At 31.4% G+C, this 124,118-nt stretch overlaps 1 protein-coding gene across 1 annotated transcript; it reads left to right on the plus strand.

Annotated features, from left to right (window-relative positions):
- The first annotated feature begins 48,809 nt into the window (after nucleotides 1-48,809).
- Nucleotides 48,810-112,487, plus strand: LOC134723822 (metabotropic glycine receptor-like). The gene is made up of 13 exons (XM_063587369.1): nucleotides 48,810-49,446; nucleotides 78,557-78,740; nucleotides 85,535-85,658; nucleotides 86,874-87,017; nucleotides 87,795-87,986; nucleotides 94,570-94,638; nucleotides 95,053-95,162; nucleotides 99,336-99,481; nucleotides 101,124-101,192; nucleotides 102,190-102,328; nucleotides 103,766-103,877; nucleotides 111,405-111,599; nucleotides 112,214-112,487. Exons 1-13 carry the CDS (start codon nucleotides 48,825-48,827, stop codon nucleotides 112,418-112,420), a joined length of 2,313 nt encoding a protein of 770 aa, XP_063443439.1. The 5' UTR covers nucleotides 48,810-48,824; the 3' UTR covers nucleotides 112,421-112,487.
- The last annotated feature ends 11,631 nt before the right edge of the window (nucleotides 112,488-124,118 follow it).

The following is a 124,118-nucleotide window of genomic DNA, read 5'->3' on the forward strand; positions in this document are numbered from 1 at the left end:
CGTGGGGAAGGTTATGGAACGAGTTGTGTTTAAACATGTATATAATCATCTATTTAATAACAAACTAATTTATGAATACCAATCAGGTTTTTTGCCAAAACATTCAACAGTGCATCAATTAATAGAAATCTATGATTGTATCTTAAATGCACTAGAAACAAAAGAAATTTGCTGTTTTGTTTTTTGTGATTTTTCAAAGGCCTTTGACAAAGTTTGGCATATTGGCTTACTACATAAAATAAAAGCATATGGCATTGAGGGAAATCTTTTAAATTGGTTCACTAGCTACCTATACCAAAGAAAACAAAAGGTTATCATTAATGAATCATCCTCTACTTTTTGCAATGTTTCAGCTGGTGTACCCCAAGGATCCGTTCTTGGTCCTTTATTGTTTATCATATATATTAACGATATTGCTGAACAGTTAACTTCTTTATGCAGACTATTTGCAGATGACACTTCGTTCAGCTACTCGGGTCATGACGAGGAACTTATACAGTCAGTTGTTAGTCGTGACCTAAGACAGCTGGATGAATGGTCAAGAAAGTGGCTTATGTCCTTTAATCCTGAAAAAACAGAAATTATGATGTTCTCAAATAATGAGATAAAAAACCCTAATTTTACTATGAACAACAAAAAAATACCAATTGTGCGATCTCATAAGCATCTAGGGGTTACATTTAGAAGTGACGCAAAATGGAACAACCATGTTGAAAACATATTAAATAGTGTTAAAAAACATCTGAATATATTGCGAAAACTCAAATATCAACTTAGCCGACAAAATTTGGAAAAATTATATCTAGTATTTATTAGACCAATTTTTGAATATGCAACTGAAGTATGGGACAATTGCGGAAAAGGTTATTCAATTAAATTAGAACAGCTACAACTTGAAGCTGCACGAATTGTAACAGGTTTGCCTGTTTACACACACTCTGAGACTGTCTTAAAAGAGGTTGGTTGGGAAACTTTAGAGGAACGAAGAAAGAGAAGAAAACTACAATTATTTTATCAAATTCAGAATAATAATGCCCCTGAATATTTATGTAACCTTGTGCCCCCTAAAATTCAATGTACAACACAATATCCCTTGCGAAATGGACAAGATATCATTTTACCATTTTGCAGGCTAACACTGACTTCCCAATCCTTTATCCCATCAACAATTAAACTTTGGAATAATTTGAACATATCAGTTCGAAATGTAGACTCGTTATCAAAATTCAAAGTAGAATTAAAAAACTACGAAATTCGAAATGAGAATCAATCTATTTTAAAACATTATTTATATGGTCCATGAAAATTGAACATTATATTAACCCAATTTAGATGTTCGGCATCGTTCTTGAATTATGACTTGTTTAGAGCTAACATTATATCTGATCCAACATGTAAATGTGGTTTGGATATTGAGGACATGCACCATTTTTTCTTCGATTGTCCTTTCTATTCAAATGAAAGGGCTATTCTGTTTAATGGTCTCAGCTGGCTTCCCGAAGGCTGCGATTTGGACTTAACACTACTGGTTTTTGGAAAAGAAACTCTTTCCTATGATCAAAATGTGCAAATTCTCAAACAAGTATTCAATTTTATAAAGAGATCAAAACGATTCCTCGTAGTATAGTATCAACATAGGTAAAACGCACATCATCATCATTATCATCATCAACTTAATCTCTGTCGTTCTTTTCTCATTCCCTTTACTTTTTTCAGTATAGATAAGTAATATGTATGTTGTTTATATTATATGATGCATGCTCATGTTCAATTTGTATTGTTGTATATATTGTATTGTGGAGAAGACTTTATAAGTATGTTTTACTTGTGTCTGATCCTTTTTCGCTTTGAGCAAATAAAATATGTTTAAACTAAACTAAACTATGATAAAGACATAATATTTCAATCAGTTTAAGTGAGGTCTGGAGTTGGCAAGTCAGTTAACTGCTAGTAGTCTGTTGTTATTTATTTATTATTGACATTTTATTTATTTTCTTTTGTTACATCTGTTGACATCGGACTCGGACTTCTCTTGTACTGCATTTTAATGTGCTTATTGTTATGTGTTCACTTTTCTACATTGGCTAGATGTATAGGGGGATGGTTGAGATATCAAAAACATGTTTAACCCCGCCGCAATTTTGCGCCTGTCCTAAGTCAGGAGCCTCTGTGATCTTTAATTTAGTTTCTTGTGTATAATTCGGAGTTTAGTATGACGACTAGTATACATATTTTTTAGGGGCCAACTGAAGGACACCTACGGATGCGGGAATTCTCGCTACATTAAGACCCATTGGTGGCCTTCGGCTGTTGTTTGCTTTATGTTCAGGTTGTTGTCGCTTTGACACATTCCCCATTTCCTTTCTTAATTTTATATCAGGGTGTAAGACAGGAAAACGTAAACATGCTGTTGCTAGACAATTTTACGTCAGAAAATCAACTTACTGTCCTTATAACAACGTTACAGACAGATAGGTTTTGTTGGTGACCACCCATGGCAAGTCCAAATAATTATGACGGCTGGCAAGGCTATTTTATTTTTTTTCTGGAACGCCTCCCTAAATCATAATTATTTGTATTAACGCATGGCCAGATCAATATGGAGTGACAATTCTTCGGCATAAACATTTGAACACACAACGTCATTTGCGAGACATGATTGTGGCTGTAACGTCAACTGCTTATCAAGTCACCGAATGCCATGGCAATCAGATTCACGCCATGAACAATATCCATATAATGAAATGCCAAAGAATTGATTGCATAAAAAACGTTTTAAATCCTGAAGTTAAACCTTATAATTGCCAAAATTTTCACATAGGCTTATTCCCTTTTGTTTTTAGTAAATTCGTTAAAATCAAATGATACTGACCTGTGACAAAATATAACAGTGTTTAAAAATTTGCGATCAATTGATTCATTTACAAACCTGTGTCTTTTCAAACCAGAGACTAAAAAGTGAGATCACAAAAATACTGAACTCCGAGGAAAATTCAAAATAGTAAGTCCCTAATCAAACGGAAAAAATCAAAAGCTCAAACACATCAAACGACTGGACAATAACTGTCATATTCCTGACTGGGTACATGCATTTTCTTATGTAAAATGGTGGATTAAACCTGGTTTTAAATGGACACTTCCTCTGTATACATGTACAGTATTATCGGGAATCTTGCAATATGTATACATAAATCAAAAGTAATAATAATCTAACTTCAAAATATATTTGTTCTCATCTCAAATAAGAATTAGAAAACAAAAATCTTTATCAAAATTCTATTGGTCCCATTGGTCAACGCGAAAGTTAAGATACGGAAGAAATAAAAATAAAAGTCTTTCAAAAGTATCACAGAATTTGTCTTTCTTGGCTAACGCTGCTTCAGTTCAAGTACAAAACATGAGTTAACTACTCGGAGTAATATATGTTTTAGTTTTGAAATAACACATTGTTCACGACATCAATGGTCCATTGAGTGCCAATGATTTGACCAACGAGCGAAACACGGTTATAGACTGAAGTTCACCGGTTCCGACAATAACAATTAAGAACTTTTAAATTATGATACCGAATATTTCTTCACACCAGTAGTTGACGGAAAAATTGTTTTTGAAAGCAAACCTGATAGTGACTTTGAGCTTGATTTTATTTCACCCTTAACGGAACTTGATTTATTTCTGGTTTAATACAGATGAAACATACACGCGATTTGTACTTATGTTTTTCTTTATTCAAAGAATGAAAATGTTACTACCAAAAGTATTGACATATTATAAAACAATATATATTCGTGTTTAGATTCAAATTGATGTTTTAAAAGTACTTATTGTTAAATTTGAGATAAATACTCCATTTCTATGTACCTTCCGGATCCAGCTGAATTAAAAGTTATTAGTTATTAACTATACAATATTACTAAAATGAAAAAAAAGCACTCTATCTTAATCATATGATTTTATTTTCAAGCTAGCAGATTTAAGCCCCAACAAACTGATAGTTTGCTTAATGTCTGCAAAATATTCCTTTTCAACAAAATTTTGAAAAATGAATAATAAAGGGACCAATGACTTGGAAAGCGATAATTCATTTTAATCAAACACAGACTGGCATTTCAATTTAGTAAGAAACAAATTCGCGAGTTTCCGATAGTTGAAGTAACATTATACACGATTAGAGCTTTTAGTTCAGCAGTAAATAAACCGGTATAGGACATACAATACCGCTTAACGTATCATTTACATAAATGTCCGATCAACAAATCCGATTGGTTAAAATTTCATGCTATTGTGACATCAACGAATGAAGTAAAATTTCGTGATCAATATAGTGGAGATTCTAGTTTCCAGTTATACACAAAAACGCTTTGACAGTGATCAAAACTGAATTTATTTTACACAGATATATCTAATCAAATCACGATATAATACTCTCGGATTGTGAATTGTTGGTAAAAAAAGTTTCTGAAATTCAAAACAATTTAAGGAATTAACTATTGTATCAAGTCTATTTTTATTAAAGGTAAGTTGACTTTTAATTTTGAACAAAATATTCAATTCCATTTGATGAACTACTTTAGTACTAAATAACTATTCTATGGATTATTTCAATAAAAGCGAATTTAACCATAAACAGCATATCAAACTATCATAAATTGTACAGGGCTTTATTCAGTAATAGGTGCAATTTGGGTACCGTCACGTTACGTTTTGCATAGGTTTTATGTAACGGTCTTAGAACATATTTGGATATAACTTACAGATAGGAAGTCTTGTTTAAATTGTTACATCATACAGATATAAAATTTATGTTGAATTGTACAAATAAATATGTCTAACCATACATGCTAACATAATACAGAGTACCTGTGACTATCATGCTGCACATAGATATATAACAGTCTTGATATATTTTGAAAATAGTGACTTAAAACGTCCTTATTATACTTTGCAAAATATATACAAAAGCAATGCGGTAATAAAGATCAGTTTGAAGGATTTCATTAATATGTAAACTGGATCCACTGACAGAATAAGTACGAAAGACTTTATGTTAAGTTTGTGATTGAATAATTGAATTTACACATAAAAAGTCCGTTAAAATGACTTTTGGTTGACATGTCTGTCCTAAGTCAGGAGCCTGTTATTCAGTGGTTGTGGTTTGTTTATGTGTTACATATTTATTATTCGTTCATTTGTTATATAAATAAGGCCGTTAGTTTTCTCGTTTGGATTGTTTTAAATTGTCATTTAGGGGCCTTTTATAACTGACTATACAGTATGGACTTTGCTCATTGTTGAAGGCCGTACGGTGACCTATAGTTGTCAATTTCTGTGTCCATTTGGTCTCTTGTGGAGCGTTGTCTTATTGGCAATCATACCACATCTTCTTTTTTATATATCTGTTCAATATGTTGGATTTATAAAAAAAAAAGTTAAGTATTATAACTATATTTTATTTTGTCACATTATACAAATATTGTAATATTGGATAAATGCAGAAAAACCCTCATAGCTCAATCAGTAAAAAAATGTATAAATATTCAGTATGCATTCAAAACTTTGTTCTTGAAATAACCTTCATTATGTGCACTCGTGCTCATTTGGTTTGATTGATCTATGTTGGCTAAACGTCACGTGAAGAACAAATAAAAAATAAATTCAATAGTCCATGTAATAGATGCCATCTTGAGCGGAGGAATGTGTTATTCCAGGAACAAGAACAGATCTTTGGCCTTTCGACAACCCTGCTACGGATACCTCAAATAGTTGTTGCAAGTTCTATTGAATTTCTCGTAACTAAAACAATTAAATAAAATAGATAATAATGATTGAATCATTACGATGAAATCCGAGGATCCCGAAAGCATTTTTCAACTGAAAGCAGATTGTCACGTTATCATATTCTTGTTTTTTGTTTAACGCACAGTGCATAGCATAGCATTCTCTTTTTTTAAACACGGACTTGTTTTCTCTCAAGCGATTTATGACTTTTGAACACCGGTATAATTCCGTTGTTTTTCTTTACTTGTCACGAGAAATCGGATTTTTAAACATTTTGAGCCTGATCGGACGTGAATGCATACTTGTAGATCCTACACAATCAAACGGATGTCGAACTTTTGTAAAGGTTTTACGATCCGTTGGCAGATATCTGAAACGCCCACTTTATACTCTTTTTTGGAATTAAAAAAAATTCTACATTCAAATACATATTGTAAATGAAGAACAGATATAAAAGTTTGATTGAAACACAGATCAGCATCCACGATACGCTGACAAGAATATGAAAACGCTACAGTTTGCTTTCCGTTGAATAAACCTTTCGATCTCCTCAGATTTTATCGTAATGATACATACCTTCAAAAATTTGAAGGCAAACATTTCATCGGCGGATGATAATCACTAAAACAAAGTAAAATGGAATGTTGTCAGATAGCGCAGCGTGAACACATGTTCTGTATTTCAATCAGATTGCAAAAATTCAAACACAAACTTATTACTTATTTATAAAACCAGAAATGTCAGGATTATAATTCGAGATGGACAAACAAGGGTCTGAACATAGAAGTGCTAGTTATTTATCTCCGTTAAACAGAAATATAGTGACAAGTTACCCATTTTTAAACTCGAAAGATCGAAATATTAAGATTGAATTGGATTTAATCAGATTCTTCATTTTTTTTCCAGTTATATATATGTTAGAATATATAATCGAATTGAGGTGAATTATTCAAATCAAAAACAAGCGTGTGATAGATCTAAACGTTTATAAATCGATGTCACCTTGACTATATCTCTATGACTTGTTCATTTCGATAAAAATTTAGCATACCAAACAACCCCTTAAACGCGAAATGAAAAGATTTCTGTCAATTTCCCGCAGAGCTTTGTGTGTTGTATTGGTGATTATGTAGAATCACACCGCTTCTAAAAGTCAACATTAGTTTATTTGATTGTTTTAGTTACGAGAAATTCAATAGAGTTCAGTGCTTTCGCCAGATTACTTAATATAAATTCGAATGTTTCACTGTGACTCTTCTTGTAAATCTTATTTTTATAAAATAATTTGGTCAGCCTGTCCTCGACAACCTTGTTTTTGTAACGCTTGCTCGAATATGAAATAAGAATTAGAATGCATTAAAAACCGCCATGTGTCATCTAGTACAATGTTCGACAGTTTTATTTAAAACTGATGCAAAAGTCAAATCTATGTATGCTTTTATTCCAGCCAGAAAACTACGTTTTAAAATAGTATAAGTGTGATTCCTTTTGGTTAAATTGGGATTTTCACAAAGATGCATGCAAGTCAAGTAAGGAATAAATATGTATGATATTAATCAATTTGATTGTTCAACATTAAAAATCAGAATTTAGTCAGTTTTTATTTTAGCACTTGTACTATGTGCGAGCCTGTCCAAAGTGAAGAGTCTGTTGTTCAGGGTTTAAAATCGGAGTTTGGCTATCATTTTTTTGGCATATTGTGTAGTAAACTGATAGATAGATCAGACCGTTGATTTTGTTCTTATAACTTTGAGTTGTCACACGGGAAGGATATAGATTTGCTAATGTTGAAAGTCGTTTGGTCCCTGTGAGATAGTTTTCCCTGTGGTTATCAAACCGCAACTTCTTAATTGTGATAATTCAATCACATGTTATTAAATCATCGTTTTTATTTTGTGAACAGACTTATTCCGACGTCGTTTGGTTTTTATAACTTTGTTTATGTTCATGAACGATGTATAAACCTATCATTTAAATTATCGACGCCTTTTTTTTTCTTGTCGTTCTTATATGGCACAAATGTTATTTTGGCGATATAATGTTGCATATTTTGTTTTCGTAAGACATGAAACCGCCAGACTATTAGTGCTATTTGGAGCCGAGTCATAAAACCGCCAGACCGCTAACGATATTTGATGTCGAGTCATAAAACGTCGGCCCACTAACGATATTTCATGCCGAGTCTAATCCAAGCAATAATTATAATTTGCGTAACGTTTTCTCAAGAAAAGTCCCGTTTCCTGATACACTAAGATCAAAGCGGTTATCTTATCATTAAAACAGTAATGTTATCTTCTAATCATCACATATAATTATTTAAAACACGTTTTATTTTTCTCAAATGTGTTACGATCACGAAGGTTGAATTCCTCTGTAATTTTATTGGTGTTAAGCATGAAAAAGTTGTATATTGTAATTCTGTTTCTGCTTTAATAATCATAACAAATGAAAATGCTTATTTGAATTGACTTGACAACGTCTAGCAAGTCAAAGATACCACCACCAGGCTAAATTTTTTGTCCATAAAACACAAACACACACACGTTATCATGCTTTTAAAAGATATCACGAATCTATAACAAAGAAATTCAAAATATGTTTTAGAAAATCCGTTATTTACAAATTAGGCATATTCGGACACATGTTCAAGTATAAATTACAAATGCCACTATAAACTCTCATAAATTATAATATTTTATGATAAGTATTTAGCCATGTGTAATTTTGAAACTTAGCATAACACTTTTCAGATAATTACGGTTACGAGCAAATCTAGCCAGCGCTCTTGTAGCAGCTGTTTAATGTAAGTGGTAATTGCCAGAACCAAATAAAAATACACAAAATATAATTGTAGAATATGCCTCTGTCAGAACGTTTAATTTATAACTGATTCACTTTTGTATTGTAGTGTTAAATATCTATCGCTAGCCAACAACTGACCAATCTATTAAATTAGTGAGTCAACAAAAAATAAGACGAATATATTTGATGACAACAGCTTTGCTTATTCGTCCAGTTTCAAAGCAAATACGATATCGTGTAAAGATACACTTTGAGTTCATTTATTGTCTTTATTTATTTGTTTAACTAATTTATTAATGGAATTTCTGGTTCAGTTAGATTATATTCATTCTAACATGTATTTCTGAACAAAGTATTGAAAACTTATTGAATTTGCCACGATGGGTCGGACAATAAAAAATCAAGCTTAAGTTTATATGTAATAATTGCCACTGGACGTTAACGGAAGGTAAAAAAACGTAATTTTTCAGATGGTTTTTGTCAAAAATGAAAGTGGCCGCATCTGTGTTCATCCTCAACCTTTATATATGTTATGTATTATCATCCAATACAACTTACATTTCAATATTATGAATGGACACGAATACGGCCACTTTCATTTAAGACGGAAATGCTAGAATTGTGAAGATTTCAGTAATTTAGCATGACTTAATGATGCTAGTACCCGATATATGTGCATTGTTTTGTCAAAAAAAGCCCATATTTATGTCGCAGAAGCATTCTACTTTCCAATAAATAGATAAAATATTACATTTTCACAATTTTGTAAAACTGCTATATTTTGGGGCTTAAAAGGAGGTCTTACTGAACCTACTCCTTTACACTACGTTTCAATTTTCTTGAGCAGAAAGGATAAATGAAGGACTGAATCAATAAGAAAATGAGGGACTAAATCAATAAGAAAATGAGGGACTAAATCAATAAGAAAATGAGGGACTAAATCAATAAGAAAATGAGGGACTAAATCAATAAGAAAATGAGGGACTAAATCAATAAGAAAATGAGGGACTAAATCAATAAGAAAATGAGGGACTAAATCAATAAGAAAACGAGGGACTAAATCAATAAGAAAACGAGGGACCAAGTCCATCTTGTAAACATCAATAATCGTCGATACATTTTGTATCTTATACGAAAGTGTACATTTCTATAACTGAGTTGAAATAAATGTTATTAATTTCCTGTAAAGCTAATGTTTTATCGTCAATCAGTTGAACGCATGAAACTTCACAAGTCTGAAGAACAATTTGATCGGAAATAATTAAAGCAATAAATAATTGATAGACTTCATATTAAAGAATTCAGCCTACAAACGGATCCTTTAAACGAGTTGTAGAATCTTGAAGTCGTTTTAATGTTAATTTTCTTTTCACTTTTCTGCATTAGTATATATTGTGAAATTCTTAGATTTTATTCATTTGCATATTACAATGATGAAAAGCAATCACACATTTAACTAATGAAAGAAATGGGGAGAAAAATAACAAAACTGCTTCTCAAATGTATGAACCAGTGAATTTTAATATTTGTTAATATTCAAATAGTAGAATTTTACATCTCGTGGAAAATATCAATTTAATTTTTCAAAGCTAAACGTACATATATTTGTTTCTTTCGATAACAGACAACTGTTCGTCGTGTATATTCTATCGATGCGATTCAATAGTACGCTGTTGACAGCGTTGTAACTATTAACTTAGTTTGGATTTAAAAGTTTTTTTTCATCGGGCGTCAACGAAACGATATTGATTGTCAAAATGCGTATCTTACTTACAACTCCCGTTAACGCTAAATGCGCATCTGGTGCAGAATAATTGCTGCTGTTAATGTCATTCCCCTGAAGTTAGAGCATTAAATACACGAAAGGTTGTGTTTTCTAAAGAATATCCTGTTCTTTAAGCTTGTCCCTTGAGACTATATTTTATTTCTACACGATGATTGTTATACCTTAATGTACTAGCTTTTGTGTTATTTTCATAAAAAACCCGGGTTTTTTGCACATCCCACAGGTACAATTAAAATATAGTTTTAATAATACTATATCGAATTTCTAATGGCAATTCTTGCCAGTGCAAACGAGTGGATTTTCGATGTCGACTTTTACACTTATAATTACGTTTGTCTCATGTTCAGTTAACCATACGTTTTGAGAGTTATTTTTACATTCGTTGTTAGTAAAGGTATAATTGTCTTTAAGATTTCGTGGCCTGCGGTAAGCCATGACGGCTGGGGATGGAATTGACTTTGGAAGGCTCATTTGCACTAAAACGTCAATGCTTAAGGACAATTGTGCACAAATATGTCGAAGCGATATTGTAGATGACAACAAGAGGAATTTCTTTTGTCAAGGTCGTTATATTTGTTTATATCTTAGAGAAGCATTATTTAAAACTTCATATTTCTTAAAAACTTCCTCAGAAGGAAAAATTTGCGTGGTTGCTTTATCTTGTTTAATTGAGGTTATTAAGTACACGCCGCTAATACATACCAATATAAAAAATAAGAACGCGAGAACCTAGAATAGCGACGACAAACTGTTATTAATGAAGCAAAAAGAAACGTAGATTAGTTTAATTCGGATTGTTATCTTGTAAACAGTATAAAGAAAAGCATTATTTTGTATTTTGAGAATTTACCATACCAGTTGATTAAGAAAGTCTATACAGAATTGCTATCTCATTCGTGAAACGATTTCTTCCATTTGGTGTTTGATTATGTCTATAAAGTGTTATAAATTAGTTGTCTATCACAAAATATGATATTTTGGTAGAGTTCTGAATTATTTTTCGGTGTGTTTGATTATTGCCTACCATTAATCAGATTTACACAATTTATTGGACATTTTGTTCTATAATATCTTACAATGAAGACAGGAAGTATTAATCAATTTTTATAAAGACTATATATGAAATATTGAGGAGAAATGTTACAACAGCACATTTTTTTTCTTTACAATTCGATACGGTTATATTTGATTCACAGTAAAATATCATCTACAGGTTTAAACGTATGCTTTTTGTTTTAAAAACAAACACACATACAAATAGGATAAACAATAAATTGAATAATAGGACAGTTGTTGTACCGTTGTTGTCCATTAGGTTGGTGTGTTTTATCATTTGATTTTGTCATTTGATTAGGGACTTTCCGTTTTGAATTTTCATCGGAGTTAGTATTTTTGTGATTTCAGTTTTTGTTTTTAAATATGGATTGGTTACTGTACAAACTGAATTTGTTAGACAAAAGCAAAAACTGAACAGCAATGACAAAAACAGATTAGAAATAACCAATGTAGTTTATAGGAATTCACTACATACACGTTGTCAACAAGCAAGGACTATATCAGATGATAATCTGTAAGTGGAAACCAAAACCGAAGAACATTAATAGCTTTGTGTTATTTTGCGTTATGCATGTCTTGACCAATAAAATTTTCAATTAAATCAAAACTTTATATGTAAAAGTACTATATCAAGTCATGTTACAGTAAAAAGAAATAATAACAACAGCATTTTCATTTAAATATAGATTTTGATCATAAGATTTGAAAAAGAAAAATATCAATCTGATGTAGATTTTGCAAAACTGAATAACTGAATTTAAATACGCTTATTTAGTTCAATAGCTGACTGATTTGTTTATCAATACAAATTCATTTTCATGAGAAAAAAACAACAACAACAACAAAATATTAAAAAAAAACAACGAGTATTCTTACAAATGCTCCTGTCATATTATAGAATCGCTGTCAACAAAATATTTATTTTATTTGTTTTTTTCTTGTCTTTTGATACAAATTCTTCATTTTTTCAGCTTGAACATAGGATAGGCGCCACATCGGACAGTTATACTGTTCATCAATCTGTTCATGTCAAAATATGATTATCAAATATGACAAATATATCATTTTGAAATTACAAAGAATAAAAATCAGTTACTTCTTTGTTTTCCAGTCAGCCTTGAATCCTCAATTGAAAACAATAACACGTTGAATGGGAATACATATGTAGCTCTCTAGAATGTCATTAAACCTTTGAATTGTGTTTTGTTTGGTAAAATGCTCATTTCTCGAGTGTTTATTGGACTATTCTTTCCGAAATAAAGTTACAACTTTGTTAAAGTTTCGGAATAATATCTTCTTTCGGGAGAACGTCAAGTGGTTTGATTAGTTGTATAAATCAATATCGTAGATTTTCCCAAGTGGCCCTTTAACTTGACAAAGTAGTTCTTCGTTACAGTTCTTTATTCTGTGATTGTTAAGCTGGACAATTTGGTGATCATTAGAATGCTAGAATCTGTTTCAATGCTTTTCCTATAATCTTCCAGCAAAATAACCACAAAGTCATCAATTTCTAACGTTCCAGGTCGATATTCAATTAAATATTGCACTCTTTATACAAAACAATTAAGATCTATATTTCTGATATACTCTTTAGGTCTGTAAAGGCTCCGTGTGGGTTAAGTTCAAATAGTTTTGCAATAAAATACAACTTAAAATAATCCTTCACGACATGACACAAATTCCAACGATAATGTGCGATTCTCGAAATGGAAAACATAGAATTTTATGTTTATGGCAACAGTATTTATCTCATGTATATATCATACATAACATGTGACCATCTTCAAATATTGAAACTTCGAATGGATGCACAACATTTACTTTTTTTCATTTTACTAAAACAGAAATTTATAAATGTCCTCTCGAACAACATCAATAGATTGTTTTGAAATTGTACAATAACAGCTAAATAATAATGCAGAGAGATTCGATCTTAGCCTTGAGTAGTCCAATTGCAAATTCTTAACATCTCCTGTTTCGTTTATAACCTATGATTATGGTGACGATAATGTATCAAAGTTACTCTTATCTAGAAATTGAAAAAAAAACGCGCCAATGACCTGACTGTTTAGAGTTATTATCTTACATTTCGGTTTGGAGAAATCAGGCCTATAATAAATTATTTAGAAAGTTTTCCGCCGATTTTTATAATTGGTATTTTAACTTAAAGCTGTTGGATGAATTTTCCAATCATAGTTCAGTAACTATTAAGTTGAAGTTTTATGAGAATTGTCGAAGTTTGAATTATTATTGAATCATAGGAAATCTGTAACATTCAGTGAAAGGTTTAGCTAGCTATATCCACTATTTTCTACATAAGAAAATGCCTGTACCAAGTCAGGAATATGACATCGTTATCCATTCGTTTGATGTGCTTGAGCTTTTTGATTTTGCCATTTGAATAGGGAATTTCCGCTGAATTTTTCTCGGAGTTAAGTAATTTTGTGATATTACTCTTTACTCCTAACAGATCAATTTGAGAAATAAAAATCCTAGCACTATGATATTGTATTACAAGATCCATTTAACTGTCGTCTATTGGCTTCACGTTCCCTCAAGGCAGACGGTTTTGTAAATATACAGGTTTTCTTTTTGTCAACCCCAAAACACTTGTCTATTTTAAGTTTTGAGCATAACTAAAGGAAAGTACATAACACAATACAATATATTCTTTTATGCTGGAAAAAGATGGTTTCTATGCGGTTCTCTTCTATTTTTAGGCATCCGACAAGTTCAGATATTAGAGATAAAAATGAAAATATAATACATATTGATTCTGCTATCGTACCAATTAATATATTCAATCAAAGCTGTTAGGCATTGTTTTACCAAGATTATGACAATTACTGGCTACGATAAAAATTAATTGTCGACTTGAAACAGAAGAATCAATTGTTCTTTAGCTTTTGGATGGATAAATATTATAATTTCCTTGTATCTGTCCAAAGTCAATTGTTCTTTAGCTTTAGAGTGTATAAATATGATAATTTCCTTGTATCTGTCCAAAGTCAATTGTACTTTAGCTTTTGGGTGTATTAACATGATAATTTCCCTGTATCTGTCCAAAGTCAAATGTTCTTTAGCTTTTGGATGAAAAATCTTACTATTACCCTGTATTTGTTCAAGATAGATTGTTTTTTAGCTTTTTGGATATACGAAAATGATAATTTTGCTGTATTTGTCCAAGGTGACTATATCTGTATAATCGCAAAGGCGTCGGTCAAGAATAATAACATGGTAAGTGTTGAAGAAACCGTGAAGGAATCTGACACCGGACATATGTTTTTTCTTCATTCTGTTCTAATGTTGTGTTTGTTTAAATTCTGTCGTAGGCTATGAGGTGGTTGAGCGCGCCATCCAAAAGTGCATTATCCGTCACATTCGGTATGTGCCTGTCCCTAGTCAAGATCCTGTAATTCAGTGGTTGGCGTTAGTTGATGTATGTCATGTTTGTTTTACGTTAATTGTTTTGCACATAAATCAGGCCGTTAGATTTCTCATTAGTCAATGTCGATCCATTCCGAATCCACTCCTTTCAAGAATTTTTCTGCTGTTGTAATATATACCCTTAGAATTCATCTCCTAAGGTTGCTGTAACGTGTCAAAGGGGTCAGAACCATTTGTCTCTCAACGTTTGTTCAACATTCGGTATCATTTAGTGCATTGCAGGTGTCTCTCTTTGTGTTCTGTCTATTAAAACTATGAAAATAGTATCAAATTAATTGATCTACATTGAAGTTCTGTTTCCAATGAAATTTCCTCACGCATCCAATCAATTTCTTTTGATTAAACTTTGTTAAAAAGACCTCATAATTTGAGCATGATATTTCACATGGGAAATCCAATACTCAGGACAAAGTTAATGTGCATACACAGATTATATCATATTTTAATGTTCATTAAAGTGTCATTTAAGTGTTGGAATACTAGTTTCTTGCTAGGGGTACGAAGCAACTATAAACAGGTTGTAAATATCGTCTTATCTCTTTACGACTTTCATGAAAATCACTTCTAAAAGACCAAATCTGATCATGATATTATAATTAAATACAAACTACTAATATTTCGGAAATTTACTTTTATAAATACTACTTCGCTGAAGTGTGAAGAGCAAATGTGACAAATAAATAGAACACTCTGTGTAACTTAATAATTAAAACATCTAATTTAAAAGTCTAGTTTGAGTGTAACAGAATCATATGTTTGTCATTTCAAAATTTCTATCAGCTGAATATAATCATCAAATTAACAAGAAGTTAAAACCGCTAATCCTTGACTCCCTGTTCAAACAAATCTACCTGAAGGGAAAGTTCTCTTTTACATCGTACCTTATTTGGCCTTTTTAACTTTTTGGGATTCGAGCGTCACTGATGAGTCTTTTATAGACGAACCGCGCTTCTGGTGTAAATACGAAATTTAATCCTAGTATCTATGATGAGATAATTTAGAACCACTAGGTCGATGCCCCTGCTGGTGGAGTTTTATTCCCAGAGGTTATCAGCAGCCCAGGAGTCAGCACTTCTGAGCTGACATGAGTTCTCATGGATATGGCCATATTCATAAATTATTTGTTTACAAAACTTTTGAATTTTGATATTCTAAAGCCTTTTTACCTCAGGAATAGATTACCTTAGCTGTATTTGGCAAAACTTTTAGCAAATGTGGTCCTTAAAGCATTTCAACATCGTACTTTATTTGGCCTTTTTAACTTTTTGGGATTCGAGCGTCACTGATTAGTCGTTTGGGTGTTGCATACCTATATCCATAAAAAGAGACGTGTTTTTATTATGGTAGTCAAATTATGATATTTTGGTACTGTAATACCACACAGAAATAGATTTAACATATATTAACAATGACATGCATATAAGCTGACCCTGTGGGCGGAGAAATGTATCTCTGTTTGCTTTGTTACTCTATCGTTGGTTGTTTTTAAAATTTAGTAGACTGTTGTTTGTTTTTTTCGTTTGCTTTTCATTGCACTTTGGTATCTTTAACCCCTTGTACATTGTTACATTATTATTTGGAAAAACGGAATTCGTTCAGTTTTTTATGTATTACTACAATACATGTACAGGTTGTTTTCTCATCAAATAAAGTGGACTATTATCGCCATGGAAACATATGTATCATCCGTATCCAACACTATATTTAAACACACCATATATTGAAAGAATAAATAGCGTTTTCTTAAGGAAACTGTCAATCACACTTTTAAGGATAAACACAGCTTGACATTCAAGGAAATGGATATATTTTTTTATAATGTCACACTGAACAGAAACTGTAAAAGTGCAAATGTTAATTGTAAGGCATTTTTTATCGCTCACTTCATAGTAATTCGTTTGTCATTGACACTTTCAAGACTGAAAGCTTCAATTCAGTTGATTCAAAATGTATTTGCATTGTACATTGAAAGCGACATTTTAATTGAAGGAGCAGGTTTGAATGATTCGGACAGATTTAAACATGTTCCAGGCAATACCTTTTCCTATTCGAATTATGAAACAAAATCTGAAGAAGCAAGACATTAATCCGAAATCAATCTTCCTCACTGTGCTGATTATAACTAACAAATTAAGGAACCGTTGTTAGCGTGTCTCTAGGAAAAGACATCAATTTGCATTTCTCAAATTTGCGTTTCATTACTTCGAATCTATATTGTCAAAGCTAATCTGGAGCTACTACATTGGAAGGTCAGAGACCAACTTCATAAATAACTGGACGAGTTATTATATTGTCATATTTCTATATACGAATGCTTGTATTAAATCTTTCCACTATCTACTATTTGTGGTATAAAAACTTGTAGGCTTCTAATTGAAATGTACATTTATCTTTGTTCTTCCTATTGAGTCCACATTACACGACATTACGCTACATGTAATTTATATTCTTTTAATGTCATTTAATTTTTTAACGTTATGAAATATATGTTTTATGCAGATTTTAGCCTACATTACATAAATTACCTGTCTCAAACAGCTGACGCCATGATGAATATGCAAATTTATGTATTCTGGTTTAGACAGCTAAATAAAAGAAAACAAAGGATGACATTTACGTTAAGTGAATAATAAAAGGTAATGCTTTTGGCATTATAAATTATGCAGATTTATAGCAGGTGTTCCGAAAAGATAAGTCAACCCTGCCTATCTCGGTCAACTTGGGTTTTTCGTTAGGTTGATGTCTTTTTGACATTTTCTACTTTCCCACATTAACTTTAATTCAAGAAACCTTATGAACTTTATCATACAAGATACTTACAGAACATATAGCTTTATCGTTAAATTTCAGCTGAAAGCCAGAAAAGCGCACATCAAAATCAAGGTTTCATACAGTATTTTTAGATAACAACTATAATGTAAACTTTATAGTTCAAATTACAAAAAACTTTAATTGTAATGCAATTTATTGAATTTCGAGCTGATGTTTGATAACAAATATCGGTTTCCGTATGATAATAAAGTAATTGATTATGATAGGTACCCTGTCGTTGTTTTATAAGTTGCCATTGAAATATGATTACACATTGCATTAAGGATCTGACAGACCGGAAGTTTGTTTGACTTGCTAATTGAACACGTGTTAATGTTTTGTTTAAATTGCCGCTTATTGTTTTGCATTGGTAACTCATTTGAATTCATCGCTGGATGAAAACACACTGCTTCCAGGGACGAAAACAAATATTTTTCTGATAATATGTTTACGTTATTATGATGTTTTTTCTTCTGTAACGCGAATAGAAAATTCATTGGTTGTAATTGTTATTCAGAGATGATGCGTTTCTAAAGATGTTCTATTACATTTGTTCAAGTGTTCATGTCAGTTTAGTCTGAACTGACTATGAATTGCTTGACATTTCATTATATTTCAGTGTTTCGAAAAGTGTTTATAATTGCCTAACTCATGTGATATAATTCTTAAGCTTATACCTTGTAGCTGTTTATATCGGAACTTGAAAAAAAAAAAAAAATCTTTGAAGATGTATGCTACAAGTCCTTGTTGAAAGTTCACGACACTATGACTATGAATTGAAGAATCAAAAGCGCTGTACTTTAATTTTTGTATGTGTTATGCTGTGCGTTTCTAATTTTGTGTTATGGATACCCTATATCCGTTGATTGTTTTTTCTATTCCAAGGATTTATTTTTGTTGGTAACATTATTTTTTTAAATCTTTTTGAAAAAAAAAAGAAAACATTAATTTTACTATGCTAACCATAGGACCTTGAGTAACAGGTTTTAAACAAGAATTATCTTTAAAAAACATATCCGACGTATTTAAATTTGAGAATATTGTTTAAAACTATCATTTCGATTTACCATTTAAATAACGTTTTCTCTGTTTGTGTTCAGTATTCTCGGTCCTCATATCTTTCTGTTAACATTACCACAAAAACCCGCGGAAATTTCACATGCGTAGACTATGTGCGTTCTGAAATTCATGTTCTTTCGTACAACAAAGTTTACACTGAAATTTATATAATTGTCCGGAATAAACAGCTCTCATTGATGCAAAGAGCTATTGGAGAAACAATTATTTTAATAAAAATATAAATCTTTGTAAGATCTAGTTCAAATATTTATAGTTTTTCACTCGCTTTCCATCACGATATAATTAACGAGACGTTTTTTCAAACACAACCAAAACACCCACCATGACAGGATTTTGTTCAATTACAGAAAGGATTTTCGAGCATGCGTATTCTGTTGCCATAGTTAAGCGTCCTTAAGTTCAAAGGGAACAAACCGAAACTATACCGACTTCGTCGGAATAAAGTTGTTCCTTGTCATTGGCTTGCATATGTAAATGCCTTACAAAGAATTTGAATGAACTAATGATGACCTAATTGCACTTTTCAGTCTACTTTCTTAATATCTACAAGGTTGCTATACTGATTTATTTACTAGGGCACTATTCAATATGCTTTTAACTCTATTTAGTCTTTATTAAAAATGTATTGATGCAAGTAGAAAATTATCTGAAGATTCTATTACATGGATGAATTTCCAAACGAAGAATATTAGTTTAATGCATATTGCAGTTTTCAAATGCACTTAGAAGCTATAACGGTTTAGTTAACATACAAAAATGTACAGAAAATAAGGATGCGTTATAAATTGATTTACTTGACATTCAAATATTCATATCTTCAAAATAATGAAAGCGATTTCAAATGAGACTTGCATTTCAAATCGAGGTTTCCGTTATCTTTTTTTTTATAGATATTAGAAAATGTAGTATGAGTGCCAATGCGACAACTCTTAATCCATGTCACAATTTCTAAAAGTAAATCATTATAGGGCAACACGGAGCCTCGTTCACTCCGAACAGAAAGCTATAAAGGCACACCAAAATTACTACCAAAATGCACCCTTATCTGAAACAATAGTGTAACATCACACTAAGAAAACCACACTACTAATTATCAATTTGAATAGCTTAAAACAATCAAATTACATATTAACACGAGTTAACATACACCGAGTGAATAAATTTGATATATGAAACAATGTAAAATATTAAAGGATGTTTTTAAACATACAAGAGAAGGTCAAATATAAATAAGAAGATGTAGGTACCTTGAAAACCTAAAGTTTTACTGTGTAAATGTTTATCAATGCCACGATCGGCAAACTATTCCACTCGCCACAAAAAACTAAAATTTAAAAAGCCGTCGAAGTTTATCAGATCCAATGGTTTTGTTTTCTCCTTCGATTTACATTAAAGATTCGTTATTAATGTAAACACTTGCACATACTAGTTTGTTTATTACTATGAATAAACTCATCATAGATATAGGGAAAAAAATTGTTTATACACCAGACGCGCGTTTCGTCTTCAAAAGACTCATCAGTGACGCTCGAATCCCAAACAGTTAGAAGGCATTGGTTCAATAATTTCCATAACTTTATATTTCAATTAAACCTAGATTATCGTTTCATATGACCTAAATCTTACAGACCCTTTCTTAAAAGACCACAATTAATTTAAACTTACGAATGAATTTTAATAAAACAAACTTTCACAGTAAAAAACTATACAGTTTTGTGCAACTAATAAAAGATAAGAAAAGAAAATGAAAATGATTGTTATAGCAAGGGAGATTATAAAATGATTGTTAATAAATTGATTGTTACAATAAGGGAAGTAATAAAATGATTGTAATAACAAGAGAAATAACTCATTTTGCAGTTTTCTCACAATTGACCCAACTAAGATATTAAGAAATAAAACCCTAAATAGTGAATTAACACCTAACGGGTAAACATTTTTTTGACAATTTACATGAGTTTGGTAAACATCCATACAAAAGGGAGATATTATGTTTTCAGCGATTTACATATGATTCTACAAATTTCATTACTTAGAATGAAATACGCACCATTGATAAAATTAAGAAAAGATTCAGAAATGTTGGGATGTAGAAATAATTATCATCAACATGTCAAAATGCAACTTTGATAAAGTTGATAAACACTGGAAATATTAACGTTGGAAAAAATCTTATCTGCACTGTGTGCTAGTCTAGATGTTTTCTTTTCAACATAGTGGTCAGTGTGGCGTGATTCTGTCTCTCGCACAAGGATTCATTACAATAAGCTTCCAGTCATTTCCTGTGAAAAAGAAAACGGTTTATGTATTCGACAGATATCAAAATTATTCTTATATATCAATCCGTTCGAATATCACGTGATATCTAATAAATAAGCTATATAAGATAAAAAAAAAATCATGAAAGGAAATTAGGAGAATTTTGTTTTCACTAAAATATTAATGCAACTCAATAACAATATATAAATGGATGAACTTTAGTTTCGACTAACTACAAATGATATACAAAAATACAAATATAGAATGTACACTTACATTAATTTTTTAAAATAGTAAGTGAGCATGAGCACTAAATATATGAAGCCAGGATCATATACATTGACGCTATGTTAGGAAACAGCTACATTTTATTTCTTAAAGGAAGATAAACTCATATACAATTCGCGTTTCATCATGTCGGAACTTACAATTTGACAAAAACCCTTTCGATAACTTTTACAGTTTTTGATTATATGTGATATCAAGGACAGTTCAAAATTTAGAACACGACCTTGAGCTTTGACCTTGTGATCAACTTTCTGATACATACCTTTCTTAAATTGTCCGATTATAAAATTAGAAATTCTTAAGAAAACGAGGCTCCAACTCCTTATACTACTAGACGAAAAAACGACATACCACTACGACTGATATTTTTTGTCAAAATTGGTAAATTTCACTGTTGAAGCTATGATGTAACTGTTCGAGTTAGGGGAAATTTAACTTTAACTGGATTTGGCTATTACTTTCAAGTCCTTTTTTGGTCTTATATGTCATTTGACTTAAAATACAAGACTTTAAGCATTCCTGGCGGAGGTAAATCTCAAAACGCTCATCGGACGTATTAAATGTATGGTATTTTTTTTCTATCTTTGTTGGCGAAATACGGTTACTGCAATATATTCTAGAATCAAAACACTCATGACAATGTAGTTTTGTTTCAGGTGCAGTCAAGTAAAAATGGGTATATTGTAATGGATTGACATAAACGATTTGTCTGTGTCGTCATTGTGACGTTGAAAAAGAGTTTGTTTTTGTTTTGGAATGTATTTGTCTTTCTTTCTTTTTTTCAATTTCATTTATAGATATATAAACATTTGAATCAAATATGACCATCGTTTGTGACAAAAAGATGTTAAAGTTGTAGGAAGTCTTTCATGAGAATGGACCAAAAAGTCAGTCCAAATGGGCTTTTGTGTTGTGGACCATTACATTAACAAAAAGCTAAGTTATAGTACCACTGGTTATTCGGTTAGCTTCCCGTATTCCACCATTTCCATGAATAAAACATAAACATGTAAAATTCGATATCTCTAAAATTATATTACATTATATTTCCTATCGTAAAGCTAAATGAAAAATCAAAAAAATTGTTATACCGTCTAGACAATTATAAAGGACGATAATTATGTTCTGACGGTTGTAAATTATTCGATTGATGTTTGTATTAACCTTCAGTGACCCTATTTACTATGCCTTATTAAGGCATCAATACATATTTTGCATTTTTGTCAATAACATTCATTAATGCATACCTAGACTACAATGATGGCCATACACGTGTAATTAATTATCTTCTCCCGACAATTCTGATAGTTTTCGACAATTATATCTTATGACAACTGGATGTTCTGTTGGAGAAATGTATATATTCAGACTATTTATTGAATTTTGCTTGCCAATTTAGTACGAAGGCTGAATTGGTTCTATGTTTATCAAGTTTATTCATTTTCTCAACATTTCACCTTGACATTTTGAAACCTTAATGTCTTTGATGGCTTATTTCGATTAACAAATATTGAATACTTTGTTACTTGGAGTTATTCTACTTGATACCAAAGAAATTAAAAGCATGTGTTTGATCGCTTGTTTTGAGAGAAGTGTTATTTGAGAACAAGTGGTTGTTCGTTATTTGTAATGTTTGATCTTTTAGTCTTAGTGTGATGTTTTGCTAAAAGACCGATGTTATTTTCCATTGTTATCCTTTTCCTTTTTATTATCATTACAAAATTACAAAATGTTGATGTGTGCTATAAGTGAAAATATTCAACATATTTCGTCCAATCATTTTGTATATTATAATATTACGAGAAATAATGATATTATGTCACAAACTTTAGTAACCTTTCTGATTATATTTTTTAATGTAGTTTCAGTAATTTGGAAAATGTCTTTTGCGTACATATCACCAAATGGTAATTTGTTGCCAGACATCACATATGGTAAATAGATAAAAGGAAACTTATGTCTACTGATTGGGTTGAAGGAATCTAAGAAAGTTATATTTGATTTGTAAAGCAAATTGAAAATCTTATAGACAGAATTTCCTGTTACTTCTGAACAAAGCAGTGACTAAGTGTCATCACGCAACAATTTAAAAGTTTGATTTAATTAGAGACATAAAATTTGAAAATTGAAAAATCTAGAAAAGAAAAAATGTACTTCTTCAAAGGCTAAAGTCATGCTGACATGGTACTTTTTAGACAGTTTATCAAATGACAATCAAAAGAGTTTTTGTAAATTGAAATGAAATAAGTTTCAAGTTTATATGCTATCCTTCATTATCAATGACATAATCAAAAGAGGGTGTCAAACTTATACGATCATTAAATTCTTTTTATGAAATATTGTCATCATAAGAATTATTGTGATCACAGATTAAAACTGAAGTCATTGTCAATGTAATCTTAAGGGAAATGTGAGCTATGGGATTTGAATAAAACATTCCTTTCATCAAACAGATTTGAAATATTTGTTTCTGGTTATTATGTTTGTTCGGAGAATATTAAACCTATTAGCCTCAATCCAAAAAAACAAAATGTTCGGGAGAATGATAGTTTCTTTGATTTGACTATATATCCTTTTATCCGATAGTATATCGTCTGCTTAATGCCGATCTGTTTATAAGTGCTATAACACCACTGTCCCATGTCAGGGACACATACAAATATAAACTGGCACAACCAGGAACCTGTAATTCGGTGATTAAAGTTTGTTGCTGTGTGACCTTTTTGGTTTTCGGTTATTTTTGTTATTTGTTTCATTTTGTTTGTTGTTTTGTTTTGATTTTGTTTTGTTTTGCTTTGTTTTGTATATTTTGTATGTTTTGTTTGGTTTTTGTTTTGTTTTTGTTTTCTCAATTGTTTCATAGTTCATCTCAGCAAGTGCTGACTATCAAAGTTCTAACAGAACATCCAAATCTCTATAGATAAGCAAAACTCAAAAGGATATATAAATACACCAGCATACATCATACACACTAAATTCTAAGGTATAAATAGATAATGAGCAATTTGTTAAGATTTACGACTTCGAATCATGACCTCTAATATTACTTGTATTGTACGAAAATGTAAGACATTCTAAAATTCTGTTGTCGTAAAGAGTTTCAAGATTGTGCCAGATCAAATCTTCATACAAAATGCCACGTATAGATACACTCATATCATATTTCAATTTGATAACGTTGTTAAATCTTCCATTATCAGTTGCAATCAAATTCATTATGAAAGCTTCGAATCTATTTTCTTCTTCTAATCTTCAACAATTTGAATTAATAGCAATAATTCTCTGTTAAATCATTCAGTATTTCTATTTCGATGACTATTGTCAAAAAGTGTTGAAAGGTTATATTTGATTAGTAAAACGCCAGTTGAAATTAAATACCTGCCCAGATTTGTAATGCTCTGAAGATTCCGAGAAAGAATTCCAATGTATTAATGGACTGTGGTGGTTTATGTAATTATGTAACGATGACGAAACATAGAGTAGTTAGTCTATACATCACGTGTAAGAATAGCATTGGAAATTTCTGAGACGAAGCATATGATAGTTATATAATACAACGCGTGTAAAAATACAATGAAAATTCCTTTATCATGCACCCTTGAAAGACCATATTATGGCTTTTATCATCGTTATTGGATTTCGAAATGTCATATCGAAACTTGAAAAAGTGATAAGAGCGAGTAATACTTTGTTAGAACAAAGGTGGGAGGATCTATCAAAGGGACAACCAACAAAATATATAGTACAGATCTCTTTATTAACTGATAAGATTCAAGGAAATACAAGTTTTGAATGCTAGTGATTTTTGTAAAAGTTAAACGGGAAATAATATCAAAGAGTACTCGCCCGCTCGAAGTTTCTAATCCGGAAATAAAGATGTCAAGTATCGTCCGTTGCATTCCGGAACACGTTTTTAAAGTAGCTACAAAAACGGTGCGAGAAGATTTGTACATATTTTCCATGTATAAAATAAGTACAATCTCTTCTGTTTCAAACTATTTATATTCAAATTAATATGCTTCCTAAATGTAACTACAACTACAGGCACAATGATCAGATTAACAAAGACAACTAACAATCAGGTTATTGACTTGAGACAACCAATTGAAGCAAAAACAGTTGCGAATAATCGTAGTTACTTTAATCAAACTTAAAGCCGTTGATATAAAACATTTTAGCCTTACTGACGGATACTTAAGAGTACATTTAATACATCAATCTTATACATGAATTGAAGAGAATAACATGATTCTATTCTATAGAGGTAATACAATATTGAAACTTTGTAATATTCAGTTACAACCTTGAAATTCTTCTCAATTAACTTCCGTAAGTCATATTTTGGTCCTTTTTAAAGAAAGTTAAACTACAGTAATTTCTTCTACATATTGCTTACGATGTTGTTTGAAACCGAACACAAGAGTATATGTACTATTGGTGAAAACCTTTCGCCAAAAACAGAATAAATTCAACGTTTTGAACAACGGAATAATGATGTATGTTGGAGGGTTTTGTCTGAGTCGGTAAATAAGTGATATTTCATTAACGTATACCCATCTGTTATAAATTCTCTCCCTTACAAGAAAATGTATTCTCTTACGACCTTGAACTCGATAAATAATTCTCTTTATAATCGGCTTCAGTCATTTTCTTAATACCTGTATTGTGTCAAAGACTTCTTAACCAAGTTATAGGGGGAAGCGATGCAAGCATAAACCTGTTAAATGTTATTTTGTGTGAAGAAAAAAACTTTCTCAATATCGACTTTTAATCAAAAGAATTATTTAGAAATACAGAAATTAGAGATTCAATTGGTTTGTATTGTCACGTATGCTTACATCCAAATTAAGTTTGTTCCGAACGCAATATGCCATTCATACTTACTGTCTGTCGTCAATAGCTATCAAAAGACAGATATTCAAATCAATGGCGACTAAGAGTTTCCGGTCAATGGAAATTGTTAATTAAGTCGGTTTATTTCAAATAGCAAATGCTAATTGCAATGTAGGTGGAAATTATTAACAAGAAATTCCCAGAAGATGAAAGAACGTTAAACAATGTGACCAATTAGATAATACGACAGGGCAATTCAGGTGAAAGTTTAATAACCAGCCACGAAGTAAACTTCGTTACAAATAAATTCTTTACAAATACCTAGGGATATTATGTTGAGGTTGAACGGGGACAACCTAGAAATGGCAAAAACTTTCGAAAGAAAATAATATTGTTAACACTTAATGATTTAGAAAATGTGTAATAAGTGTTTTACTTAACATGTTAACTCTCAACAAAGGTAATGCTAGAAACAAGTCGAAAGTATCCGTCAGGTTACAAAGTAACCGCTTTATATACACTTACGTTAATAATCGACATTTAAAATAATTTTTCAGCTGTTTCGTAATATTTTCTCTATAACGATTGGTATTAGAGGTGTTTTTTTTTTGTCTAGGACAAAGTAAATGTAGGTTCCATTTCCCGCATACACATGTACAAGGTTTACTCTAGATGAGTTTGGTTGTTCTTATCTATTATGTTCCTTTTGGTCACATGGCTACTCAGGTTTTGAGTATTATAAAACATCACTGTCTTTCAAAGATTGAGATTGAAGCGTTCCTTTCCATGTTCAACCAATCCTTTTCCAAAATTGGAAGTTATCTCCTCGTGTATTGTTTCCCCCTAGAAATTATAAAAATGTCTCTAAACAATGTTTCAAAGATTTTCGTTACTTCCTCACTAGCATTTTTGCCGAACCGGTACGGTTACATGCAATAATCTCTTTTTCCTTTTTTTCGTTTTGTTTGACATGAGAAGTATGTTGGTGTTACTTGTAAACCATTACTCATAGAGATCTAAAGTATTTTATATGATTCTGTGGTCGAGCAGCAGATATTGAAGTTGTTATCTACTAATTCGTTTCTTTGTATGAAGCACATCTTCGCTAGCCAAGGGTTTCGATCCACTTCCCTCCTCTCCACCCTTGGCAGATAAAGCCAACATTTGTGATAACAGTGTTGCGCCATCTGTTGGTAGATTAAAGTCACGCCCATTCCGAAATGCATTACTCTTGACCAATGGTAGGACTTAAACTTTTCAATTTGGAGGTGAAAACACTGTAGCGTCTAGATTCTACACACTCGGTAAAGCAGGAAACGTAAATATACGTTGAAATTTATGTGCAAGATACATACACAGGAACTTCTATTAGTTGATTAAAAACATTCAACTAAGATAGTCGTATGATTAGGGATGTAAAGACTTGTTGCACAATAAGCACGTTTACTAACACTCTCTACATGTACACGTGATCATGTTATAGGCAGCGAGTTTCGGCTGCAATCAATGAAAATCATTACCTTGTATCTCCGAAATTCTATCTCCGTCCGCCAAGGGTGGAAAGGAGGGAAGTGGATCGTAACCCTTGGTTAGCGAAGATGTATGCAGCATTGCTGGCTGTTTGTGTTTGTTGAGGATCTATTTCTGTTATTCCGTTGTTTTTCTCTTATAGTTAGTTCATGTGTGTTCCTCGGTTTAAGTTTGTGACCCGGATTTGATTACTTTCAATCGATTTATGACTTTTGAAAATCGTCGGTATACTACTGTTGCCTTTATTTATAAATAATGCCAATATGGAAACACTGAATTCTGATATATGATTTTCACAGTATAACTTGATAAAGGTGGATATATATATATAAAACAGGCGTATTGGTAACTCATAACCCGCAAAGGACCAATGATGGTATTTTTTTTTATCTCCATGTCCTAGCTAGGCGGTTGTGTGAGACAAACCGATGGGTTCAAGTTAGGCCTTCATCAGGAAGTAAAATTGTCTTTGTTAGATATTGGCATGACATATGCATATATGTCTACACTTATTCGGTATCTATTGGGTATGCTAATATTTGACATCATCCTTGCTCAATTATTTAAATCATTTGTATTCCCATATTGTTAACAAACACAGAATATTCAAATTTTTCCAAGATGTTGACGTCGGTAAACATATCATTCTGCAGTTTATTACATGTCACCCTTTTCTTACTTATATGTTAATTCTTTTAAGAATTCCATGTATAATATTTTTAAAATCCAACAATGAACAATGTGTTGTGGTAGAATAAAGGTATGCTTACATGTGTCCTCCTATAAGTCATTACCATTAAGGTTCATATTTTTTTTTTGATGCATGTGTTCTTTTGTGTTATAAGCTGATTTGGCAAAATAAAGTTTTTACTTCCGCATCATTAATCTAATGAGAATAAAATAAATTGAATAATAATTTAGATGATAAAGAGAAGATGGTAGGAAGGCAACACAAATATAAGTTCAATTAAAAGAGAGAAAACGACAAAGAACAATAACAAAACTCTACATTGACCGCTTATTATAATAACCAGGCTGCAATATTCCACCAAGATCCGGAATTCACTATGGTTCTCCGGAAGGGCAAATAGCAACGCGTTATGTAAGTTGTGGCACTTGACGTGTACTTATTGCGGTCAAAATCTGGTTACAATTATCATCTTTTACAATATGCCTTTTCATAACCTTGTACATATCTTTGCATCTAAATAACACTATGTTAACCGCTGTTCACCTATATTTTGACATTTTTACCTGTTATGACTGTTTGTTTTGTTCAAACATCGCTGTCAATACATTGGATTTTTATGTACATTTCATACACATGAGAGGTTTAGCTAGGTATAAACCAGGTTGAATCTATCATTTTCTTCATAAGAAAATGCCTGTACCAAGTCAGGAATATGACAGTTGTCATTCATTCGTTTGAAGCGTGAGAGCTTTTGATTTTGCAATTTGATTTGAGACTTTCCGTTTTGAATTTTACTCGGATTTCAGTATAATTGTCCTTTTTTTATTTTTACATCGTTTCATATCATTAAACCGCTATAAACGTGCAAACTCCCCGGCAGTTCCAGTTCCGATCCGCATACGGGCCCGAATACTACTCTACACTAATTGATGGAGTAAAGGAAAATAGTTCCGGAACGGAAACGATCACTGTCCGGAGTTTGTTGATGGAGTAAAGGAAAATAGTTCCGGAACGGAAACGATCACTGTCCGAAGTTTGATAAACGTGTTCATTTAACTAATTGCAAATCACATACCATAACAGAAGTATACCTCCGTTTTATAATTGATATTGTTTCATCATCCATGCCTGCTCTGATGTTCTTGGTCCTATTTGAGAAGCACGAAGTATTGTAAATTAAAATTAAACAGGGATGAGTGGGGTGGGGGTTAACGATCATACATCGAAAAGATGAAAAAGTACATTTATGTACCGATTATTATGTTTTCTAAAAGTATTTGATAATTTTATGAATGAGTGCAAGTGTAAAAAAGTTGATCAATCTGTATAAGAAATGTAGAAAATGATTTGAACGTTTTTAAAATATTTTTAACACATTTTTCCCTTATCATAATCATATAAAGCTAATAAGCAGACATTTGAGTTACAAACGTGAAAGTTGAAGATTTTATTTTAATATCAAAGCATTTTTTGCAATCTTTGTCACATTAAAAGACAAAACAAATAGATGTTTCAAGAGAAAATTGTGATTTCCTATAATTACAATTTGTGAGCCTCAAATTACAATTCTTAATTCTATTCACGTCTTTTAATTTGACAGCTAAAATTATTACGCCAGAGCTGAAAACTTGATTGTAGAAATTTTATCATTTGTACATTTGCATGCTTCAAATATTGTTGTTAACATGCTACCACGAATCGCAAATTGGAAGCAATGATAAACAAGCACGAACAATTAAAGATCGACATGTGTTGATGGAGACATCTTTGGAAAATCAAATAAGGTTGTGTTTTGTTTCGTAACTATATTAGAGTACATTAGAGAACAACAACACTTAGATATAGCTATACGGTAAAGTCGGTTAAACGCTGAAACAGCACAATATGTGTAAAACGCTGAAACAGCACAATATGTATAAAACGCTGAAACAGCACAATAACATCAATTAAAGAATCTATATTATATCGAAAATCTTCATGGTGTATTTGGATTTTTTTTTTTTTTTTATCTTTTATGATTCTAGAGTATAATGTAGACAAAACGAGCGTCTTGCGTATACAATTGTGATTCCGGCTTCTTAATGAGTTTATATAGAGGACAACAAATGATCTGCAACGATAGACGAGCGCCATAGATCAAGGTCTTAAACGCTCCGAATCTTAAGTTGACGATATCTTCAATAATTATGTATTGCAAAAAATATTTGTCTAACCTCGACAATGTACCTACATGAGGACAATCCCCTTTCGTAAGAATCTTGATCTGTTACATAAGAAATTAATCGTATTCTCATAAGTATAGATTCCAGAATCACTGGTTAGTCTTAAACTCTTGTTAAATAATGATTATGGCGTCCCTTTTGTATAGCTTATTGTCAACAGATAATGAACACCAGACATTTATGTAGAACTGATTAATAGGTCTATAGGTTTTTGTTTTGTTTTTATGGTTTTATTAATATATTTTATATATATAAAAAATACAATCAATTCACATGTTTTGTTCATGCATCATTGTCAATATATAATGGAATTTAGTGACTGCCATACAAGTGGGAGGTTCAGCTAGCTATAAAACCAGATCAATCCGTTATTTTCTCCATAAGAAGATGCCTATACAAAAGAAGGAATATGACAGTTGTTATCCATTCGTTTGATGTGATTGAGCCTTTAATTGTGCCATTTAAAAGAGAATTTCCGTTTTGAATTTTCCTCTGAGTTGATTATTTTTGTAATATTTGCTTTTTTCATAATTCAAATAATCAAAAAAATAAGGTATTTTAGATTAAAAGGCATACTCAGAATAGTTTGATTTTTCGAACAAATAAAGTTTAATAGTGATTTGATTGACCAGTTTACAATTTATAATTATAAAATTGTGGACTGGTATTTGATTTAATATCGCCATATGTCTTATTGACATGAGGTTGTTTGTTTTTCTTCGACATTTCTTTTTTTTTACATTTCGTTTTTCGACATTTTGTCATTTATACTTAGATGTGTTTGCTTCCAAGAGCTGTGGCTTCATTAGCTACGTTTCTACATAAGCGAGTACTTATAAAACGTCTTTGATGTTTCCTTGTAAGAGTATGGTGTGCCAGAATATACAAATGTATGAAATATATAACTTGAATACAAACCGTCTCAAGAAATTTGTCCTGCTTAATTTTAGTCTAAAACATAATTTATACATTGAGTCAGAAGCATTTCTGAACAACATGAATAGTGTTATAGAACCTATGATTAACGGGCCTTGAAATAAATATAGTAATAACTTTGTCCTTGGAGCACAGCAACAAGCCTACGCTTCATCGAAGATAGTAATTCTAAAACGTCTGCAATTCATCAATTTTCGTAGAATACTTGCTAGATTTAATCAATTATTTTAAATTTCCTAAGCATAAATAGAATGATTGTTTTAAATCAAGTAGGTAAATTAACCCTATCTGCAATTCAAATATCTAATCGTACTCTTTATTCCTTCGTGAACCACTGCACAATCACAACAGATGGACACAAACTGATCAATCAAATTGATTAATAGTAAAATGCTGACGATTTAGAGATTTTCATGCAATGAACATCGCTTATAATTGTATCTATCAAGTTTTTTTTATCATGTGTGTACAATGTTTGTAACATGAATCTTTCTGGTCACTTTAAGTAAAAACTTACGTTTTCAATGTTTTTTTCGATACGTTGTAGGACAACAGGATAATTTCAAACCGTAGACTTAATTTCTGTAACACTTTTTAATTTTTTTAAGGTATTAAATAAAACTACAGTTCGTGTGATTTGTTTCACAATTTTAAAAGTGATTGATTTTAGTTTTTGACTGAATACACAGTCACAGTGACGTTATTCATTAGTCGATATTTATTTCTGTTTTAATATTTCAACTTTCTAATGTACATCTAACCTGACTCGATAATTTATGTTCTTTTATTTTTGTTTGATAGCCCCACATGTATTTGTACATGTGTTTTATAGACATATTATCTATGAATCTTAGGTTTTATAGGTTCACATGTGTTTAGAAATAATTTTTGAATTGATTCGAGCCTTTTGCTAACGATTGGTGTTCGCGTTATTTTCGTTTTGCGAGTAGAAGAATAACGTAAACATAAATCGTCATGGATGTATGTACCAAGTCAGGGAAATGGCATGTTTTATCTTATAGTTCGCTTCTATGTGTGTAGCATTGTCTTTTTATTGTTGCACTTCAGTGTTTCTGTTGTTTCATTATTAGCATATCTCAATTTATTATTGGGGTCTCGTTTCAAGCACCCCGAAAATGTTATAGTAGATTACCCAGTGCTGCTATTTCAAAATACAGTTTTGCTGGGGAGACCCCCGCTCAAAAATATATATCTCCCACTTGAACAATAAGGAAGATTCTTTAGTAATACAGTGTATTACGGAAACACAAGTGTACATCATAAATTTGTATCGAACAGCCTAACAAGCAGAGACAACTGAACCTAATTTTGTATGTCTTTCGATACAAAAAAACTTTAATCGTAAAGCAAGATGTACTCGTATAAGTTTAATGTTGTTGATTAATCGTAAAGCAAGATGTACTCGTATAAGTTTAATGTTGTTGATTAATCGTATAGCAAGATGTACTCGTATAAGTTTAATGTTGTTGATTAATCGTAAAGCAAGATGTACTCGTATAAGTTTAATGTTGTTGATTAATCGTAAAGCAAGATGTACTCGTATAAGTTTAATGTTGTTGATTAATCGTAAAGCAAGATGTACTCGTATAAGTTTAATGTTGTTGATTAATCGTAAAGCAAGATGTACTCGTATAAGTTTAATGTTGTTGATTAATCGTAAAGCAAGATGTACTCGTATAAGTTTAATGTTGTTGATTAATCGTATAGCAAGATGTACTCGTATAAGTTTAATGTTGTTGATTAATCGTATAGCAAGATGTACTCGTATAAGTTTAATGTTGTTGATTAATCGTAAAGCAAGATGTACTCGTATAAGTTTAATGTTGTTGATGGCCATATATTGTCAATTGACTGTCCTTTCAAGTTGTCTCAACGTAATTGTTGCAAGAAAAAAATATGTAGAACAGAAACAAACATGGCATCAAGACAACTTGTATTATTACAGTTTGTAGATTTTTGAAGTAGTGTTTTTGACACATTCATGTATCCTTGATTTAACTAAACCTAATACATAAATCATGACTTAAACTCAGAAAAAAACCCAATCTTATTTAGTATGCTGTCAATCTCGTTGTCTGTAAATGAGTTGTATGATATATACCCAATAGTCTAATACTGATATTTTAAGCGAATTTAATGCAGTATATTATGATTGTAACTATTTATTTAACGCCTACAAATCAATTAAAAGTTATGGACACCAATCTGATTAATTAACAAAGAGGCATGGAATACACCGATAACATGAAGGATGTGTTTATGTGCTGCAGTGTGTTTTGTTTCTTGTTTTCTTGTTGTAAATATTGTGGGGTTCTAGTTGTTCAGTCTTTATTTTCTATATTGTAATTTATGTACCGTTGTTCGTTGGATTTTCTTTCAAGCCATGGCGTTGTCAGTTTATTTTCGACTGGGAGGTTGAATGTCCATATGGTTTCCTTATTACCTTATTATTGTCGAGCAATCATAAGATATACATATAAGAATGAACTAGCCATTTTATTTTTACTCTATTGTAACAGAGACGTCATGTTTATATTTCAAAAGTTGTTTCTCTTCATTCGAATGTAGTTACAGAACATATAACGCTCATACATTGTTGTAAACAATTATATTTTTATAAAATCTATCATTTAGAATATTTCATATCCTTCACTCTTAGCAAAGGAAGGAATTTTCAAACACTTCATCAAATTGAATAAACAACAAAGCTGTTATTACAAAGACAGTAAAATGCAATAATAAAATATTGCATTTTTACAACCAAATAGGAAATTGAAAACAACAGAAATAGAAAAGATCAAAGAATCGTTTTGTAAATAGGCGGTTTAATTAAAAAAAACTAGCTCAATTTGAAACAAATGTCTTTAATTATGTATTTTTTCGTTTAAAGGCAACTTTGAGAAATAAATTCAGTCCACATTTTACAAGTAAGTGCTGCCAATAGGAATTTTAAAAACACAAAAATCACCATATCAAAGTCTCGACATAACAAGACACAAAAGATATCATTTTTGTAAATAGGATACCTGTCTCCTTCATGAATATTCATAATAATATACTTTTTATCAGCAAGGAACGTAATGGTTTATTTAAAGAGATAAAAATACCGTTACTTCGTATTCGTCTAAATAGATCACTAGATAATTTAATATTTGACCATCTATCCAATCAAACATAAATTAATCAAAAGATACTTGGTACAACAAAGTCCAAATTCCAACTTGACTTACATTTAGAAATTGACAATGATAGTTGAGAACAAAACTTTACCTCATACCAATGATTTAAGCTTTTCTGATAGTTAAATTTTCTGTTTTTTGTAGCAACATCGCCTGCATATGTAGTATATCTCCAAGTTGCAACGATATTCTAGAACTTGGCTACATTATATAAATAACACATAGCTGAGAGGGTGATAGAGCAGATTGGTACCCCGAGAAAACATTGTCAACCGCTGCTCTATCACCCTCTCAGCTACGTGTTATTTAATTTATTATACTGAATGTCCTATCATTATTGGCTTTTACAGATTACTTTTATTTTAAAAGTATTTCCTATGACGTCACGTTCATAACAACGTAACGGGCATTTGAAAAAAACAACAAAAGTCAAGCAAGATGTTTTATTTTATTTATTTTAACAGTTGATAATAAAATCTGAGCCAAAACGTAGAACCTAAGCATTGTATTTAATTCCTTGATGTAAATTCAATTCATTGTTCTTTGAATTATCGATTTCTGATTGGTCTAGACGAGAGGGTAACATTAAAAAAAATTGTCACCCGCTCAGCCATGTGATAGAGTAAATTGACACCCTCGTCTTAGCCAATCAAAATATGGCATTTTAACGTGAAGTATAATAAATCAAATTAATTCCTCATATACAACCAGGATTGCAGTATGCAAGGATACTATTCACCTTTCGTTTTCAATCTAATAGAATTTTTCACGACTGTCATACAAGTGAAAGGCTTAGCTAGCTTTAAAAACAGGTTCAATCCTCCATTTTTTAAATTTGAGAATGCCTATACCAAGTTAGGAATATGACAGTTGTTATTCATTCGTTTGAAGTTTTTTATTTTGCTATTTAATTAGGGACTTTCCGTTTTGAATTTTTCTCGGAGTTCAGTATTTTTGTGATTTTACTTTTTTCATGGTGGTGAAGTTGAATTCGTCCCTGTGAAAGTTATACAGTGTCTTGAGCGCATGAGTTTAGCTCCGATTTCTTTTGTTGGGTTCGTGCTACTCCGTGTTTTGGTTTTTATGTGATTTCTTTTGTCTTTTCATCGGTTTTTTTTTCGTCGGACTTTCTTCTTAACACATAATAAAGATGAACACAGCATAGTTACCATGCTTATAAATATATGTTATAAAACTAATCAATTGACACAGTGTCAGCAAGTAACGGTAAAAGTAAAATTGTGGAAAATACAACGATATTTTTTCTCTCTACTGGTTGAATATAAAATTGAACACGCTTCATTTCCGAAAACTGTACGAAGCTAGACTAAAGAAGTTAAAAAAAACCATCAACACAATCGAATTATATGCTTGACACTTTTGAATTATCCATTCATTATTTTTTTTAACTTGATATAGATCGTAAGATTGACACAGAGATAATATGAAAAGTTTCCGTGACAGTGTATACATGTTAACTAGTGTATTTGCATTTTGACGTTAAGAATTGGAAGCATGCTGAAAGTATATTTAGTAATATGTTATGCATGCAAGTGACATTTCAAAACCCAATACAGTTTTATCTGGCATCACCCCCTCACAGAACGATAAAAAACAATGAAGATATATCCACGGACTTCATTCTGGGTTAGGATGACACAAATTTCTTGTTCAGACATGTTCTGCGATTTCACAATCCTGATTAAGTTTTTTGTATCTTGACCGTTTGAACATAAAAAAGAACTGACACTGGACAGATACTATTTGTTTTGTCATTGAACTTTCATCCATTGTTCTATTGATAAATCAGCAGGAGAAACAAACAATGATTGAGTGTATAAGATAACAAAAGACAATAATTGATTGTCCGAGGATTAATTGTCATAGGTTTTTAAAGTGACAAGATGTGATCAATACTTCTAACATTTTAATATCATTTTCTCCTCGTTACGATATCAGCCGTCTACACACAATCTGATCTGCATGATACATTGATCGTATTAGCCAATAGACGGACACTAGCAGTATATAGAATTTAATCAGCAACTTATTTTTTTAATAACGAAGCCATTTGTATTGCAAAGCTTGCAGTTAATTTGAACCTTGCGAGACACGAATACAGTTCTCGATTCCGCCCACCTCCTGCCGTAAGATTACAAAATCTTTGGAAAACGCCTGTACCAAGATAGGCATATGATTGTTGTTTTCCATTAGTTCTTTTGGTTGATATCTTCCAACGTCTGGTTTCGTAAGGTTTTGTTAACTTCTCCTTTTTGAATTTACCTTTGAGTTTGGTATTTGAGTTTAAAAAAATCGTGCTTGCCAAAACGGAACTTTATTTGGTAAACAAAAATGTAAAGATATAACCAACAGTAATCCATCTATGGTAATTATTTTTGAGTACTAGCATATACTGGAGATAAAAATTTCATTCAGTTATTACTCATTCATATACCATCAATAATTCTGAAATATCGACAATTCAACTTTGAAGAAAACAGTTATTTCATTTGTAAATGATTTTTTCTATGACCTATATGAGGGAAAGCTGAAGTATTGAAAAACGAAAACAAATTACTTTACTTGAATGTATTTCATAGATGACATATTCCTAATTAAGTTAACATTTTTGCAGTTGAGAGATATCGATATATGATGTGTCTTTGATTCACATTTCAGTTGGACGTCTTTGTTGCAGATTATACGTTTAGTCTGCTAAATAACTGATTGCAAAGTCTGTAATATATATGTACAGGGTTAAACTAGTTCACTGTTGTCCGTTGTGGAAGGATTTATATAGTTTTAGCACTAAACAAAATTGTTTAACGTTTTTACTGAATGTGACTACATGGTTTTCATTCCTATGGTTCAATACTATATTGAATCATATTAGAAATTACTATGTTAAGTCATCTGAAATACTACTAACACATTAGCCTATATATTTGCTCATTTAGGTGTTACATGATTATGAGAAGTCATAAGACAACCAAATAAAGTAATCTCCAATTGTTTTCATGATTCCCCCTTTTGGTTTTTGGTCTGATTTTATGTACACAGGCTCAACCGTCATGTTAACGATGGGGTTTTTATACAGAGGCAGACAAATTTGAATATCAAATTGTTTTCGAAGATTTGTGGTTCTAGTAATGAGCCAACAAGTTGATGATCGCAAATATCTGTTTACTTGCCCCGCTACCGCACCGCCTCTTCACAGACGATGTTCGAATCCCATATATTAATTTAGAAGCAAACACTTACAAAGTAAATCACCTGCACTTCAAATGCTGATTTGGCAAAACTTTTAGGAATTTTGCTCCTCAATGCTCTTCAACTTCGTACTTTATTTGGCCTTTTTAACTTTTTTTTATTCGAGCTTCACTGATGAGTCTTTTGTAGACGAAACGCGCGTCTGGCGTATATACAAAATTTAGTCCTGGTATCTATGATGAGTTTATTTAAAATGTGCGATTCCCGTAGTGTCGAATGTTTATGCATCCCCTGCTATCACCAATCTTGCCAAAGTGTAAAACTTCGGGAAAGTAAAGATAAGACGACTTTTCTGGTATCTGAAGATAAAAGACTGTGAAAACATGTCGCTAATGAGATGAGAAACAGAAACATATCATACCGGTCAATACAATCGTATTGTTGACCGTAAATAATTTAAAGTGTCGTCATCGTTCGTATTTTCTCATAACTCTGTTGGTCATTGTTTTGTGTAAGTAGGAACACATCCCTGTTAATGAAGTCCATACAGCATGTACATACACAAGCGTAAATCATTACTTCATTTAACAATCAGTAAACTAGGGCAATAGACAATAATTGTTAGTCAGATTGGTTCAAATGTTTGCAATGGTGGACGAAATCTATTATCTATAACAAATGATATTCATGTTGATAGGCTCCAATAACAGAATAATTGCAATACTTGTAAAGTCAATACTCTCACATTAAGGAAAGCGATGTGTTTCACTGTTCGGACTACGGAAACATTCTATTCATTAAACAATTGAACCGCCAAAACAAGACATCAAGATATATTAGTAAATGATATGTCAACTCAACCGTTTATAAGTGATAGTCTATCGATCTAAAAGTTGTCTGTTCAGAAAGTTAGAAACGCCACTTAAAGCTTAGTCTAAGACCATTCTGACATCAATATAATTTTTCTTTTTCGGTCAATAAACAAACTGTTTGGTTGTTCACTTTGCGATAATTCATATAATCATTTGTTTGTTATTAGCAGAAGCTTCGTCGTTCAGAAGTACTTTAACTGTAAGCAATATTGTCAAGAACATATTTTTACAGAGTCGAAATGACATACACATTTTTATTTTTAATTAACCAACATGTCCGGTCTATTAAAGCATTGGTAAAACAATGAACTATGTACAAAACATTATTAACATGTTCAAAAAGGTGCACTTGTAAATGGTACAAGCTATTAGATAATAATAGAATTTGAAAGGTAGTGGTTTTCTCATTCTTTTTTTAATTAACTAATATGTCCAGTGTATTAAATCGTTAAAAAATACACGAAAAATTTACCAAAACGCTAATAAGATTTTTAAAAAGTCGCATTTCTAAAAGGTTTATATACAACAATACATCATATTAATCGGTTATTGAACTTGTTTTCTCAACACTAAACTAGCTCAGACATATATAACGGTGGATTAACAGCCTTATATAATAGATGAATAATTCAGGTATGCAAGTCTAGCATATGTAAACAATTTACCAAAAAAAAGAAGTCACTCTTCTGCCTAATTACTGATTATTTGGGAGAAAAAAATAAGTCTATGAACAAACATTCTAAGAAATATATTGGTTTGAAACACCTGGTCGCTTTATACTGACTGAACGATACAAAATAATCGGGAACTGTTTTAAATGGCAGGATTGCACAACTGCAGAATGGGTCCATTTATCAACACAGAAAGTAAACCCTTTAATAAACCTGAACAAGGAAAGATGATATGCTATATAGTTAATGTCAAGATGCACTACGGCAATCATATCCCCGATCCATTATCAGATGTTAGTTACTTTTAGTTTTTTGTTCTGGAATAAACTATTTCACATTTTTTTTTATCTTTGCAAATAATAATAAGCCATTATTGATGTATTAAACAGCAGTTACTATAAAAAAAAACATACCAAGTCTTTCAAAGAATAGAAACATGGAAGGTTAAAATGACACATGCATGTGCAAATGTCAAAAAAGAATTGAAATTCGTTCATCTTACTTTAACTCGACTTACATTTGTTCATAAAAGCACCGGATAAATTAGCGGTTTGAAAGCAAGTTCATTGTTTTTAAAAGACGTCATCTGGTGACCATGATAACAATAACAATGTCATAAGAATTTATATCACTATGCTTTGGAAGGAACAGATAATCCTCGAGCGCATTAAATAGAAATTATTTGGATAATATATATTTTTTTTCAATCTGAGGGACCCAGATGTTTTTTTATGGTAAATTTAGTCAAGAAACGAATCTTTTAGAATATTGATTATGGTTGACCGTATTTTGAAAAGTATCAGTGACAATGCAATTTACAACAAATAATGTTAACTAGAGATTCTGATCATCTTTATTCACATTTATGTAATAAATCGTGAGTATCTCAACTGTGAATAGTTAATAAAGAATGAATTATCAATATCAAATATCTGTATAACGTAGAAACAATATACACTAGCTGATGTATTTTATTCATTTCTTGTTTTGCTATTCCTATTTCATCCTCTTTCAAGTAAATAAATTCAAGCATTTGAATGAGTTATGGCATGAATAAAAGATAGAGTGACATATCTGTTTTTAATGTTCAGTAATCTACAGATGAAAGCTTTCAAATAAATTTTGAATAAATAAATATATGACTCTTTTTTGCATTAAATCTGTAAGAAATATGTGATCGAGTAAAGTAAAGCGGAAATTAAAATATTGAGTCAATTTACTTCAAAGCGCCACAAAAGCAGAATTAAGAAAAAAAGGTTTCATAATCTATTTTGAGAGTTGAATAGGGAAGCAACTACTTATACAAATCAAAACCGTGACTTTTCGAAAATTACAAACAATGACGCCCAATTTTACATGTACTGTTAACCATGAACAAGATTAGCATCAAAGACATGTGGACGTGTTTGAAATGATAAATCCTGTCTTAACACTTAATTTAATGTCGAAAGCATGATTATTTCATAGACGCAAAAAGAAGATTTTTCATTAAAAAGGGTTACGGTGCGAACATATACTAGTATACCAAAAATGTAGCCAACAAAAAGGTTGTCCAAAGTTCATTAAGTCTAAGTCGATAATGTTCTTTATGAACTGAAATTAGTATAACCAGGATGAAATGCATCGAAATGCAAACCTGTTAAGATTAATGATAAAATATCGGGATACGACAAAAAGGATATTCGTCAAAGCCTGTTTAATATTTTCAAGCGAAATCTAGCATTAATCAGTTCAGACATATTATTCGTCTTTTTTTTTAAAGTGTTTATAATGAAACTGTGATTTTAGCTTTGTCTTCAACTAAACGTCTATATTAATTGCATCGAATGCCAAACCACGATCTGATTCTATGAGGTGGATATTGTTTTTTTTTTTTTTACATTTTTCATAATAAAGTCATCTACCTTGACATAGTCTAATGGAATAATGTGACGTCTTTTCTTTAAATCCTGAACACCAAAATGAAATACTTTTTAGTCAAGAGTAAAATTGTTTACCCGTAATCTAGTAAACACTTCGCCAAAATGCTGTGAATGCTCTTTGAATGTTTTGCTGAACATAGAATTAATCAAATAAGTATATGCAAACACATATTTTCAATGCAAGCCTCTTAATATTTGTAACAATGCTTGGATAAAAAGCTGAAAGGACCATCAGGCATCCTACTCCACAAAAGATTCCAGAGTGGTTAAAAGTTGCATGTTGTATAGATAAGGATATAGTGGTAGCAAAAGTTATGATCAAATCATGTTGATCAAATATTTAAGTACTCAAAGGTTATTGACCAAAAAATGATAATTGGTCATTAAAATAAAATTATAATATAGAGATTCAAAAGTTACGTATTGCTCTTGTTTGTGTATTTAAAACATTTTAGACTGGAGTATACCAAAATCAAAATGTTGAAAAAAAATCTCTTGATATATCAGGAACCTTAACCGCATTTGCTGTAAACAAATGGAATAAAACGAAATATCCACCAGGAATATGAACCTTTAAGTTCAGTTGATATTTACATTGATTTTTTTATAAACAAAACCGAAATATGCGATACACGCCAACTAATACGTAAAATGAACTAAATTTCATCATGAATTGAAGAGAAGGAGATATTAAAAGAAATGCAAAAGTAAAAAAAAAATGCCAAAAAGAAGAAAAAAAATGCGCAGGTCTTTTAAGCATTTTTATTTATATTGAACGTATTGTCGAAGCCTTTGATAGGTATGTATGAATATATGAAGGTAGCGTGGTAGACGTTCATTGATAACATGTTTATATATGATATATATCTAAACATAGTTATATGCATTAACATGTCAAAAGCTCTGTATGTTTAACAAATGAAGTGCAATCTTCTCCATGGAACGGATTTATGCATGAAGGTGGGTAGATCGACTGATTGTTTGTTGGTGGCTTACTGTCCAGTGGTTAAAGGATATATCCTCAGATCAGGGAACTGAAGGTCATACTGTTACAAAAATATTTCTTAAAGAATCTCATATCAATTAATATCCTGAAACGAAAAAAAAATAGCTATTACTTTTCCAATAAAATAATTTAATTAATAATTTTCACGGCACATTTCATCATAATTTAATTTCATTTTCTGCCTTACAAATATCTAAGCAATATCCCCATGCCATGAGCTAGAGGTTTACGGTTGAATCGAAGCAATAATTTAGCCCTAACTGCCAGTAATTCCAGATTTCTTTAATTTTCTATATCAATTTGATTTACGAAGACGTATTAATTGTTTTTCAACATAATTGAATATCATCATGAATTTTAATTAAATTTCGTCTTCCCTTAGCCATAAAAGAGGATTTTCGCTCCTGGAATAGTAAATTCACACAAAAGTAGCGAACAATATTACCAGAGCGGATGTGAATTTGGGATTTCCATAATCTCTGCATCAATCGAGTATAAAATTAGATATCGCCTTCGAAAACTTGTTTTCTGCTTGGTTAAATCTATATTGTAAGACAAATATAACAGTCTTGTAGCGATAAAATCCTATAAATTGAAATGACAAATAGCTTCAATATTGTACCTTAATTAAAGAAGGCATTTTATGTGCAACGTCGTATAAGCGATAATTACTAAATAAAAAAAGACGAAGACATATTCTGTTTCAGAACACAGTTCAATCTTTTTAAGGAAACATAAGGAATTTATGTGGAAATATAAAGAATTATAATTAAGATGAAATTGAGAATTAATACGGTGAATGTACAAAAGATACAACAGCCACAACAATGAACAGAAAACAGCCCTCGGGAAAATCACGCACATAGATGCGGGCTTCAGCTGAGACCTTAACTAAAATATGTACTAGTTCAGCAAAAACGGACGTCACACTAAAATCCGAAACATAAGAATAAGTCCAAATTAAAAAAAAAATCCATACAAGACTTACATAGGGTAGAAGCTCCTGACAGGCGCAAATATGCGGTAGAGTTCAACATATTTTTTGAGCTCTCAACCCGTTCCGTATATATAAAATCCTATGCAATTTAGAATAAACAAATACGCAGCAATAGAAACATAGGTTCATCTTGCAAAGCTCTGATAATTTGTTTGGTTTTGGATATACTGTATCAACTATTAATCATTTGTATTAGATTTTAAATATCAAAAATTTTCGGTCTTAAACATAACTAAAGAGACATTGCATGTTTGACATTGTAAAGCTACCAAAATAAACATCCTACAACGTTTCAAAGTCTAAGGTTACCAAGTCTCAAATTGTGAATGAATTCATACCAAAGATCTGACGTCATCATTAACGTCTGTATGAATGAATATACAGCAATGATGCCTTTCTGAACATTCATGACCTTAAAAACAACTATTACAACACATTTTCAGCTAGCTAATGGATTTATAATGACCCAAAGGAACTGTAAAAACACAAAGTTAGAGTAAAGCTATGCATATAAAATCGATGTAGACTGCGATTATCAACGCCATGTTAGTCCGAGTACGTCAGCTAGTGTTTCTATATCTCTACATAATAAAGCATCTCATTTGACCGTCAAATCCCTGCAGAATAGCCACAGTCAAGTGATATGATTAAATAAAAATCCAAACCATTATCACACAACTATTTCCTATCAGCATAACCATGTATGTTATTTGAATAAACTACTATATTAGAATTTGATGTAAATAATATACCTTGTGCGTCAAATCTTTATCTTTTTGAAACACAAATGCAAAGATGATTGATGAAATTAACTTGTATATTGGGGAGTGATAATGGAAAACCTTAGTTCTTTTGTGAACCAATAATTCATGTAGCTTTGGATGACAATTTTAATCAAATATTGTATTTATTGCTGTGATTAAATTGTGAACAGCAACAAAAGATGAATTACAACCATGTTTTGTACTGAAAGCAATGTATAACGTTAAATCCTAGTCATGATAAGAATGAGTTTTATTTAACAGATGAGCAGGGCACTGGACTATTGATTACGGATGTCCGTAAAAGCGTTTTCTGACATTGTCTTTAAATATCAGCTGTAATCTTAGGAGGCTAAGAAACAGGTGTAATTCAGCGAGCTATTACTTGTGTTTTGAGCCGAGTGCAGCTGATAATGAAATACACTAAACAGTATAACCGCTCGTTTGCAACAGAAGCAGAATACCAAGATACTATATACGTCTAGTATACATATATCGCTCTGTGTTATCTGTTCACCTGTATTTGTATACTAGAAGGATTGATTGGCGGATAAAAGGTAAAAAGCAAGACAGAAAAACAGTTATTGTATTCAAGATGTTCTGTATTTACGACTTTTCTACAGAAAATGCAAGTGCAATTAGTACAAGTATATTTAACTCTCTGTTTATTGATTGCTTTCTTAGGAATTTAAAAGCATTTCCCTGGGCTGAAAAGAAAATGAAAATTTGAAATTGACAGAGAACTCAATTTATCATTTTATAAAAATCAACTATTTGTACATATTGAACGAAGCAGAAATGTCATTTAGTTAATCGGTTCAGATGATACATGGAGTGACGTCATCAAATGGCGTCCTCTTATCTGCTTAGTGTCAACTGTAATCATACGATCACAAAATACTATTGTAATCGTAGTTAGAGTTTTATAAAATATCAGAAATAAATAAACAAAGCTGATTATCTGTACAATGACCTATCGTTGTTTATTCTGTGTCATTTAGTCTCTTGTGGAGAGTTGTTTCATTGGAAATCATACCACATCTTCTTTTTTATATCAAAAATCTTGTTATATGCATTGTAGTCTTTTAACGGTTAGTCCAGAGCCATAATATATTATGTTATTTCACAAATATTCCTTGAAAGTACTCAATCTCGTAAGCTGCACGTGGCAATTATTTTCTTGTGTTATAAGTTGCTCGCAAATCTTGGAAATCTTCACTGCTGAAAGTGTTTCGATATTGTTAAATAGTAAACCAGAAATTCAATAAAATTGTATATAGCAAAGTCAAAATATCATCTATTAAATAAGGAAGAGAACTGTTTTGATGCAAAACTTTATCATCTGTTCGAAAGAAGACATTGAATCTACAACATATAGTCCTTGAATTATACAATCAAGTATAAGGAAAAATCCTCATGTCATGGAAATATCCGTTTTGTTATGGGACAGACAATACTCCTTGAATGGCATGCCGATCAGAGTTGTTTGACAATACAAAATCTCAAAACTTAAAGTGATAAAATGTTTGAAAAAAACGACAACGCAAAGCGATTACTCGCGTTATGGGCAAAGCTGGCAAGACAAAACGCACATATAACACATTACAAACAAAAGTATATGAATCACTTGAAACACGAACGTATATGTCATACAGGGCAAGATAAAGACAATAAATAGTATAGCGTAATATACAAGAGATCTATGTAACACAAAGAAGCACACCCCTCCCCCCCCAAAAAAAAAAAACGTATTTAACACATGGGAACACAAAAAATATCTGCAATACATTGCAAAACATCAAGCGTATATCCTAGACTCGGATTGACGTGCGACCTCTAATCGACGTCCGTTTCTCAAATCGACGTCCAATCTACAAATTGACGTCCAATCTACAAATTGACGTCCAAATCAGATGTCTAATTCACAAATCGACGTCCTATATTTTGATACTCTAATCAGACGTCATGCCAAACTCCGTACAGTGATCGTTTTCGTTCCGGAAGTATTTTCCTTTACTCCATATTGTAGAGCAGTATGCAGATCCGTATGCGGATCGGAGCTGGAACTGCCGGAGAGTCAGACGTCATGCATTGCTAAAATGACGTCCGATTGATTGTAGTCTTCTTTAATCCGTGTTCAATATCAAGATATGATAAATTACTGGACTTATTTTACACTTATACATATACATTTTTTTAATCAGAAATAGTTAACGTGAATATCAATGTTTAACTTGATTGATGTCGTGGACTTTTACAGCCTTTGCGTATGCTGGTATGGGTTTTATTCACACAGTGTTTGATCATTGTCAAAGCCGTATGGTTTATATAAAATCAAATCCCTGCACCAAGTCAGGAATGGTCAGATGTTATTCATTTGATTGATGTGTTTTATCATTTGATTTTGTCATTTGATTCGGGATTTTTCGTTTTGAAATTAAAATTTTGCCCGGAGTGCAGTTTTTTGTGATTTTAATTTTTAATATTGTTCACATCCTCTTTATTTTCAATCTGGTGTATATATATTTTGCCGCATTGGAAATCAAACCACATCTCCTTATTTTTATGTAAATTAAAAAGTTGATATTTCAACCTGTTTACATACTTAAATTAATAAGATAAGATACATTTTTATATGCCAATTAAAGGGCCCACGAAGAGCAAAGTAATTTATTACAAAGATTTTTATAATTTTACAATAATGAAACAATAATGACACAAATGTTATTAATTAAAAAAAAAGTGTTTTTTTTTTAAATTTCAGATCATATTTGTCACACATATGTTTAAAGGTCAAAGGTTTCCGTTGCTATCGATTCAGTTTTGTATTCTGCATGTGTTTAAAACAGATGTTGTAGAGAGGGGCTAAACAGAGGACGTCGATTGAGAATGACCAAGTATGGACGTCGATTGGATAAGCCGAAATTGGCTATATCCTTGATATATGTAATACTTGGCCAAAAAAAAAATCCCCAAAATATAACCTTTGACATTCTTGACGACAGAAATATTGTATAACTCAAGGCTTTAGAATAAATTCTTATCATATGCATTGTCTTTACATTTATAATGGAAGTTATTTATTTCTATGAAAAACTATTGAGCACTACAATACGCGATGAGTATTCTGCATATATATCGGTAGTAAATATTTATCTCAAATTAACGAAGTTTACCCATCAAATTGTATATTTTTCTTATCAAAATTCATTTTTCATATATCATCATTCTAATTAGTAAGCTGCGGAGATAATAACAGAAAGAAAACACTTCAAAACCAATGATTTCTGAAGCATAAAGAATCGAAATTAATATATCGGAATGTTATCAGGAGTAACATGAATTTTAATAATTAAATGTGATAATGGCATGAACAGCTGTGTATTGGTGATACATCCAAAAACTTCCTTTACAGCTTTAATCGTTAGACACATAATAGTTTATCTATAACATTCAATATTTCAAAACAGAACAGAACAAAAATTTACTCGCAGTCGTCAACATTCTATAAATATTGTATTTGAAATTGATGGAATCTATTATTTTCAATTTTTTCGCGAGTTTAATTATATAAATATAGGCGTTATCAAATGTGAATCTGTAAAAATATACATATTCCTGTAAAAAATGTTTAAACAGGGGAGACAATTACGTCAACTGATAAATTAAACCAAATATTTGTATTGCATATGAAGTCGTGCGAGTCAAATTGTGTACTCTCTTATGAATACTTTATTAAATGCATGCAGACAGTTAGTTTGTCAATACCCCCAGGAATAGTCTTATCAAAGATTCCGTCACGTGATAAAAAGCATGCAAGTCTAATTGCTATTTGTTTATCATAATTATGTATTTTAACATTTTAGTTTGATCAAAGTGATCATTCGATATATGATATAATTGCCAATAAGACAACCAGAGTCTAAATGACGCGAATAGTTAGTAAGCAACTAAGATTATTGTACGGACTTTGACAATGAGCAAAAACCATAGCGTATAGTTAGTTAAAGACCAAGACATACAAATATGAATCAATTGAAACGTGAATAGAAGAGGGGCGAAAAACATCAGAGGAACAATCAAACTCATAGTTTATATACATGAAATCCATAAAAACAACGAACCTTAATGAACGTTAACTATAATACAAAATGACCAGAAGTATGGCATTTTATTGAAATTACTGTAACATTGTAAACTAGTGTAACTGATTGATCGTTGTCTGTAAGGATGATAGGATACAGTTTAAGTACTCTAATATAATTTGGGGAAGGAAATGACATTCAAAACTGAAATCTGGTGAAAGAATGTTGGATCGATCGCTAAGTAAAATAAGCATTCTATACGGCTATAAATCACTTGAAGTAGTTGCTATCAATAAGTTGGAATTTAAGAATATGAGCTTGTTAGTAAGAGGAAATACTATATCAAGATATTCTCATTTTATCTATTAGAATTATTTACACATCATATATGGAACAGGGAGATAATTTGTTTCTTCAATATAAACAACGCTTTTCTTCTTTATATTTCAGATGTGATAGAAAGAGACATAGCAAATACATGTGATTATTTGATTCATAATTGTCTTAACAAAAAAGTCGAAAAGAAAACGAAAGTGTTGAATTAATTAACTGTGATAGAACTGGAATTACAAACAATTAAAATGGGCGATACCTATTCAATCGTTTTCATAACGTCAATTGTTTCATTTGCTGTAAGTGTTGTGTCCAATTATACAGTGGACACTCAATTTTCGGTAAGCATTGTTAATATTTCCCAAATGCCTGGACACTTTATAACAGATTCGGACCATATTGACCATTCCGATGTTGTTACAAAATTTCTTGAACTGGTTGAGCAGTATGAACAAAATAAGTACAACTGTACGACTGGTACTAATTTTACTCTTGGAGATGGTGTTATAAAACAATACGGAAAAAAGCGCTTTAAAGCACAGGCTCTCGTTGCAGTAAATAGAGCAAACTTTCTAACTCGTATATGGAAAGATGCAGATAAGAACATTCTATCATCGGAAAACTTTTTCTTCTCGGCAGTCAGGTCCATGTTAGAAGGGGACCCCGAATTGTTTGCTGCTGGGAATTGTTACGATAAACAGGAATTTAAAAACTATAGACTGTTTTGTCCTTATTCCCATAGAACAGAAGATGGGAGACTGAATGTGAAGGATTTATCTGTGGAATATGATTATCTTGGAAATGATTCAGAATGGTTTTATTCAGCACGAGTAAAAGCGAGCAAGTTGGAAAACTTCAACTACACTATAGGTAAGTATTACAGTTTATACAAAATTCTGACATTTCTAGATATTCTTTTATTACGTTTAGGAAATTAATTTTTTTCCCTTATATATCATTTTTTTTCAATGGGAATTTCGGATCCACACTTAGTTGTCCGTACAGAAAGCATATACCTAACAGATGACACGAAATATTTTAAATTTGTCTTAGCCAAACATTCGGCCTTCTTTTTACAATTTCTTATTGGACTTTTTACTGTTTTAGAACCCTGTCATAATCAACATGATATGTGGCACTAGGGAAACAAGAACCCTTCCTAAGAACCCGAGATCATATCAGTTGTTATTAGTATTATGCTGTTGAAGTTGCATCGTCTACTACTTGTGTTTAATTGTTTGGGGACTATTGTTTTATTAATTATTTGTTCCATTAATGGCGGTTTTGTCTGCCAATCTACTTATTTAAGACAAGAAAAAAAGTAGCAATGTAAGTCTAAAACAATTTTCTTTGGACGAGGTTAAATATTTTTAATTTAATGTCAGGTTTGTCTCACGTTTTGGTTCATTCTTTCATTAAAGTGGGCTTTTTATTTAATTAAACGTAGAAAATTACGAATACGATTATTCAATCTAACCAACATAATGTTACATAGATATTTGTATACAATTATAATAAAACACTAGTGCACGCGTAAATAAAAATTAAAAAAGACAGAACATTAAATAATGTATGTTAAATACGATAAGTTAACCAGAAGGTACGACAATCGATAATACAAGTTTAATAAATCTTGCGATTTTTTTCTTATACATTAAAATCACTTGATTAGAATACTTGATTAAATTTTGCATAATTTGCTATTTTTCTACTATAATGTGATACCATTTATTTCCTTTCTGAACTCAAAAAATTACAAAAAAGAATCAAATGGTACTTATCACCTATTTCATTTGAGTCACATACATAACAGGTTCTTTCAACTCTCTGAATTTTATGTCTGTCCGATTCAATGGACAAACGATGATAGATATATCTGAGTTTATATAAAAAAATACATAATACATGAGAGTAGTAACGACAAATTACGCACAAAACAGAACTCATTCGTAAATATTTTATATCAAATTATTTTAATCGAATTAAAAATTGTTAATGAGACATTTGAAATATTTAATTGTTTTGTTGACGTTTATTTACTACAAGAATGAGCTACTGTAGCTTATTATACCCCCGCTTTGAAAAAGGGGGGTATACTGTTTTACCTCTGTCTGTCAGTCCGTCAGTCCGTCCGTCCGTCAGTCCGTCCGTCCGTCAGTCAGTCCATCCCGTGAAACGTTCGTCACATTTTTCTCAGGAACTACACATTCACCCTTTCTGTAATTTGGTATCAACATTTATATATGTCAGCCATACCGTGTGATGCGTTTTCAGATTCATCACTTGACAACTTCCTGTTAACCGAACACTTGTATGATTTTACACATGATAGCCAAGTTGAAAATGTTCGTCACATTTTTCTAAGGAACTACAATACAAGGATTTCTGAAATTTGGTTTCAGGATTTATATAAGTCAGCTATACCGTGTGATGCGTTTTCAGATTCATCACTTGACAACTTCCTGTTTACCAAACACTTGTATGATTTTACACATGATAGCCAAGTTGAAAATTTTCGTCACATTTTTCTCAGGAACTACAATACAAGGATTTCTGAAATTTGGTTTCAGGATTTATATTAGTCAGCTATACCGTGTGATGCGTTTTCAGATTCATCACTTGACAACTTCCTGTTTACCGAACACTTGCATATTTTTACACTATTAATATTATCCACTCGCGGCGGGGGTATTATCAGTGAGCAGTAGCTCGCAGTTTCACTTGTTATTGATTAATTGTTTGAAGTTTCACGCCACATTTCCGCTGATCGGTTACTGTGAGACATGTGGGACTATGTTAATGCAAATATCTGCCTAATTCCAATGTGCAACTTTGATTCCCTTTACTGAATGGATAACTGTTCTTCCAATATATATGAAACATGTCCGCATTTTATTTCATCCTGGTACATGTACTACAAAAAACAAAACAACCATAATACAACCTTATTGGTATAATCCTAGACAATTTTTTTTATATTATGTTCACAACAGGAACAAGTTACCTGTCATAAACCTTAGCTTAACCCTATTATTCTTGATTTTAAAAGAATCATACACTCCCGCATTCAATTATCAGTCGCTGTAATGAAGATTTCGTACAACAAGGCAATAGACAATGACGAAGAAACGAAAATTTTACAAATTCAAAAGTAAATAGTACAGAAAAGATATATGAATGAAGCGTTTCGATGTAATTCGAAGAAGTTTTAAAAGTCATTCAGCATTAAATAATCGTTAAGTAAAAAAAAAATCATCAAAGAATAATAATTGTAATAAAAATAATACGGTTACTAAGGAATAAGATTTCGCATGGAAATAAACTCATCATAGATACCAGGATTTAAATTTCATTTACGCCAGACTGCGCGTTTTGTCTACAAAAGACTCATCAGTGACGCTCGAATCAAAAATTGTTGAAAAAGTCAAAAACAAGTACAAATTTGTAGAGCATTAAGGACCAAAAATTCCTAAAAGGTTTTGCCAAACACAGAAAAGTGAATATATTCCTGAGATAGAAAGGCCTTAGTATTTCATAAATTCAAAATTTTGTTAACGGTGAATTTATAATTAGGAACATATCAACGATAACTCAGGTCAACACAGAAGTGCTGACTACTAGGCTAGTGATACCGTCGGGGAAATAAACCTACACCATCAGTGGTATCGACCCAGTGGTAAATAAATGAAATAAAATATTCAAATTATTTGTGAATTAAAGAAATAGTTATCAAGGTTCAAGGATTATTATTTAGTACGCCAGACGCACCTTTCGTCTACATAAGACTCATCAGTGACGCTCATATCGAAATATTTATTTAGCAAAACAAGTTGAAGAGCATTGAGATTCTAAAATTCCAAAAAGTTGTGTAAAATACGGCTAAGGAATCTATGCCTGGAATAAGAAAATCATTAGTTTTTCGAAAATTTCAAAGTTTTGTTAACAGGAAATTTAAAAAAATTACCTCATTATTTATATTCATGTCAACACCGAAATGTTGACTACTGGACTTATAGTCCAAATATTAACTTCATCTGAACTTTTGGGGACAGTTGTCTCGGTGGTTATCATACCATATCTCCTTATTCTCATATTGCTCAGAGAAAGACATTCGTGCATGGAAATACATATAAAGAAGGGAAGTAACTCTTATTGTGCATTGTTCAATGACTTTGTGTTTTTGAGAAGTATATTATAGCGTAATTTACGTTATTGCCACACAGAATATAAGCATTTAATAGAATGTCCAGATGAGTGTTCTTTCATATATAAATCACTAGTTCTGGCTTAGATCATAGGATAAAATATCAAACAAATTGTTTACGGAATATATTAGAATATTGTCTAAACAAAACAAACATTACACTAAGCAATAAACCATAATCAATTTAACTTTGATCATTGCAAGCAAATTAATATTATAGTGTAATCACGATTAAGATAATTTTCTGTTGTAAGCGAGTTCTCAGGAAAAAGTTAATGTAGCAAATATGAAACAAAGAAATTCCAACAAGGGAAGGCTTGGATATTGTTAAAAGGCGTATAATTATTATTTGAAGGTGAGCTTTGATGAATTACCATCATTAAAAGAGGACAAGTTCAAACAGTTTTATTTTCACAACATAGGTATTAAATATAATAAAGCAAGTTGCATTACAAAACATTACAGAAAATGTTATAGCTATAACATTTGTGTGAACAGTTCGTAATTATGAATAAAGAAACTTCACAATGACGAGGGTTTCGCTTTTCAAACAAGGTCAAGTTTAAGTTTTATTATTTTCTTTTAGAAATAACATTAGATGCAGATCTACAACAATGTGTGTTTTGATTAGGATTTACCTTTATGTTAGGTCCCAATTAAAATGTAATACAATTTTAAAAGTTTTCACGGAAACTAACTCAGAAAGTTACAATGAAGATAAGTATCAGAATTCAGCAGAACGAACACACATTAAAGCAACTGAACAAAGAGAGCATTTTTATGTATTTTGATTGGAATGATGCTTTAAGCAACACAGAGAAAGAAAAAAAAAGAAAAATGCACAAATCGATCTTAACAAATTGACAGTTAAGAATCAAAAGAATTTTTGAAAAAAACATGAATATTAAAAATTAACTAAAAGAAGAAACACTCAAGACAGGGATATCGTACAACGACACAGCTTATTGAGACCAATTCATACTTTCACAATAGCCTGAATTAAATCCGATATTACATTTAAGGAGAGTGGTGAGATCACTATACGCAAAGAACCTTTTCCAGAACCAAGATAGAACAGTTTACTGTCGCCAGAAACGTCATCATTTATGTATATTGAAATCCGAATTGCAATCATTCAGTCGAATTGACCAAATTTTAACATCTTGCCTATTGTGTATTCGGTTTTTATTTCTGCAATTCAAACAAGAAAAATCAACCAATTTAAATTCGAGATACGAAAAACGAAGAAAACAATAGGTGTGAATATTCTCAAAGACGTCCTAATTGATTTGCATTTTAATTATTAACTTCCGTTGTTAGTGTATAATTTTTCACGTTTTTATTCATATCAATCTTTAAAAAACAATATTTTGATTCGGAGCATTTTTAATTGTGAAATAATGTAATCACTATGTATCATGTATAATATAGATCAGATGAGATGTACCATTTTGCAAATAGTGTGTACCTCTTTTTTCACGTTTTTATTTATCATGTCTATATGTTTTGTTCACAAATCGTTGTCAATACAATGAATTTTATGAGACTGTGTCACACATGGGAGGTTCAGCTAGCTATAAAACCAGGTTTAATCGGCCATTTTCTACATAAGAAAATGCCTCTTCTAGTTAAAGAATATGATAGTTGTTATTCATTAGTTTGCTGTGTTCGAGTTTTTGATTTTGCCATTCGCTAAGGGACTTTTCTTATACAAAATTCAGTTTTTTTTGTTATCCTATTTTTACAATCAACATACTGGCTGGTTTGCTTCGGTAACATCGTGACTGTATGCACAAGTACAAATGTTTTACAAAGAATTCACACTTGTAATGATACAATACTATTAACGGTATTGTCCATAACCAGATGCGCAATTGACAATCACTGTCACTTCAGTAATGGCCGAGACCGAAATGTTTATATCCGTATTTCATAGTACTAGTAACCTATTTTTCCAGAAAATTAATCATTTCATTTACTTTAAAACTTCCTGTTTTCTTCTCTTTGCAACATTTAAGTAAACTCTAACGTTACATTAAACGACCGTTATTGAACATCCATGTTAGTTATCAGACATATTACCATGGATAAACGTTCAAATGAAATGAATGAGTTTCCGGTTGACATTTCTTTTGAATGTTTTTAGATGACATGTTGGTCTTATTAACAACATAAAATGTATCTATTTGCATTTGAAACAGTCTGAGTAAAAAAAAAAATATTTCATGAATAGATTTCGGAATTCAATAACACGAGCCATTTATTCCGTATGAGAACAAGAGCGTACATTTCTGGATGAGGTAGTAGTAATAACACTAGCAATTCATGATGCAAACAAATGCGTTAGATCATGGTAATTCGTTTAATATCTGCTGACTGTGGGGGTTGGAATAATAAGCTTATAAGCAAAGAACATTTTTATTTGGTATTTATCTTTTGTGCTTATACATTAATGTCCCGGAAAAAGACTAGCAATAAAATAGAAATGCTGAGACGTTATTATGTCATCATTGGCGTGGGTGATTAATTGTTTACATTGAACCTTTGATTCATTTAGATATTCAAATTGTTTGAAAATTCTTGTGATCCTTAAATTCCATTTTTCCAGAACATGATAGTAATATGTTTGTAGGACTTTTATTTACTCACCTTAGTTGCTAGTTATATGATTTTGTGATTCAATCATTTGGGCACATAGAATACATTTAGTTACTTGACCTCAGTTAGATTGATAATATGCAAAGTGATGTACTTATCATTCTAGCATATTTTTTTTTACATTTATAGGAAACGTTTAGTCTGACACAAGTGATAATTGTGGTCATCACCGAAACAGTACTTTCAGCCACAATTTCTTTTATTATCATTTCCTACTGAATAAACATTACAAAACTATACGTCTGTGTCAAATTGTTTTCATTTTAGTTTGCCATCTCTTCAAATATTGTATAATAATCTGATATCAAAATATTTTGCCCCGATCATCACTGAATACACAGAACATATCATAATCCCAGTTGACCTAGGACTGATTAAGCTGTTTTTTATTGCATTGCTTCGAGGGTTCATACCTACATTCTTGGCTTTCAAATACTTGACTCTGAACGTTCACTAAGAACGTCAATCAAGGAAATCCTTCAGACAAAAACAAAATATGTTATCTGCAAGTATGGAAAATTTGTTTTTTAACCTGTAAGTAAATACACTCAGCATAGATACCAGGAGTAAATTTTGTAAATACGCCATACCCGCATTTCGTCTACAAAAGACTCATCAGTAACGCTCGAATCCAAAAAAAGTTAAATTGACCAAATAACTACGAAGTTGAAGAGCATTGAGGACCAAAATTCCAAAAAGTTTTCTATGTCTGAGGTAGAAAAGCCTTAGTTTTTCAAAATTTTCAAAAACTATTTATAAGACAGTTGATTTATCATAACGTTGTAGCATTCGACATATCATCTGCAAAAGACAGGCGAAAGATACCAAAGGTAACATACATTTAAAAAAGAGACAAAATGACACAGAAATTAAAATCTATAAGTCATCGTAAGGACTTCAACAATAAGAAAAGCCCATACCGTCTAGTCAGTTATAACATGTCTCTTAATATAACAAATGCAAAGCAATTAAAACGAGAAAAATAACGGCATAATTATGTACAAAACTTTTAATGAAAAACAATTATGCAACACATCAACAAACGACAACCAATGAAATACAGGCTGTTGACTTGGGACAGGCACATACATACACAGAAGATTGCAAGGTTAACTATGTGAGCTGTTGCCCATCTCTACACCTAAACTAGGATATGTTCTGGTGTAGCAGTACAGCATTCAAACTATAACAATCAGTTGAAAAAGGAAGACGTAAATCATCAGATGGATACAAATATATATACATACTCATTATTTGAAAATAAACTGACAACAACCATTGCGCGGAACAAAAAGACAAGAAGACGAACAAATGCATTCAAAACACAACATATGTAACTATTGAAGGCGACCAAACAAAAGTAATGTATTTTTACATTTGCTTTATGAATCAACAAGATATTTTATCCTGTATGTTTTCGTGAGAATAAAGGTTTCTAACCTCAACGAATGCGTGCATCAGTGTTTAAATTTCAATAAAATGTGTAAATTTTATTGTAGAAATTTCAAGAGATTGATTGTAATGCATGAATTTATGCTGAATCCATTTCCAGTAAGTGACTATGGATCGAATAACGTACATACCGTAGAATATAATGTTAAATTATCACCGACATATATAAGATAATTCAGAGTTCAACAATTCTTATGCAGACTAAAGTTTCGATTTCACGAGCTTTAAACAATACAAACGTATTTCTTTACGTATTTTTAAGTGTTGATTATTACTTTTTAAATACATTTCATGACAAGTACAACAGTTCTAATGAGTTTGACTTTCCCTCCGGTGCCTTACGTCCCTCTTTTCTACCAACTTGTTCATCTTTACACTTAGTTTCACCAATTTATTTACAAAAAAGGATATTTACAAGTTGTAGGTTTAGTTAGTTATAAACATTGGTACAACCCCAAAGTTTCCACATAAGGATTTGCTTGTAAGAAGTTAGAAATATTACAGTTGTTTTCCATTCGTTTGCTGTGTTTGAGCGTTTTGGTTGTGCCGTTTGTTAAAGGACTTTCCGATTTGAATTGTCTTTGGTGTTCGTTATTTTTGTTGTTTTAATTTTTACTGGTATGCTTATTATCTATGATAGATTTTGGGTAGGATAACTAGTTACAGTCAATTCTGTATCTATTCAACATGAATATAAGACTTTTTCTGTAGCAAAACTTTCACGAACAATTTCGTTAATACCCGTTTTTCTTTTGGTATTTTTTTTTCGAAAACTTTGTTGACATTAACATAAATTTTGTCCATATCAATGAATGGATACTAATAGACTTGAGACGTCATTCAGCTGACCCCTAAACAAATATATATACTAGTTCAGTGATAATGAACGCCATACTAAACTTAAATGTAAGTTTTGTGTTGGCGATACCCTTTAGTTATCATAGAAAAATATGAGATACACAACATTTTAAAATTGGTTGCATGTAGTTCGTTACTGTGGAATCTTACATGCTGATTTTGTGAAAGTTGAGTTTTAGCGTTGTCATGCAAATTTATATATTGCATATAGTTGTATCCAAATCAATCTTTAAATTGAAAAAGCTCTGTGAACTTTGATGTTACTTGTATTAGTACTTATGCATTGGAAATTGAATTCATGTATAAAGAGATATAGAGAATTCTTTTTGATTACATATTCAACAATATTTATTTATGTATTTATTTAGATTAATAAAGAATTTATATGAAATTATGCAACTTGTGCACAAATAATTAGCATAAATTCAATAATAAATATGTCTTGTTGCAGATTTATTTAAAGTACTTTATCTTTTAAAAGCTCTTTCATGACTTTAAATCAGACTGCCAAAGGCTTATTGGCATTTATATTTTAATAATGGTTGAATAATCTTAATTTTTTTCAGTTCTACTCCCTCCTTTATTTACCTAAACATTGGATCTTTACTTGAGATGTTGTGAATTGACAATAAGTGTCCTCAGATATAGAACTAATGTAAATAGTTACATGTTTTATCTATTTTATGTTCTCAACTATATGTACACCGAAAGCAACCCAAATTTTCAAGACTGTGTGTGTAAACAGTAAACAATGTAACAAATTTTATTTACACATTCAAAGAAGGTTTGGAGATATCTTAAATTCCAGTAGTATAAACGAAAAATGTTAAATGTTCTGTTAAATTGTTCCTTTAAAAATTGTTACACGATGATGACTGCTGTAACCATATTTTGACCATTTCATTTGTTATGTCTGTTTAGTTCACGCATCATGTAAAAATAACGGAATTTGATGAGACTGTCCTCGAAGTGACAGGTTAAGCGCTATAAAACCAGGTTTAATTCACCATTTCATATATTTGAAAATGTCTGTACCAAGTCAGGAATATGACAGTTCGTGTCCATTCGTCTTTGATGTGTTTTGCCGTTTGATTTTTCAATGTGATTATGTAGTTTCCGACTAGATTTTCCTCTGAGTTCAGTATTTTTGTGATTTTACTTTTTATATACTAGTATATACCTTAAGCGTCCAGCTTTTATTCTTCTGTACGGTTTGTAAAGCTGTAAAAATTGTAAGTTTACATTATTCGAGACAAGTTGCTAATAATCAACAGAAACAAAAAATATCTAAATACAAACTGTGAATACCTGTACATAGACGTATAAAAGGTGACCAAAATTGTTTATAGTTGTGATAGGAACATACACATTGTACATGGTCCATTTTAATCATGTAGTTATTCTTCAGAACCTGACTGCTATCGGTAAAAGTAAAACGTAATATACAAATAAAAAACAAAGAAGAAACATTTTGTTCTTTTGATCACTTTGATGTCTCTTTGACACATTCCCCGTTTCAATTCTCTATTCCTTTACGATTTTTATGGCTATTATTCCTTTAGGAATTATATAGTTCACACTTTTCAAAATACAGTCTATTAGTCTGTTTGATTTAAACCCGTATTTATCCGTTCTACATGGCAAACGTCCTGGTTTATATTTTACGTCATCTGTCATGATATAGTCTGACACTAGTTCAGACTAGAAATCCTAGAATTTAATAAAAAGTAAAACGGATATATCTTAGGATATTATGATGGATGATAAACACTTCACTTTGACTAATAGTTTTTCACACGCATAAGTTTAACACATTGATACATATATGTAGTGTATCCTCATTTATAAAATTACTGTCACATTTGACCGTGAATATTGATTTCAATTTTGAATAATTTCAGTTAACAGGGAAAATTATGAATAGAATCCCCAAGTCGTATTATTAAGTAATATTACCCATTAATAGTTCATTTTTCAATCTGTGAGCTTAGCAAGAAGGGAAATTGCCGAATAATTGGCAAACATAGCTTAACCTTTCCGTGCTTTGTGTGAATGCTAACTTATTTCACAAAACAGTGTTATTTTTCTTTTTACAATTGCGTCTTGAGTACAAGTATTTTCATTAAGGAGTAGAGCTGACATTGCAAAGCTTTTCAAAAATGCCAGTTTATATCGACCTCCAGTGTTTTTACACTATATTTAAAATTGTGGTGTTTATGTAAAAAGTAAAAACACAAAAATACTGAACTCCGAGGAAAATTCAAAAAGGAAAATCAAAAGGCAAAATCAAAAGTCCAAACACATCAAACGAATGGATAACAACTGTCATATTCCTGACTTGGTACAGGCATTTTCTAATGTATAAAATGGTGGATTGAACCTGGTTTCATAGCTAGCTAAACCTCTCACTTGTATGACAGTCGCATCAAATTTCATTACATTGTCAACAAGTATGAACAAAAAAAACATACTCAAAGAGTAAAAATGTCAAAAATAGGGGTACAGCAGTCAATATTGTGTTATCATCTTAATATCACTATAAAAACAACAAATGTAACGAAGAATCACAAAAAGGCATACATCAAATTTAACATACTCATTTTGCTTTTCTTGTACCACTTAATTTATGTATATAAAGTCTACCCGTAAAGGAAAGAAGGTTTTCATTGCTGATGTAAAAATGCGCGTTTAAAATTCGTACAGGTAGACATAAAAATAATTTTGTCGTTCCAAGTATGAAGGCATACATTCATGCATCACTATAAAAACAACAAATGTAACGGAGAAGCACAAAAAGGCATACATCAAATTTAACATACTCATTTTGCTTTTCTTATACCACTTAATTTATCTATATAAAGTCTACCCGTAAAGGATAGAAGGTTAACATTGCTGGTGTAAAATTGCGCGTTTGAAATTCGCACAGGTAGACATAAACATAATTTTGTCGTTCAAAGTATGAAGGCATACATACATGTATAGTCACGTAAAGTTGATATAACAAAAAACAGACTCAACAGTAAATGTAATAATAATAAATAAAAAAAATGTGTGGTCCAAAGTATGACGGGATACATACGTACAGTTTCACGTCAAATGTATAACATAAAAAACAGACTTAACAGAAAAAGTATTATTATTGAATAACATAATTTTGTCATTCATAGTATGTCAAGATCCATAAGGAAAAGTAATTTAAGTAAATGAAATAATTTTGTCGTTCAAAGTATGATGTTTTTATATAACCAAAGAGTCAATTCAAAAGAATATCTCAAAAATTGACTTAACAGTACAAATAATATTAATAAAGATTAATAAAAGAAAACTATACCACGTTATTAAGATGATAACCAACGTCAGTACGCAAAATCTATACTTCAAGACCATCTTGTATTATTTGTGAAGTTGATACGGAATATTTATCAACGAGTTCTGGGTATCTTCCGATGAACTTTTTTAGAAAAAGGACGAGACGTAAGAAAAGGTAACAATTTGAAACATAGTCAAAATTCGTAAACAAGTGTTCAGATTCTTAAATTGTGTCTAGAAATAGAAAATTTCCATCTCTAGATTAAATAACATATCAAGATGTTTACTTTTCAATATGCTTCTTCCCACAGATCTAGAGTAATACTCGGTATTGTCCAGCTTTGAAAGGTAGTACATAAACACATCATAGATACCAGGACTAAATTTTGTATATACATAGTTATCAAAAGTACCAGGATTATAATTTTATACGCCAGACGCGCGTTTCGTCTACATAAGACTCATCAGTGACGCTCAGATCAAAATAGTTAAAAAGCCAAATAAATACAAAGTTGAAGAGCATTGAGGATCCAAAATTCCAAAAAGTTGTGCCAAATACGGCTAAGGTAATCTACTACTGGGGTAAGAAAATCCTTAGTATTTCGAAAAATTCAAAGTTTTGTAAACAGAAAATTTATAAAAATGACCATATAATTGATATTCATGTCAACACCGAAGTGCTGACTACTGGGCTGGTGATACCCTCGGGGACGAAACGTCCACCAGCAGTGGCATCGACCCAGTGGTGTAAATAGTTATCAAAAGTACCAGGATTATAATTTTATACGCCAGACGCGCGTTTCGTCTACATAAGACTCATCAGTGACGCTCAGATCAAAATAGTTAAAAAGCCAAATAAATACAAAGTTGAAGAGCATTGAGGATCCAAAATTCCAAAAAGTTGTGCCAAATACGGCTAGGTAATCTACTCCTGGGGTAAGACAATCCTTAGTATTTAGAAAAATACAAAGTTTTGTAAACAGAAAATTTATAAAAATGACCATATAATTGATATTCATGTCAACACCGAAGTGCTGACTACTGGGCTGGTGATACCCTCGGGGACGAAACGTCCACCAGCAGTGGCATCGACCCAGTGGTGTAAATAGTTATCAAAAGTACCAGGATTATAATTTTATACGCCAGACGCGCGTTTCGTCTACATAAGACTCATCAGTGACGCTCAGATCAAAATAGTTAAAAAGCCAAATAAATACAAAGTTGAAGAGCATTGAGGATCCAAAATTCCAAAAAGTTGTGCCAAATACGGCTAAGGTAATCTACTCCCGGGGTAAGAAAATCCTTAGTATTTCGAAAAATTCAAAGTTTTGTAAACAGAAAATTTATAAAAATGACCATATAATTGATATTCATGTCAACACCGAAGTGCTGACTACTGGGCTGGTGATACCCTCGGGGACGAAACGTCCACCAGCAGGGGCATCGACCCAGTGGTGTAAATAGTTATCAAAAGTACCAGGATTATAATTTTATACGCCAGACGCGCGTTTCGTCTACATAAGACTCATCAGTGACGCTCAGATCAAAATAGTTAAAAAGCCAAATAAATACAAAGTTGAAGAGCATTGAGGATCCAAAATTCCAAAAAGTTGTGCCTTATACGGCTAAGGTAATCTACTCCTGGGGTAAGAAAATCCTTAGTATTTCGAAAAATTCAAAGTTTTGTAAACAGAAAATTTATAAAAATGACCATATAATTGATATTCATGTCAACACCGAAGTGCTGACTACTGGGCTGGTGATACCCTCGGGGACGAAACGTCCACCAGCAGTGGCATCGACCCAGTGGTGTAAATAGTTATCAAAAGTACCAGGATTATAATTTTATACGCCAGACGCGCGTTTCGTCTACATAAGACTCATCAGTGTCGCTAAGATCAAAATAGTTAAAAAGCCAAATAAATACAAAGTTGAAGAGCATTGAGGATCCAAAATTCCAAAAAGTTGTGCCAAATACGGCTAAGGTAATCTACTCCGGGGGTAAGAAAATCCTTAGTATTTCGAAAAATTCAAAGTTTTGTAAACAGAAAATTTATAAAAATGACCATATAATTGATATTCATGTCAACACCGAAGAGCTGACTACTGGGCTGGTGATACCCTCGGGGACGAAACGTCCACCAGCAGTGGAATCGACCCAGTGGTGTAAATAGTTATCAAAAGTACCAGGATTATAATTTTATACGCTAGACGCGCGTTTCGTCTACATAAGACTCATTAGTGTCGATCAGATCAAAATAGTTAAAAAGCCAAATAAATACAAAGTTGAAGAGCATTGAGTATCCAAAATTCCAAAAAGTTGTGCCAAATACGGCTAAGGTAATCTACTCCTGGGGTAAGAAAATCCTTAGTATTTCGAAAAATTCAAAGTTTTGTAAACAGAAAATTTATAAAAATGACCATATAATTGATATTCATGTCAACACCGAAGAGCTGACTACTGGGCTGGTGATACCCTCGGGGACGAAACGTCCACCAGCAGTGGCATCGACCCAGTGGTGTAAATAGTTATCAAAAGTACCAGGATTATAATTTTATACGCTAGACGCGCGTTTCGTCTACATAAGACTCATCAGTGACGCTCAGATCAAAATAGTTAAAAAGCCAAATACATACAAAGTTGAAGAGCATTGAGGATCCAAAATTCCAAAAAGTTGTGCCAAATACGGCTAAGGTAATCTACTCCTGGGGTAAGAAAATCCTTAGTATTTAGAAAAATTCAAAGTTTTGTAAACAGAAAATTTACAAAAATGACCATATAATTGATATTCATGTCAACACCGAAGTGCTGACTACTGGGCTGGTGATACCCTCGGGGACGAAACGTCCACCAGCAGTGGCATCGACCCAGTGGTGTAAATAGTTATCAAAAGTACCAGGATTATAATTTTATACGCCAGACGCGCGTTTCGTCTACATAAGACTCATCAGTGACGCTCAGATCAAAATAGTTAAAAAGCCAAATAAATACAAAGTTGAAGAGCATTGAGGATCCAAAATTCTAAAAAGTTGTTCCAAATACGGCTAAGGTAATCTACTCCTGGGGTAAGAAAATCCTTAGTATTTCGAAAAATTCAAAGTTTTGTAAACAGAAAATTTATAAAAATGACCATATAATTGATATTCATGTCAACACCGAAGTGCTGACTACTGGGCTGCTGATACCCTCGGGGACGAAACGTCCACCAGCAGTGGCATCGACCCAGTGGTGTAAATAGTTATCAAAAGTACCAGGATTATAATTTTATACGCCAGACGCGCGTTTCGTCTACATAAGACTCATCAGTGACGCTCAGATCAAAATAGTTAAAAAGCCAAATAAATACAAAGTTGAAGAGCATTGAGGATCCAAAATTCCAAAAAGTTGTGCCAAATACGGCTAAGGTAATCTACTCCCGGGGTAAGAAAATACTTAGTATTTCGAAAAATTCAAAGTTTTGTAAACAGAAAATTTATAAAAATGACCATATAATTGATATTCATGTCAACACCGAAGTGCTGACTACTGGGCTGGTGATACCCTCGGGGACGAAACGTCCACCAGCAGTGGCATCGACCCAGTGGTGTAAATAGTTATCAAAAGTACCAGGATTATAATTTTATACGCCAGACGCGCGTTTCGTCTACATAAGACTCATCAGTGACGTTCAGATCAAAATAGTTAAAAAGCCAAATAAATACAAAGTTGAAGAGCATTGAGGATCCAAAATTCCAAAAAGTTGTGCCAAATACGGCTAAGGTAATCTACTCCTGGGGTAAGAAAATCCTTAGTATTTCGAAAAATTCAAACTTTTGTAAACAGAAAATTTATAAAAATGACCATATAATTGATATTCATGTCAACACCGAAGTGCTGACTACTGGGCTGGTGATACCCTCGGGGACGAAACGTCCACCAGCAGTGGCATCGACCCAGTGGTGTAAATAGTTATCAAAAGTACCAGGATTATAATTTTATACGCCAGACGCGCGTTTCGTCTACATAAGACTCATCAGTGACGTTCAGATCAAAATAGTTAAAAAGCCAATTAAATACAAAGTTGAAGAGCATTGAGGATCCAAAATTCCAAAAAGTTGTGCCAAATACGGCTAAGGTAATCTACTCCTGGGGTAAGAAAATCCTTAGTATTTCGAAAAATTCAAACTTTTGTAAACAGAAAATTTATAAAAATGACCATATAATTGATATTCATGTCAACACCGAAGAGCTGACTACTGGGCTGGTGATACCCTCGGGGACGAAACGTCCACCAGCAGTGGCATCGACCCAGTGGTGTAAATAGTTATCAAAAGTACCAGGATTATAATTTTATACGCTAGACGCGCGTTTCGTCTACATAAGACTCATCAGTGTCGCTCAGATCAAAATAGTTAAAAAGCCAAATAAATACAAAGTTGAAGAGCATTGAGGATCCAAAATTCCAAAAAGTTGTGCCAAATACGGCTAAGGTAATCTACTCCTGGGGTAAGAAAATCCTTAGTATTTCGAAAAATTCAAAGTTTTGTAAACAGAAAATTTATAAAAATGACCATATAATTGATATTCATGTCAACACCGAAGAGCTGACTACTGGGCTGGTGATACCCTCGGGGACCAAACGTCCACCAGCAGTGGCATCGACCCAGTGGTGTAAATAGTTATCAAAAGTACCAGGATTATAATTTTATACGCTAGACGCGCGTTTCGTCTACATAAGACTCATCAGTGACGCTCAGATCAAAATAGTTAAAAAGCCAAATAAATACAAAGTTGAAGAGCATTGAGGATCCAAAATTCCAAAAAGTTGTGCCAAATACGGCTAAGGTAATCTACTCCTGGGGTAAGAAAATCCTTAGTATTTAGAAAAATTCAAAGTTTTGTAAACAGAAAATTTACAAAAATGACCATATAATTGATATTCATGTCAACACCGAAGTGCTGACTACTGGGCTGGTGATACCCTCGGGGACGAAACGTCCACCAGCAGTGGCATCGACCCAGTGGTGTAAATAGTTATCAAAAGTACCAGGATTATAATTTTATACGCCAGACGCGCGTTTCTTCTACATAAGACTCATCAGTGACGCTCAGATCAAAATAGTTAAAAAGCCAAATAAATACAAAGTTGAAGAGCATTGAGGATCCAAAATTCTAAAAAGTTGTTCCAAATACGGCTAAGGTAATCTACTCCTGGGGTAAGAAAATCCTTAGTATTTCGAAAAATTCAAAGTTTTGTAAACAGAAAATTTATAAAAATGACCATATAATTGATATTCATGTCAACACCGAAGTGCTGACTACTGGGCTGCTGATACCCTCGGGGATGAAACGTCCACCAGCAGTGGCATCGACCCAGTGGTGTAAATAGTTATCAAAAGTACCAGGATTATAATTTTATACGCCAGACGCGCGTTTCGTCTACATAAGACTCATCAGTGACGTTCAGATCAAAATAGTTAAAAAGCCAAATAAATACAAAGTTGAAGAGCATTGAGGAACCAAAATTCCAAAAAGTTGTGCCAAATACGGCTAAGGTAATCTACTCCTGGGGTAAGAAAATCCTTAGTATTTCGAAAAATTCAAACTTTTGTAAACAGAAAATTTATAAAAATGACCATATAATTGATATTCATGTCAACACCGAAGTGCTGACTACTGGGCTGGTGATACCCTCGGGGACGAAACGTCCACCAGCAGTGGCATCGACCCAGTGGTGTAAATAGTTATCAAAAGTACCAGGATTATAATTTTATACGCCAGACGCGCGTTTCGTCTACATAAGACTCATCAGTGACGCTCAGATCAAAATAGATAAAAAGCCAAATAAATACAAAGTTGAAGAGCATTGAGGATCCAAAATTCCAAAAAGTTGTGCCTTATACGGCTAAGGTAATCTACTCCTGGGGTAAGAAAATCCTTAGTATTTCGAAAAATTCAAAGTTTTGTAAACAGAAAATTTATAAAAATGACCATATAATTGATATTCATGTCAACACCGAAGTGCTGACTACTGGGCTGGTGATACCCTCGGGGACGAAACGTCCACCAGCAGTGGCATCGACCCAGTGGTGTAAATAGTTATCAAAAGTACCAGGATTATAATTTTATACGCTAGACGCGCGTTTCGTCTACATAAGACTCATCAGTGACGCTCAGATCAAAATAGTTAAAAAGCCAAATAAATACAAAGTTGAAGAGCATTGAGGATCCAAAATTCCAAAAAGTTGTGCCAAATACGGCTAAGGTAATCTACTCCTGGGGTAAGAAAATCCTTAGTATTTAGAAAAATTCAAAGTTTTGTAAACAGAAAATTTACAAAAATGACCATATAATTGATATTCATGTCAACACCGAAGTGCTGACTACTGGGCTGGTGATACCCTCGGGGACGAAACGTCCACCAGCAGTGGCATCGACCCAGTGGTGTAAATAGTTATCAAAAGTACCAGGATTATAATTTTATACGCCAGACGCGCGTTTCGTCTACATCAGACTCATCAGTGACGCTCAGATCAAAATAGTTAAAAAGCCAAATAAATACAAAGTTGAAGAGCATTGAGGATCCAAAATTCTAAAAAGTTGTTCCAAATACGGCTAAGGTAATCTACTCCTGGGGTAAGAAAATCCTTAGTATTTCGAAAAATTCAAAGTTTTGTAAACAGAAAATTTATAAAAATGACCATATAATTGATATTCATGTCAACACCGAAGTGCTGACTACTGGGCTGGTGATACCCTCGGGGACGAAACGTCCACCAGCAGTGACATCGACCCAGTGGTGTAAATAGTTATCAAAAGTACCAGGATTATAATTTTATACGCCAGAGACGCGTTTCGTCTACATAAGACTCATCAGTGACGCTCAGATCAAAATAGTTAAAAAGCCAAATAAATACAAAGTTGAAGAGCATTGAGGATCCAAAATTCCAAAAAGTTGTGCCAAATACGGCTAAGGTAATCTACTCCCGGGGTAAGAAAATCCTTAGTATTTCGAAAAATTCAAAGTTTTGTAAACAGAAAATTTATAAAAATGACCATATAATTGATATTCATGTCAACACCGAAGTGCTGACTACTGGGCTGGTGATACCCTCGGGGACGAAACGTCCACCAGCAGTGGCATCGACCCAGTGGTGTAAATAGTTATCAAAAGTACCAGGATTATAATTTTATACGCCAGACGCGCGTTTCGTCTACATGAGACTCATCAGTGACGTTCAGATCAAAATAGTTAAAAAGCCAAATAAATACAAAGTTGAAGAGCATTGAGGATCCAAAATTCCAAAAAGTTGTGCCAAATACGGCTAAGGTAATCTACTCCTGGGGTAAGAAAATCCTTAGTATTTCGAAAAATTCAAACTTTTGTAAACAGAAAATTTATAAAAATGACCATATAATTGATATTCATGTCAACACCGAAGTGCTGACTACTGGGCTGGTGATACCCTCGGGGACGAAACGTCCACCAGCAGTGGCATCGACCCAGTGGTGTAAATAGTTATCAAAAGTACCAGGATTATAATTTTATACGCCAGACGCGCGTTTCGTCTACATAAGACTCATCAGTGACGCTCAGATCAAAATAGTTAAAAAGCCAAATAAATACAAAGTTGAAGAGCATTGAGGATCCAAAATTCCAAAAAGATGTGCCAAATACGGCTAAGGTAATCTACTCCTGGGGTAAGAAAATCCTTAGTATTTCGAAAAATTCAAAGTTTTGTAAACAGAAAATTTATAAAAATGACCATATAATTGATATTCATGTCAACACCGAAGTGCTGACTACTGGGCTGGTGATACCCTCGGGACGAAACGTCCACCAGCAGTGGCATCGACCCAGTGGTGTAAATAGTTATCAAAAAGTACCAGGATTATAATTTTATACGCCAGACGCGCGTTTCGTCTACATAAGACACATCAGTGACGCTCAGATCAAAATAGTTAAAAAGCCAAATAAATACAAAGTTGAAGAGCATTGAGGATCCAAAATTCCAAAGAGTTGTGCCAAATACGGCTAAGGTAATCTACTCCTGGGGTAAGAAAATCCTTAGTATTTCGAAAAATGCAAAGTTTTGTAAACAGAAAATTTATAAAAATGACCATATAATTGATATTCATGTCAACACCGAAGTGCTGACTACTGGGCTGCTGATACCCTCGGGGACGAAACGTCCACCAGCAGTGGCATCGACCCAGTGGTGTAAATAGTTATCAAAAGTACCAGGATTATAATTTTATACACCAGACGCGCGTTTCGTCTACATAAGACTCATCAGTGACGCTCAGATCAAAATAGTTAAAAATCCAAATAAATACAAAGTTGAAGAGCATTGAGGATCCAAAATTCCAAAAAGTTGTGCCAAATACGGCTAAGGTAATCTACTCCTGGGGTAAGAAAATCCTAAGTATTTCGAAAAATTCAAAGTTTTGTAAACAGAAAATTTATAAAAATGACCATATAATTGATATTCATGTCAACACCGAAGTGCTGACTACTGGGCTGCTGATACCCTCGGGGACGAAACGTCCACCAGCAGTGGCATCGACCCAGTGGTGTAAATAGTTATCAACAGTACCAGGATTATAATTTTATACACCAGACGAGCGTTTCGTCTACAAAAGACTCATCAATTACGCTCGAATCCAAAAAAGTAAGATTGAAAGAGAATTAAAGAATTATGCTTCCATTGTTCATTTTTGCTTGAAAAAACTGTCTCATGAAAAATAAGTATAGTGTTGTTATTTGGTCATTGCTTCTCGCACGGTTGAAATGAGCATCAGTTCGCTAATCTATGGTTTGATTAGTCTAAGTGTTTGTCTTTGTCTGAATTTGTCTTTCTGGTATATGTTTAATATCCCTTACGTTAACAGTATTTTAATAGTCAACTTCTTTCAATTTTACTGGTACACTGTTTGTTGTATATATTTCTATGTTGCTTATCTGTATCAATACTAATACAAATCAAGTGTATACTTATACAAGTTTTTCTTGTTAGTTTGGTTTGTCAAATATTTCACATTCTATCTAATTATAGTTCATGGTTCTTAAAACTATATTTGTGACATGAACTCCCAAAGTATGGTTTCCCATGCTGGTAAAATAGAACAGAATTTAATACAATGAACATTGGTCTATTTGCATGTAGTAGTATTATATTGAGATTTAATATGGTAATCGAGTTGAATTTATGAATATTATTTGCAATTTTGTAGCATTTCCTATGGATATTGAATCTTGATGATATTACAATTACGTAAGAAGCGTTATCACGTTTTTAGATAATGATTTTTTTCTGTGAGAACCTGTCACCGTTGTATCCATATTTATTAAAGTAAGAGTTCGTTTGTATTGACGATGCATGTATATGTAGAAATGTCAGAGATTTTTCATCTTGTACATTGCAGTTTGTATTGTCTGTTACACATTACCTTGGTTAGGTGATGTGTCGTCACAACTAGAAAGAGTTATCACATCCAAGAATGTTTTGATGCACTTGAACATTTTAATCATTTTGTTTTCATTTATTTGAATTAAATATTTCTTTTCCAGTCTAAATTATCAAAAGTAAACGTCTATAGGTATGTCACAACTATCTCATAGTTGGTTACAGTTTGACTGCATGTGAAACATGTGAACAAAGAAAAACATTAGAATATTATGTTGCATTTAATATAAAATAGATATGGCAAAATAAGAATTGATATTCAAAATAAATTATTTTCTAACCACATAAGAATAAAAATAATAAACGTAATGATCCCTGACAATTGTATTTTTTGACCCTATGCATATCTAAAAATTATGTCCCAATTTGAAAAAGTTATATTATCAATTATTTTGTGAGCAGAAACCAGGCCTTAATGTTCGTATACATACACCGTTCAAGAAATATAGGGTGTCTTTATTGAGAAATATATGAATATTTAGCTAATCTTGATTCTTAAAAGATCCAATATATACAACGCTTGTATGCGACAGTAAAACCCCTGGTTCTGTTCCCAAACCTTGTTGAACAATCAACTAAGCATCACACATATAATTATGATATATCGGTATTCTTCTATGTAGCTAACCGTCTGTATTCCAAATGTCAAACAAAAAATGGTCAGCAATCTAGACAAATCATGAACGAATCCCACAAAGGCAAATGGAAATGAAGTTATACATCTTCATAAACATCGAATTCCGTAAATTGAAAAATATTAAGATTACTAGTAATTGCGTCAAATCATGTCTGCCGTTTTTCTACATATGGTAGACTTTTAGTAAATGATTTCCTGTTAAAGAAAGCATGCTTCCTCATCGACTGGTTTACTTGTAAATAGATTTATCATACATCTGTTAAATTATCGTCATCATTGTTTTAATTGGAACCACTGCAACTTTAATGTGTGCGATGTTAACAATAGCGAGTGTTTTATAACTATACATTGCTATAAAATAAAATTCATGATATATATTTTTATAAATGAGAGGAAGACGACCTTATGGTTTTAATGACTTTTGCATTGATATTTAACGATGCTGTCTTGTGAAAGATGTTTACAAATGAAGAAGTTTTTTTATGATTATATTCTTACCAAAACTATACCAGCAGATACATGGTCTAGCTCCCGGCTTGAAAGAACACACTATGGTCCTTCTTTCTAAATATCTTTGTATGTTCTTTTTAATGTTAATATTCATTTGAGTATAAACAGTCATTCTGATGCACTATACAGCTTTCATCGTTTGTTGTTGTTAAACAACATTTGAGGGTCTTGGATAGCAAAGGGGAGGTTTGTGCGTTCGATCAACTAATAAAGCCGGGCAAAATTATATGATATATAAATGAAACATGTTGGGTTTTGTGTTTCAGGGGGTTCGGATGCTAGTTGTTACTGTGGTATCGTGTGCTCTGTGGTGTTTAGCGATTTAAATCTGTACAAAAGACTAATCTGAAAATAGTAATGAAGTATTGTAATGCAACATCGCTAAAACAGAATAATAAAGTACTAGTATGGCGTTCATTATCACTGAACTAGTATATATTTGTTTAGGGGCCAGCTGAAGGACGCCTCCGGGTGCGGGAATTTCTCGCTACATTGAAGACCTGTTGGTGACCTTCTGCTGTTGTTTTTTTTATTTGGTCGGGTTGTTGTCTCTTTGACACATTCCCCATTTCCATTCTCAATTTTACTTACACAACATATAACTGTTTTATCCAGGTTTTTATCTTAAAAAGTGGTAAATTTAGAAAATATTAATAGTGTCGCCTATGGCAAAATAAATAGTACCGTTTTCCCTTGACCGCAATTCGTTTCTGATTAGATAATAAGTCATTCCGGATGAATGATCAATTTCCGTAAAAAAATATTGTGTAGATATTTTTTATGAATGTATCTAAAAATACTTTTTGTGAAGTAGCAAAGACTATTTGTAACAACTATAATAACAGTTTAATATGTGATTTAAACCAATGTTATGTATTAGTTAATTTAACTGAATATTATCCCTGGGTATTCAATAGTAATTTAACAGGGAAACGTGATGAAATGCTGTACATCAAGTTTTATTGTTAAACAGCAGTATGTGCAATAAAGAATTTATAGTGTTAAAAAAAAAGTAATACAACATTTTTTTTGACGTTGATTTTGATTGGTTAACGTCGCCAATTTTATGGCAACAATTGATATTTGATGCTAAAGTATACACACAAGCGCAGAAAACATATAACAGATTTTGAGTGTATGATTTAACGTTGTTTTCTGTCAGATTCATTAGAATGGTGATAAAATTTAATTTCAAGTTCTGACGGCATCAATTGGAAATATGATGGTAGCAAATACATGTTTACATGCTCCGCTAACGCATGTTACCTTAATTTGTGACCATCAAATCACCAATTGATGTTGTTGGGGCTTAAAAAACAATACAGTTATCTTCTAATTAAATCACTATATTTGAATTAGCTTTTGATTGTCTAAACACTTTTCGATCTACTTAAGTATTTTTTTCTTGTACTGGTATAGTTCCTTTGTGTACAATGTAGTTATGTTAGCATACTGAACTAATAAAAAAAATACCAATTACCCCAAAATGACATTGTGTCTAAGATGTCTTATACAAAGATCTTAACATAGCTTATATCTGTTTTAGTAAGACCTTGTTTTGGATATCTAGTCATACACTTTATCTTGAAACTAACCATATTGTAATTTTTTTTTTTTTATCTTAAACAGTTCAAGGTGAGATTTTCAAGCTCTTCTGGTAATAAATTTGAGTTTTAAAACCCATGGGCAATTTAAAATCTATTCAAGTAGAAAAAGACAAGACAATTTTACTTCAACCGATTTAATGACAACAGCTAACTGGATGGATGCCTTCTTAGTCGTACAAAATATTCCTTTCGATAACATAAAATTTTTACTTTTCGAGATTTCCCGCAAGGAGCCACATAAAATGGACAAACAACAAAGACGTTGTTCCGTATTTTGTAAAGGTTATTTGTTAGCTTATTAAGAAATTCAGATTAAACAGCGGTGGTACTGTACTTGCTTTGTAGTTTACACTGAAACATTCATCGATGACTTTATCGAATCAATCATTTCATTCTTGTAACAATGCAACATGGCTTTGTATGTAAAGCGTGTTAATTAAAACGGAAATCTCAATTCAGTGAATTCCTAAAGAAAATAATTTGATGTAAATCAAGAAATTAGCGTTTATTGTGTAAACAAGAAAGTATATTGATGATTCTGGCAGGTTAATACTCTCTACAATTTGTTTCATTTTGTATTGGAGATTATGAAATGTACAAACCGTGAAATTTCGCAGCTAGACATGGGAGGCTCACGTTTATCTTTTAAACTGTTAAGTAAAGTGAGGTACGGTAGATAGAAATATAAAAAAAATCATGATCTGAATTCTGATTGATATCAATGAAAAATGTTAACCTTTATATAAAAAAGAGAGAAAAGTAATGCCGGCTATGAACGCATAGACAAAATTGTATAGAAAGCATACAAATTCATATGATTTATTTCCTGTAACTCACTTAAAAGCCTTGTTTTTGTAATTAGAAAGCTATATATTAAATATATACATCTAATTACTGGAACTACGATAAGATTATTTTAAAAAGCTGTAAATTTTTGTCACTGACAACATCAATGTCAGTTTCAGGAATAACGTTGATCTTCAGGTTGTTAGTTTTCTTATGAACATCAATTACAACCCTCTCATAAGAGATTATTTGTTCACATATTGTTATGAATCAAAAAGTTTGGCAAAACTTGGTAATAATTCGTCTAAAATTAAAGCTTTCAATGAATGTAATCTATATACTATTAGTGCATCATTATTATATTCTTTCATTGATACCATTATTTGGTTTGAAAGTTTGGCTATATTGGAATATTCTTATTACGAATGGGATATTTCTTTCTAATGTTTAAAGTAATGTTGACTATAAATCACCTACACGTATATATGATGTAATGTTAATCCATTTGTCATTTTAATAAGCTTATTCTCAAAAGATATCAATTTATATCCATTGTAAATAGTTCAGTGTTGTTGGTATTGGTATTTAATGTCATGTTTAAAATCAAACTTAACATTTATTGGTCCCACAACTTTGCTATAGTATGTATCTTTATTGTGGCATGGTTCCAGGTCATTCATTTTCGGACTGTTAAATGTCGTCGTACCATTAAATATGTTGGTTGTGTACTTATTGAAACTTTTAGTCTTAAAAAGAATGTTTTATTTGGTAGTTGTCATTGCTTTTGAACAAGTGTTCAGTAACTTAAACTGGAATCCGCTTGTATTACGCTACACTCAAATGTCTATGAACAAAGTGTAGAAGTCAGCCGAGAACCAGCTTACCAGTAACTGTGAGTACGACCACCTATAAGTGCTTACATTCACGTCATTTGACCTTCGTTGGGGAGATCATATCAAATCTCTTTATTTTATATAGCGATAGCAGTTAAGAAATATTTTGATATTGTGGTCCTTTTTTGTGACATTGTTGTTATATCACTGTTTATTGTTCACCACATCATTATACTCATTGGATTTCTAAGAAATCTTTCCAAGGTGGTTCTGATTATGTTAATCTTTTTAATAACATTTTTTGTCTATCAATTCCGGTGTAGTTAGCTCGTAGACAAATGAATTGTTTTATTTACTCTAACTTTTAATCCCCAATAGATTGTTATGTTACATTGTATAATAACTAATATAAATTGGACATAGAGGTCTTAACATCTATGTTGACCGTGTCATCATTTTTTGTCTATCCCATAGCAAACCTGAAGATTACAGACACTTATAACAATGATAAATGTAAAGATAACGATGTATATTCTGACTGTCTGCTTCAATTTAAACCGAATTAGTCTTTGATTGATCTCCTTTGAGATCACCACTGATTCCCTGTATAGTCACGGATTTTACAGCTCGTCAGATACACTATACATTTCAGTATTGATAGTTGTTGTAGTAGAGTAAGAACAGTATCTCTATTGATATAATATGTATAATAACAAAGGTTTTTTTTTATAGGTTAAATATTTTTGCAAGCTGATTGTGTTGACTCAAATGAAGATATGTATGTTAATATAAAAAAAAAACGTCTAAAATGCAATTGAAGTTATCATTAATTCAATTTATGACGATCAACAGTGCAAAATAATTTGACTATATTCATAACCAAACTCCATGTAAAGCTAGAAGTCAAAGGTAGAACATTAATATAGCAAAAGGTTAGATCTATACAGAAATGAAAAGAAAATGAGCCTGTAATTCAGTGGTTGTCGTTTGTTTAAGTGTTACATATTTGTTTTTCGTTCATTTTTTTTACATAAAAATAAGGCCGTTAGTTTTCTCGCTTGAATTGTTTTACATTGTCTTATCGGGGCTTTTTATAGCTGACTATATGCGGTATGGGCTTTGCTCATTGTTGAAGGCCGTACGGTGACCTATAATTGTTTATGTTTGTGTCATTTTGGTCTTTTGTGGATAGTAGTCTCATTGGCAATCATACCACGTCTTCTTTTTATATGATGAGACAGCTAGCGATAAAAGCTCAAATAAAGTGGATGTTCTTTGTTTTTGATGTGAAATTGTTTGTATGCACATTGAACGACACATTTATGTGACGTAAAAAAAATTTCTGACGTTAGACACTCAAATCAATCAATGTATTCGTAGATAGTAGATGTTTTTGTGTTCTGTTAAATTGTTCCTTTTAAAATTGTTATACGATGATGACTGATGTACCCATATTTTGACTTTTTTATTGTTTATTTAACGCATTAATGTTAATATAACGCAATTTGATAAGACTGTCATTAAAGTGAGAGGGTTAGCGCTATAGAACCAGGTTTAATCTTCCATTTTCTACATTTGAAAATGCCTGTACCGAGTCAGGAATATGACAGTTCTTGTCTATTCGTTTTTGATGCGTTTTGTTATTTGATTTTGCCATGTGAATATGGACTTTCCAAATTGATTTTCCTCTAAGTTCAGTATTTTTGGGATTTTACCTTTTACACATTTAAGAATTGATTAAATTCTTAATTTGTTTAATAAAAGTAAAAAAGGAAAACAATAAGAGCAAATGTTCGAAGCATGAATTTCAAAATGTCAAATTTGATTTTAAAATTGCAAGCGACTTTTACCTTGAAATATGAGAAAGACCTGGTTCTTCTCTTATATGTTGGTTGTTTGTTGATTTACCTTTTAAAATATATTTTGCTGGTTGGCAACAGACTCAGTGACGTATACTAATGACATAGGAATTAACAACTATAGGTCACCGTACAGCCATTCTTTTACTCAATGGTTGACATTTAAAAACATAAACATGGCTTTTATAACACCTAAGGCTATACTTGTCCTCTATTCTGAGCTCATTTTGTAGGTAGTGTTTTCCTTTTTTACTTTTATTAAACAAATTAAGAATTTAATCAGGTTTAATCCACCATTTTCTACATTTGAAAATGCCTGTACCAAGTCAGGAATATGACAGTCCTTGTCCATTCGTTTTTGATGCGTTTTGTTATTTGATTTTGCCATGTGCTTATGGACTTTCCAAATTGATTTTCCTCTGAGTTCAGTATTTTTGTGATTTTACCTTTTGGTTCTTAGGAATCATATATGATATTTGCTGATGTACGGACATATTTTTTTTTCGTTCATGTGTCATGTTCGTAGATTTGTCTGATGTGTTTTTTAATTACACGTTTATTTTTTTAAATTGTATTCTCACAGTTAATTTTAGATTGAAGTTGAAATTATAGAATTTTTTTTTCTATCAATACTAATACTTGAATATAATATATATAGGATGTATCTATTTAAGTTATTTCGCAAATATTTAGAAAATCAAGCTGTTAATTAAATTCGATCTGATGAGTCGAAATTTCAAACTATTTTTTATTCTAATGTTGTGCTGTTGCACTATTGTCAAAGGTCAGGGGAGTGTTGAGTTTATACCCGCAACAAACCTTATGTACTCGTCCTTAGTCAGAAGCCTGTAGTTCAATTCATATTTGTGTGTCGTTTATTGTATTTATATAATGAAGTCATTGGTCTTCTGATATGTATTATTTTGCATTTAATCATGTGAAAGCCATTTATAACTTACTATGCAATATGAGGTTTACTCATTGTTGAAGGTCATTCGGTGACCTATTGTTGGTTATATCTACGTCATTTGGTCTCTGTTGGATAATTGTATCAAAGGCAATCAAATCAAATCTTCTTATTTTGATAAGCATCTTATCTATATATTTTTGGCGATATTACTGTTAATAAAAACTGCTGATATTAGGAAAATATCATGAACTATAATCACGATGGTTTTGTAATTCTGTCAAAATCGTAATCTTGTTAATTAAATTCGTTTCCAATGTATAAAGGATGCGAAATATTGACAAGCACACATTTGTTTAACACGCACACAATTGTATTATATAAAAACTTCAAAATGACTTTTCAGTGTACATGTACGAAAAAAAGATTGAAAAATAAACCTAAAATCTCATGGATACATATTGTGAATAAAAATGATAATAGCATAGATTTAAGATATAAAGTTTGGATAATCGAGAGGAAAAAAAATAATGGCCATAAAAAAATCTGTTTATTGTTTTGCCAATAGTTCTATCTACATGTAGTTGTATTTGTACCCCTATTTGTGACATTTTTTGTTTATGCATCATTGCAAATATAAATGAAATTGATGCGACTGTCATACAATTACAAGGTTAAGCGCTATAAAAACAGGTTTAATCCGCCATTTTCTACAGTTATTTTCCATTCGTTGGATGGGTATTATTATTTGATTTTGCCATTTGATAAGGGACTTTCCGTTGTGAATTTCCATCGGAGTTCAGTATTTTTGGGATGTTTCTTTTTGATAAATCCATTAGACCGATTTGCATAACTAATATTAGTTTTACAAAGACATATAAGTAGTATAATTTGTATACAATTTCTGTTTCAGGTTATATACAGCCTCGTTATAACGGTACTCACCACGACGAACGCATAATTGATCGAGTGATATCGGTAACATACGAACATGGACACTGGAGCAAACCATATTTTGATTGTGGAGGTGGAAATATCTGGATGATGACGTATACAGTTCCATTTTTTGGTTATAAAAATGGAACTTTCAAATTTAAGTGAGTACCACCAATATATATGAAATAAAATTGAGAGTGGAAACGGGGAATGTGCCAAAGAGACAACAACGCGACCATAGAGCAGAGAACAGCAGAAGGTCATCAACAGTTCTTCAAAGTCAGTTTATCCTTATTGAAATGTTAATATGACTATTTGTGTCTTGCCTTTGTTCATTAACTTACACACATAATGCCTAGCTTGGTTCCTGCTTCTACTGCTGATTGTGGCTATATATTTTATATTCAAGGAACAAAACTTACCAATGCCGTACTTGTGTATAAAATATAATACAAATTACATTCCAGGGAGTACATAGCAGTATTGCTCTTCCTTTCTTTTTTTTCATCTTTCATGAAAACAAAACGATTATATCGTTTTTTAGCGTTCATCCTGATTTCGTTTAACCTTTTATATGTAGAATTTGCATTTCTGTAAGTTAACAATGATCCTTTTATCGTGCAAAAGATAATGTATTTTAATTCTCGATTTTGAAATTAACCTTTTAGAACCAAGTATTTTGGAATAAGTTAAACTATATTTACATTATGAAAACCCATTTAGGTTAATAAACAATCCGGTTCAATACAATGTTGAAGAAAATGTTTAAATGAAAGTTAAATTAGATTTGGAAGAACAGACATATTGCATCTTCATTAAAAAATTTAACGGTTAAAGTAAAAAACGCAATTTTTACTAAGTAATAGAACTTTTATGCAAATACTGATTTTTTGTAGAAGGTAGTTTCGAAAAAAAAGTTAACTTATTAGATTTATGATGTCGTGCTCGACTTTTATTAAATTGTTCTGACTAGAAGTAAACCGTCTGAACGATTTTTGTCGAGGATTTAATATCGGTATGACCTTTTGTTTAAAATCATCTAAATATAAACATTCTAAATAGAATCTGATATTACATTGACATAACCGTGGACGCTATTGGAGATTAAGACTTCAATAACTGCAACAAGAATTGAATACAGGAGATATTTATTCGTTGTGTGATTGAGAGCAATAACATTAGTTGGTTTATTTGTTCCACTAACTTAGGGCATGTTATAAGCCAATATTCCACTTTTAAAACCCTCTTATTTCATATTTTATTAAAGCAGACTTATTTGATGAGTTCATATCAATTTTTGCAATTTTCTTTTCTCTTAAGATCCCCCTGTTGTACTTTTTTTATATAAAAATAAAAAAGGATGTCAGCTTTGTTCCGATTTCGATGAACGCTATCTTTTGTTCTTTTCTAAAAAAATTTATGTTGGGACTATCTTGATTATATATATATAAACAACAAAAAATAAATCAAAGATTCTAACTTCAGATGTACAAGTGTCTTTACTTTTAAAATTATGAGTTCTGGGGAAAACAATATTGTATTCCTAAAAACAAATATGTAGAATCATTCCCCTTCCGGAACACCTGAGACCCCCCCCCCCCAGTTTTTGGTGGAGTTCGTGTTGCTTATTCTTTAGTTTCATTTGTTATGTCTTCTGTACTATTATTTGTCTGTATGTATTTTTTATTTTCAATCTATGAGTTTGATTATCCCCCTGGTGTCTTTCGTCCAGCTTTTGAAAAATCTCCTGATTTAATGATACTTTGATACACATGTACCCATAGTTCAACCTTTTGTCGTGATAAAATGTAACTTGATAAAAATGAACATACGTCTGAAAAGCAGAACAAAAATAAATGTTAGTAATTCGAACCATAGATTTTAAGCAATTAATATCATCTGGTTACGACAGTTTACCAACAGTAAAGTATGTCCATTTGAAATACGTGATGCTGTCAAGTTCAATACGTTTTAACGCTATAGTTAGAATTATAATGGCGTTTATCTCTCACAGCGTCTGTGTCTTTTATTATTCTTTGCTGGAATTCTAAACTGAAACGTGTCTGTTCGTCATAGCAATTATAGTCTGACATGTCATAGAGAATTTCTCATCACATGTCATCTAAATTTCTTTTAACGATTTCACATTATATTCCATTCTCTAACTAGCAAATTGATTTTTAATACTTAACTCTATTCAATCCGTGCTTTGTTTCTATTAAATTAGCATGGCCAGATAAACAAATTGGTGCACGGCTATGATTTTAATCCGACACATATTCTTTGATGCTGTGAGATATTTTATATAATTGGCATGGTGAAATTGATCATGATTTCAGAATGTTTTGATCTTTGAAGCAATATAAATAAATACTTGACAATGCATTGACAATTGTTGCATCAAATTCATAGCTATTATTTGATTAGTGTCAAAATAATTGGTAAACTTTTACTTCGCATTTATGTCATCATATTTCTCAGATAATTAAAAATACGGTTGTAACATTTCTGTTTATTTGATAAACAACATTACTGGTCAGTTATTAAATTTATATTTTATAAACATTATGGTGACTTCGGTTTGTTTCCTTCCAAATAAAGTGCTAATTTGCTAAAACATTTCTATACAATATTTCCAGCTATAAATTGTTTTGCGTGTAAGTCAACATAGAGCGACAATAACAAATTTGTTATGATCACTTATTTTTGTTTTTGTTTTTGTTTTTGTTTTTGGTTATTTTATATTTACCTCTCTTATTCCCCTAATATGATGTCTATATAAGTTTTAGACAACTGACAATGACTTATAATGAACACTATATTGTGTAAAGCTCAATCCTTTTCCTTTCATTTTTTAAAAGAACTACAAATGGTATGCAAAAACATACAATAAAATTCAGTACATTGATTGCACTTAGCTTTATAATCACACTTATCTTCTTAATTTACGAGTTAAATCCTAAACATAGACTCTAATAAACAATGTATGACTCAGTTTCAATTAAACCTATTTTATTTCTAATTTGGTACTAGGCTATGTCAACTTAGAGCTTAGATATGCCATTTTATTTTAAAAAAGGACAATTTGGATACAGCAAGTATAATCTAAGATCTGCATAATGACAACTTTGGAAGTACGAAATGTAATAATGGAATAGGGAATGACAAACTAAAGTGACAAATGATAAAAAGGAAGAATGAAGGATCTGAATCAAAATGAGAAAAACAGAACTAAATGTCCCTACCAGTCTGTCGTACTAACGTCCTTCACAATTATCCGACTTTTATAAACAACAGACCACCAATGTTCATCCGCTTTAGGTTTTTGACCAATTAAAATTTTATGATTCGAGCGTCATTGATATGTAGAAGACACGCGCGTATGGCGTACAATATTTGTTTCCTTCTATATATAATATAATGAATTTCTTTTGTAATTCAAAGTTTATGTGCTCAAAATGCATAAACATTTAAAGATATTCGCCAAAAAATGGATGTTTACAATTAAGACAACATGTAAATGCTACAAAGTTTAAGCCTCAAATGTCTAAGGCAACATCAACTGTAGATAACAGTAAATCTGGGTTAGTTTCATTTAGAACTGTAGGCCCCTTCAGCTGTTTGATCCCCATTATCAGACTTCTTTTGTATATACCCTAAGCTAAGCTGTCAAAGGTATCAATGACTTTGAAACTTTGATTACCTTTATCCTTATTTGACAAAAAACGAGATTTTAAGGTATCCCATACACAGTATTGATTGTTTTCATATTTTTAATTATCTAGTATTTCTATTTTTAGATAAGCATTATCAATAAAACAAATATAAGGATATAAACGAAGGCACCCCTTAAGAAAAGTTAACCATAGAAAATCGTTCAGTTATCAAAAGTACCAGGATTATAATTTAATACGCCAGACGCGCGTTTCGTCTACATAAGACTCATCAGTGACGCTCAGATCAAAAAAGTTAAAAAGCCAAATAAATACGAAGTTGAAGAGCATTGAGGATCCAGTCCTATATACTAGTGGTGAAATATGTGCAGTCCCTCGTGTATATACTCCTCTATTAATGATTAATGATTTCCCAGACATTTGCCTTGGAAACAGTTTTACTATAGTTCAATATGATGTCTTTTATAGTTATTTATAATTTCTTGTGTTTAGCAAACTATTGAGAATAAGTGTGTTCATTGAATTATCTTCTCTGAACAAGTTAATGTTTACTGTATAATACTGATTCGAATTCTGATAATTTTGGATTTTTTTCGATAGTAGAAATTAGACAACAATAACAGAAATCACTAAAAGGTTTCTAACCTTAAAAAATCTCTTTATTTTTACCTTCAAACCTGATACCCATTTGATAAAACTAATGCTTGAAAATAGCTTTGAAGCAGTGTAAAATAGGAAATCACACGTGATTAATTAACCGATTAGAGCGCTATTATGTCCAAGGTCGTCTTATCTTTCAGGTATTAACGTGATTGTTTATAAAATTAGATTGATTTTGCTTTGTTTTCCTATCAATATGTAATGATTTGCAATCAGTGTACAGCGACTAATCGCCCTAACCATAAAACATATATGTTTATTGTTTACAGATTGTACTTATTTGTAAAGTTTTTGTTTTCTTTTTTTTGGTAGCAAATATATTCTATTAATAATATAATGTTATTCATGCGCATCTAAGCGAATAGTGTTATATAATTACTACACTGTCAGTCCTGGGTAATCTTTCGTCGAGCAATATTTTCAATTTGATGAATTAAACAATGGGTTTACGTATGATTTTATTAACTAAAAGTAGAGAAGATGGGGTCTCATAAAGACAACAGTAGTATATCGCTGTTCAAAACTCATAAATTTATGGACAAAAAACAAAATCGAGGTAAAGACCTAGAAAAAATAAGACAACCCCTTCACAGACCGCTAAAAACTGTCCCACTAATTGCACTCGTCGTGTAAATGAGATAATGTTTACAAAAGATCAAATCTTCAAGATGTTTTTTTATTGGATACGTTGAAAATCAAATATTATGAAAGTGAAAATTGATATTTTAGCATATGTACCTTCAATGTATCATTTTTTTGTTAATATATATGAAAGTGGTTTTTTTTTTTTACACAATTTTTATTTCTGAAAGTGAATCAATTTATGTGCATATGTCAAAGGTAGTCTGCATCAGCGTATATATCATTTCCATGCTTTCTATCTTTGAACTAGAGTCATATATAGTGATTCATTTAATTACAAGCACTGCATGATTCGAAAATTACTTTTATTGAATTCAAATGTCAAACTTCTGTCAAAAATATTAATATTGCCGGAAAATATGCAATTTTGGCTTCCGTTTAAATTGGAATAAATGCATCCCGAAATAATCTTTCAGAACTCGATGATGAAAAACAATTGTCGAATTCATCTTATAGTACTTAATTTAAAAAGAGTGAATAGCTTCACCAGTTTAACATCAATGAAACCATTCTTGCTACATGTTTGCTGCAAGCAAAATGTCAGACAAAAATGACACGGATTTATTAATTAATTACAAAAAAAAACAAAATTGTATGTTCTTACAAGTTCTGTACCAAGTGAAGAATATGAAAGCTGTATTCATTAGTTTGACGTGTATGAGCTTTTGAATTTGCCATCAAACAAAAAGACTTTCCGTTTAAAATTTTCCTTGGAGTTTAGTATTTTTGTGAATTTACTCTTTTTATAATAATTAATCAATCGTGTCTCTGTCAAAAACCAATATTCGAGTTAGACACAATACAAAAAACAACCCAAACCATCATAAAACTTTCTATATAGTTACAATTACAGCTGAACTGTATCTAGCATTTTAAAATTGTTTAATTTGCTGTTTTATTTCTGTAAAACCCAATTTAAACAGTTCTTTGAAAAACAAAAATGTGACCAAAATAAAATATAGTAACCGACAAACATAATTTAGTAAATTTTCAATTGCCATCAAGGTCGTTTTAACCATTGATAGAAACATAAAATTATGTATGCAACATGGTTAAGTTTATCACACCATTAGTTGTCCCATGAGAAAACACATTATAATGAAGTGTCAATTTCCTTCCTTCAAGGTGTCTATTACGTTACTGTTGTCACAAGAAACAATAAAAAGAAACAAGTTTTCACAATACGATATAAATATACATTAGAGTTGTAAAAACATCATGAAAAGATAAATTGTTATCTATTACTACGGCTAATGTTACTCGGATGTAAAAAGTAAAAACACAAAAATACTGAACTCCGGGAAAAATTCAAAAAGGAAAGTCCCAAATCAAATGGCAAATTTATAAGCAAACTTATATCATAATGTTAATATAATTACTAAACAAGAACCAACACAGAAACTATTATACGTTGTTCTCGTTTTATATTTTATGCGTTTCCCTCAGTTTTAGTTTGTTACCCCAATTTTGTTTTTTGGCCATAGATTTACGAGTTTTGGACAGCGGTATACTACTGTTGCCTTTATTTATACAGTGCTATTTTAAACTATTTGTTATCAATATGAAAACGCCTATATACTTTTAGTTTTAGTTTACCTTTATCAATTTACTCTCTTTAAATGTTTTTGACCTACTCATTAACAACTTGATTAAAGTACTACTATTACGGCTATGTTCTGCAGAGTTTGGATTTATTACATGGTTGACTTCTCTACGGAATTTATTTGATGTAACGATTTCTATGATGAGAAACTGCCTTCTTTGACCCCTTTGAAGCAGTTTCCATAAATAGATTTGTATGGTATTCACTTATTGCCCTTAGCGACCCAACTGTTCTTGAATAGACGGATATGTACAAATAAGACACCTACACAGCTACACAGAATTAAATAACTTGTTCAAACGGCAGTATGTAACATTAAATATTGATGTTGATTTACGTTTTGTAAACATTAATTAATTGCTCATATATTTTATAGAGGGACGAGTGGGATCGACATTGACTTACAAAAAGTTGATATCGACCAGTGTCCTAATATACCAGGGAGTACCGAACGGAACGTTTTTGCTGGTTCAGCTAAATGTAAACAGGAGACCACAAGGGTATATATGATTTTTTTGCTTTTGATCACTATATTTGAATTAAGTTTCCAGTATTTCGTTTGATATATATATATAGTCATATCGAATGTTTGTGATGTATGTTTACACAATGTTGGCTGCTGAATCTTGATTACTGCCATGTTCACCAATGATGTCTTTTTGTCAATTTACCGTAACTTTAAAAGTAAGATTTAAAATAAAGTACCTTTACATGTCAAAATTAAAAGCTCGAACACATGAAACGAATATTAACAGCTGTCAAATTCCTGACTTAGTACAGACATTTCCTAGTGTATTTAAAGTGATGCATTAGCCTAGTGTTATTTAGCTAAACCTCTCACTTGTATGACAGTCGCAAAAAAATCTATTATATGGACAACAATGTGTGAACAATACAGACAGCCATAATAGGTAAACATGTCAAATAAACAACTGTCACATACAAGTGCGAGTTAAAACTAGATTTACAACAATAAATATCTATCCACTATGTTTGCCGAAAAATTCACGTACCACGCCTTTGATTTGTATAGTCTAACATTCGATTTTGTTTGCTTTTATGGACTCCCATTCTATGTAATATGAATCAATATTTTGTTATTAATTTTTCTTGCATGCCCACTTCAATCTCACAACCCTCGTTTTAAATAGTACGGCTCTTTCAACCTCATATTATGAAAAGTTTATAATTGTAGCTCAACATAGTGTTTCCTTCTTTATTCGCTTAATATATTCATGTAGTACAGCAATTGATTTCAAAATTGAAATGGAGAACATAAGAAACAAGGAAATTAAAAGACAAAAGGGATCATAGTAATGGTAAGGTGATAAATATCGGAATGTCGGTCGCTTTTTGAAACTGGTTGTATTCTTATGTCTGTTCGTTAAAATATTTTTTTTCATTTCATATTTATTCTGATACTCAAATTGATAAACACCAATAGACCTAAAAAAATAGGTGTCAACTTTCTCAGACAGCCAGTCTTTAAGGTTTATACGAAATCCACCTGGTCTTACATCACATGAAGTAAGTAGTCTCCGAGATGGCAATTTCATGTAGTAATGTGTGTAAAAACTATTTGAACAGTCTCTCACATATCAATTGTTTTGAGTATTAAAGTGTATGTATCAATGTAAATATTATAACATTCTATACAATCCATAAAGTGTATGTATCAATGTAAATGTTATAAGATTCTATACAATCCATTGTAGTGTGTTCCGATAGAGGGCCTCGGATTTCGTCGAGGATCTTATAAGTGTGTTTGTAAGGACGGTTACTACTTTCCAGATATATCTGCTAGTCCAAGATACTACAATGGTTCTGAGATAGAGGCAGAATTTGCCAAGAAAGAGAGGGTGAGTAGTACAGGAATAAGATATGCTGCATTAAAATTAAGAACTGTTTTGTCTTTCAAGCTTGACCTTCGTAAAACTAATTATACTGTCGCAAATATCCGTTTACCTGGGTCCGCTACGCTGAACAATATGTTCTAGAAATCTATATTGACAAAAATTGGACGTCAATTTGGTAATACATGACATCACATTGGACGTTCATTAGAGTAAAAGTAAAATCATAAAAATACTTAAACCCGAGGAAAATTCAAATCGGAAAGTCCCAAATCCAATGGCAAAACAAAAAGCTTACACACGACAAACGAATGCATAACAACTTTCATATTCCTGATTTGATACAGGTATTTTTCAATGTAGAGAGTTAATGTATAAGACCCTGATTTGAAAAATGTAACAAATATTCACTCCTCTTTTTAAAAGTATCTTTTTTTTTAAAATGTCAATTAATAATATATTTTATATGCAATCTTCCTGTACAAATTTTGTTTTTATCAAGACATCTATTCTTTTATGAATGTGTATATGTGTATGTTACTTTCTTAGTTTTATTCGTATTCAACATTGTATGGAAAGTGTAGACATTCTTTGTATGTTAAGGGATATATTAAATATGTAAAAAAGTCTCTCATTCATTGAGTAGATAATATGAACAATTAACGAAGAACTTTATATAAATAAGTATTCCAACGTGTGAATATAACCGCTCAATTTTCTTTATTAATTGAAAATACAATATCAATTACATTTCGAATTATTAAGTATCATTTAAATATTCAGGGAGAGCTTACTAGGTATGATACATTTGTATGTGAACCATGTGCTGTTGGATGTGACACGTGTGAAGACGGAAGTCCATGTATTCTGTCACTTGATTGGTTGACGAGAAGTCTGTTACTTGGAATATCATGTATCGTAATGTGCTGTATCCCACTTTTGATATGGTTTTCAGTGCAGTATAGAGATGTCAAGGTTAGTTAAAAGGAATAGGAATAACAGAAAAATATGGGTTCTAGAGATGTTTAATTTCCAGTCTTAAAATGCTGCGACATTCTCAAATATACTAGCGATATTGCAATTCAAATATATATAGATATGCTTACATCTTCTCCTTTGTAACCCATTTATGTGTGTAGAATTGAAGGATTTTTCCTTATTTAAATAAAGTCATCAAGAAATTGAAATGTAAAAATTAATTGTATTTTATCCTGACGATTGATATAAAAAAATGTAAAGCTATCAACAGATTTTAAGATTTTCAATTGTCAGAATTAGGAACACTGAAATAATAAAACACAAGTTAGCTTAAACGCGACGAACCAACAACTCTTACATTAATGAACTGACACTGTGATGTTTAACAATATTAATACGTACGGTCAAATTGATTTAGGTAATCCGATTCTAATCCGGAGAAGTTATCCTGTATTGTAATTTTCTCATAAGTCTTATCATGATAAAACATACTGGTATTCCACTTAGTAATATTAATCAGAGACCCCGTATACAAAATAGATTAAACCAAGACATACTTTTCTGTTTTGATTTAGTCTTGATCTTAATTCGAACGACGCTTAAGAGCCTGATGTGAACGAAAAGTTTGTTAAGGAAATAAATCTCATGACATGTATTGAGATTTGTCATCCAATTTGTCGCAGGCAGTACTGGTAACCAATTCATTTCCTAAAATATTAAACTGTCAGCACTTCAGTAAATTTCGGTTAAGTTACTGTTTAAAAATGCTAACCTTATTCGAAACACTACGACTGTTCTACTCAAGCAATAAATGGTCATACTTAGATTTCGCATTCTTCTTTTTTTTTTATCGATATTACCATTAAACTGACGTGGTCAATAGCCACTGACAGGAACAATGTAGACATATCGCTCGTATAGTTTATGAAATTTTAAATCTGGTACTTTTAACGAGTGTGTTTTAACGTATTTTTTTCTAAATTACATTTTTCGTATCAAAAACTATTCGTATCCTAAATAACATCGGCCATCAATAAAAAAAAAACACCATCTAGTGTGATCTATTGATCGTTCCTTTGAATCTGAATGATTGTAACATTATATCACAACGAACTTTTAAACTGTTTTGTCTGCGATTCCCAATAACTTTCATATATATATATATATAAACTGCCCAGGTGGTCGTGTGGTCTAGCGGGACGGCTGCAGTGCAGGCGATTTGGTGTCACGATATCACAGTAGCATGGGTTCGAATCCCGGCGAGGGAAGAACAAAAAATTTGCGAAAGCAAATTTACAGATCTAACATTGTTGGGTTGATGTTTAGACGAGTTGTATATATATGTTTCTTACGTCGTAACAACAATACCCTGGCCTTTTCATGAATGTGACCTACAGAATAAGAAAATTCACCGGGTTTATAATAACATGATTAACACGACGGGTGCCACATGTTGAGCAGGATCTGTTTACCCTTTCGAGGCACCTGCGATTATCCCCAGTTTCTAGTGGGGTTCGTTTTGTGCAGTCTTAAGTTTTCTATATTGTTTCTAGTGTACTATTATTTGTCTGTTTGTCTTTTTGATTTTCAGCCATGGCGTTGTCAGTTTATTTTAGATTTATGAGTTCGAATTTTTCTTTGGTATCTTTCGACTCTCTTTTGGAAAATGTCTTTGATTTTTTTTTTGAAAAATAACTTGCTTACTGCCGTTTATGAGGCTTTACATCGATTAGATATGTACATATATATTGCTCTGTTTTACATTGAAAAGATTACATAAAAAAGGTTAAATTGATATTTTAACGAACTACAATTTGAATTATGTTCGCCATTCTATCTTTAAAAGGCAATAAGATTTCTTCCCTTTCTTCTTTTATATGCTTAATTAATTCTCTCTGTTTGTGTCACACTTCACCGTGACATAAATGAGATATGATTTGAACGTTAAGTCACAAATTATATAATTCGTTTTTTCTGTTCTAAGCGTAACTTTAAATGACAGATTAGATTTCTATTTTGACAGTTAAAATGGATATTTGATATTAATAGATTAAAAGAACTTTGGATTACGTAACGTGTTTTGTTTCTAAAGAAAGCAATGTTTGTTTTCAACGAAAGCCTGATATGTTTTTTTAGAAAGCTGTCAGTTGGCATAATTCTCACATGCTTTAGCTTAAATTCATGCCATTTTACTATGGCATGCATTTAGAAACTATTACACTCATTTTATACAACTTTCATTAATTAATCTTGGAGTTTTTCTAAGCGTCGGAAAATTTTCTTTCTTTGAAGATGTGACTTTCTAAATTGAAAAACTTTAAGGGGATAAGTTTGACGTTTTGAATAATGTTCCCTTAGGGAAACATGGTTTTGCAATTTGTCGTTTCAATTTGAAATTTGTCAAGTCTATTAAATGTTCATAAAATATTTCTATCAATAAAGATGAAGATAAAGGCAGCTTCATAAGCTGTGTGTAATTAAAATCAAATCTAACGACGAAGAATGAAAATCAAAATTCTTTATCTGGTGATGAGTTGTAGGGAGAAAGGATTGGAAATCTTCATTAATTACATCTGCTTGGAAAGTTGAAATAACAACAATTGCTTTGTTAAATTTTCCTTTTATGCAGCAAATCTTTGACATTGCAAGCCTTTGAAAAATCAATGTGTAGGTTGAACATCATGAACAAAACATGCATATTACAAACAAAATGTTCATAAAATCGAGAGAGAAAGATGTTTTTATTGGGTTTACAAATACAAAACCAAATATTCAGTGAAAAAAACCGCTACTCAAACATCAGCTAAATGTTTCAGTATCAAGCATTGTAACATATATTTTTGATGATACAACTAGATCCATCTTTTTAGTCTTCTATTTAAGCTTCATATGTACATTTTAGTAAACCATCATTGAGTTAATTAGTTAAATTTGGTTGGTAAAGTACCATCTAAAACATAATCTTAACTAAACCCGGCATTGAATTAAACACAAATATTGATCGAAAAAAAAAAAACAATGATGGATAGCATTTGTTAAAATTTCAGATAGATAATAGATCATAATTTTTAAAGTTATGAATTACATAAATATAAATATATTTGTCTTTGGAAAAAAGTTAAATAATTGCTTTTATGAGTTTTTGTGTAATTATTTGATAAACCTGTTTTTGTCTATTGATTTTTTATTGTGTAATTTTAGAAAAATGTCATATATATCATTCGAATAGAATTTGAAATTAACTGGCTTGTAAAATTGTTTGTTGCAGTTCAAAAGATTTAAGGAGGCTCGCGATACAAAAAATTCAGAAAATTAAAAAAAAAAAAAATCATTAAAATTTTTATTTCTTACACTATTAGTTGCTACTATTTGATGAGGTACAAATATCAACAAAAAAATCAATTCGTTATGGCGAAAGATGATTTTATATATGTTTATATCATTAAAAAGACTTTGGTGGAAAATATGCCATTGTTGTCTTAAAAATTAAAATATCTTTTTTAACTCATAGGGGATCTATATTTTTGATTTATTCCCGCGAGCCCCCTTAAGAAATAATATTTCGCTCGTTACGAGGAAAAGAAAGGCGAAAGATACTAAAGTGACATACAAAGTCGGAAATAAACTGACAACGCTATGGCAAAAACATTTAAATGACCGACACACATACAGACAAGCAACAGTACAAAATACACCCACAACATAAATAACTAAAAACTGAGCAGCACGAACCCCACCAAGAACTGGGGTGATGTTAGGTTCTCCGAAAGATTAAGAACTCGAAAAACAGCATTGCTTCCCAAAACAAATTTGTTTTATCTAAGTCCGTTGACTTTTTTGTACCTAAACGATAAACGTGGATAAGGGAGGTGAATTATTATACAGATTTAACGCGTCACTAATACGAATAACGTTTTGTTTTATGAGGTTGGCAAATGTGCGGGTAATTTCACTAATTACTCCAAATGTAATTATCTATAATTTGAATTTTACGGATTTCCAAAGATTGACAAATAATCTTAGCATAATAGTGGAATTACCTTTAAGTAAATATTTAATCCTTTTTAAATACGCTAATATTTTGATTGTATTAGTAGCATGATCCCACTCACACTTATTTGTTGATTGATTAGCTAAATATTGAAAGTGCATTTTGAATAAATCATCATTTTGCTTCATTCAGTATCATTATTATATGTAAGAAAAGTACTATTTTCCGAACATATGTTATCAATATTACTTCCTTGCGTGCTTTTAATTACTCATTTAAAACAAGTGATACAAAAAATCTTGATGAAAGAAACAGGTAATATTATTGGATACCAGACAATAATATAAGAAAACAAATTGAAATTTAATCAAGTTGTTTGTTTGATTTTATTGACAACATATTAGTTCTATTTTATTGACGTGTACTTCAGGAGACAGTCAGCATATTTATAGAAGGTCTGTGTTATTCTTCTCGTCAATTTATTTCTTAGTTGTAACAAGACTGGCTTTATACATAAGCTTCTGAAGAAAAAAGACAATAAGCTGGCATTTTCATTTTACTTCTAATTCCGTTATATAGATAATATACACTCATTAAATAATTTAAAGTTTGGTCTATGTGGTAGTCACATATATCTATTTCACTAAAAATAGATAAATGATTTAAAAAAAATACAGTTAAATGTGTTTCATAAGTGGACATTCATCTAGATTGATTGATTATTAAAGTTTTAACGCCCCTTTACAGCTTAATTGTGGCGGCTAGTTTTTATTGGCGGAGGTAGCCGGAGTGCCCGGAGAAAGCCACCAACCTTCGATAGGGAAACTGACAACCAAAGTCAATTGATATTGGAGTCGAGTGCACCCGCACGATCCATTTTCTAACTCACAACTCAGTATTGACTAGCTAATGATTATAGTTATAACTATTTAAACCACTCGGCCACCACTTTCCCTTTCAGTTATAAATTGTTAGTAAGAGTTGAATAAGAACTAAACATAACAATAAAATAGAAGATTTTTGATTGATTCAAATTGTGAACAATTTATTTCTTAGCATCAAAACTCCAACGAAACGTCAAACATCATTATACTCCAGAATATATGATATCCCAGACATTGCGTGTATTCTCTGATTATTTGATCGCTGCTTCTTAATGGTAATTTACAATTGTTATATTGTGCGTCGAAAATTAAATAGGCGCCAACAACATGTTTCTGGTTGGTAATTTTTGTTAACTATCCGTGCCTCAGATGAACATTGCTGTCAAAAAGATAATCACACAAAAACTGAACTCTGAGGAAAATTCAAAACGAAAAATTCCAAATCAAAAGGCAAAATCAAAAGCACATTTTCATTTTCACTGATGAGTCTTATGTAGACGAAACGCGCGTCTGGCGTATAAAATTATAATTCTGGTACTTTTGATAACTAACTACAAACATACCAAACGAATAGACAACAACCGTCATATTTTTGTCAAAGTTACGCAGACATTCGCGACCTCATATACATCAGTTTGTGAATCACTAACTGAAATCATCACACATTGTTTTAATTGTTGTAAGCAACATGACGGGAGTTATTTAAACATATGTAACTTTCATACAAGTGAGAGTTTTACATAGCTATAAAATCATCAGTTCTACGTGAACGTAATACAATTCCGGTAATAAGTCAGGTATAAGCCTCAAGTATGGGCATTATGTTTTCTGGTCTGTGGGTCCGTTCGTTCGTCTGTCTGTCCCGCATCAGGTTAAAGTTGTTTGGTCGAATTAGTTTTTGATGAATTTGAAATCCAATCAACTTGTAACTAAGTACACATGTTCCCTATGACATTATCTTTCTAATTGTTATGCGAAATTAGAGTTTTTACCCCATTTTCACTATCTACTTAACATACAAAATATTAGTGCGAATGTGGCATCCGTGTACTATTTGCACATTCTAGTTAAATATATTTTAAAAACCAAAAGCAAAATATTGCAAAACACCTTCAAATAAAGGCAACAGTAGTATACCTCTGCTCAATACTCGTAAATCTATGGACAAAAAACTAAATTGGGATAACAAACTTAAAATGAGGGAAACGCATTAAATATAAGAGGAGAACAACGACACACCACTACAATGTAACACACAGAAACGGACTAAGCATTAGACAAAATCCGATGAGAATAACAAATATAAGATCAAAACCAAATACATAAATTTGGGATACAAAAGTACCGTGACACGTCTTATAGTAATGTGAATTCACACTCAAATATAAGAGAACACAAACGACACAACGTTAAAATGTTACACACACAATAACGAAATATGATATAACAACGGCCATTTTCCTGACTTGGTACAGTTTAAAGTTTCTTGAAGAATATTGTTTCTTTTAAAATACCAATTAAGTTAAATGTTTAACTACATGTAGTTGTAGTTTGAATATATCTTTATAAACTGATCAACTTGAAAAAATATTTTAGCTCATTGTTAGTGATCAGTTGATTGTTAAATCGGTAGATTGCATTGTTGCACCTCGTCAATATCATTGCAATTAGCTATTGTGTTGATACATTTTCAATATAATTCTAGGTAATGAAAGCTGCTAGTCCAGTATTATTACGTCTGATTGTACTAGGTGCATTTTTCTTATATTGTCCAGTAAGTATATGTATTTTTTTTTTTATTTAAGTCTGAATGAAACTAAAAAAAAATAATTTCAATTCTGATGGTTTTACGTTACAGTACTAGCCGATTATCCAATGACGTCACTTGTGTATATTTACATATGAGCAAACGATTGAACTCAATTGAAGAAATACAGAAAACCAATAATAATCAAAGAATAGCAATCACAGAGTTCAATTTCACTCCTTTAAGATATGGTAGATAGTCAGTGAACAATCATCGTAATTTGTTAAGGGTCTTTAAAAAAATAAATATTCAACATAGGTGCATGTACCCTAGATGATAATAAATAGGATAGCATTTAATTCACTTTTCAACTATGACATACATACTTGCAAATGCTTACAGATTAATAGAATAAGTCATTTTTCATACATTTGTTTTCAGTTGATTACTGGATATTTTGAAGCAAGTGTGCTGACATGTATACTACGGTGCTGGTTTAGGGAAATTGGTTTCTCTATATCATATGGTGCTCTTTTGTTGAAGACATGGAGGTAAGATTATCAATCGCACTCATATTTCACAATTTTTGTCATACCCACATGACAGTTTTGTTTCTATTGCAGTTATGAAAATTATTGTAGAAACACTTTTTTTTTATTATTACCACTGCTGTGAAAAATGATATAGTTTGATTTGTATTTGACAATTTTGACTCTTTTAGTTTTAAAATAGTTGCTTTTAAATATATTCAACATTACTTTACTGACGAACAAAATTCTATTTAAGTTAAATATCTTGTTTTTTTTCATATAGATTAAACCGTTGGTTTTCCCGTTTGAATGATTTTACACTAGAAATGTTTTAAGGACCGTTAAAGCTTGATATTCGGTTTGAGCCAAGGCTCCGTGTTGAAGACCGTACCTTCCCCTATATTGTTTATTTTTATAAATTTTGACATGCGTGGAATGTCTTATTGGTACAAATGTACTCATACCAGATCTTCCTATATTTATTGGTTTTAAAGTTTTTCATCAAAAATTGGGACAATTGCATGTAAATCTTAAATATACTTAGGTAGGTAACATAAGAACATAATGTGATTCATTCAGTTCATTACTAATACGTTTCAAGTGACTAACATAGATTTTGGTTTTAAAGAATAAGTACAATGTACATGCAATCCCGCTCCTTAGTAAATATATAACTGATAGCCATTAAAAAGTAAAATCCGTGGAAAATTCAAAACGGAATTGTCTCTAGACATTTTCTGATGCAGAAAATGGTGGATTGAATCTGGTTTTATAGCAAACTTAACCTCACACTTGTATGACAATCAAATTAAATTCCGTTATATTGACAACAATGCCTGAACTATCAAACAGACATAATAGGTAAAAATGTCAAAAATAGGGTTACAGCAGTAATCATTTTGTTATGAACTTAATCACAAAAAAAGTAAACAAATATTTAACTAAGAATCACAAAAAAGCATACACCAAACTATACAACCTCATTCATTACTTTCTAACTTAATTTTATTAATGTATGTGAAATCCAACCGTAAAGGAATGAAATATGTTAAGTTCTGGGACCAGAATGATTTGATAACATTTACTCTGACGTAGAATCGCGCATTTGATCAGTTGATCAAAATTTAAACGTAAGACAGGTGTAGATATACACTAATTTTGTGGTTGAAAGTATGAACATAATATAGTCTATAGTTCTTTTAGGCACATGCCCTACAGAATATATACAAGAAGTTTACTTTGTCCTTGGTGTCACTTGTCTATCTGCTTATTGTTTAAATTCACAAAAGAGATGGTTAGTTTTCGTGTTGCTTAGTTTTCGTCTTCTTTGTAATCGCCACTGAAATATGTATTTGTTAATATGAAAAAGCAACGTTCACTGATACGTAGAAAGTGTTTCTTACAATAAAGGTAAATTTGCACTAGACGAATTAACCCTGTTGTATTCATCCTCTCTCATCGGTTATCGTAACCAACTTATTCATTTAGTTTTTATTCCTTTACAGGACAATAAAATCAAATATGTTTTCCAGCCAATTTGTTTAAAATATAGCAGTTTATTCTATTAAAACGTCTCCTGTGTCTTGACGCTATACAGTTAATCTAATAAGTAGTTCTTTGAAACGCTGATAATGAACACCGTTTCAGGAAATAAGATGAAGTACTGTAAGGATGCTGACAATACGAAAATTCAAAAGTGATAAATATCATTGACTTAGCTAAAATGATAATAAAGGTCCAGATCTATGAGGCAATAACGTCTTTTAATAACTTGACTGTTAACCTTTTCTCTCAATAAGACGTTAGACAGATAAATAATCAGTGTCACTTTACTTCCAAATCTGTTATATTTGTTTCTTCATTACGTAAAGAGAATTTGTCTTTCGATAAATTGGTAATGTCCATCAAATCGTAACAGTAAAGCGATGCTGACATTTTATAGTAATTTTATCACCAGCCGAACTGTTAATGAACATTTTATACATTTCACATTAGCCTATATTGATTTGAGAGTGAGACGGGTCGGACGAGATTATGGAATACATATTTTCACCGAAAAACCCTTGTAAAAAAAGATACATTTAAGGTGTTTATTAATTTACATCACTGGACACAAACACTAGTGTTCAACTTCTATTATGTCAAAACTCGCGAGCAATATATAAAAAAACAAGATGTAGAATATTACTGGCAAAAGAAACTCCACATTACGATTTCATATTGATTACAAAGATTTACAAATACACGTGTACATCTACGTGTAATTGAACAAAGTACTGTAAATTCGAATAACCATTTCTTTATCAACAGTTTAGTAGAAGGTTACCAAATTGGATTTGAGAAAAGTATCAAGGATATGTAATGTTAATCCTGCCGATAAACACAATTGTTTCCATCATTAGTGCAATTATAGAATTTGTATCAGTGTATGATTTTCTTTGATGAATAGACAGTCATGATTAATGGTATCTGATTGCGGCCAAGGTTTTGTAAGTTGTAAAGGAAGTAGATTTCCATAAAATAGCAAAAATTACTGGACAAAAGCCGATGGCGAAGCTATTATCTAAACAGGTTTCTGGACAGTTGAGGCGCTCGTATTGTCTGTAGGTTTGTTTTATCTACTTGAATTCATAAATGCAAAATTGGAAGGACAGCCATTTTGTAAACTCTTTATTCATTCTCTCCTTCACAAAATGTCAAGATTTAGATTATGTTTATTCAATATGTTTGAACTCTTTTTATTTGAAAAAGAATGTCATTTGGACATTTCAAAATTCTCATTTCCCCACGATTGGCTAAAATGAAATTTTGCTTTACTTTGCTGTTGACACTGTTCAATACGGAAAATACGGTGATTCAAATAAAATTGCAAAGCTAACGGTGAAACATATGAAACATCAGAATCTGAGGATGATACTAGGCTTTTGATTTGTTACACCCGATTGATAATCCCTCTTTATTTGGTACTTTTTTCATTATAAGTTTGTCCGTTTTGAATTTTTAAAGTAATCTTTTAAACCAAGATATGCAAATGGTGAAGTTTAAATCATCCCTTAGTTTTTATGACGCCATCACGAGATGGCTAACCGTTAAAGAATATCTATTTCACAGATGCTAACGGATATGTTCGTTATGTCGTAACTACCATTCCAATCTCTTTTTTTTTCTTCACGAAAATGACCTTCCGAATTATACTATTTACTGGGTCTGTAATAACATGAGCAACACAACGGGTGCCACATGTGGAACAACATCTTCTTACTTTTCCTGAACACATGAGATTGTCCGCAGTTTTTGGTGGTGTTCGTGTTGCTTAATCTTCAGTTTTTAATGTTGTGTCTTGTGTACTATTATTTGTCTGTTTTTTTTTCCTTTTAAGGCATGGTCTTGTTAGTTTATTTTCGATCTAGGAGTATTTTTCGTCCATCTTTTAAAGATTTGCTCGTCCTACGGTCGTCTGTTGTTTTTTTCAATGGCATTCATAGTTTTTCTTTGACTTTTAGAGGCCTTATTTGTATCTCTTGACCCTTTTTTCAGGCTATAAAAGTCTTTTTACATTTCTCATGTTCGAATGTAAACAATAAAACTGAAGTTCCTTGCAGAGGAACATCCCACTGGCTTTGCACCTTATATAATCAGGCAAGACTCTTTTGTGGTCAGTGTGTGACTTTTTGAAAGAAACGATATCTGCCCTTATTCACACATTATCATTTTCCTTTGACAGTCTGAATTTCCCACCTTTCAAATTTGATGATCTCAGAAATTTAGATTAATTGTCAATTTGTTCCGAATAAGCACGTCATGTTGAACATAGTAATTGTATGAAACCCTTATCAACTATGTATATTCTTGTTGGTTTGACCTGTTTGAAGTAGTTTATCATAAAATCATATCTGATATTCTCCTCAGTCATAACTACATTACCTTCCATCATTACCGAACTGAACAAGGAAATAACACGACGGGTGTCGTATACGGTGCAGGAAATGCTAACCCTTTCGGAGCAACTGATTTCACTCCCGGTTTGAAGTGGAGTTCGTGTTGTTTCTTATTTATTATTTATAACTGTTGATATAAATGTCATTTGGTTTTGTGAGTCTTTGTTTACTCCTTGGTTTTGACTGGGATTGTCTTTATCATATTACAACTTAAAACAGTTTTGGTATATTTTATTAATTTTGTGTTATTTTTTAGGATTTCAGTTGTATTTCGAGTGCGATCTGCACAGCGAGTGAAAATATCAGATACAGATTTGATCAAAAGACTTTTACTTATAATATTTGTATTTGCTGCATATTTAACAGCCAGAACAATAGCAGGACCACCACAAGTTGTAGAAGGTAAGGACATATCTATTGAGACACGCTAGATTTAGCAAAATATGATAAGAAATTAGAGACATTATGCATCGTATTAATTTTTCAAAAAAACTGCTTGTAAAGGCAATTTACCGAAAAAAGAAGGGTACAATTTGGTTTCAATAAGGCACTTCTTTGTAATATACTTGCTATCCTTAAACTTCTCAGAAAATTGCCTTTTATTTAACTGGTTGCATAAACTTAAAATTGTTAACATTCTATGCAACAGAATAATACCAAAGTATAACTAAAAAATACCGAACTCAACACAAATTCATTGAAATGAGATTCCTAAGAAATTGACAAAATTCAGATATTAATCAATGAAACAAATTGAAAAAACTGATAAATTCCTGATTTGGTACAGGCGAGGTAAAATAGTTTATAAATGTTATTTCATAAAGAATTTGGATATGAATAACATACACAAACTTTTAATATTTGGGTTGCTTGGGGACTATCATTACTTTCGAATTGACGTCATCCAAAAATATTAATTCGCATAGAGAGTATATGTTATCACTCTGTTTTATCTGTTAAAAATAAATTATGACAGCTGTACCGTTTATTCGTTAACTCAATAGTTTTTTTTAAACTTCTGCCTCAAGGCAATATAGGCTACTGTCACATATTAATATGCCAATAATATGCATACACATTTCTATTCTCAATTTTACAAAATCACATCCGATAAAAGATATTTGAATTAAGTTGTTGCCGTCACTTGCTGAGTGTCACAGGTGTTCAGGCTTATTCTTTAGCTCCGAGAGGCATTATTTATTTAAGAAAAATTGATGAAAGCTATCCTTTATTGTTGTTTTAACATGGGTAGGCATTATATTCGTGATTATTTTTGCCCGATCGATAGTGAGTGCTGGTGTTTGTAGTTTAAAAAAATTGAAAGATGCTGAAATGTCATGCAATAAGACAACATTAGAGAAGTTTGAATCTCAACAAAAGATATTAACTAAACATAAGATTGTGAAGGACAATAATTGATATGTTTATTTTATGCTGGACAGTTAATTAACGGCTGAGGACACACTTGATTGAAATATGTTTTTCATTTACAGAACTTTTACCAAAAGATATGTTAATACAACTCATTTAATTTGTCTTTTCAAAAGAACTGTAAGATTTTGATCATTAATCTTTTCCTTAGTTTTTGATAGCGAACTGAGTTTTCTTGATAAAATTACCATAAAACCAGTAAATTCCATTTGGAAAGAAAGAATTCGTATGGTTAATTCGGTCAAAAGACTGAAATTATGTTTCAAGGTTTTGACCGTATATCCTATATGGCTATTTAGAAAAAAATGTTTATCAGCATTATAATAGGATCAGTAATAAAGCAACTACTTTAAACCATAAAGAGATTATATTATTTCATTATTTCCATGTTACTCCATGTAAATGGTTTCGGAATTTGTAATATAAAAGTTTTATAAACATGTTAATGACCCCCACGCATAACATTTGCCATAAAACATTTTTAGATACTAGCAATAAAAACCTGCACAATATAAAAGAACATAACATAACTATACGTTCACCTATGCGATTATGCAAAATGTTCTTGCTTTACAGGCATTTGTATGCTTATGAGATACATGTATCGTTTTAGGTAAACATTATAATGAGTTAAAGGCCTTCCAGTGTTCAGCAGATTGGTGGGATCATTCGGCTGCTATTGGTGAGTTCATGATTCATATAAGGACACATACACCAATGTGCACAGGTACCGTTTATTTGGATATATGAAGTATTATATTGTATCCCTGAAATTCTAAGCAAACATTTGAATGTCAGGAGGAACGTGCGGCACACTCAACAATTAAGCAATTGGTCTAATGAATAATTTAATGATAGATATACTTAAACTACGGCTCTACATACATACATATATATATATATATATATACAATAAAACTAGTCTGAGATAGTAGCTATACGTCTAAGAATTCTGTCAACTTACTTAAACGAGTAATTCCTTATGCCAATCATTTAAATTTCATATCCATAATATAAATTGCATTATACTCTTCAGCAACAAACACACTCTGTAAACGCTTTCATTCAGTTAAGCAATGTTACAATGTTTTAAAGATCTGATCTAAAATTAATGAACCATGTACTCAATGTAGTGCAAAAATGTCATACACTGTCTGTGGCATAGTTGTACTCTGTTAAAATATAAGTACATAGAAGCGACAGGATGCAGAGCCATAAGTTCAAGAATGTTAATTAGTTTTTTATAATGATTTAATTTATCATAACCAAAATCATCATTAGTCCGTACAAAACAATATTTGAAGTTATTTCTATTGTTTTACTTGTCAAATTTAGTTTACAGACTTTATGAAACATAACAGTCAAAAGAACAAGTTCGTTTTTATTGAAATTATTAATATTAAATGTGTAAGTACATGTTTACCTCTTATCTCAAAGCTGACAAAACATAGAAATAAGTTTAAGTGTGATCAGGTCATTGGATATATATGCACACATATCATTGTCCCTTCACGGGGACTTGGTAAGTCAAATTATTGTGGTATAATATATTTTGTTTGATTGATTTACTTGCTAGATTATGATATTAACTTATTTTCAAGGGTTGTTCCAGAGGGCAATTTTATGTTTGCATGTGTCTAATGTACAATATTCAACAATATATTTTTTTATTATTTCAGCTGAACTATTGTTCCTGATATGGGGAATACGACTATGTATTGTCGTAAGAAAAGCCCCATCTGAATTCAACGAAAGCAGATTTATCAGTTGGGCTATTTATAACGAGACTCTGTTATCATTATTTCTTAATGTATCGATGTAAGTCATATCTATCGCAGCTTAAAATTTCATCTTCATATAAAAAAACAATTTGCTAATATACTGTTAAATGTTGAAATGTCATAATTTCGTGGACTTTTGAAACGCAAGTACATGTAGTTCGTGTACACTTATGTATTTCTTAGTATTTCACTAACGATTTAATGCAACATAAATCCATAACTTTTAATAAGACAACGATATTCATTCTTAGGCATATATAATAAATGAAGACTAAGTAAATCGTGATCAAAATTATGGTGCATTGCAAATACATAGTATCAATTTGTTCACTTTTAATGATGACATATGCGTATTTTCAATCAGTAGGAACTCATAAATCTTATCCCACTCAAAAGAGATTGGCAATAATATTTTCTTATAGTTACCATAAAAATGATGATAATCAAATATAACATGAAGGATAGTCTATGCATCATAGGCTTGCTTGTATCAATTTTTAATGATTGTATCTCTTTTGATTCGCGTATAACAATCATACTATTTGTATACAATAACTTTAAATATTAACTTGTTGCTTCATTGCAAACGATTCTACTAATATAAATAATCTGAAACGAAATTCCAAGCATTTAAATAAAATTGAGAATGAAAATGGGTAATGTGTCAAAGAGACAATAACCCGACAATAGAGCAGACAACAGAGTGACGTAGGCCACCAATGGTTCTTTAATGCAGCGAAAAACTTCCATGCCCGGATGATTCCTTAAGCTGGTCCCTAAACAAATAAGTACACTGGTTCAAAGACAATTGACGTTATACCAAACTCTGAATTATACACAAGAAACGAAAATGATACAAGACAAAGGACAAAGGCCGGAGGATCCTGATTTGGGACAGGCGCAAACATGCGGCGGGGTTTAGTATGTTTTTAAGTCCGGAGTGATCTTTTCAGCTATCTAGTCTTAATTACTCAATACACAAACAGAACTTAAACAGTCTGTGAACACTAGATAATAATTGTCCATCTGAAATTTTCATATTTATTCTACGTCATCTGCAGAATGTCAATTAGTACATCAGTAGCTTATTAGATGATTCAATATTTTGTCTTTTAAATTATGTATCGTCATAAGCACAAGTTAATGCGAGATATTCATGTCGATGAAATAAGTTGTCGGTCACCTTATCAACCAAAAAGTAAAATGGAGGGGAGAGTTACCGAAAGAATAAAACTCAAAAACTGACAATGGCATTGCAAAAATGAAAACTGATGAAAAGACAGAGGACAGTTCACCAAACGTTACATAACATATAACACTAAAGGTGAGCGTGTTGCTCGTCTTTAGTGTTAGACGAAAGAAGTGAAAGTCATTTCCCTTTTTTGTAATTAAAAAACGGGTACCACTTTAAAATATATATCAAATCAATTACATAGATTTAAAAAAAATACTATTTTTTGTCGTCATATTTCAGGATATTTTTACAGCATCCTTTTCCATCGAACCCTGATTTGGTATATTTAGTAATATTTATTCACACACAGCTAACAACGACAGTTACACTTGCCTTCTTATTTGGAAGCAAAGTAAGTATGTAAAATAAATTTGTATCAAATATATCAAATGATCACATTCAAGGTTGAGTATTAGTATACATTTTTTTGTTTGTTTTTAAAGATGAACTTCTCAAATATTGAAATATTGTTTTATTTTGACTTACATCTAGATAATAGAAATTGGTCAAGAGGATCGGTTGAGAACAGAGCTTTATGAAAATTGATAAATTAACCTTCCAAATTGTGAACTTTCCATTTCTATTTAGCACCAATCCAGTAGCGCCTGCATTTGGAATACATATCTTCTAGTTGATACAATATTCAAGATCTTAAGTTAGCTATGAGGATTTCCTTAAAAAAAGTATGCCGTGTACTAGGAATTCATATTCGTTTTTGATGTGTTTTGTTATTTGATTTTGCCATGTGATTATGCATTTTTGAATTGATTTTCCTCTAAGTTCAGTATTTTTGTGATTTTACTTTTTTGAAACGTTGTGAATTAAATGTGACTACATTACAAATTTAGTCACATTCTAGTACATGCACATACAGACTAGTATACTAGTATAATAGTTCTTCTTACGGTTAATACAACATTAAAGTGAGAATTTCTAATCAAGAATCACAGAATATAGTTGAAGTTTAGTTATTTAGAGCCATGTTTATAGTGTTTCAGGGTTACGCGTGTATCGTTGCGTTTTGTTTTGCTTTTACATTTGTGTTATCATGTTCATCAAATAAGGAATGTTTTATTTTCTATTTGTATCTTATCTATCATAACAGCGGTAGCAATGGATTCACGGCTAGATTGTTCTTATGCTTTTTAGGACAACATATTTAAGTGAAATATTTGCTTGCAGTTGTTAGCAGCATGGCAGATTTTGGTCCAGGGTGGTTAGTTGTCTCAATGGGAACTATGACTATAATTTATTTATTTATTTATCAACTAGGTTTTTTTATTGCATTATTGATGCCCAACGTTTGTATAAATATATTTTAGATATATTTTATTCTACTACAAACAACTACCTTTAATACCTTTTTTTATTTCTTGATATGTGTTTTAAGATATAACTTACACATAAAGATAGATATAAGAAGATGTGGTATAAATGCCTCTGAGACAACTCTCCATCCTAGTTACAATTTATAAAAGTAAACCATTATCAGTTAAGGTACGGCCTACAACACAGCAAGCTATAAACGGACCCCAAGAATGAATGATAGAAACTTTAGAATATTGCGTTGTTTCTTTAACTGAAACAGTAAATAAATCATACACCAGACACGCGTTTATTACTAGTTATTAATACAATATTGAATCATAAAAGTTACAAATTACAAGTACATTTAGAAGTTGAAGAGTATAGGGGATCCGTACTGTTGAGGTAATATATTTCTGAATAAAGATGAAAAGAAACCAAAAAAAACCAAACAGGAGCTTAATAGCTTCCTTGTTCTATAATTTTAAATATTCTATTAAATTTGATTGGTCTGTTCAATGCATGTTGATAAACGTTATCATAAAGGAAATAGGTCTATAAACATCATGAAAAACATAAAAAAAAATCTTTAACAGAACAGAGGGAGTATCATGCTTTTATCTTCCAGACATAAACCATTAATATGTTAATCTAAAGAAAGACCAAATGTTAATTATGAAAAAAACTCAATCCATACTTTAAAATAATGGTCCTTGAAATAACAAAAATTGGTGTGAATATCCCTTTTATATATCTTCTTTTAAATCGACGCTATTTTTGCTTATGTAACCTAACAAAGATCAATCTTAATGGTTGTGTCTCATAAATGTTTTACCAGTATATTATTTCCCTGAAAAACTAATTTAAAAAAAATCCAAAATATTTCGAGATTTGATTTTTTGTTTCCGTTTGAAAATAAAAGTAGATAGACTAAAGACGTAAAGTCAAGAACAACATATTGACCCAAGTAAAGGCCAAGGAAGCGATTAATTTACGTTGTCCATTTACATTGAACAAATACATTATCATTATCATCACATTTAAATTTGTTCAAATCCGTTTGTTTATGGTGGGGAAGCTGTTTTCTCTAAGTCGTAACAAATGACGGACAATGAAGAATCTATAAAGCTTTCACAGATAAAAAAAAATACTTTTGAAGCTTCTCGACATAGATATATGTATACACGTTGAATGAACAAAGTAGCATATATTCTTTAATTCTATAAAAATATAAACTTTTATAAAAAAACAAAGAAGTTCGAGAAATGATACAACTGAAAATTGTGAACGAAATTTTTTGAAATTAAATATATTAACATATAGTATTGATTTCATCAACTCTTCAGTTTATCTAGTATTTTGTTTTATTCAATCATTCATTACCAGTTTCTTTCCTATTTTTATAACAGACAACCACTATTATTTCGTGCAAACCGAAAAACCAGAAGAAGTTTTAGTCTTAATTTTCGCAAGTAATATCAGACATCAGTGTATTATACAATACTTCTAACTTGTTACTGCAAATCTTTGAATTAATATATGATTATCATGGCCAAGTTGTTACAGTAGCCAATATATCGCCCCCTTCTACAAGAGATTTGAAAATGTGACGTCATAAAAGACGCTCTTACGTCGTTTTGTAAAAATATTGTAAACGCTGAAATTCTTAAGAATGAAAATAAAAATTCTTCTACATAGTAAACCATCATATTATATCCATATCACAGCTTAAGGCCTCTTGTGAACATTTGAAGGTCACTACTTGTATTGGATACATACATGTTAACTACGTTTCTTTCGTTCTCTTGTTGTGTAGATACATATCTTTCTTAGGATTTGGATAGGTTGCCCGCGACATACTTTATATACCTGTCCTAAAAATTATCAAAGGTACCAGTACTATAATTTAATACGCAAGACGCGCGTTTCGTATACATAAGACTCATAATTGACGCTCAGATATAATTAGTTAGAAAGCCAAACAAGTACAAAGTTGTAGAGCATTTAGAACAAAAATTCCAAATAGTTGTGCCAAAAACGTCTAAGAAAATTCTTAGTTTTTCAAAAAGTTATGCGCTTGTAATTAATGAGTGGTCGTTTGTTGCTGTTTATCATATCTGTGATTCGTTGTTTTGTACATAAATAAGGCACTTGGTTTTCTTGCTTGATTTTTTCTTCCGGGCATTACACAGCTTGCTATGCAGTATTGGTTTTGTTCATTGTTGAATGACGTGCAATATTGATAAATTCTATTTCAAAAGTTCTCTGATTGGGAGTTGTCAAATTGACAATTATACAATTTGCTTCTTTATATAGATATTGCAAATGAGTTGTCTTTAACATGCTAGTATAGAATTATATTCTGCATTCGATTGTCATTAGAATGACTTTTCCTTCTTTGAAAGTAAGTATCATCATTGAGTACACGAATAAACTGTTTTAAGAACGCAAAAGACTAAATGATGCAAGCTACCAATGTAGACTTTTATCTTCATCAAAAACTTGCCTGCAAAGAATAGCCACATGAATAGACGAAAAACAAATCTTGGAGGAAATAACCGTTAACGACATCATTAAGTAGACATCACAGTCTTATCCCATATTTTTTAATGGCACTGTTGTCGTTTATTTTCACCTAATGTCTGAAATAGCCATCAGTGCTGTTCGAGAATCAAACAGTATGTTTATGTACATTATAATTGGTCATGGTAATGCGTATAACAGATCGAGAATAGCAAATCGTTGTTTTTGCGTATTAGTCTCACCTCTGATTTGTTGTGTAAGGTAATGATCATATAACCACATTAAAGGCTGTGTTAAATTAGAAGGATACAACCAATTATAACTGCACTAGAAATGCAATTATGTTTGTATATTATCCATTAATACTCTTCTCGCATGCAATTGAGTCATGATCAATTTATTGCCATTTCATTTCTTCACTGCAAGTACATACATGGAATTTAAACACATGACAAATATTCTAAAAAGAATCAAATAGTGTATTCTGAATGTCTCTATAGCAGACATTCAATGATATGTAATTTTTTAAATGAACATAGTGTTACTTTAATTAGTTGTGACTTGGATGGAGAGTTGTCTCATTGGCACTCACACTACATCTTCCTATATCTATATAGTATTACTTTTATAAATCGTAACTTGGATTGAGAGTTGTCTTATTGGCACCCATACCACATCTTCCTATATCTATAGTATTAGGTCATGAAAGGACAATATAATAAAAAGTAAGATAACCAAAAGATCTTTTATTTTCATATAAAACTCTCCTGCAGAGAAAAAAAACTGCACGAATAGACGAAATACAAATCGTGAAGGGAAATAATCGTTAACGACATCATTAAGAAAACATCACCGTCTTATCCTTAATTTTTAATGGCACTGGTGTCAGTTTTTTTTATCTAACGTCTGCAATAGCTATAAATGCAGTATTTTTGGTTATTTTGGTTTTATTTGTATTAGTGGAGTGAAAAAGGAAATGTTTATTTAAGTAAAAATGAAAAATGAAATGTTACACATACAATACAAGTCATTTAAAATTGACAGGATATAAATCCACAACAGTACCTAGTTGGTTAAACGAACACTGTGTTGTTATAATTTATCGAAATCTAAACTAAATTATATTTAAGATTGATAATGACAATTGATTTGATTTTAGAAAAGAAGGATTGTTTGATTATTGTTTGTTCAAGATGTTTTGATGCATATTTTTTTAACAATATTTATAACCAATCCTGAATGTCAAAATGCTTCAATCTTTACAAAACACATGGTGTCGACTGTATGTTTGTATTTGCTATTTGTTTACAATACGACTCGAATACATTCTCACCTCTCATTATACATGCTGGAAATCGTCCGGATAACAGTTGAATAACAGTTCTTTTCCAAATTGTTGAAATATTTCTTAGGTGAGATCAGAAACGATTGCACCTGTATATATTAGACTTTCCACATTGTGTGATACTCAAGTGACATTTAATTGGAACCTTTTCTTTGAGTTATGTGAGGATTTGATTGGCTATGTTTCTTCAAATTAAACACAAATGTATATTCCAGTTAAAATTCAACGCTATTTTATTTTGCACTGGGATTTTTTTCAGTTACATAAATTCAAATTTAAATAAATAATGAAGTGGTATTTAACTGTTATTTATTTCTTAAATGTGTACAGGGAATTGTTTGATTCAGTTCTAGAAGTTTAGATAGATGGTTAAATTCAGTGCAAAGTCCCTCGACAAAAGAAATCTTTTCCAGAGCACTGTCAGTATGGGTCATTGCCTTCAATCTCTTCAATGATTAATTACAGATGACGAAATTTGAACAAACAAAACAATCGACTTTAAATGAAACATATTTCGGTGATTATCCATTGACATGATTTTATTGTTAATAATGATAAAAATCTATAAGTAAATTAATAATACTGTTAATTGGAAGTCATTCATCGGTACAATATGTATATGAATAAAAATTTGATGAAGAGGACAGACTGTCTAGTCATTTTCTATATCACAATTTACTGTCAAAAGGTCAAATGAAATGTTACTATGCCGTTATCTGAAAATTGAAATTCCCAAACCCAAAATATGTTGTAACATGCAAGTTGAAAAATTAAATACGGCCACGTGGGTGCTTATATCTCATAAAAAACTATATTAATTAGTATTCAGTTGCAAGTTTAGATAAGGTTGTATTTAATGAAACAAAAATGTTGAAATCAACTGTGAGTGAACACATCATATGTATGTCGCCATCAGCCATGTATTACTAAATTATAATCCTGATACACTTCTACCATGCTTTTCAAAACAAAATATTGTTCGACTGAGCAATTTTATAATTTTGCTTCAGTCATTGTACCAAACTATTTTTCCAGTTTCATTCCTTTTACAATTACATTGCATGGTTAGTGAAATATGGCAAAATAGTTCTGAATTCTTCTGTATTATTTTCTTTAATATCCAAGAGGAGTGCCGTCATGCAATAACAAAGGTTCAGAGCAGGGATTTTTAAAATCAATAACTGAACCTCATACCTGGCTATTTTCTATGAGGCCAATGGTTGAACGCTCCATTTTTTTTTATGATATCCTGTTGTCCTTTCATATCGTTTCTCATGCACAGCGTATGAATGCTATTACAGCAGATTCCAACGTGTATGAAGCTATAGGTAACTTCTTTGGTTAACTTCTTTGCTAGCTCAACCATAAAATGATTATTACATTAAAATTGGGAGGAGCATAGCACCAATTCATCATCCAATGAAAACACTCATATCAATAGCCTGTTTATAATATGTATGTTTCATACAAATAGGTTTACCTAAACAACTTTGCAAATTAAATTTCATTTCCTATAGTCTTTTATTGAATTAAAAAATATTTGTATTACAATTCATTAGAAGCGGAGTTACGGTTTATGTTTTGTTCAAGGAGGGTGTACCCTTGTGTTGATTCCATGCTAAACAAATGGAACAGTTATAGAAAGTCCACAGCATTTCCTCTTGTACTCTCATAGTTGGCAATTTGGTGCTTAATAGACGGAGGATATTGCAAGCAGCGCTAACAATGATTTGTTTAAAACAAGTTTATAAATTTAGATATTGGTTTAAACAAATATAAATATGGACCAATTCAACTACACCTTCTAGGGTGCGCACGACTTTCGTGACTTTTTCTTTAATTTAAAGGTTGTTTATGACTTTTTGTAAACAATAAACGCTAGCACATCATAAAAAATCAAGTAAGTAATCTATCAATTTTTTTAACAAGCATTTCTGTGGATTGTCTACAAAATCCCGTTTTACTTTTAAATGCTATGAAACTATAAATAATAATGCTTGCTAGAAGTTTCCCTTATGTATATGTACAAAATGGCCCATCTCTATTATTCATTATCTTTGTTGCTTTTATACTATTGCAGTTTGAAAAAAAATCGTAATTTAAAGGCTACAGAAGTGGTCATAAACCTTATATTTACGCCGTGATTGTACCATTATAAAGTACATACAAATATCTCATAACTGGATATTTAAATGAACTGAGTAATTGGTTGAAATAAAATTGGAAAACCAAACACACCTACAACATGCTTGTGAATTAGCTTATACTTATGAATAAATTTTAAATTTAGATTGAAAACTTATTTTAAAACTTACTTGTAAAACTAGTTTTACAATGTTTATATTCTGTCACTTGTGTCTGATTGGTTCTCTGTTTAACATTGACTTCACACAAAGGCTTGTGTACCTTACCTTATAATGATTTCATGGTTGAGCTAACAAGAAAGCTAACCAAAGAATCAACCTGTAGCTTCATACTCGTTGGAATCTGCTGTAAAAACATGATTGTTACTAATTTGAATCGGAATAATAGTTTCATTTTTCGATAAACTACATAAAAATAGTTCAGGTTCGGTACTATTTTTGTGTTTGTTAATTGTTGATAAAATGTTGTTGTTCGTGTAATTACTACATCAATAAAAGCGTTGTGTTGTAATATTCATTTGAACAGATAACAACATTTAGATATATTTATTATTTGTTTCAGGCTTACCATATATATAGAAGAGGGAAAAATGATGAAAATTCCCACACAACAATGATAAGTAAAGGTGGTTCAAAGAAGAGTAAATCACCAAATAATACATATAACACAAATCTATTGAACAATTCAAATAACATTAGCTATTCTGACAAAGTGGACGATGCAGAATGTGAAAGTTTATTAGAGAAAGATATTCAGGTACTTAACATATTCCTTTTTATACTGCAATTGCGTTTATTTCCTATATCTGAAACATATCTATATTGTGTACCTTTTATCTTTTACTTTTAAAAACAAAGGATCCAGGAGGGCTCAAGAGGTTTTAGCGAAATTTGATCTGGTTATCCTCTCCACTGTATAAATATCATGATCATATGACTGAAACTGATTTTGTTATACAAGTTACAGTAATCCGAATATGAAAATTTCAATAAAGTGATAATTTCGTCTTATCTTAAATTTATGATAATATTTCACAATTATGGTTGAGAATTCAATGCAACTCAAACGTTAATCATGACCTAAACTGTAACTAAAAAAGAACCATAAACATAAAGTGTAGTAAAAATACACCGACAAATCATACAACGGACCAAATATTCCACAATCAATAAAGGAAATGTTGCATGAAAAAATGTAATACCACTATTCATTATCAAAGAATGCAGAAACGGGTCTGATCATTTGTGTGTCGACATGAACCAGTTCTACAAGTATTTTGAATTTAAATATTCACATTTTCGCAGTACTTATTTCGAATAGTATATTGAAAATATTGAGGTAGTTAAACATGTGTTTCTTTAAATCTACAGGAGGAATTTAGAAGACTGTATACCCAATTAGAATATTTAAAACAAAGGAATATGAAAATAGGAAACCGACATTTACAGCACAAGTTGTCGGCAATGACAGAAGCAGCACAAAAAGACACCCCGAATTCAGTACCAGCTTCTCCGGCCATTAACGGCAAGAGAGTGATGATAAATCTCGATATATTCAAGGAATCAACAGATTTATAGCTTTCTAATACGTTGCCTTCGCTTTCGCAAATTGTGAAGAATTTATGCCGAAAAAAACTATGAGGAAAAAGCAATCATACAAAGTTTTCAAGCTATAAAAATGTTATGTCAGTCAAACCGGAAGAGCATTTTACTGTTTTTTATCAAGAAGATGATTTATATACTTTGGAAAGATTCATAGTATATATATTATTAAAAAAAAAAAAACATCCATTTGTATACATTTATAAAAAATATTCATCATCAAGATTGAACAGTAAATGCATATTTGTAAAATGTATAGTGATTGAATCTGTCACTCTCAGATACAGCTAGTTTTACAACTCAGAGAAAAACATGGCTTTGATGATGCATTTGGTTAATGTGTAAAAGTATGGTCGGCCTGACGTAATCAAAGAACAATGAGCAACTTTGGAAATGTCTAGTCGTACAAGAGGCAGTTCCTAAGTTCCTAAATGCAAAGCTGGTTACAAGTAGTCTTTATATTGACTATTCAAAAATTGTTTCACAATTTATTTTTGTAATACATTATTTCAAATTTTAGCGACATGTAACCGTACAACTAATGTTTCAAGTTACTACCACCGAATTCATTGTTCAATTCATTAAATAACATATCAATCAAGGAACTGCATCGTTAATTGCTTTGATTGTACGATAAATATCCACAAGAACCTTGCTTTCAATAACCATTAGCAAATTAAACGTTTTTTTGACTGACAATTTTTTGAAATCTACATTATTTCACTTAGCCATGTCAAATCTGTGTTCACGTATCTTTTGTAACCCAATTGTTATCTTAACTTGGATAACAGTTTATAGATTTATGACTTTCGAACAGTGGTATATTACTGTTGCCTTTATTTATAATGACAATTTACACTAATTAATACCGATCTAAAGTATAGCTTGTAAAGCAGATTTTATTCAAATTGTTTAAAGCTTTGATGATTGATGCTGCATTTCGAAAGCCGTATTTCTAGATTTTCTTTTGTGGATATTGAATGGTAACCATGGTAACCTTTTGTCCTGCAATATTTGCAAAAATATGCGTATAAATGCAAGTTAATGTGTGCATTGGTATGATTTAAACATCGTGTTTTATGTACAAACTGTATTCCGTGTAAACTAAAAAAACACTCTTAAACACCTTCGACTTTAAATAAACAAACTTACAATGTAAGATATTTCCATTGCACTTCTTTAAGCATATGTATGATTCGATTTCTTTAAGAAATTTATAAAAGGAATACAAATATGGAGAAACAATCTCTTATTTATGTAAAAATAAAATAAAATATGTGTGTTGTTGCTATCGTGTAAAAGCTTCATACAGATATCTGCGAGTGTGTTTTAATAAAGTTGTTATGAATGTAAAGAGAGTGAACAGTTGTGTATATGTTTATTTGAATATGCTGAATAACTGTATATAAATAATTCAATCAAAACTGATATGCATTTGTTACTTATAAATATAATTTTCTTGTTAATAAAATATTTTAAAATTAAAACGTTTTATTTTGTGTGCTATATATTCCGAAATTATTACTACGTTTAGATGGAACTTCCATACAATATTCAGGTTTCAATGAATTGTGAACCTTGTTTGAGTTTCTGTTTCCAATGTTTGTATTTTGATCCATATTGGACAGTTTACTTACATAGTATAAACAAGGTTAAATTCATCATTTTCTACATTTGAAAATGCCTATACCAATTCAGGAATATGCCAGTTGCTCTTCATTCGTTTGATGTGTTTTATCATTTGATTTTGCCGATAAATTAGGAACTATTCCTTTTGAATTATCCTCGGAGTTCAGTATTTTTGTGATTTACTTTTTGTCCTCAAATTAAATGTTTTTGGGAGTCTTTTCAAACTAACAGTTCTTTGCTTTATTACATCATGTAATTAATGAGCTTTAACACCAAATATTTTTATTTTACTAAATGAAGATAAAAAAAAACAATGTAGTAGAGAAAAAAGCACGTAATACATTAAAATCATGTTCATATACTAGGATCTACCTTGCAATGGTATATAAAACTGAATTGTCCGTTGAATGAATATGATTCAGAAATGTATCCATAGATTGAAAAATAGGTTCTACCCAAATAAGTGTGCAAATATGGATATAATTTTACTGATTTATAGAGATGAAATTGATTTAATCCACATCGGTATAGACATAAAAGATATTTCATAAACATGAATTTTCAAAAACTTGAAATGGAGAAACGGAAGATATCAAATGGATGTTTAAACTTATAGATCGAAGAAAAAGTGAAAACACCATGTTGAAAATCCGAAAAACTAGTAAAGACACAACATAGCAAATGAATGAATAAATAATGTTAGCATGAACCCTACAAAACCACTACGTAAAACAGAAAGTAGAATATAATAAAGCAACTGCAAACATATCAAATCAAATTCATGTATAAATTATTTATCACTATCATAGACTTGACTATATAAATAATGGTAGATTAAAACTGGTTTTGAAGCTAGTGTAACATTTAAATTGTATGGCAGTTGCATAAACTTCCATCATATTGACAACAATTTTTTTGAACAAAAAGACAAAAAAGGTAAAAATCTGAAAAATAGGGGAGTAGCAGTCAACATTATCTTATATAAATTAATCATTATATGACAAATAACAATGTCAACAAAAATAGCATATAGACAAGGCAATAGTAGAAATGAAAAACATTAATACAAGAATTTACCATATCACAATGGCGAGATGTAAAAGTACCAAGCCACGTCAAAGGGATATTATAAAAAAAATGGAATAACAGGAAAGATTATAATTCACAACGACTGATAAAAGAACACTATAACACTTAATTAAGATGTTCGAGCATCACAGGTAAGTATTTCGCGTACACAACGCCCGTCTGGTAAAAAAACAAAATTTTAATCTTTGTATCTATGATAAGTTTATTTTCGTATTTTTCGCTGTAATATAAAACCTAACAATATATTAAATTTTACCTAAACAGATGTTGTTTATAATCATCTTCTTTTGATTGATGTTTGGGAAATACAATACAAGCAGAATTCATAAGAACAGCTAAAATCGAGAATGTTCCACTTTTGACGAACAAATAATTTGACATTTTAATTAATAGACATGCGAGCTGCTTTACAAAAATGTAGGTAGATTGTAGTGCATCAAGGCAAAGTTATGTATATCAACAGAAAAAGTCTAGGACATCGTTAGATTGAACATCTTAGTATAACCTGAAATTGAATAAATAAAATTTATCATAACAAATACCAATAACATGGAGAATGAAAATGAGGAATGTGTCAAATAGACAACACCCTGACCAATGAGCAGAAAACAGCCGAAGGCCACAAATGGGTCTTCAAATAAAATCATCATAGATACTAAGATTAAAATTCTATATTTATGCCAGATGCGCGTTTTGTCTTAAAAAGACTCACCAGTGACGCTCGAATCAATACAGCGAGAAAATCGCGCATCCGAAAATATATAAATGAACTAAGATGAAAAATCATATGAAACTTATCAAAGGCCAGAGGCTCCTGACTTTGAACATGCGAAAAATCGCAGCATGGTTAAACATGTTTTTTTTTCAGACTTCCATACTCATCCTATATCTCCAGCCAATGAAGAAATAACAAACGCACAGCAATACGTACAGTTTAACTGAGTTCGAAAGAAGTCCGTGTCTGTTGTAAGGGAAAAAAGGCAATTTCTTTTTTATGATACATCAATTAACAAAGGACTTCTAGCATTTATTGATAAGAAAGGCATTTCAAGACAATTAATCCAATACAACAGATAATACCATATCCAAAAAACAACCGAATAAAGGACAGACACCAAACACAACTATACATTACATTTACAAAATTCTGTTGCAGATTCAGAGAACTTTTTGTTTGAATCAGAGTTATTCTTTACAAAAGAGGGACGAAAGATACCAAGGACAGTCGAACTCATAAATCTAAAATAAACTGACAACGCCACAAGTAGAAGTTATTCCTAACTAAGGCAAGATACTTATATCTACGTTGGCAATACTTTTTAGGCAACAAAGCAACTCTTTCAAATTGTCGTTTAGTTTGGAACGGGAAAACTTGTGTAAGGTGTAGAAAAGTCAAAGATTTTAATACTATTGCCAGATAAAAGAGTCATAGATTGTATGCACTCTTGAAGATTTGTGGAATGTTTTAGTATCCACATCTGATTCTCCCCACCTCTAGAATAGGCAGTTTCACTATAACTATGAAGCCCGGCTTTGATTGCTGATAAAATAGATGTTTATATTTTAGAAAAAGTTTTCGTGAAGAACATGGAAGACCAAGCAATATATCGTTGTTTGTAAGAACACTTATTTTGTTTAGGTATTCAATACAGTGATGGAAGATCCAGTTTCTTCATCATTTGTTGAAATTCCAAAGGAACAAAGAACCGACATATGGTTATCATGAATTTCCTCTCTTGAAAGTGTCGTGAGGGTATATGTTGAAATACCAAAGTGAATTTTCAATACCTAATCCATTTACCAAGCAGTTTATGTAATGAGATTTACACACAAAAAATGTGATGTTTGGGGCTTTATTTGCGGAGACAACAACATATTTGTCATGGCAGTAGGACGAGTGTTTTGCAACATTAGGGTCTTTAAAGATAGACGTAGCATGGGTACTGATAAACCCATTTTTTACTTACTAATTTATGATGAAGGATACAATAACAAAAACTAGAATGGAACTGTCAAATTCGATGGACTCTTAGTAAAGTTCAATGAAATAACTGCAGATTCTTGCTCATATGACTATGCACCTAAACACATCGAGACGTTACAACAAATATGAAAAGATAAGCAAATACAATTTTTCACTCGAAACTAATATGACTGTCAATTTACTGAAGTAGGCGACAAGTCCAGTAAGTTTCAGATCAGTATTTGAACTGGGAAAATTAGCAATCGCAAACTGGAGGACATCTAAAACCCTTTAAAGCAATATCAATTAATGCACAATGATACCATGGGCGTTCCATCAGAAAGTATTTCAAAATTGAGTTGCAGAGATTCACTGTGATATAGTACACACGGATTTGAAAACCGGACATGACTGTCCAAATATGAACCACACGATTCATATATTAATATATCTACTTTCTTCTTCGTACACATGCGCTGTAAGATTTCTTGTAGATGTAAATCATCAGTCTAGAATTTGACAATTGATTTCTGTTATTCATTCATTACTCAGCTCTCATTATCCAAATTTATGAATTGAAAGCTTCTTTTATTTTTATTAAGTTCTTTTCCCAGCACAATTAAACGCACTATGTGTCCTACTACTTATTCAGTTCCTATTAAGGTCACACCCAAAAGCATAAAACTGCTATCAGATAATGAGTGGAGTAATATTATTCTTTTAATTATTTAGCAATATTAAATCTTTAAAATTATTTTTTCTGAACATTTGAACTTTCTCAATAAACACAACATCTGAAATGCAAAACAAAACACAAGTTAAGTGCTATCATATGTTTCCCAAAAGATATGTTTGTTGTTCAGAAGTCCAAGATTTATTGTTCAGAATGACAAGATTTATTCTTTTTTAATCATCCTGTCGAATTTTGCAATCATACTTTGACTAGAAATGGTTATGGACAAATCATGTTGTTAATATGTCGCTTTTGAAATAGTTTATAACGACTGTTTCAATAGGCCATTTCCGCAATTATAGATATTACTAAATGTCGTTTGAAGTGGAAAGGAGAGGAGTTTTCATGTAGTTTAGGACCATATATCATGAAAGATATTTAAAATCGAATAAATGGAAAGATCTGATCGTCTAAAAGAAACCAATTATGTTTCAGACTTGTCAGAATGTTGTAAAATTATTTGTTTATGCAATATTAAAGCACCCACCTATTATTCTGGTTATTGGCCTAAAATATTCTGATGATGCAAAATTAAGTGCTTTGAACATTTTTTGTCAATGTTTGAAAGTACTCCTCTTTTTTTGTTTTTCGGTATAATAGTCGTTTTCTCATATCATTGATGGTCCAATATAAAGATTAATGTTGCAAACACATCTTTATCAATTTAACAGTGCGACAGATGAAAGAGATAAATTTTATATTTTCTCATTTCTAGATCATAAATGTTTCTGAATGTTGCATTCAAGTTAAAACGGACTAAACTTTAAATTGATTTCAATCATTTCAAAGTAGAATCTTATTAATTACCAGGTGCACTAATTATATATTGGTACTTGTTACATGAACCATTATATTTGAAAATAGTACATCCGTAAATTCTATTAAGAAATTGAGTTAAAATTTAAAAGTTAGCAAGAGTGCCAACGTAACACATATGTTGTCTGAAGATGAAGAGATACGCAAACAAATCGTGCTAGACAAGGCTCTTGTTTATATCTAATTTTATCATATTAGGGGTTCGTGTTGCTTATTCTTTAGTTTTCTATGTTGTGTCGTGTGTACTATTGTTTGTCTGTTTGTCTTTTTAATTTTAAGCCATGGCGTATAAGTTTGTCCCTCTTTTATGAGAAAATGTTTCCGTAAAACAGCCGTTATCTGTCGATCATTGTGGCATTTTTCTAATAGTACGGTGACATCACAATTGACAATTCTGCACTTAAATTACAATTTTTTTAAATTCACTAATTATTTTGTCATAAAAATATTCATGAAAATTTCACAATCTTAACATTTTAGGATATGAGAATGGCGTTTCTATCATCTCCTTAGTTTATGAACAAAAATAACGCAGTTGTAAATGTTTTATTTTAAATAGACTGACTGCACTGAAGATAGCAAACTCTTTAAGGATACATGGTCATCATGTTTAATTGTTGTGTTGCTACATTTCTGTGCAAGTTTCGAGACAGAGTTGTTTTATTAAACACTAACGTGAAATGAAAACAAAGGAAACAATAATTGGCCATTTAAAGTTGTATACATTTTCATTTGAAAATAATCACTTTTGATAGCACTTTTACTCTTGGTTTTATTAGATAGTGGGAAGATGTATCGCCGATGAGCCGTGCAATTTTAATTAAAAATATTCATGCAAGCATTATTTTGTTATTGACGACACAATTTATAAAATTTGATACCCACCTTGGGTGGGTGTACAGAAAAACACATAAAAAAACTCGCATTAATGGTCAATTACTGATTTAAAAATGTACAAAACTTCCTATCGTATAAAATCAATTTTATTGTTTCATACAGTGTATATGTAGGACTCTGAACTGCGATTTCTGAGGTGCGATAGTTTGACGATGCAGTGCGTTTTTACCACGCTAAAGTGCGATGGTTGTAGTGTGACGCTATCTGACTTGTGGATAATAACACCGAGGTGCGATGGTGGTCACGCTGAAGTACGATGGTCTATACAAAGTACATTGTCAATGCTTTTCTTATCTCGATGTAGAACACAAATTTGTATGTAAGAAGAAGTTTTGCAGGTTTTCAAATTGATTGGATGCTTACAAAATTTAATCACAACAGCAAACGGGGAGATTGGTGGAAAGTTAACCATTTAAAATCTACAATAGGTTCTTTTTTTTACTTTTACGGTGGATCATGACATACTTGCCGTATTATAATATTACGACAAACCACGATTTTATAAGAGAAATACAGGAAAGATAAAATGGTAATTTAGAACTATAATGTCCACGTTTAAAAGTGGACGAACTCTCATTCAATATGCATCTTTAATTAAGGACAGATATAGCAAATAATGAAATTCAAAGACTATTTATATACAGTCACTAACTCTTAATAAAATCTACATTTACTACTAAAAATAATCTGTATAATTTTAAACTCTCCATCATGCACATCAGCGAAGGGACAATCACACTTCGGCGCAGAATATCACTCCTCAGCGTGACCATCGCACTTCAGCGTCCGCCTCGCACCTCCGAGTCTTGCGTATATATTATATCAACATTTACTTTAGATTTAGTAAAAATATATCATATGTGGGCTTTAGTTTACAGTAAAGTGTTTCAACTGATTTGTATAGTGTGGTCCTGTGTTGTGCTGTAACTCTCATTCCAGACTTCCAGAAGGTATGGTCACCTGCAAACATGTGTTTAATATATTGAAAACAACACGTTATTAATTTCTTGCGTCCGAAGCGCTCTTCTGGATTTACCTTCATCAGGAACGCTCAAAGCCAAACATTTGAATTCCGAAGATGTATAAGTACCGAAACCGTTGAAGAGCTGTATGTCAAAAATTACCTAAAATAAATAGCCAAATTCATCTAAAGCCAACTTTGCCTGAGGGAGTTGAAACCTTAGTTTCTTAATAATTTAACCGTCACATTCTGTATTTGCCAGTATCAAATCTTAACTCTTATTTTTGTCCATTATATGTTGCTGTGGGATTGGATTTAGACACTGGTGTTAAAGCCGGAAGATAAACTACGATTCCTACTTTGTACGTCATTTAAAGTCTGGTGATGAGTTGTTATATTGGCAATCATACCATATCTTGTTAAGTTTACATGAAATTAATTCATCTATAATTGTTTTGAAATATTTAATTTTAATTTATTTTTACATGAGATTCCTTGTATAATAAACTATTTTCAATTACCAAAATTAACCGAATTTCAAGTATCGAAATACGGGAACAGTTTAATTTGTTTGTTGTGCTTAGTGATAGTGGTGTAGACAAAATAAAATTCATTTATTCATTGCAAAGCCAGAACTACTTGAAAATTGGACAACCATATCACAGTTGTTAATATTTTATTTTAAGTAGACTGACTGCACTGAAGATAGGCATCTCTTAAATGATACTTGGTCATCATGTTAAATTGTTGTTTTGCTACATTTTTGTACAAGTTTCGAGACAAAGTCGTTTTATGGGGAAACTAGCGCGAAAAGAAAAAAACCGAAACAATAATTGGCCTTTTAAAGTTGTTTACATTTTCATTTGAAAATAATCACATTTGATAGCACTTTTACTCTTGGTTTTATTAGATAGTGGGACGATGTATCGCCCATGAACTGTGAAATTGTTAATAAAAATAATCATACATTTATCCTTTTGAAATTGATATTGTTATTGACAACACAATACATGTATATACAATGTGATACTCCACTCGGGTGGGTGTACAAAAAAGGATAACAGTTCGCAAAGACATTAGGAATAAAAAGAAAAACTCAAATACTGATTTCAAAATGTCTGAAATGTTCCATCGTGTAAAATCACTTGTACTATTTTATACAATGTATATATTATATCAACTTTTACTTTTAATTTAGTAAAAATATTACTAGTACTGAAATGTATTTGTGCATGAGTTTGGAGTAAAATTTTTCACCAGTTGTGTTTAGTGTGTTCTTGTATTTTGCTGTAACAGCCGTTTCACGGTTTCGGAAGAGTTGGTATCCTGCAAATATGTTTATTGCCATTACATTCTGTATTTGTCTGTTCCAAGTTTTATCCCTATTATTTTGGGTCCTTTATATGATGCTACTGAATGGGTTATGCTCAATGTTAAAACAAGAAGGTGATCTATGATTGCTAATGTAAACGTTACTTGGAGTTTGGTGGAGATATGTTATTATGACAATCATACCATATCTTGTTATGTTTACAATTGTTTTTAACAATTTATTTAGATGTAACGATATTTACTATTAATTTAGTTTAAATACAATTCATTTCTACATTAAATTCCTTGTATAATAAACTATTTTCAATAATAAATCTTAACCGAATTTCAAGTATCGATACTAGTACAAATATGGGAACAGTTAATTTGTTTGTTCGGTTTAATGATAGTGTTGTAGACAAAATCATGTTCATTTATTTAATTGCAAAGCAAGAATTACTTGAAAATTGTTAAGTTGTTAGTGAAACGTTTTATTGTTCAAAAATAATTGTTTTAATCTCTATCAAGGCCAATCGGAGGCTGATATTCTTATTGGTTTGTCATAGAGAAAAAAATGTTATTTCTTGTTTTGAAAATGATACAACTGCACATGCTTTCGAGTAATACGACGTAGGACGGCAAGTTTGATGTACACGACTGTTCCTCTATTCATAAAAGCATCTCATTCCCAGAGGGTACCATCAGCTCTGTAGTCAGAACTTCGGTTCTAACTTGATCTATAACAAACTGTTATATATAAAATAATTCCCATTTATAAATAAATTAAAATTGATAGTAACTTATAAGGATTCAACTTCCTCGGAAAAAAAATCATCTTGACAATCAAACATTAAATTGTCCATTAATATTTTTTGAATTATAAACAAAGGTTTCAACTCCTTAAAGCAAAGTTGATTTTAGATGAATTTGGCTATGTCTTTTAAGTTTTTTTTTGTCATATAACTCTTCAACAGTTTCGAAGTTCAATTTTTTGGCTTTGATCGTTTATAATGAAGGTTATTCCAGAAAAGCGCTTCGGACGCATGAAATTGTAAAACGTGTTTTTTTTTGTTTTTTGTTTTTAACTCTATACAAGAGAGAAAGTTGTGAGAAACTGCGATGGACGTCAAATGTACTCAGTATTTACTCTATGAGTAAATATCAACCATAATATATGTCATGATGGAGGGCAAACTTTGTTCATTGAGTGAGGGCAATACAGGAAATCGCTCGTTTAATTTTTTCTCTATCAACAAGAAATCAAAAGACGACATGTTTACTGAGAAAGTTTGCATGTTATCTACAAGGTGTAACTAGTATTTCAAAACGATTTCAATTATTCTAAATTAACTTTACAAGTGCTATATTTTTCCAAGATGCGTCGTAATGTCTTCCAGACTTACAATGTTACTGGAATGCACATCATTATCTTTTTTAATCGTACCATATCTTCTTATTTTTACTACTACTTAAAAAAATGAAAATGCTGTAATCTTCTGTTGATAACTGAGCTTTATATAGGAGTTTTGAAACAAGCAATTCTATGCTCACTGATATTTTGCTGATTAATGTTCATGCCAGGAAGCCACTGAGTACAAGTTCAATATCCTCATTAAAAACCAAGTTGATATTTCAATTATCATTATAACATCAATTACTCGTCTGATTTTATTCTTATATGTTATTACAAAATTTACTTAACATTTCAACTGAAATAAATAAGAATATTCTGCAGTTTCGAAAGCAGGAACAATCAATCATCCATTCTGTCAACAGAAACCGGAAGTGAAAAAGAAAAAACTTAAATCAAAACAAGTAATCACGTTTTGATTAACGGCGATTGACGTCAAATATACACAAATATTCATCTATCTATGATTAAATATCATTCATAATAGGCGTCTTAATGGTATAATATAAATAAAAGCAAAATATGATTATATAGTCAGGGAAATAAAGTGAATGACTCGTTCAAGTTTAAAATCATCATTGTTGATATAATAAAAATACATGCAAAATACAAAATGTTATTGCGTGATGAGACGTTCCGTCTTGAATTTTTCTTTGGAGTTCGGTATTTTTTGTTATTTTACTTTAAACACTTCCAACATGTCGAGTATTTTTTCGTGATTTATAATATATATTTTGTTTCTGCATGTTATATATGCTGATTACATTCAACTTGACAGAGCCGTTGATAAGACACAAGACAGACAATATGGAACAACGGGAGATGTCTACAATCATAAGTGACATCACACGCTCACCTCACTAC

The sequence above is a fragment of the Mytilus trossulus genome, chromosome 6 (genome assembly GCF_036588685.1).
Source record: "Mytilus trossulus isolate FHL-02 chromosome 6, PNRI_Mtr1.1.1.hap1, whole genome shotgun sequence".
NCBI lineage: Eukaryota > Metazoa > Mollusca > Bivalvia > Mytilida > Mytilidae > Mytilus > Mytilus trossulus.

Coding starts and splice junctions, on each gene's coding strand:
- LOC134723822 (XM_063587369.1), top strand. CDS start 48,825: ATGGGCGATACCTATTCAATCGTTTTCATAACGTCAATTGTTTCATTT. Junction 78,741..85,534: donor AATGGAACTTTCAAATTTAA/GTGAGTACCACC, acceptor TATATTTTATAG/AGGGACGAGTGGGATCGACA. Junction 94,639..95,052: donor CATTTTTCTTATATTGTCCA/GTAAGTATATGT, acceptor ATTTGTTTTCAG/TTGATTACTGGATATTTTGA.